We start from the raw sequence: 126,477 nt of genomic DNA, 5'->3' as shown, positions 1-126,477 counted from the left end.
CAGCAACAGACGCGCCACGGTTGGACATGACGTTATCACTAACCCCTTAAACTAACACGCCAGGGATGAGAAGGCGCCTTTCACAAAATAGGTCCCCTATCGAAAACGTCGGCCAGCCTGATCTGAGGCACTTCGCCTGTTTTGAAATCTATAACGTGTATCCATCTGTCGGCTCCCTTCTTGATCTAAGATACCCAACGAGTAGCTAAGACAGTATCTAAGATACATGTATTTGTACTGCCCAGCACTGTCACGTTATGTTACGTGATTTTCATCATGGTGACTAGTTTACGTTATGGTACGCGATTTCAGACTTGCGACTAGTTACGTGATGTAACGTAATTTTTAGTGACGTAACTGACTCTCCCATAATATTTAGTGCATTCCGCCTCACTTCGCTGCTTCTTCACGATTTAATATCTGTTCGCATACCCCGGCTCCTCAGTTAAAAAAAATTCGCCGTGTTTATCGACCCATCGAGCTCTGCTTTTGCAGTTCCCTCGGTGTGGCATGGCACGACGCAGTCGTCGCCTGTGTATTTTTCGCTGAGGCTGTTGAAGGGCTCTTCGCAGGCACGTAGGCAAGGGGGGGGCCCCGGGGGGCGCCGGGCCCCCCCGAAATTCCTCCAGCCTTTTATATTCCCGGGCAACTTTTTTTCTTTTTGCCATGGAAAAAACCTTCTTTCGATAATTAGGCCTGGGCCCCCCCCGAAAAAAAATTCTGGCTACGTGCCTGGCTCTTCGTCCACATGCCTGTGAAATTGCAACCAAACTATGTATCAGGCGAAGTTACCAGGTTCTTGTACAAGGTTCTGCCTGGGCTGAACCAAAGTTCGCCAGATAGCCCACGTCTTCTGTGTGACCAGCGCATCCCCTGCCGCGTCAAAGGAAGTAGCCCAGCTTTTCGCCCACAGTTTGCGAGCATATGTTGTCTACGCGCTCCGTTGTTTCCGCAGTTTGCGTAGTTTGCGATTGAGGCGTTCACCTTCCTATCGCATAGTGAGACGTCTGCTCTACAAATATACGGATGAAACGTGAGTCCGCTACGGGTACATCCAATGTAAGCTTAAATGCTTTGTGTTAGAGACGGAACGATGAGCGCCGACGCGAGTGGTCTACGAAAACTTAGCACCTTGAAGGGTGGTGAGCAGCAGCTGGAACCATGGGCGTCCGGAGTGGGGTGCAAGGGGGGGGCAGCTGCCCCCCTTGGAATTTCGGATATTTTTCTATGCAGTTGCGATAAGCTACACAGCTTGATTAGCACACTCAGGTCCTGGCCTTCAGGTTTGCCATTCAATTTCGCAACTTACACTTTACTGACTAATCTTGCCTGTCATGTCACGGCAGTTAAAGAAACGCTGCCAGTGCTGAAGCCCCCCCCCCCCCCCCCCCCCGTATGCACCCCCCTGCAAAAAGTTCTGCGGACGCCCTTGGCTGGAACCCTGCATTTTGTCTGGTCCATTTCATCATATAGCCCGTAGCGCTACGCAACCATTGAGAGGCTATCGACATATGTTAATTACGTAGCGGTCGCTTTCGCAGTTTTGTCGACATGTGTCCATGTAGATGTGGGTTATTCAACGTGAACGTTAGGTTGGGAAAAGTCGATACTGTTACTGTCTCTCAGCTGCGTGGGTGCGATGGAGAATATGAGCTAAAGCGTGTGGTTCTGGATGCCCATCTTTCCCTAATAGGTTGTCTTTTATGGGGCCGCGCGCGTTCTCCCAGCTCGTGCGAGGTGCATACAAATTGCCCCAATAAACAGGGCGACCCTGTCTACACAGGAGGGAGGTTGCTCCCGCAAGGAGTGTTTAGAAATCTGTCCCTTTTTATCGGGTCCGGCTATCTATGTGCACAATAAGAGTGTTGGCGTCGCTTTGCTTGGGCGCGTACATCAGAATAATCCGCTTTTTAGTGTCACATACAGTATGTAATGTACAACTGCTGCAATATCCACAGCTTTAGCATCGCGATTTTCGGAAAGTCCGCATCGCATATATGATCGTGACGGCCTTGGCGTCTGTTTGATGCAGTGAAATAATTCCCTGTTTACGTGGTGGTGCTCGCATAAACCGGTGTGTAGCGCTGGGTGGGGATCATTAAAGGTGCGGTAGTTGAGATGCCAGATCTCGTGATAACCTGTCTGCCATGGTATTGTCACGTGGTCGTGACGTCGATGAAAACAGCAGTCGACGTGTTCAAGATGAACTTTATTTGGCTGAACTTGTGGCCCGGAAATGAAAACTCAAACTACAGCAATACACGCTATACACTGACAGTGGCGAACAGGGCGTCGGTCGTCGATAAAACTGACCTCGCTTGAATACCTTCGGAACAACGGCGGTCTTGCACTCGAGGTACTCCATAAGGCCCGTCAGTTCCGCGTCGGCTCGTTGCCTTTCGGCGAAGTCGTCGGCACTTATAGTTCCGAGACCGTCCTGCCCGCCGCCATATTTCGTCCAGCGCGGCCGAAGCTTCGGCGGCGCGGTGTTGATTTCACGTGGAGTAACGCATGTTTTACGCATTGCGTGCTCTTTTGCAGCTTCGAATGAAGCATACCATTGTTCTATAACTGATTAGGAAACAAATAGCGGCCGTTTTCATTTGCCTACACGCGTACTAACGCGATAAAGAAATGCGAACTGCGCGGCATGGAGGAAAGAAAAAGAAAGGAGGGAGCATTACGTCACGCAGCCAGCCTTTGCAAGCCTACGCGTTTTGAAGCCAGCAGTGTCGGCCCAACACGTGATCTTTTGCGGATCACGCAAGAATGAAATTAGCCGAGACTTCGGGTTAGAGCACTGCACGGGCCGGATTTTACGGCCCGGACCCGCTTTATGAAGCCCGAGCCCAGCCGGGCCCGTGGTTCCAAGCGCGGGCCCGGTCCGGGCCCGGGCGTACATGACCGAACCCAGCCAGAGCCTGGCCCGGGCCCGGGCGTACTTGACCGTACCCAGCCCGAGACCGGCCCGGGCCCGGGCGTACTTGACCGTACCTAGTCCGAGACCGGCCCGGGCCCATCGTTCCAAGCCCGGGCCCGGCCCGGGCGTTCATTACTAAACTAATTCAGGGCGCGCTTGTTCATGACCAGGCCCGACAAGGCCCGCTAGAGGATTTTAGTCGTTGATGATGATTATTAATGATGCCGTGCGCTTTGTAGCGGGCGATCGGACGCAAAATCCGGTGTGTGCATGCATCGAAATGTTGCTTTGCCCGCGGTTGTAGCTCAGCGGTTAAGCTGTTTCGCTGTTAAGTCCTAGGACGCGGGTGCGATTCCCGCGGCCACGGCGGCCGCAATTTGATGGGGGCGAAATGCAGGAACACCCGTGTATATACTTATCTTTAGGTGCACGTTAGAGAACTCGAGGTCGAAATTGATCCGGTGCCACTACGGCGTGCCTCGTAATCATATCGTCGTTTTGGCACGTAATACCAAGGAATATAAATGAAATGTACCGTGTGCGTCAACCTCGAATAAAAGACCGAAATCTTTATTCCTCCCATGGCGGGTTTATAAGGAAACCCACCACGATGTACTTGTTACTTTGACAATGTCTGGTCCAGCAGACGAAACGTTAGTGAAAATATACAGTGCCAATCTATATCTATACTGGTGAAAAAAAATAGCACTTCAACTGTTTTATTTCTATTTTTATTGCTAAGCTTTACTAAGAGCCAGCTCGGCACGTGTCACTTCACCTTGATAACGTTCGCGTGTGCTCGAAGGCCCGACTTACGCCTTTTAATGAGCGGGTCCGAGTCCAGCCCGGCCCGCAGCCTCAAGCCCAGGCCCAGCCCAGGCCCGCGGCTTCAAGCCCGGGCCCGGCCCGGGCCAGCACTTTCAAGCCCGAGCCCAGCCCGGTCCCGCCGGATAACTCTTCGGACGGCCCGGCCCGGCCCGCGGGCCGGGCCCGGGCTTTCGGGCCGACCCGGGCCCGTGCAGTGCTCTACTTCGGGTATGGCGCCCGGCAGCATTTTATCGAAGCGCGGCGCTCGTTCGGCGCAGACCAGCTATTCTGGACATTGTCAAATTCCGCCATGTTGCTCAAGGAGGAGGTTCAAAAACAGAACTTCACCGTAGTACTAAAACCTACCGCGCGCTCTAACGTTTTGATTACGTGTTGGGCCGACACGGTGGGTTTCAATCGCGTGACGTAATGCTCCATCCTTTCTTTTTCTTTCCTCCATGCCGTGCAGTTCGCATTTCTTTATCGCGTTAGTACGCGTGTAGGCAAATCAAAACTGCCACTATTTCTTTCCTAATCAGTTATAGAACAATGGTATGCTTCATTCGAAGCTGCAAAAGAGCACGCAATGCGCAAAACATGCGTTACTCCACGTGAAATCAACACCGCGCCGCCGAAGCTTCGGCCGCGCTGGACGAAATATGGCGGCGGGCAGGACGGTCGCGGTACCCGTACAAAAATGTATGTAGACCAAGGAGGTTAAAAAAAATGCTAGAGTGGCAATTATTGCGCAATAGTGAAGCCATGCCCACCCAAAGATGGCGGCTGCGCCCGCTATCTTAGTAGGGGCACGATAACCGTCGGCGTTTGGCGAAGGAACGCGAGCGTTTTCCTCACGCGCCAGATGAGTTCAATATGGCAACTTTTACCGCTCTCGCCGAGGCAGGAGAGTGGCCCCTGTCCCTACGCATGCTCCAGCGTGCATTGGGGGCACATCGACCGCCTTCACCGTGCAGCCGAACGGCAGGACCCTCCTGAGCGCCTTCGCAGCCAGCCAAGGTCACGGATGGGCGGACTCTGTCAACTCTACCACCAGATGGTCCCGCACCCGCCAGTTCCGGTTGCCCGTCCGCCGCCCCATCACCGGCCACCCGAGGTCCACCTGTCCTTGGTTGGGGCCACCAAGCGCTGCACACCTGCGGCAGCACTGCAGCAGGCTGCCGCCTCCAAGCTCCAGGAGCAACTGGAAGGGCGGCTACAGGTCTTCACCGACGGATCCGTCATGCCAGACGGGACTGCAGCGGCGGCGTGCGTCATCCCGTCCAAGGCCATCAGCAGGCAGTGCCGGCTGCCCTTCCCAGCGAGCTCCACGGCTGCGGAGTTGGCCGGACTTCACCTGGAGGCGGACCTGCTGGCCGAGGACATCCCAGCCGTGCCGATTGCGGTCCTCTGCGACAGCAATTGAGGCGGCACTGCAGACGCTGGCCAATCATCGCCGCGCCGGGCTCACTGGAAACCTCCTGGAAACCAAGTTACGGGTCCTCACGGCATCCGGGGCATCCGTCTCCTTCCACTGGCTGCCCTCTCACGTCGGCATAGCTGGCGACGAGGAGGCGGACAGACTCAGCACACCAGCCAGGCATCACCTACTCGCAGGCCCGCCTCAAGAAGCTCCTCGTCACAATCCACCCGGACCGGAGGGTGGCCAACGGGCGGGGACCAAAGCTTCTCCCAGAGACGGGCCTACCAGGAGGGAACGAGCCTCCCTGCTGCGACTGCGGACCGGCTGTGTGTGGACCGCGGCCCGCCGATACCTGAAGGGTTGCTGCGCCTCCCCAGCCTGCAGCCGCTGCGGCGACCCCGAGACCCTCGAGCACCTCCTTTGTACTTGCCCTGGATTGGCTAAGGAAAGCTCGACAGTCACCACAGCCTACCGGAGGCAGGGCCTTCCTGCCACTACCCTGGAGCACCTCCTCTTCCCATCCCGTCCCCATCTACCAGCGCTCCGGAGCCTGGCGGATTTCCTCGAGGAGACGGGAATCGCGGCCTACCACTGAGACCGGGGCCCTTGCCCCCCCCCCCTATATTTGCTGCCGGCCTGCTGCTCTTCGTACTGATGACCTCTGTGCCTCCACACCTCTAACCTTCCCTCTCCTATCCACTGTCATCCCATCTCCCTATCCTGCAGGCGTTACGCCGTGCTCCCGACCGGGCTGCAGAAATTAGGCGCCTTTTCATAGCTCTTCAAACCACTACCACCACCACTTTTACGGGTCAGATACTGCTCCAAGTGTGGCTTTGTGTTACTAGCTTTTGTAAATAAGTCTCAAAGTCATGGGACATTTATTGGAGATCAAGTGAGTGAGTGAGTACGAACTTATTCAGGTCCTGAGGTGAAAGAAAGCGGTGCCGAAGGCCCCGCCAATCAATCCGGCGGCTCCACCCAGGTCGGGCCGGTAGGACAGAGTCCTTCGGCGACGGCCCGGGCCCCTCTGGACAGCCTTGAGCTGAGCTATGAGCTCTGTGCTTTGAAGCGCTGAGACTGCTCAGAAAGTCTGATCAGCGCGTCTGGCAGGGCACCGCCAGAGCATGTGCTCGAAATTGTTGTATTCGTGGCCACAGTGCGAGCATACAGCAGGAAATCAGGATGATCCTGCGTCGTCGGTGTTATGTATGTTCGAGTCTGCAACTGTCTGTAGCGATTGCTTGTACTTTGTTGAACTTTGTGTGAGGAGGAGGAAAAGTTCGACGTCCTAACTATGAGAGAGGTGAGTTTCGTGGTATGACACGAGCGGGTCTTTGTTATCGAGGGTTCCTGCAGGCTGCATTGAAGCGGGGGGTGGACCGCAGACGCGGAAAGTGAGCTCTCGCGCAGTTGGTGTGCCCGCTCGTTTGGGTTGAGGAAGGAGATCCGGAAATGTTTCCCATGTGAGCGGGAACATGTAATGTGTGAGGACGGGAAATTATCTTCGCCCCTTTCTTGGTAGAAGACAGGGGCGTAGCCAGAAATTTTTTCGGGGGGGGGGGGGGGGGTTCAACCATGCTTATGCAGTTCGTGCGTGCGTTTGTATGTGTGCGTGTATATATTAGAGGTGTGCACGGGCTCCGGGTAGCCCGAAGCCCGAGCCCGACCCGGCCCGCGGGGCCGGGCTCGGCGGGCCGACGTATTTTCACCTTGGGCCGGGCGGGCTACTTGCAGTTTTATCGGGCCGGGCTCGGGCCCGGCGCAAAGCCCGACTCAAGCCCGAAATATAGAGAATGAGCGGGAATGTTTTGTAGCACGCATGCAGCGCCTTTCCCGCGACCGCCCTTTACCGCTTTTCTTTTCCATTCGCTACTTTCAACAAAAGGGGAGCAGGTAAAGCACTGCCTCTGTTGCACTCCGACAAACAGAGAAGCACCTGAGCTAGTGCGGCGGCGCCACGCGACTGTTCGCGTAGATTTAAGGCCAAATCCCATATGAGTGAAAATGCACGCGACAGCGACGAGCGACCCGACGTTGATAGCCTTCGTGCAAGCGACGCGCTGACGCTTGCATGGGCATACCCCATACACGTGACGGCTTTGGCGAGCGAACTCCATTGTTGCTGGCATGAGGCGTCTACTTGTATAGCAAAAGTGCCGCGCTGTCGCAGGTATGCAATGAAAATAAATATTTGTTGCATGTTGGTACGTAAAAACGTTTACCATGTCTCGCAGATTTTATATGCACGGCATAATTATTACGTTATTTGTTGGTGTACAGCTGATGTGCTTAGTACGTCGCTGATGTACATTCGGTTCTGGTGTTTTTGTGACTTCTGGGTGATGAGCGACGGTTTCAAATGTGAAAAAAACCGAGCGATCGCGCGATTTCGACCACGCGATACATCGCGCGAACGGCCCGCAGCGAAACCTTCAAAAAGCAGGGCCGGCCGGCCGGGCCGGGCCGGGATGGTGTTTTCGTACGTCGGGCCGGGCCAGGCGGGCTCGCAGCCCTTTGCCGTCGGGCTCCGGCGGGCCTTCGACAATGTCAGCGGCCCGGGCCGGGCTCGGGCTCGGAAATACGGCCCGTGCACAGCTCTAGTATATATACGCAAGCAAATTTGAAAAAATTTGGGGGGGGGGGGGTTGAACCCCCCCCCCACCCCCCCCCCCCCCCCCCCTTGGCTACGCCCCTGGTAGAAGAGCTTGTTGACAACCGTAGCTGCCTGCGAGAGAGACGAGGACAGCCGAAAAGTTCTTATGGCTGTTCTGGAGTCGAGTAAATGATAGAGGCTCCCGTGCAGCTTTGAAGGGCCACCGCAATGGCCATTTTTCTGCTTCGTGGGTGGAGTTGGTAACTACCGTGGCTGCGTTGACGAGCGAGCCATGGGCGTCCACCACGGACACGGCGTAAGCGCCTCGATTCCAATATCTTGCAGCGTCAACAAAGAGGACTTGCGTTTCGTTGCGCATGATCTTGGCGAGTATGGCCTTGGCTCTCGCCAATACTCCTCTCGACTGGTTACTTTCGTCGGCAACGACAATCGGTCAAAGCCATTTGATCTCTAAGTAGGCACTACCAGAAAAGCGCATGTTTCCGAGCTCTTTGGTGGGCAAAAGCTGGCTTCACTTTTGCTGGCAAGGCGTTGCGAGAGCTATAGACTGTCTAAAAATGGGCTTAGACTGTCTAAATTTATTTTTGTAAGGGTACTTTTCCCGTTTCAGTGATTTTAACGGGTCCGGCGCGGCGCGGGAGTTCACCGCAAAAGCGCAAAAGGCCCAAAAGGCCCACGCGGGAGCCGGCGCCGCCGGCGCTCACTCCCCCTATTCCAGCCGACTCTAGCCATGTCTGCGGTCCGTGGTGGCGCGCTCCCTTCAAAGCGGCGAGCAGGGGCCGTATGCATGCCGCTACGGTAACTTTGCGAAATGCGGCTGAGTGCCTACGCGGGTGACCTCCGGGGTCCGGCAAAACTTCGCTACGAAGATAAGGTTCACCTTTGCGGCGGCATCGACCCGTTCGACTTCAGCAGCGATGAAAGCTGTGTGTGACGTGAAGTGTTATCCTCGCATCGAGCTCACAAGGACTACCTTGTTGACACAAGCTTTGCAACAAGGGACGAGCTTCAAGCCTATAAATCGATGGACGCCCACAGTTACGTGACGAGCGGATGGGTCCAACAGCCACGAGACCACGGTCCAACAGTTCGAGACCTCGGAGACGGCAGCCGCGACGTCGTCGGAAACGTGAGTGGTGCTCATGCTTCACATTCCCCTTGCTCAGTGCTCGGACGAACTATTTTTGCGCCGCGGTAGTGTCGCTTCATAAATTCTCTTTGTGCAGAAGGGCTTCACCGTTTGCAAGCACCTGTGGGGTGACACAAGTGGCATAGTTCGTGCGTGCTTGAGCCCAAGCCGTTTGCGATCGAAAATGATCTTTGCTGCAGGGTCCAACGACGCGCGTCGGGCATGCAGTTGCGCGCCCCGAGTTCACCTACGGTCTCGATTGATTGAATCCTAGCCGATCGACCAAAAGCGGCTGTGTACTCGCACTCCATCCGGACCTCAACAGGTTACCGTGTCCTAGGAACACGAGGGAACTAGCGATCGTGCTTCGAAACGAGTGCGGTTAAGAAAAATAGTTGTTTCATCTGAAAAACTGTTAAAACTAAGGGTACCACTGTCGCGTTCTACTCTTAAAAGCCAAGCTTAAGGGTCCTCAAATTTTTCTAGTTTTGTTCAATGCTACTTTGTTTTTTGCTGTTATTTGAATGACAACAGCGGCTACCTGCTTACGTTGACTGACAGGGGCGTAGCCAGAAATTTTTTTCGGGGGGGGGGGGGGGGGTTCAACCATACTTTATGTATGTTCGTGCGTGCGTTTGTATGTGTGCGTGCATATATACGCAAGCAAAATTGAAAAATTTCGGGGGGGGGGGGTTTGAACACCCCCAACCCCCCCCTTGGCTACGCCCCTGTTGACGTTGCACCGCTTTTTCGGGTTCGACACTCGCAGGCAGCCATCCAAGTCTTTTCGATTGATGCGTCGGAGCCACTCCGCTCTTGGTCGCTGCGTGACGTCTTTCCTGTGCTTGCATTAGTTTACAGTAACTTTAGGTATGGAAAAAAAACCCGACATCAGACGCGTTCTCATGACCAGGCTTCTTTTTCGAGTGGTTGTAGCAACCAAATACGGCACATTCACCATTGTTGGACCCCAAGAATCTTGCACGGACGCGCTCCCGCGATCACGTTCATGTGACTGCTTCCCGGGCAGGCCGGGCGAGGGGGACCACAAAGACGGATGCGCTGCCTTTTCGACGCTGGCGCCATCTCGCGAGCTATGCCCCTGTGCAACCCTCTTATAGCCAGTATTCGAAGTTTCGAATAATTCGAAAGGACGAATATCTAAAGCGCGGCAAAGGCCACTTGGTTAGAGTGTGGTGGCTAAAACAAACGCTTGTCGTTACAGTAGGCCTTTCGTTGAAACTTTCCCCGATATTCTGGTTTAAAAAAAGAACATTTGAGAAAACTGTCAAGCGTTTCCCAACTTCGCGTCTGAAACAACGGCACAGACTTCTTGCGTAGTTCGGTTGCGCTTGCCGCAAGCACCGTAAAACATCCTGACTTTGGCCCGCGAAACCCTCGGTGATTGGCTTCACATGTGAAAATTTGTTGACGCTGTGCAGTCGCTACTGCCGCACAGCCGAGCATGGAGCTGCACTTTATTTATGTATCGTTGAAATTGCTTTGCGATACCTTCCCATTCCTGCTACTGAGTTGCCCAGTGAGCACATGGTTTCAATCGCACCAAACGCAACATCACGGTGAGAGAGCCTGAAGACAGCTCATGTGGAACAGTTTGTGTTTCTGCATGACTATTTGTAGTCTTTCGGTAATAGTCACTCACCGCGTTATGTGCTCGAGGGCATGATCAGATTTTATTGCTTTGTTTTTTCTTTCAATTTTCAATAAATCTTTTCCTTTTTGTATTCGATTCGATATTCAGTATTTTTGGCCACTATTGGGCACTATTTGATTCGAATTCGATTCGAGATGAAATTCGCGATTTGCACACCCCTACTTATTTCCTGTCTGTACTCATAAGTGACCTCAGCTCACTTGGTAAAAATTTTTTGAACATAAGTAACACAAGGCCAAAAAGGAGGGACAATGTGTGCACTAACTTTCCACAAAATGGTTTATTGCACGAGGCACCAATAGACAATATGGTAGTGCCTTCAAGCTTCACCGAGGTGCCGTGCAGAGAGATATGTCTTCCGTTTTATTTTAGCAAAATATACGGCATACTAATCATCTCGCGAAATACTCCACGTTCAAGAAAGTCAATACTTTATTCGATAAGGACAGTCGTGGAGTGCTAACAAAAGTGGTGCCCACTTTTTTATTAACCTTATTAGCTGATAAAACCTTTATGTTCTGAAAGAAAGCTTCCCTCTCACATGATCTACACTGTAACGCCAGCCATCTATCGTTGCACTTGTTTACAAGATTATAATGCTCTCTTATAAATGCCATCGTATGTAGCGCAACTAGACAGGACAACAGAAAGGAACAGCTGAACACTGTTGTCCTGTTTACTTACGCTACTTACGATGACATTTACCATGTCGAAACACTAACTCACCCAACATTCACTTCTTTTAAAATGCTCTCTTAACCTATCATTCCTGCAGCTACCCATTTACCGACAAACTACTTACCGCACGAAAGAGGTATCTGATAAATGACAGTTTCCCTGCATTCCACAAACTGTGTCCTATGTCATTTCTTGCAAGCAGTCATCTTTGGTGCTTGACTGCTGATTCTGCAAATCAATTTCAGCTTGCATGGAGCTGAAAAAACTGAGCACATGAGCATGTGATGCCAACCTTTTTATTCTGTAGTTGGATAGCGCAACGACTCAGTGGGACGCACAGCACATGGGAAAGGTTCACACACAGCACGTTGTTCAAACGAAAGTGTTAGTCGCAGAGGGCCCGATTAGGAAGTACTGTTCTATTGCTCTAGTTGGCTCTTCCAACAGGGATGTCGCTCAAAAAAGGAATAGCTGTTGTGCCACACTTGCACAAAATTTTGCACTACATAATAAGGTTGATGTCACGTGCTAATGTACAAATAGTTTTTCAGCTCCATGAAAGCTGAAATCGATTTGCAGAATTAGTAGTCAAGCACTGAAGAAAACAACTGCTTGCCAGAAATGACATAGAATGCGGTTTGTGGAATGTGGAGAAGCTTTCGCTTATTAGATACCACTTTCCTGCAGTAAGCAGTATGTCGGGCAAACAAGCCGCTGCATGAATGATAGGATAAGAGAGCATTGTAATCTTGTAAAATGAAACCAATGATGGGTGGCTTGCATTACACTGTTGAGCGTGTTGGTGTGAACCTTTCTTGCAGAACTCAAATGTGTTATCGAACAACAGAGCTTAACTGATGAGACTGATAATACTCTAAGCTGCAAAAATCGGTACCAGTTCTGTTAGTACTCTGTCGCTGTCCTTGTCGGACAAAGAATAGACTTTCTTGAATGTGCAGTAGTCTGTGAGCTTTAAGTGTTATGTATATCTTCTAAAAACGAAACGGAAAAAGACAAATCTCAGTGCATCGCTTCTTGGTGCAGTGTGAGTGCACTGGCATTGTGCAAATATTTGCCTCGTGTGCAGTAAACCATTCTGTTGAAAGTTAGTGCACATGTTGTGTCTCTCCATTTTTGTTCTTGTGCTGCTTATGCACAAAAAATTCTTAGCATGTGCTACCAACCAGTGCGAATTTTTCCCTAAACCATTGTCGCCCTGTGCTACGGCGCCCGTTGTCTTTTAACCACACTAGTCTCTTTTTTTTTATGCTGGTGTAGGTGCATGCTTGACTGAAACAAAATCTTGGTTCATTGTACCTTTTGTGTGCAGGATTTAAATTAGAATTCCAGATATTCCCAAAACCACAATATTATTGACACACACCACTGTGGAGGAACTCTCTGATTTTGCCTATTCAAGATTCTTTAACATATCTAAACTTACTTCATTGAGACAAAATAAGCCATTGAACTGCTCCTATGGCCATTTACAAATGTTCAACGATTTAGCAAAGTATGGCTGCTGTGCTTGTGTGTTTGTCAAGAGAGCCTTCCTATTTTTGTTGCGCTGATACATGTCTGCTTGATGGAGACACCTTGTACTTTACTGTGCCTTTTGAGTGGAGGTTCCTGGACAAAGTCAATTCCATTGCTACAGCCTATGTCAAGCGGCCAACATATTGTTTGGAATTGCTACAATAAAGGTTATGCATGACCAACAACGTTTGTTGGAATTTGGCATTTACTTTTGGAAGCGTGGCATAACACATTCTGTACAAACTGAGTAATGAAAATGAGCCGACATTAAAATGCTTACGTTGTAATTTTGCAGAGATAAAAAATTCTTGAACACGGGGTGTCGCTGGAGCCATTTCGACAAGAGGACTTTTCTTCAAGGCTAGAACTTGAAGACAAGTTGGTTTGTCAAAACGTTGGCTCCAGCAACACGCTAGTCAATTTGTTGTATCATGCCAGTGTTTTGCAGTAATGTTTTAGCTGTTCACTGTCAAGGGGGATAACTAAAGGAATGCCTGGGTAATATGGCATCAGATTAATTTCTGGAGCTTCTCTAGCCTTCTCTAGTCAATTGGCTGAAGAGATTTCGCTGGCCTTGTCGGTGGTGTCGCTGACAGTCCCGGCATGTCCTCACGTAACGAGCGATGTTGCCAGTAAGGCGTGGCCAGTAGTAGCCATCGGCAGGTAGTTAATTATCCTTCCTTCAGGCTTGGCACCGCTATTGTGAACCTGCCTTAATTTTTTGTTGTTGTTGGCAGACACAGCACTTATAGACTGCGGCTACGATGTCAAGATCCGCGAACCCAGTCAGCGATTTCCGTGGGGTGACATTTTCCAAAAAGTGTGGCACCGTTCCAGCCATTTTTCTGTTTTCGCGTTTAGAGCTTTAAGGAGCCCTGCAACACTTTTCGAAGTAACCATCCGATAGTTTCACTAAAGGAGTTTATTGCCTCACGAATCGACCACCGCAAAAAGTTTAAGAACCTGCCAAGCACGATCAGAGTTAGAGATTTGTCGCACACTGTAATTGCTTTCTCTCTGCTCTCGTCCCAGTGAGCACGCTGGAAGCTAAGCAGAGAGGGATGGCACGGGGGAAAGTAGTTACGTCACATCTGCGTCGTGACCTTGAGCCCTTTTTTTTCTCTCTGTTTGAACGTACGGCTTACTTTCAGTGTGAGCACGGGCACGTGGCGGCCTTCTGCAGTGGCCGCAGTAACTATGGAGCTCACGGTGCTCAAATCAACCAATGGCCGTGAATTTGGGTATATGGCAGCATTTGTAAAAAGAAAAGGGAGTGATTTCTAGCTGATCTTGAGAATTCATTGTAAATTCCATGCCACGTGCTGCGCTATGTTTGGCTCGCATGTTCTCAGGAGCCTTGACTACTGATCGGCAGCGTTTTCTGACCATGCCGAAAAAGTGTTGCAGGGCCCCTCTAAGAGATGCATAGGCTAAAAAACAGTAATAACAAGGAAGGAGCATTGGGATAAAACGAAAGAAACCTAAAAGAATGGGAAACGAGAGAAGAGTGGGAACAGTCACGCAGGAGGGAGGGTTTGGGAAACCGGTGCCGTTCTTTTTTTTTTCTGTAGGAGGGTTACCCCTCAGTCAGCCCCCCTGCAAGACGAGCGCAGGGTCGTAGTATGTGAAATTACAGGTGTGTAGGTATTTGAAGACTCTTAAGAAAGAATGAGAGGCATAACGGCACACGTTCATCAGTAATGGGTTAAGTGGGAAGTGGTCAAAGATGCAGGTGGAAAAAAAAAGGGAGGGGGGCAGAACTTCTGGTGGGGTTCAAAGGAGGGAGGCATTGCGACTCAACACAGTACCTTGTGTTTCGATCTTGACATTGCCAGCTCTTCTATTTGCTCTTCGTTTGATTTCTGTCCTCGATTAATTTTCTTTTCCTTTTCTTGTTGCATTGGTATATATCTATTTCTTTTCTTCCTGTTCTTTGTGTCCTGAAAATGCACCATTATTTCAGAAATAAGTGAACACATTAGGCTTGTACTTAGTGAATGCAAACTTGCCATCACAAAGAACGTTTCATGGGCATAATTTTAGCCAGACATTTCGTACGGCACATGCATTTCGTGCAGAATGATCTACTGGCAAAATAATAAGAGCTACAGTTCTCTAAATGTCAGTACAATAGGGCCCATGCCCAGATATTTCCATGAGCCATACCAATTACAGATACTGACCTTGGTTTCTTGAAGACAACTCGTTTGTGCCTTTCATAGCAACTAAATTTTTTAGGTGATGCTCACATTCTGATCAAGCTCTCAACATTGCTACCTTTGCTGCTTTTAGGATGGATTTTCTGATGCCCTGTTAGTGTTATAGAATCACCTAAGTAACTTACGCACCAGTGAGCCCAATTTAGCTACACTGGATTGAACTAACTAAAAGACTTAACTCCTCATTTTGAAGGTGAAGACATTAGAAAGGCTGGTGCTTTACAAAACAAATTTGTGAGAAGAGGGGAAGAACGGATGATTCACGTAAACAATGTAGTGACTGGTTTTGTAGAACATTGTTTTCCAGGGTCCAGAATGAACAAATAAGGCAGCGTTTTTCCTTGCAGGGCTCAGGGTGTCTCGACTTGTTGCAAATTACACAAGACTGGCAGTGTGTTTGAGTTATTTGTGAAAAGTTGCCTAAAATGAGGGACGAGCTAATGGACACCGCCTCTTTTCCCTCACCTTATGTACCTGTTCAGAGATGAAGCAGTATGCTGCTCACCCAGTTTACAGCAATGATCAGTTTGGCCAAACCGTCAACTGAGCAGCTTGGTTGAACTTCATCTTCGTGTGTCGGATCGCCCAACCATTATCAGCTTCAAGATATGTGTTGTTGAAATTGTAACGTTCGCTGGTGTTGAGCTTTATGGTAAAACTGTGGCTTATGGGTAATCAATGATGTGCGCAGTGCAGCCGAGGGAGGCCTGGAGGTGACACTGATGGTGAGGACACTGCCCCTGCACGGCGAGGCTTTCGCGCGCATGCTGGTGACACAGCACCACAGGCACGAGCTCATCATGCACTGGTTGTCCGGCCGCCTCTATGCTGGATGGCTGCTGGCACATGCGTCAGTCGCAGCACATTTACTCAGGTCAGGTGCAGTCCGACGGTCTGTGTGTATACTTGTTAGCTCTCCCAAATATTCTGCAAGATCGACTAATTCTTGCCCATTCTTATCAATTTACAATTACATGGTCGAGTTCTAGGCAAAATAAATTCTGTTCACAAAGAGGTTTTGCTTGTTGGTTTTCGCACCGGTGCAAATTATTTAAGATGGCACTAGTGTTTGCACCTGAGGCAGCTGCCATGTTGTTAGGAGCAGATTCAGTACTGGTGATTGCATTGCTCTTGGAAGACCAGAAATTCTGCCGTATATGCTTGGAGATATTTTGCACTCTCACTCCTTTAGCAACAAATCTCAATGTTTAGTTGACAAAAAAAAGTACGAAAAAAAGCGTAGGGACACCCCTTTACATCACAAGCGTACACAAGAGACGAGAGGGCCAGTGAAGGCCAGAGATACCGCACGCACACCCAAATAGCAGTCTGCTGGCACAAGTGCCACAAAAGGGCAATGGCAACTACGACGTCATCATTGCATGCTGCGCCAGCTCAGAGCTTGGCTGCATGGCGACGTCGGGAAGTTGAGGGGTCCCCTTCAGGTCCCCAAGGCGATGCAGTGTTGCGAGGTGCGGCGCATAGCACTCGGCTGCACATGCGAACTTCAATATTCATATAAATTACCTTTCAAGCTATATTCACTGTTGAGATTTGGTGGACGACATGTGCGTGTTCACGCCAATTGATCCCGCTGTAGCGCGAAATTTTGTGTCAGTGCCCCTTTAAAGCAAAACTGAGATGTAATGATTTCATTCGCCGCAAGCACACGGCAAGCATTTGGCACATGAATATTGTGTAAAACACGGCTGTATGAGAGCAACACCGAGCCATACTTGATGAAACGACGCTTCTCTTGGTAAATTCACAGAAAGTGTGGCTTTTATTTCAGTACAGATTGCATGGGGGATCGTGATAACTTTCTGTTATGTATCGGCGCTACTCACTTCATCAGTGGTCCGAGTGGCTTTCCTGCCACTTTATCATCGTGATTGCCTGGTTATCAGTAGAGGATGGCAGCAAAAGAACAGAGCCGAACAGAAGGGACCGTTATGTTGTGCCAGCCTAGAATTGGGACAGGATTTCTTTGTAGTGGTTACATTTTGGAAAGTTTTCATAAATGAGGTGGCTGTGTTTCAGGAACTGTCAGTTTCCTTGCCGAGGATCGGAGGAACAACGTGGCGGTGACGAGGGCCCCGGTGCCACCTGGCCGTCGTGTGCGACAGCACCATCACATTGACTACATTGGCAATGAAAGGAAGTGCACAGGAGTACACGTCTGGTAAGTGCACGCCTCAGTGTCCCAGGTGCTAGCTTCCAGGTTCTGGCACTGCGGCAGGGAATTCCTGCAGTTGAACGAGAATGTCACCAGTTCAATTAAAGGGGCACTAAAGGCAAATAACAATTTATGTCAGAGTAAAAGCTCAATGTATGACAACTTCTAAAACGGCAATATTATCAACAGCAGTGCCCTACTTACCGAGAAATTAAGCTAAATGTATCACACGATGAGCGCCACGAGTGGGACATTTTCGAAGTGATCCCGATGACGTATGAGAGTCTGCTTACAATAAATCACTAGTAATCAAACTAGCAGCAATAAAAAAAGAACCTTCCGTGCATCAAAAGACGTAATAAAATGCTGCTTGTTCGTTTCCGTTTGATTCATGGAAAAAAGAACCTCTGTGGCGTTGCCATGGGGAACAGCGTGCGTGGTTCAAAGGTTCCGTTTTCGCCGAACTGCGCTTTGCCCGGTGCCCTGCTTCGCTCATGCGGTCGCGTCTCAGTGGTAGTTTCGGGATCGCGTACTGCCGCGGCATACAGGCCAGCGTCGCGAGCCAATGTCTCGTTGTCAAGTTCTCCGTCCACATCCATTGCGGCGATTGCGGCAAGCTTCGATGGCTTCGATGGCCGTTGTTCCTGCTGTGGGTCCCACTACTTTCGCTCTGCTGCTACTAGTGTCGGCGGCCGCACAGTAAAGGCGGGCAACGTTGGGCACGGCAACAGTGACGCATGAAAGTCTGATTTCAGGTGGGTGATTTGAAGTGCGCTAACGCGATGCGGACCACTAAAGCGTGATTTTATTTCAAAATAAGCCCTTCCTTGTCTTAAATATAGCACTACGAGGTTTCTGGACTGCTATTTCAACAATCAACGCCGACTTAATATTTGCCTTTAGTGTCCCTTTAAGTAATCATTTGGACTTGTTGAATCCAAATCTTCTTGCATATAGCTAGAGTTTTCAGTGCCAGATCTTAATCTTGGTAACAGCGTTAGACTGAATGTGTATTTTGTATTTACAATATTAATAATCATGGATTTGGAGGTTAGGCTTCCCAGGCATGAAAGCCATGTCAATGTTGCATTCATCATCAGCCTATTCTGTGTTTACCCTATCTAACCATGATACAATTCCATTTTATGCCTTTAAACTTCCTAATTTCATCACCCCACCTAACTCTGCCACCCTCCACTTCTTTTCCCATCTCTTGGTAACCATTCCGTTGCTCTAACTGACCACTGGTTGTCTGTCCTATGCATTCCATGACCTGCCCAGATCCATTCCTTTCTCTAACTGTCAACTAGAATATTGGCTACCCCTGGTTGTTCTCCGATCGGTTCTCCCGTGTTCTTATCTCATAATGTTATGCCTATCATTTTCCGTTCCATTACTCATTGTGTAGCCCTTAACTTCTCAAGTTTCTTTGTTATCCTCGTTTCTAGTATTAGCAAAATAGGATTGTTAGCGCCGAAAGAAATAGGAATGAAGATTATTGGAGAATATCGTGGCAACAATGGCAACACATTGATACAAATGATAGAACTCCGCTGGCATTATGGCTGAAGATAAATATCCACAAGACGGATATTACGTTCAGTGTAGTCGGACGAGCGAACAGGAGTTCACAATTGGCAACCGTCCCCTAGAATCTGTGCAAGGGTATTACTGCCTAGGTAAATTATCATCAGCAGAGCCTACTCACTGTGGGAGATGGCCACGTCTCTGTTGTCCCGGCCCGCAGTGTCGGTCTGCAGTTCTGCCAAGCCAGCCGCGCCTGCCACACCCAGGAGCACCTGGCAGTAACGCACCAGCCATCAGCACAAGCACCTTGCTCAACACTGGGTTCCTCTTGCAGCCATCCCCATATTCTGTAAACATTGAAGACAAGTTCGCTTCAATACGTTGGCTCCAGCGACAATCCCGGTTCAACGATTTTTTCATTACTCGTGTAAAGGAAATTCACCGAACAAGGATGGACCAGAGTGCACACTGCAGGCACTCTCAAGTCATGACTGGCAGTTTAATGCTGTTTCTAAAATGAAAAGTGTACAGTCGTTTTGCCAATACTGTAATTATTTCGGCATTAATCAAATGTGTAAGTCAGCTAGATTGAGAAAGAAAGTTTACTTAAGAAAAAATGATGTTCACCCGAGTACAGAGAAACTTTATAAGCAGGCTAGTTTCAATGTCTGGTCTTACGTAAAATTTTTACTCTTATATTAAAGAAAGTCAGTACATTCTTGCACAACAATGCCTTTCAGCACTTGTTAACCGATTTTGGGTTAAGCTGTTGTGGTCATGGAGGTGGTATGCTCGTGTACTGATCTCAGAGTGCATATTTCAAATGTTCAGCTGGTCAAAATTGCATCAGAATTTTACATTACAGTATCCGACCAGTTTTTGTGTTGCCTCGACATATTAAATTCAATAAATCAATCCATCTATCAACGTTTTGGTGTAGACCTCGAACTGTGTTCATCCTCACTAAGGTCAACCAGCTTACGCGAGAGAGAGGTGAACAAGCCGGCCAACAAGCCCAAGTCAAAGCCATGGCAGCAGTGATCGTAGAGCAGCCATAATGTTTACAACATAATGCCGAGGTAAGCCTCCTAGCCAAATGTCACTCAAGGTTCTCAAAGGACTGTGGAGCGAGTTTTACGTCAACTTTGCCGTTATTACGCAGAGAGATATGCTCAAGACTATTTCTAAAACTCTGTGCACATTTCCTTCCTGCTTTTTAAAGGGGACCTGCAGCCTTTTTCAGCATGGTCAGAAAACGTTGTCGCTCAGTGGTCGAGGCCCCTGAGAACATCCGAGCCAAACATTATAGTGCAGCATGCAGCCTGTAATTCGCAATTAATTCTCAAAGTCAGCTAGAAATCGTTCCCCCTTCTTAATACAAATGATGCCATATACTCAAATGACCGCACCATATACTCAAATTCATGGCCATTGACTTATTTGAGCATCGCGAGCTGCATAGTTACCGTGGCGGCCATGGAATCACGTGAAAACTAATTCTACTTTTCAGTTCTCTGCCTTGAATAATGTTCGTGAAATTGTTTGTGCTACCTTGTGCGCAGAGTCTATTATTGTCTGTTTTGTTTTTTTTGCAGCCTACTATTGTTGCTTTTGAAGTGCAGGCTGCCATCATTTATAATATATTTTTTTTTACGTTTTTATTATTCACGTTTGATAACATTTGAACTCTCAACAATCATGCTAGTCTTGGGCTCATGCAATCCATTTGTAAAAGAATAAATACAAAATAATAAAGATATGCAATGTCACTGAAAAAACATCAACAAAGAAGCAATACATAGAACAGCGTGCAATCTCAATGCTAAAAATTAGGAATAAGGCTCGCAAAGCAAATTTAGTAAAAATTTTGATTTTTACGTAGACAAACATCTGCCCAAGTTGAATACCACACAAAAAAGAAGATAGCAAGAACCTTTACGCCTTTCTCAAGAGAAAAAACATAGCAAGTAGGGCACGTGTACTTACAGCATGAAAGAATTGAGAAAAAAAAAAAAACGAAGGATGACACAGCACTAACACTTACTTATGACCGGAAGTTTATTCTTATATGCCTTATATAAACAGAAAAATACGAACGTGCCCAAATCAACATAACGAGGCACAGACAGCCTGGAAGCGCTGACCAAGATGAAATCCATCAAACATCGAGACTTCAGGTCGATGCATCCGAGAAATTTATTTTTCTGTGCAGTGATGATGAAGCCTCACTTCTGAAGCCCCTTTCTTTTTGATCAGTTGAGGTGGTGATGGGTTGGTTTTTGCACACTTTGTTTTTCACACCTATGTATGGTTTGTAACAGTGAACTTCCAGTCTATGCTCATGTCGTATTGTCGTTATAATCATTTGTTTCTTTAGTGCATTAAGTGAATATGCGCAGAGAAGGGAACAGTCATCATACACGTGACTGAAAGTTGTTATCTTTGAAGTTAAAAATGCACATTGAAAATTGTAGCTTTCTCTTGACACCAGAGGGATGGAATTCTGCAGATTTGTTTGGAATGGAATTCAATAGAGCAATGGAATTCCGTAGGTCATGTTATGGAATGGAATTTCATGGATCATTATGAAGGTTCTGGGGTATTGTGTTGTGCATTTTCCATAGAGATTATGTACAAGTGGGCTAGTAGTATAAAAAATCTTTTGGGCTTGACTGCACACCATAGAGTCTCTCACAATAATACCTAGAGGGGAATCTGGCGCTAGTGTCTACGCGGGCTCCTTGAGCGGCGCTTCAACCACCATGGGAATGATGGGAAGTACAGGCTTCGGATTTGCTTCGGATGGATTAGGCTCTTGAGATTCGCGACGCTAGTTTGCCGAGTGTAAAACAGAGCGATGTGAAGTTACAGTGAAACCTCGGTGATACGAATCTCACGGGACCACCTAAACTATTCGTATTATCCGAAATTCGAATAACCAGAAAGCATGGAAAATTAGCATGCTACAAAAGAAAGCTGGCGTACATTTTCATTTATTGTTTTTCAGGGCCGCAGCAACGTCAGGAAGAACCCCGAATGATTGTCAGTTAAGTTTTTAGATGTCTGCAATCATACCAGCACTCGTAAATATACGGCCCGTACGTGCGTATTTAATTAATGAACCAGGTGCGTTGTGACCCGCGACAGCAGTAACCCCTTCAAAATTTTAGTATGCTTTTTTGCATGATACCGGTGCACTGCAGCGAAAGTAACGAAAGAAGCGCTTTGACGCGATGGATCAAGGCCACAAAATTACAGAACTACGGTCCTGTGTTATGATTTTGTCATCGCGGAGGTGTTGGGGATGTGTTTTGGGAGACCTACAGCCGTGCCCGCATAAGTGCGACCTCAACGGTCGCGCATGTTGACGTTGTGAGGCCTGACTACTTCGCCAGACCATCCGCGCCTTCTTTCGGTTCCCGTCCACCTTTCATAGGGTGTCTGACGCACGAGGCGGGCATGTGTAAACACAGTACAATGACAGCAGCCCGTGTTGACGCGTTAGAAAAAAAAGGATGGTGCTAATGTCCTCTGTAATCTAAACGCGAAAGCACACAGAGGCACATAAGAGCCTCAAAGATTCGCGCACACAATCTCGGAGGCCGCGACGCGCATGTGAAGGTTTATTCTGACCGTAAGAGAAGTCATTTTTTTACACCGTGATTCTGAAGATTTGGCGGTGCGGTGCGCATGCCCACGCTTGTGTTCCCGCACTTGCATGTGCTTGGCGCGTCTTCCGCGACAACGCCCACAGCACCCCTTCGTACCTGCGCGCTAGCATACGTTCGTATCAAACGTCGCTGGGTGAAAATCGGTTCGCAACAACCGTACTCCATTACATTGCAGGCCAATGGGCACTGGCCGGGACCAACGAAAAGTTCGTATCACCCTGAAATTTGTATGAACTGTGATTGTATCACCGAGGTTTCACTGTATTTCCAATTAAAACTTGTTTCATTCTTTTGTATGTAAAACTTATTGCAAAAAGTTTGCGTGATTGTGAGATGGAACTAAAACCAGGAGAAATTCAACCACCAGGGTATGCATTGCTCTTCAATTGTGTTCCAGATTTGGCATCACAATATAATGAATTATTTTCTTTACAACACTTAAAACAAACGCGCTTGTCTTTCCCTCGAAAGTACACATTATCTATTTATGGAAATAACAGTACCGTATTGAGTGAGAAACACTTAAGGGGGGACGTGGCAATGAAAACTGTCTTTGTTATTTATGGAGATAAAGTGATGAAATTTGGCATGCAGATGTGATATGCTGTGCTTATATCATAACTGAAATCTGTTTTGAGCTATCTTTTGTAGTTTTTGAGTTACAACACTTCATAGACTCTCATTGTCATCCCAAAATTAATTAATGAATTAGACAAGTTCGTCAAGATTTTTGCTTAATGATATTCACAAGGGCCCATTATGTGCCATAAAGCTATTGGTTTATTTTTTAATATTCAAGTAAGCACACACAAATATTCTTGAAATTTCTTGTACATATTGTCTTACTAACAACTTTTGCAAAAAGCCAATTATAAAAAATCTGGTGTGCAGACAAATGTGGACAGCTTTACGGCACTCACCAGTGTCTCAGGATCTAATCGCAGAAAACGGAATGGTTATATCTTTATTTGTTGTGAAGTGGCACAGGGATGACTGACAGCAACTGTTGAAAAAATGAAAGCTGAGAAAATGGAGCTCGAAGAAAATTGAGCTAAAAGCTGAGAAAATGGAACTCAGAAGGAAGCTGATATTATTTTTCATTGGAGAAACGCACTTATGTGGCTATCTTGAGCTCTATCTGTCCTCTTTATGATGATGCCAATATGGTGGCACTGTGTCAAGGAAAAACTGCAGATTTGCATTTTCTAAAGCCCAATTTTCTCATAGTTTTTGATGACAGCACACTAGTAAACTGCTTTGCTAAAACTGTCAAATCAGGGTGTCTACCGACCGGGAAAACCGGGAATTTTCAGGGATTTCGGATAGTCTGGAAATACTCGGGGAAAACTCAGGGAAATTGTGCTCCCATCAGGGAAAATCCACAGTAACATTCTAAGTAAAATCCAAGGCAACGAAAGTCGCGGTAACGCTGGCTCGAGATTTTTGTGAACGCATGTTTTCAAATCGAACCGCCGCTGTGGCTGCGGGGAAAGGGCGTACCTCAATGCTCTCCTCGCCTTCGGAGCGGTGGAGTAGGAGAGCATCCGGCTAATGCGTAGCATGCGGGAACCATGAACCACAGCACATCATATCGCGCCATGTTAGGATGTTCTATGACTACGCGGTGTAGTTCTGTATTCTATGTCGCGCGTGCTGTGCGTTAGTCCCCGATATGGTGTTTTTGTTGTCGCCGCTTGCCAAGTAACAAGCATGGTTAGTTGTAGAGGCGGCAGCACTAGATGTAACGAGCCTGCATTATCTTGCAAGCGATCACGATCATTCAGCAAGCGGATGTCGTCGACACGACGGGTATCTTAAGTGGTTGGTTGGGCGAGTTGGTACGACATATTGGAGGGAAACAGCGCGAAAGACGAAAGACCAGGCAGAGAAGGACCAGTCAGCGCTGTTGTTTGTGTCCTTCTCTGCCTGGTCTTTTGTCTTTCGCGCTGTTGCCCTCCAAAACTTGTAGTATCTTGCAAGCCATCCCAATCGGCGAGAAAAAGACGACGACGCTTGTTGGCGGTTATCGGAGAGCTCGCTTGCTCTGATGCCGAGCTTCAAAGATGCTATCTCCATGAAGAATAGAATAAATTTCCAGGCGAGAGCGAGCGTAACTAACAGGTGCATTTACAGCAAGTGAAATCTTTTTCTTTTTTTTTTTCGCTGAGGGCACTCTGCTGAAATAAGTTTTGGGCAGTCGACTGATATTTTTTGGGGCTGCAGCTCGCATTTACCAGCAGCCGCACCATTGCTTATGTGGATGTTTTGCTGTAAAGCCGAATTACAAGACTCATCGGGGCCAATGTATAGCAGCGACCGAAATTTGCGACACCGGCACGGGTCCCACTTGCTCGATTCGGCGAGCGATGTCAGAAAGCAGAAACGTTGGCCACCATATTCGGATGTGCCGTAATTCAGGCTGTTGCCGTGCTTTCATGCGATCTTATCTCACAGCTATCCGGCTTTTTTTTACGATAGCAACTGTATAGGTACTCCAGGGGAATTTTTCGCCTTCGCCATCATCTTCCATATCAAGTCCAAATCGCGATTACATCACCCCGCGCATGTGAAAGCGCTTGAGCGCTGCCGACGAACGGGTGCTCAAGCAGAGATGAAACGAGCCGACCATCTCCTTTGCGCGACGGGCACATGGAGATAGGAGCCGGAGGGTTGGGGAGGGGGCGGAGTGAGTCCGACAACAAGTGCGTACTTTGTACCACCGGGTGTGGTTGCCTGTGCGGCGGTTTCTTTGGAGGGAGTCAGCAGACGGCTCATACCTTTGCAGGTGCTGTGCTCTTACTGCAAAACTTCCGTTGAAACCATATATCAGTGGCAGATCCAGATGGGGGGAGGGTAGGAGCGACCCCCCCCCCCCCGAAGCCTGCAGCCCCGCCCCTCCCTTCAGTGCCTGTCGTCCACCTCCTTTGTCAGCCTCCCCGATAAGTTTGCCCCCTTTGTCAGGTTGCTTTGCCTACCACTGCCAAAAGGAGTAAGGAGAATCTTGTACCCGCTCTCAAAACTCTCCTCATCGCTCCCCCCTTTTCTGCTTCCCTATGGCCATTTCAAACAAAGGCTTCTTAGGCGCCGCCATAATCTCCTCTGGGCTGTTGTAAATCTGCGTGACCCCCTAAAATGCACAGCGGAGGAGGTGGCGTCAGCCTTTGTACACCCCCCCACTACCCGATTGGATGGTGGAACCCCCCCCCCCCCCAAGGTAATCACCTAGATTCGCCCCTGAGCCATACATACCGTACATAGGTCACCTCTTACTGCAGCAGCTGCATTTCCTGAAAGAGTGAGCTGCTAGTCTATATTTGTATAAAATTCCTATTTCTTGCTATCGGATTCATTATCTCGCCCTCGTGGTAAAACTGTGACTCTTTTTTGCTAACGTGCGACGGTTTTCGAAGTTGCGCATTAGTGCAGAGCAAGCGGTTCGGTTGGGCAACATGATAGCATTGGCGTCGCACTACTCTGGGCAAAGCGCGGGTTTTGATGACAAGCCGTGGCATCAGAATAAGTGCAATTGCACAGTGCATTAAACCTGCATTTGTTTTGTCTTTACATGGGACACTCTGGCAGGGCATATAATTGTGATTGCTGCACCTCAGGCTCAACAAAATTGATTTTTTTTTTCACAGAATAAAAAAATTTTTTTTTTTTCAGGTGTCCGTATGAGCATTCTTGTGGCATTTTCAGTGCAAAATGAATCGTTCGGTAACTATGCCTTGTATGAAAGATCGAATTTCAGCTTAACAAAGTTTCGATATAATGAAGTAAACTGCCGCGTTTACCAACTTCACTATATTCAAATTTAATTGTACTGTGTACTATCCAAATGGGATTAAGTCATTTTTTTATTTTTTAACGTGCATACTAGAGAGTGACATCATCGAGCGACATGGTGTCTACCATCTTGCCATAAAACATGGTTCTGTTTCACTCAGGGAATTTTAGCAAAAGCACTCAGGGAAAACTTGGAAAACTCAGGGAATTTAGAAATATCAACTTGGTAGACACCGTGCAAATACAACCTGTAAAGCTGCAACGCGGCAGCAAACCAAGAAACCTAGTGGTATTCAGCCTCTTTGAACAATAAAAGCGCTGCTTGAGTGCTTTGAAACGCACCCCACTACCCACGCCTCGCGAATAATGAAACTGAAACTGTCGAAAAAAATCCGTAGACAGCTCGCTAGCTAATGCTAACCAATCCGAAGCCTGTACTTCCCATCATTCCCATGGTGGTTGAACGATCGCAGCGCCAGTTTCCTCTCTAGCTTATTGTACGAAACTCTATGACTGCACACATCTTAACGGCAGTGCTGTTTAAGCTCGAGGTTCGGCTTCAAGCTGTGTGCAAGAAACTCTGCCGAGCACTACGCGCTGCCTAGCAACCACCTGGCACACCTGCACGTAGCACATGCAACACAACAATTCGACCAGCATGCATGGTCCTTTTCTTCATCGTCTTCTTCGCTCCCTGAACACGTGTGCCCGGCATGCACTCTTCAGCTGAGCTGTTTTGTCCAGCCTGGAATGCAATAACTTGGATGGGCGAGAGAATGAGAGCAGAGAGAGGGAAAGAAAGCTAGAAAAAGAGACAGAGAGAGAAAAAGGAAAGAGAGAGAAGAAAGACAGAAAAATAAAGAAAAATAAGGAAGGTCGCCCAGCTCTGCTTGTTCCTTCAGGCTTGGCTCCACTAGTACGAGGCTGCCTCAAGCTTTCTCTTTTTTTTTCTGGATGACTTTGCTGGAGAGAAAGGGCTTGTTATAGGAATGTACTATGCATCAGCCAAACTATTTTGTGTTACCTTGAAGTGCGGTGAGCCATTATTGCTGACGACTGAAATGGTGGCGCAAGTGCTCTGTCAGGCTTGAAGATAGCATTGTGTGAAGCACTTGTTTTTGCGGCATTACAAGCGTTGGTTGGCAAAAAAAGTGGAGCTCACTCAGACTCGCATAAAGAAATATATTTTGTGCTTAGTGCCTGCTTGGGCTACGTCTCACCAAAATTTTCCTCAACTGGACACACTCGAAACTCAGACTCGTTAAAACTTTTCTCAGCCGGGACTCACTCAGACTCAGTCTCACCAAAATCTTCCTTAACCAGATTCATTCAGACTCAGTCTAACCAAAATTTTTCTCAACTGGAATCATGCGGACTCATTCTCCCCAATTTTTTTTTTGAACAGGACTCATTTTGACTTGGACTCGCTAAAATTTTCCTGAAGCACACTTATTTGACTCAAACTCACCAAAAATATTACTCACCCGGACCGACTAAGACTCATGGCTGGATTTGAGTCTGAGTGAGTTGACTTGTAGTGCCGTGCCAGTGGCGGCCAGCCAGCTGGAGAAAGACGACGAGCGCCGGTGGCTTGTGGTGTGAGGCAGTAAGAACGCTCTGGGACTTTGGCTGGCTTGACACCTCGGCCAACACTCCTCTTCGGCCTCTCACCTCCTTACTTGGCCGTCCGCCTTTCTCTCCTATAAATGAGCGACGAAGGCACGTCTACATCGGACACCGTCACATCGCAACAGATTCATTGGCGAGTTGGCCAACCTATGATTACAAGTAGCTCATGTTAGGAGGAGTGTGCATAGCCCCATGTCTCAATGCTGTATGTTATGTGACTGTGGAAATTACTCAAGTAAACAGTGTCATGAAGGGTAAATATTAGCTTTCCTGGTATGGGGCAAAGCAACACCGACATACTTTGGTGCACGTTAAAAGACTGGGCGTGCAAACACGGACGCAGGAGAGAAGTCAAGACAACGCAGACGCCGACTAACAACTGAACAGCTAGGTGCATTGCAATGGAAAAGAGAGTAGGCAGAAAAACTTATCTGCGCACGCCCAAGCAAGAAGCGATACCTATCAATCCAGCACGCATGGGGATCTACATCCCCATGCGTGCTGTTCAGGCATTTGATTTCTTCTTTATGCAAGTTTAGTTGATTGGCTCACGCATGCCCTACCCTATTATCGATATGCCATGCCTCAGCCATCAGATGCGTTTCTTCAATCCTGTGCCTGTACAAAACTGCACATCCATCGAATTTCGATATGAACTTACACTCTCCACAATGTAAAGATAGATGAGATGGTGAGGCTCCGGTTAGAAATCTCTCATGTTCCATCAATCTCTGGTCAACACAGCAGCCTGTCCATCCTACGTAGAAGCGGCCACAGCTAAAAGGAACCTTATACACCACACCTGTATGGCAGTCAGTCAATTTGTTGGTGTGTTTTCAAAAACAAATGTCACAAATGTAGCCTCGACACTTGCCGAGGCTAGGAGCCCCCCCCCCCCTGAAGTGCTGCTTCCTCAAATACGTGTTTTCGTCAAAGTAGTTGCTTTCCTCAAATATTTGGCGCCTTCTGCAAGTGCTCCCTGCCTCCCCCCTCCCCCACCACCTAAAAAACATTCCTCGCTAGGGCCTGCCCACAATATACCCTTACCTACTCAAAATGCACAAAGAGGTCGGTCCAGCTCACAACACTCGATTCAAAGCAATAAAAAAAATCAGAATAGACCACAAATCACCTACTGCTTCGCGTGACACCAACTCCCAGAATGAGTGGGATCTGCCAAGATTTTTTTCTGTGTTGTGCTCACTATTTTACGTTGCTTGTGTTCCTTCAACATGGATGAGCAGCTAGCTCAAAACTAAACTGCCATGTGTTGCTGTATCAAGAGCCTTGTAGCAATTGTTAGCGTGGCACCTTGCAGGAAGACGACAGAACCATCTCCGTGGGAAGCTGTGGTTAAGGGCTTTGTCGACTCTGCAGAAAAGCAGCAGTCACGTCAGAGTTCGCTGACTGCCTACGAGAGGCACACAGTCCATGAGGTGGTCTTACTTCTGCATCACTGATGCTGTAACGAGCGAGAGGAATAAGTGGAAGTGATGTGCTCAGTATGTTGTTTGCAAACAAATACGTGAAACCAGAAAAGCGTAGAGGAAGCTAGTTCTCTTTGAAGTTAAAATGGATACATAATAAATCAAAACTTCATTAATGTGGATGCAAAGAAAGTGGATGCCATGGGTGCAGCAAGACTAACGTCTGGTATGGCACCGTTAAACTTTTCTGTTATTGTGATAGAACTTGCATCAACACTTTTTCACCACCGCCATTTCAGCTGACGTCACTGACAGTTTGTGTAAAGTCTCAGTGCTTTAAGATCCTGTTTGTTCAAAGGAAAACCTCTGACGGTGAGCTGCGAAAGATGGTGGCTTGACACGTGCTTTCTTCACGTGTACCTACCGTTAAGGTTCACGTGATCAAGGGAATACTAGGGGGATTGCTGGTGAGGGTACACCTCCTTCTCTAATGCCTGCAAATGGTTGTCAGTGCAGCTGAGCTCATACAAAGCCCCTACCTTGGAGGTAATCTGTGATGAGTGCAAAGGTTAGCCAAAAAGAGGCGGTAGTGACTTTGTGTGTCTGTCTTTCTGCTTGCCTAATGCTGGTTTTACTGTCACAACTGACACAAGCGGAAGCACAAAGCATGTGCCTCCCTTTGCCTGATGTTTATCACACTGGCACTGTGATGTTGAGTACTTGTGGTCATCAAGTGAGATCTGTTTGTGTTTGCCCATGCACGCACCGACACCACGCTTGTCAATTTAATTAATAAATGAAGGCTTACTGCACTTTAAATGCAAGTAGAACTGCATATAAACAGCATAGTTATCTCATTTCTTGCTCACTGTCAGAGCAAGGAGCCTCTTGGGCAATACTGTGTTTTGTTTTTTTTGCACTGCCCCCTTTTTACTCTAATAACTGTGCCTGTAATTTTTCTTTGGTGTCTGTTATCTCCTTTCCTTTGGTGTCTGTTATCTCCACGATCACGGAGGCAGTGCAAATGCTACGATGTCATGTGATGACGTCGCGGTGTATGACGTCATAATGACGTCACACGTTTTGGCGATCTATGATGTCATGATGATGTCATCACGTGATGATTTTTTGCATCACTCGTGTTGACGCTGTCGCCACACACGGTCAATTGTCGTGTTTGATGAGGCATCTAAGGATTTCGCATTAATATTGCATAGCCAGTGTTAACAGCCTGGCAGTTAAGAACCTGTCTGTGCCGTGCGCTAAAGAGCTTCGCTGGTCATTTATCTCAGCTCATAGTGGAATGGTTCCTCAATGTTTTTTAAATGCGAAGCATTTCTTAGCGAACCTCTGGCACTTTGAGCGTTTCTATCTATCTATCTATCTATCTATCTATCTATCTATCTATCTATCTATCTATCTATCTATCTATCTATCTATCTATCTATCTATCTATCTATCTATCTATCTATCTATCTATCTATCTATCTATCTATCTATCTATCTATCTATCTATCTATCTATCTATCTATCTATCTATCTATCTATCTATCTATCTATCTATCTATCTATCTATCTATCTATCTATCTATCTATCTATCTATCTATCTATCTATCTATCTATCTATCTATCTATCTATCTATCTATCTATCTATCTATCTATCTATCTATCTATCTATCTATCTATCTATCTATCTATCTATCTATCTATCTATCTATCTATCTATCTATCTATCTATCTATCTATCTATCTATCTATCTATCTATCTATCTATCTATCTATCTATCTATCTATCTATCTATCTATCTATCTATCTAGCTATCTATCTATCTATCTATCTATCTATCTATCTATCTATCTATCTATCTATCTATCTATTCTATCTATCTATCTATCTATCTATCTATCTATCTATCTATCTATCTATCTATCTATCTATCTATCTATCTATCTATCTATCTATCTATCTATCTATCTATCTATCTATCTATCTATCTATCTATCTATCTATCTATCTATCTATCTATCTATCTATCTAGCTATCTATCTATCTATCTATCTATCTATCTATCTATCTATCTATCTATCTATCTATCTATCTATCTATCTATCTATCTATCTATCTATCTATCTATCTATCTATCTATCTATCTATCTATCTATCTATCTATCTATCTATCTATCTATCTATCTATCTATCTATCTATCTATCTATCTATCTATCTATCTATCTATCTATCTATCTATCTATCTATCTATCTATCTATCTATCTATCTATCTATCTATCTATCTATCTATCTATCTATCTATCTATCTATCTATCTATCTATCTATCTATCTATCTATCTATCTATCTATCTATCTATCTATCTATCTATCTATCTATCTATCTATCTATCTATCTATCTATCTATCTATCTATCTATCTATCTATCTATCTATCTATCTATCTATCTATCTATCTATCTATCTATCTATCTATCTATCTATCTATCTATCTATCTATCTATCTATCTATCTATCTTATCTATCTATCTATCTATCTATCTATCTATCTATCTATCTATCTATCTATCTATCTATCCGCCTACGTCTGGGTGCTCTCATGATCGCCTCCTTTACTTAGTGTAGACCAACATTTGCATGGGAGGGTAAGAGGATTTGACGAATATGATTACCCGGTCATGACATGAATAACGTTAAAATCCTGTAGCGTGCGTCGTCAAACCCTTTCCACTAGACACGTGTGGCACATACCAGTTTACCACGGGCCGCGGTGTACGGGTATGCGCCACAGGTGATTGACAGTTTATATGTACCCAGGAACGGCGAGAACAGACATTGGTAACTACTTAAATGCTAGGCGTTAAGGAAAACCAACATCGGTAGCGTTGACTCAATGAATGGAAAGAATGAAACTTAGGATCCCAGCAGGAATCGAACCCAAGCATTCTGCGTGGCAATCAGGTATTCTACCACTGAGCCACGCCAGGTCTATAAACTGGTTTGGATAAACAGCCTACGCAAGCGTAATATCGGTGCAACGTCAATCGTGGCTGTGCGGCTGGTTATCTAATTTTACAAGAAAGCAATAAACACTACATGATACTCCTACGATGTGTACTCCTACGATACAGGCGTCATGTCAGATTAACGTCTGTAGTTCCAGTGTTCGCGCCGCTTTTATAGCAGTCTAATAGACATTACGTTTGTATTCTTATGATTCAGCAAGCTATATTGAAGCAGTGCTCGACCCCTGGAGGAATACATTAACGAAAGTTACATATGATATCCACATCACCGCACCGTAAAGTGCACTTCGTCCAGCAGAACGACGCAGCGTCCTCTTCATTTCTTACGAGGCTGGGCGATGAACTCATGCTGACCGAGGATGATGCCAGATTGACTGACAGCCGTTTTGTAGACTAGGCTACGTAGGCCACATACACCCAGGTAGTCTACGAATACGATAAACACCATCCACAGGTGTTGGTCTACGTAGCACTATCCAGGCCTACCACCCTCAACAGCCAACGCGAAGGGTGGTTTCAGGTTCCGACATGTCTCCGGCTCTGTCGACAGACAATTTGTCGACGAAATGACCGAGGCATCCACGAATTCCAACAGCTCTACTATACCACATACTTCACCACACATGAACCCCTCGTCACCACGATCACGACCGGATCCTATAACAAGTCATGACCAGCTGCTGGTGCTCACTGATCACGGTGATGATGCCCTTGTTCAAGAACTGCCAAGAACTTCTTGCAGACATGCACACGGGTTCGTGAAACATGCGTGCGTCCTCGGGACACGTATAAGCACTACATATCAGCTTACTACTTCTGGTGTTCGTAATACCGACGTTGCCATTGGCAGCGTTACCCAACCGTAAACAACTGGTTATATAACACATATGCGGCTCTTGAACATGTATATGTGTGCGTATAAAATTTATGCAAATATTTAGCAACATTTTCTAACGTGTCGCTCAGTAAAAGTTACGCCACAGTCAAATACTCGCCGCATGCTTCGCATACCATCGACTCCCACAGTACGTGGGATCTGCCGAATTTTTTTTTCTTTTTATTGCGATAGCAATTATATGGAAACTCTCGACGGTTCTTTTTTTTTCTTGTGCCGTCACTTTCCATATAAAGTCCAAATTGATAACATGCACCCCGCGCATCGTATGTTCAACTCGCGAGTAAAAGCTCGCGAGCGCCGGCGACGAGCTCGGCTGCAGCGGAGATGAAACGAGCCGGCCGTCTCCGTCGCACGGAGGGCGCATGCAATGGGCAGTTTTCGAATAGCGTACGCTAAGTTAAAGGGACTGTCTACCGCTCGGAAAATTTTTTCTGATTGTGGTGAAAATGAGAAGATCGTTCGTCACATCGACGGCAACGAGCATGCTTTTGTCCCATAAAAAAGAATTATATTTTTAATTTGATGTTGAAAATTGTGAAAGGATGACCGCTAGCGTCACCCAACAGCGATGTGGATCAATCTACTGGTAGGACAAGAAATCCTTGCAGGTAAACTCATTTTGCCTAAAAACAAACATGTATAACTTAAAATTGTATTTTACGCACTTGAGGCAGCTTTCGGTTGTGTCAGAGAGTAATTTTTTGCCTTTTTTTCTCCACGCGTCTAAAAAGGCACCGGATGGCGCTGCTTGCGGCGCCGCCTTATATTTCGTCTGCCTCAACTCATGCGCTATGCAATGCGGTCCTCCGCGCTAGACGTACCGTGCCGCTGCATTGCTGTTCGGATGTCTCACATGTGCTGTGCTGTCAAGGCGTGCATTTATAGTCTCCTTTTGATGAATCAACTTGGCTTGGATTGCGGCAGCAGTGCTAAAATAAACGCATAGACTGCGATTACAGTAAAAGAAGCGTTCTGTAATCATATAATAAGGCTTCATTTAACCTCTAGCACAGTGAGAACGACTGTTACATTCACTAATTACTGATCAGCAAAAATAATGTAATCGTACAGAAATCCCATGTGCTGTCGGTTTTAATACAGGCACTACAATCGTCATCGCGTCCACCAACCAGTTTTGTGGGCATGTTTCATGCCAATGAAGGAAGACCGAATGCAGATCGAAAAATTCTGTTTCAAAAATTTCTACTCGCTTTCTAGAGAAACCGCTGCAGGGTTAAACATTTCACGCTGTATGCTTTCGATTGCGGTACAAAACAGAAAAGTGATGAAGGACGATAGACAGTCCCTTTAACGTTAGCAGTGATGCTACCGAGGACTTCTGATTTGGAGCAATTTTTGGAGCAGCAAAATTTCCGTTTTGGAGCAATTTGGAGCAGCAAAATTTTCATCTTGGAGCACTGGAGCAGATAACTTTGCATCTGGGAGCACTTTGGAGCAGCGAATTTTATGTCCTGGAGTGCAATACAGAAGCATATAGCATTAACATTCAAGCACCTGAGTATTATTATGGGGCTCTTATGAAGGCTAGAAATATTTCGATTCATTGCAAATCTCATGGAAAAAATCATCTCAGGAGCACAGGCGTGTGCACAAGGGGGGCAGGGGGGGCGGCCGCCCCCCCCCCTAATCACCTAAGAGGGGGGGGGTGCAAAATCTGCCCCTTACATTGACCCTTGCGATAGCAATTATATGGACACTCTCGGCGAATTTTTGCCGTCGCCGCAATTTCCCGTATAGAGTCCAAATTAATGACATCACCACGCGCATTCTAGCCGCGGGTAAAAGCTCGCGAGCGCTGGCGACGAAAGCGGCTGAAGCGGAGATTAAACTAGCCGGCCGTCTGTCTCCGCCGCACGGTCAGCGCATGAGATAACATCTTCCCGCGTGCAGGCCTGCCGTCGATTGCTCATCAAACAGGGAAGAAACGCCCCGCCCGTCTTTCGTAAGGAGCATGAAGGGACAACAGGGGAGCGGAAGGGGGGGGGGGGACCGCATCGTTCGAAGGGCGCAGTCGCTTGCGCGCGCGCTATCTCGAGGCATCAGGAGACGGCTCGTAAACTTGCTGTGCTCCCAACGCTTACTTCGCGTTTAGAGAACTCAGAGCAAGAAAACACTTCGGTTCCTGGAGGGGCCATATTCGCTTAAACCAGCGTTTTGTTGAGTTACGCGAGATCGGATTCAAAAGAGTTAGCTGCTAGTCTTACTTCGTTTCACAATACAATTTTTTGGTATCGCATTCATTGCTTCGCTCTTAAGCGAAACAGTTTTTTTAACCGTTAGCTATTGACCCCCGATAGCAAGGGGCGGACGTGTAACATGGCGTAGCCGCTTCACTGTGGGCCGTCAGCGACGGGCCCGCTACTGACAGCTGCGCATTTGCGGCTGCTCCGACCAGGAGATATGATTTTACTAATGAGATGACATTTTTAAAAAAGCAAGCAAAAAATTCGAATTGGAACCCTAGCACGTGAGTTCGAAAGGGCAGGGCCTTTTAGGGGGTATTTACCGCAGAGTGATTACAAACTCGGACGTGCTGGCGGAAGGAATTACGAAAAAGCTGTTCTGGATGAAGATCCATGGATAAAGCGTATCTGAGGAAAAGTGTCAACGCGTTTCCACCGTTCGCGTGCTCTTCCATAAACGCGAAGCAAGGAAAATTCGATATTGTCCCATATATCTACTGCGAGCGATCCCAGATTTCATTCCGCGATGTCCGGAAACAAAAGTGACAGACATTTTAGCGGCACTCATGTAGTTATTATTGAACATTACTTTCCTTACGTGCCGTGCGACGCTTGAAACGAGCTATCAGCAGCGTTTCTGGAACAGACGACGTCCGCCGATGAATCGCCGTCGCACTTTCTCGCTACCGATAGGCCTAGACGTCACGAGCCTCTGTGGAGAGCGAGTTTTGCTGTCGAGCCGACTTGCAGGACAGAAGCTGCGTCGGCATCGTGGCTTACTCGGAACGCACGCGCGAGCGCTATTTATTCAGCGGAATAATTCTTGGTCCATGATTGCGACTTTATTGGCAGCCCCAAGATCGAGCTGCACATGTTCTGACGCGCCGGCGGTGCGATTGCCGGTGATAGGCGCCCCAACCCGAGGCTTTGGCGCAGTTTGGCGCAAATTTCGTCGACATTATCAGGATGGCGCAGTAAATACAATTTGGACGCACTCTGGCGCAGTTGGCGCAGGAGTGGAATCACTGCGTTAGCGTTTGCGGCCCGCTATTTCGTCACTTAACAGGAGCCCGCAAGCGGTTAGCGTACGACGCATGCGCAGTTGCGCGAAACGCCAAAGCAAAGCTTTCCGTACGCTATTCGAAAGCTCCCTATTAACATCAACCCGCGTGCGAAGGCTGCCGTCGATTGCTCATCACACAGAGAGGAAATGCCCCGCCCGTCTTTCGTAAGGAGCATGAAGGGACGTCAGGGGAGGGAAGGGATGGGGGTGGGATGCTGCGTCGCTCGAAGGTGCCTGGCGCGCACTCTATTTCGAGGCATCAGGAGACTGTTTGTAAACTTGCTGTGCTCTCAACACTTACTTTGCGTTTAGAGAACTGACAGCACGAAAACCGCTTCAGTTCCTGGAGTGGTCATATTCCTTTAAACCAGCGTTTTGTTGAGTTACGCGAGATCGGATCCAAAAGAGTTAGCTGCTAGCCTTACTTCGTACAACAACACATACAAATTGTTGATATCGCCTTGATTGCTTCGCCTTCAAGCGAAAGTGAGATTTTTTTTTGACCGTCAGCTATTGATCCTGAGAAGCGAGGGGCGGACGGGTCACATGGCGTAGCCGCTTCACGGTGGGCCTTCCGACGCCAGGGCCATCAGCAAGGGCGTCCGCAGAACTTTTTGCAGGGGGGTGCATACGCAAGGGGGGGGGGGGGGCATTCAGCACTGGCAGCCTTAACTGCCGTGACATGACAGGCAAGATTAGTCGTCAGCGAAGGACCCGCTACTGACAGCTGCATGCGCATATTAAAACCGAACTGCGGCTGCTCCGAACAGGAGGCATGCTTTTATTAATGAGATGACATTTTAAAAAAAACAAGCAAAAAATTCAAATTGGGACGCTAGCACTCACGAGCTCGAAAGGACAGGGCCTTTTATGGGAGTACTCACCGCAAGAGCGATTACAAACACGGGTGTGCTGGTGGAAGGAATTACGAAAAAGCTATTCTGGATGAAGATCTATGGATAAAATATATTTGAGGAAAAGTGTCAACGCTGTCCCACCATTCACGTGCTCTTTTATGGAAGCGGAGTACGGAAAATTCGATATTGTTCCACATATCTATTGCTAGTTTTCCTAGATTTCATTCCGCGATGTCCAGAAATAGAAGTGACAGACATGTTAACGGCACGCGCGGGAAGATTCTTTTAACTGCGTCCCGTGCGACGCTTCAAGCGAGCTATCAGCAGCGTTTCTAGAAGAGACGACGTCCGCCGATGAATCGCCATCGCACTTTCTCGCTACCGATTGGCCTAGACGTCGCCAGCCTCTGCAGAGAGCGTTTCGCCGTCGAAGCTACTTGCGCAACAGAAGCTGCATGCCCCGGCCCCGTGCACTGGCATCGTCGCTTACTCGGGACGCACGCATGAGCGCCGCTTATTCAACAAAGTAATTCTTGGTCCGTGGTTGACTTTGGCGGCACAAAGATCAAGCTGCACATGTTATGACGCGCCGGCGGTGCGATTGCCAGTGACAGACGCCCCAAAACTCGAGACTCTGGCGCAGTTTGGCGTAATTTCCGTCGATATATTATCAGGATGGCGCAGTAAATCCAATTTGGCGCAAGAGTGGAATCACTGTCTAAACGGGCGTAACGCTGGCCCATAACAGCTATGTGTAGTGCCGCATGAAGTATACAATATGTGCAGAGAGCATGTGCTTACGTTTATTGTTAAATTTAGTAGTTTTTTTTTTTCATTATTAAGGCAGTTTTTTCATTGGTAAATTCCAAATCACGAGACGCGCTGCAGTCCCTCAAGTCACCGCGTGCGCAAGATCAATTAGTCCTGGAGATCAGGCGCCTAGGCAAAACTCACAGGGTCCCTATGCATTCGCCTAAGACGACTCGAAGGCGAAAGCCACCTTCTTGCTATTCTTCAGTTGACTTATTGATCCTCGCCCGCCCTTCTCCGAAATCTTTCTGCACCTCACCAGCACTGACTCCGTGATCGGCCCAATGGTCACAGAGGCAATGCAAATTAAGTGACGACACCATCGTGTGACGTCATAGTGGCGTTCCATGACGTCACAAGTTTTTGCGATGTGTGACGTCACGATGACGTCATTTCGTGACGAGTTTTTGCATCACTCGACGCCGCCGACGGTCAATTTTAACGTTTCGTGAGGCGTTTAAGGCTTTCGTCTTAATAATGCGCCAGAAGGCGTACATCATTTATAGTTGATATATTTGGACAGCGTTGGTTGTTTCGTTAAGCGATTAGACACACCAACCATACTGCGCAGTTGCGCCTTGTATATCTGACATACGAACTATATCGCTGAATGAACAAGCAAGCGAATGCATAAACTAGCGTGTCACCGCGTAAACGTTTCCTTCGCGAGAGCTCCACTCGCGTATATAAACCTTCACACGAAATAGCATGTAAACCTTCGCCCGAAATGGCACGTATACGTGAGGTTCCTAAACGATGAACGCACCCTGCGACTCGGTCGGGCACGCCCACTTCACCTAGCTACCTTCGCATCGCAAGTCCACCGGCTGATCGGTCAACGTAAGAGAGCCTCGAGAAAGCCATTTGCTCTGAATAAACGAGCACGCAACAAAAACAAACGGAGAGTACAAATCCTAATGTGAGTTTTCGCACTCCAGCTTTGTTTATTCAAAAGAGCTGCGCCGAATTTCTGAAGTGTCGCGAATCACATTTTCAATCGCGAGTCCGTGTGCATGATGCCAGGCGCACAAATCAACTCCGCGAACTCGAACCAGTCGACGCATCACGTCAAGCAGAAAACATAACCACGTTTTGTTGACAAAAAACAATCTAAAGACCCACCAAAAGCAATAATAAAACGTGCATGAGTGATGGCGACGTAGTGCAAAATTAACTGCGGCGTGTCTACGGTGAGTGGACATCGAATTGCGCGAACCTCGACGCATAACTATAGGACAGACTCGCAACTTACCTCGCAAAGGAGAGTCGAAAATGTCTGCTTGAAGTACTCCCTTCCGATTCTGTGACCAAGTCTTCGACACTCGTGGCACTTGCCGGACAGTATCGTGAAAAGCTTTTTGTCTTCGCTAGACTTGTTCTGGCATCACAAGGCGCAGCAGCGCCGTCGGTCTCGTGTGACAAGTATTTCACAGCACAAGCGCACGCAATGACAAGTGCGTATTTATAAAAGACATGCGCTGTACACCAGCGAGTCCACGCTTCACGAGCAAAGAGGGCATTTCAAATCCATTTCAAAATGTTAACAGCGCATAGAACGATTAGGAAGGGACGATACAACACAAGGTCCGTTCGATTCACCTGCACGAGAAGCTCAGCAGAGCGCCCATGGCAGTTGCTTGCGACGTTGCGAGCCACTGTAAACAAACGAACGCTACGCGAGGTCCCACGTGATACCAGTTCGCGGCCAACGCAGCCAACGCTGCGTCTGCCTCGGCCGGAGAGGGCAGAGAGAGGAGGCGCGCCTTCCTTACGAAGTCTCAGGGGTTCGAGGGTTCGAGCCTTTCCTCCTTTCTCTCTCCGCTCTTTATTCTCTTTCTCTGCGAGGAATTCGTCAGATTCGTTTGAGACAAAGCAGCAGCGGTCCACGCAAAGCATGTCCCAAGCTACGATGTCTAGCCACGCTCGGCCGTTGTCCCAAGCTAGGATGAAGAGCCACGCTCGGCAGTGAGTACTAGCACCTTCTACTTCATTGCATGATAGCTGCGCCAAAGTTGTTTTCATATTTCGAGAACGAAACTACTCTCTTGTAGCATGCGCCTATCACGTGCACACACCACGCTACAGTGAGTATGCGTAGGTTAAGGAACACTATAGTTAAGGAAAACGTGTGCGCTTGTGCAGTGCTGGTCGGACTACCTCTCAATTACACCATAGAGCGCATTTAACGCCAGAGGAGCGAATATACGCGCTGTAACCAAAACGCTATTTTTCAAAGACTGCACGTGTGCAAGAAGGGACGAACGGGCAGCCGCCAGAATCGAGTCGTGCAACTGGGGTGTGAATTCTCATTTCCTTAAACTTGCAAATGTTCAAAGGTTAACGTTCGCGGACCGCCTATGCTGTCAAGACGAACGCAGAAAAAAAAGCGCCGTATTTCGGCATGGTTAAATTTGATTTCTCGGGCGCGAAAGCAGTGGCGAACGCGAACCACCGCTCGAGTGTCGCACATGCAGGCCGTCGTTTTCGTTCACGACTCAAATTGTTGCTTTTAGAATAGGAAAGTTCTTTCCATCCGTCTACCCCTTTCAGAATGTAACCACTGCAAAGCTTTTCGTTGGCTCGGCACAAAGCCGCACACCCGCGGTCGCTGCCGTTGGCGGGTTAGCGCACGTTAGGCCTGGCCGACGCATTTGCAACTTGGCATGCCGCCCTGGGAAGGACAACGTGAGGTCGGGCGCAAAAGAGACCGCACTTACGAGCTCGACAAAGGGCAGCGCGCGTAAAACGGTGTGGGTTCGCGCTCGGGGGGAACAGCCGCGACAACTATCCTGCATAAGCCTAACAAGCTTGGAAGTCCGCCATGCTGTCAAAGGCGAAAGCCCGCGTAACCGCCACAAAAGCCTTTACATTTGCGGAACACCGCCTTTCACTGATGGTGGAATTGAAGTCGTACGCGCGATATCTGCACTCTACGACGACGTAACTATTTTCTGGACAAAAAAAAAACAAAAAAAAAACGAAAAGCCGAACAGCGGTATACGGTGCACTTGACGCGGGCGTCGGTGCTGAGCGTCCGCCCGCAGCGCTTGCCCGGGACGCATTCTTTTTTTTCCCCTCCCGCTTCTCGTTAGTTCGCCAGGCGTCCCCTCCTCTTCCGTAACGCCTTCATTGCTCTCTCTTCGGCCGGCGTACCTCCGTTGAGAAACGTGGTCGTTACCTCGCTTATCTGAGCCCCATTTTAACCGCTCTTTCAAACTCGGGCGCTGCGCAACAAGGGGTATGCGAATACATGAAGTCCTATGGGAGAATAGATGGGAGTAAGAAAAGACCGCTTTATAACCGGTCCTGCACTGTAAGCGGTTACGCTGTAAGTAGTCCAAGCCGTACATGCATGAAAAGTTGTGGAATGCTGCTTAGTTCTGCTTTATTTAGCTGTTCTGTCACAAATTTAAATTTTCCACTCCGCAATGAGCCTGTTGTGGGTCCAAAGGCCTTTTTCCTAGCACTAAAATACTTGGTTGCTCCAAAGGCCCTTTTTTTCCTGCTCTGAATTGTACTTGTGGCTGCCTCAAAAGCCTTTTTTCCTGCTCTATAACTGTGCTTTTGGCTCCTCTGAAAACTTGCTCCATAATGGCTTCAGCCAATCGCGTCACTGTGTTTGTGCATAGGTATCAAAGCGACCTTTATTTGTAGTGCTAATATTGTTATTGTGCTAGTTCTCGTGTGCTCACCACACCATTCTGTAGCAATTATCTGCGGAGTGGTTTGTGTAATCTGTCTCCTCCCAGTGATAATGTGCGTAGTTGTTTTCGCTGTAGATGCCAATATGTCTGCAAATTAAGGACCTCCCAGTTAATGAAATAAACAATGGTCATCGCTTCATAGGGAACTAATGTCCCTTTATAATGCAGTGACACTGCCGCCGCTGGGTTTCTTCTCCCCTAGCTGTGACTTAGTCTTCTAGGCGAGTAGTTCGTAACCAAGAGAATTGTCGATGGAATGACTCACTTTCCTGAACACTTTGATATGGCACGGGCTGATTCATGATGGGTAGTGTTTCAAAATGTGTGGCGTCAGTTTTCTAAATACCCGCAAGGAATGACGATGAGAACTAACAGACAATCAAGCCAACGAAAGTATAGGGGATGTTATTTGTAGTAATTGCGATATAAATGTGAGGAAGTTAAAGTGGACAAGACAACTTGCTGCCGGCAGGGACTGAACTTTCAACCTTCGAATAACGCGTTCGATGCTCCTCCAATTGAGCTACGGCGGCAGTTGTTCTTCCACGCGCTTTATTGGAAATATCTGTACTTTAATTCAAAGGTTGTAGGTTCGGTCCCTGCTGGCGGCAAGTTGTCTTTTCGTCCACTTTAATTTATTCACATTTTAACATAATTACTACAAATAACATTCCGTATACTTTCCTTGGCTTGATTGTCTGTTAGTTCTCATTAACCTTGTGTCTAAAAATAAAAAATGTGCCCTTGTGTTCTCCTTCTTTCGTTCATGCTAGGAATATTGACACTGTATACGCTCAAATAGAACCGAAGGTGCAAGTTAGTGAGTTTCAATCAACTTAATTACTGTTTCGAATCAACATGCAATGAAAACATATAATGGAAAAATAAAAACAGCAGCTGTCAATGTAATCGAACACAAGTATGGCACATTTGTAGTCTGTTGATATGTAAAGACCTGTACTAGCGGACAGCTTTCCGTGGCAGTGAAGTGACATTTACAGGGGGGCAGAGCTAACTGCTCTATGTTACTGCACCCAAATAGTTTGTGATAAGCTGGTTTCGGTTTCAGTTTCAGCGTGAGAGATACGCATATGCTACAGTTCATTTTTCCACATATGCTCCGTGGTTGAGTGTGTTGAACCACGATCACTGAGCATGCAGGCATATTGTATTGGCAACTCTTTCCCGACGCTTCATTTGCTTCTAACTAGTGAGCAGCAGTGTGCTCACTTGCACTGGTAAGCTGGCAAACTGAACGAAATGTGGAAACGACGAAGTGTCCCGGTTGCGTCAGTCCCACTTGGGCGTACACGCTGTAGAACACTTGCTTCGTTTGTTTTGGCAGCTTTTGGTTCTATAACTTCTTGAAAATCCTGTGCGGGCGGTTGAATTGGCGAGCCACAGGAGGGAAAAGGCGTCGTTGACGAGGAGGCTATGTTTTCTTAAAATTGAATTTCTGAAGGAAACCTTTGCAACACAAGTGGAGAACGCCGCAACCAAGAAACCCGAAAATTAAAAAAAAAAATGCTGTTTCTCATAGTCTGGCTAATCTTGTGGCATTGTCAACTTGAGGCTAAAAAGTGAGAACTGTACATTTTTGAAATGCTTAGCTGCGCAGTGAGATTGTTGAAACGGTGTGGTTCGGCTATGTAGCCTTGACTGCATTGCCACAGAAAGTTGTCTCTGAGTGTAGAGATGAGTCCAAGGATATACAACTTTAGTCTATTTAATTGACTCATGTATGTGTTCATTATCATAATGCTTGGTAATCATTTTATTGTAGGAGCCATTCATTCCTCTTATTGGTCCTCGCATCCCAAATATATAGGCAAGCTTGTACAATTTTACTAATGTTCCATTTTAAGCATGCTCTTTTTTTTTAAAGGGACCGACAACTGCCCAGAATATGAAATGAGTTGACTCCACTGATGTAAAGATTGTCCGTCGCACTGACTCAAACCAACCCTGTTTTTTTCGTGAGAGATGGATTTATATTTTTATTTCTTAAATGAAAGTCGCGAAAAATGACCTGTGGCGCCTCTGGCGGCAAAAACATGAACGATCTGACGAAGACAGCCACGAGATCGTTGATTACTGTACGCGGTCGACGATTTTTTTGTTAGTACTGAAATATTGTTCGTTTCTTTATATTAAAAGGTACTACTCCATAAAAATGTACACATATGCCTGCGTTAGTAGTATGCATTAAAGTGGCGCTGCCTTCGCGTGACGTAATGATCCCATGCTCGTCAGCGCGTCTTGAGCAACTTTTCAGCGTGCTCATGCAACCGTGCACGCAGTTTCCAGGCCGCTAAGATTTTGGAGTGACATAGTTTTGCTACCTATACTTTCTCTCAGAAATGACGCGCGCTGCTATTCGGTGCGGCCGTCCATATGCACAGTTACGTTTTCGATTACTTGGCTTGGCTCGTGTATAGAGAGAGTAACGACGCCGGGACAAGCCATTCATGACACAGGCGCAGGCAACCTTGGGCGCAGGCGCACAGAACGCTGTACAAATACCGGGAAGGTGTATAAAGCCACACATCTCATTGTAACAGCTTGCTATTTTCAAAAATGGTTGGAAAGCTCAAAATAAAGGTGGTTAAGCATAGTTACAGTAACTCCTGCAAAAGCAGAACGACAGCTTTCACAAGGGCTAGCGGCATCGCTACCAATTATCAGCGTTGCTGGAGCAAGCCTCCATGCGTGCTTGGAGCCTTTCAGATCGAAAAATACTGGTTATAAAATAACTACGTGATTTTCGGATAAACCACTGCAGCTACAAACGCTACGAAGGGTGAGCTTCCTGTCGCGCCGTAAAAAACTGGGTCGAGAAAAATCGGTTGTCGGTCCCTTTAAGAAATCATTTCAAGTAAAGCATTGTGTGCTGGTAAGTTGCACTTTGCTCGAGGCACAAGCATTACATGGGGTGGGGTTTCGATTTGCCTGTGAACGAAGCACTCCATCCATGTGTGAGTTTAACTGCACGTAAAGGAATGGGTGTTGGCGTTTTCTGTGCTAGTGTATGAATATTACCACATTTTCACGCAAATTTACTCGGCCATGTTGAGAATTAAGGTAGGCTCATTTTAAAGCTGTTTGTTTGTACATCTACCCTATTTTTCTTTTACTGTAAAATCTTCGAAGACTGAATAGTCTTCGAAGCAAAATAAAAATGCCACCCTAGAAGGGTATAGTAACCAGGACTTTTGGGCTATTGGTTTTACTTATTTCATGCAAGCTCTCACTTTATCCCTCTCTTCATTTCAGAAGCTCCGGTGACACTCCGCCACCGAAGAAGCGAAGGAGTGAAGAAGCGAGTACGTATTGCTTTTCTTCACCAACATCTCGGTGATTACGAGACTATTTGCCAGTGGTGAACACATACTTCACCGCTTGTTTTTGCATTTCACCTAGTGTTGCTTTCTTTTCTTTACATTGTTATTCTGAAGTTGTTAAACACACTGAAAATGAATCAGGTTGAACCATATTAGTCAACAACCATTCTACGATATGGAAAAGCCATTTTTACTATGAGGCACGATGAAAAAGAGAAGAAAAAAAAAAAGAGAGAGAGAGATGAGTAGTGCGCAGCACCTTGACTGACGTTCACACATCAGCACATTGCAGCGTTGGTATCTTGCAATGTGGCAGCTTGTTCTTAGTTCTAGTTGTCTAATTTGCTGAGCAAAAATTGCCCAGAGACTGGGAAATAATCTGAAGTCTCCGATTTCACGCTGTTCAACTGGCACATGGGTCCTGACACGAAAACTTCAAAAAAAAAAAAAAAGCCTTAACCTTCATTTTCTCTTATAATTAATAAAGAGCTTTAAAAGAGACCATAATGGGCAACTTGGTGATCGTCTCATTCGGAGCTCAGAGATGTGGGCTCGGTTTTGATAAGGCTGAATTACAAGGGCTTTGATTTATGTGGAGCATTAAACAGTGATTCTGCCCTTGCGCCAAAGTCCACCAAATAGGATTTACTGCACCATCCTGATAATATCGATGGAAATTACGCTAGAGTCTATGGTTTGGGGGCACCCGTGACCGACAAATCGTACCACCGGCTCGTTCAGACATGTGCAGCTTGATCTTGGGGCCGCCAGAGTCACAACCATGAACCAAGAATTATTCTGGTGAATAAACAGTGCTCGCGTGCAGGGTCCCATGTACGGTGCAGACGCAGCTTCGGTTGTGCAAGTCTGCTCTGTGGCAAAGCGCTCTCTTCGCAGATGCTCGTGTCGTCTAGGCCAATCGGTAGCGAGAGATCACTTAATAAATAGGCCCCTGCGGCTGATTCGGGTTCACAGCACACCTGGCGGGTGTGGGGAATCTTGTAGCGGCTAGAAAAGTTACGGGACTTCCGAAATCACTTCTGTGCGAGTGCTCGTCCCGGAGGCTATATTTAATTTTTTTTAACCTGTTGCTTGCATAGAGTAGCTTCGTGCAAGCAGTACTGCCAGAGCGGCGTGCACACAATGCCAGTGTGTTTGTGCAGACATTTTAAATAAACAAGGCGCCTGTTGGAAGAGATGAGAACTTCCTTTTTAAACCATATATTCTGTAAGCACGTGCACATTTTTTTTTTCTCAACGTTTGATGAATGCACGCATGAAAAGATAGGCGCATTGCACAATGCGAGGCATGGCAATACAGCTGCCATATGTTGAAAATAAATTTTGCGCAAGGAATAGACAAATAGGCAACATGAAAAACCCCACAAAACGGTAAAACCACAGTAAAACGCACAGCTACAGGTACAGTGAAGACGCAGCGCAGCAGTGGTTGCTACAGTACTTGACTCTGGTTGGCATGACCAGAAAAAGAAAAATTGTTTCCCATGTCTTCTCTCCTGCCTTCGCACAAACCTCGCATCGCCCTTTCGTGAAAAGCAGTCACGTGCAGTTGCCGCAGCTTAAAAAAAAAAGTCTACCTAGACAGGATTGCTTTTTCAGAAAAATACGTCGCAGCCACAGCTAACAAAAATTCTTCGCAATTCACAAGTTCTCTCTAACTGCGCTCGTAACCAAGGCTTCAAGCAATCGGCTGACGTCACAAATAACGATCCTAAACATAACCGCACTTTTCCACACATTTGCACACACATGCATTGAATGCAAACTATGTGTACCAGCACTGTATGCACAAAGAAAACCTAACGACGCAAGCGCCGACTCACTTTCTCGTACCAAGAAACTATTTTTCTGCAAATGTACTGTGCAGCATTCCAAACAGCTGTTTCTTACTAATATGAAGGAATCCACGAACATCATGCACAAAGAACACAAAAAAGCTCTCGGTGCCAAATAGCACAACATGACTACACTTTGCAAAATAATGAAGACTCTCTTGCCAAGCAGCAGCCAAGCAGACGAATTCAGCAAAGACCACAAATTAGTCGAGAACGTTATCAGACGTCTTTGCTGCTGTCCTTACTTCATTGCCTTATATGTTCATGAATGCATAGCGTGGTAATGTTTACATTGCATCGATGCCAGGCTGCACTTTTTTGGGACCCGACCTGCTCGATGCATGCCTGATTCCCGATCTGGTCCGATCGATGATATCGAACCGTGCATTTGCTGGCGAGAAAGATGGATTTAGAGACGCACTGTGAGCCAGTGAAAGCCACGTCCACAGCCACTTAGACAACTAGATGTACAGTGCATTAGAAAAGGTACTACAGTAGATAACTAGTATATGTCTTTCCTTGGAGACTGCGAGTAGTGTATTGCCCTCTAGCGGGCCACATAAAGCTGCGTAGCTTAGGTGCTTTTGAGCCGGAGTGTCCACTCTTGTAATTCATACGTTACTCTATGGTGTGGCAGCGATTGATCAGTGGACGTCGTCTGTTCTAGAAACACTGCTGATAGCTCGTTTCAAGCATTGCACGGCACGTAATTAAAGCAATCTTCAGTAATAACTACACGCGTGCCGCTAAATGGTCTGTCACTTTTGTTTCTGGACATTGCAGAATGAAATCTGAACACGCTAGCCATAGATAAATAGAACGGTATCGAATTTTCTGTGCTTTGTGTCCTGGAAAAGCACATGAACGGTGGGAATGCGTTGCCACTTTTCCTCAAGTATAGAGCTTTTTGTAATTCCTTCCACCAGCGCATCAGGGTTTACAATCGCTCTTGCGGTAAATACCTCCCAAAAGCCCCTGCCCTTTCGAGCTTGTGAGTGCTAGGGTCTTAATTTGAATTTCTTGCTGGTTTTTTTTTAATGCCATCTCATTAATAAATGCATGCCTCCTGGTCGGAGCAGCAGCTATTCAGTTTTAGTATGCGCAGCTCTCAGTGGCGGGACCCGTCGCTAACCGTTCTGGCGTCTGAAGGCCCACTGTGAAGCGGCTACGCCATGTGACGTGTCTGTCCCTCACTTACCAGGGTCAATAGCTGACGGTTAAAAAAAAAAAATCTGTTTCGCTTAGGGGCGAAGCAGTGACTGCGATAACAAATTGTATTCTTGTATGAAGTACGTCTAGCAGTTAGCTCTCTTAGAGCTCTCAAATGACCCTAGAGTCATTTGAGTGTGGTTATTATGTCGTTTTCCTGCGAATGATTACCTCTATCAGAAGCAGATGGATGTTCACACCGTTACTGATTAACTTCAGTTTGAAAACTGCGAGGCGGACCGTGTCAACTTTCTATCTCCCGCAGAGTGGTGGCGGTGAGCCCTACCATGCGGTATTGATGTTGTGGTGCAGTGATGTTGCGAGTTTCACGTGACGTTTCAGGTGGGGTGTTCTGTTGTGACCAGCACACATGCCGCGTTGCTTCGTGACCAGCTGCAACACGGTTATGATTCTAAAAGGTTGTGCTGACAAGGGGCATTTTTTTCTGGGTGCCTGGCGATGGTACATGTCTTTAAGTGTGGCGACGTGCTATTCCACGACTTGACAGGCACCTCACAAGCTTGTTCTGGTGTTGTGTGGGACCTCAGTTTTCCATACAGTGTCATGGTGGCAGAGTTTGTGAAAACATCTTGATGCGAACTGATGTGCACAAAAGGCAGGGACACAAGAAGGAACATTAGATGGACAGACGACGCGCAAACTACAACAGTTTATTGGCGGGAAATAGGACCTTATGTATGCCAAAAAACTCATTTCGTAATACGAAGGAAGCAAAGACAATCTAACAAACACATGAAGTACCGGTAAGATACGCTATTTCTTTGGCTGATTAAGAGATAGATGGCGTGCTGATGTATTTGTCTTTGAGACATGAGATATTGTGAGCTTCCATGATTAGACGTACGGTTTCCCTTTTGCTCTTTGAAATTGCAGTGCAATTTTGATAATCAGGTTTGCAACCACATTTGTCGCAATGAATGGCCAGCCACCCCCCTCTTTTGTTTTTCAAGTTGTACGCATGCTCGCGGAAGCGGTCGTTTATGCAGCGACCTCTTTGACCGATATACACGCGGTTACATGTCAGCGGAATGCGATACACAACCCCTTCAATGCAGTTTACATATCTGGCTTGATGTTTCTTTTTACAAGATTTCTTTTCTTTGCAGTTAGGGTCCGTCATTTTGCACACTGAAACTCGCGAAATGCGCCGCAAAAATTCTGGATCTTTTTTTTTTATGTATTGCTAAATTTCATAGGTCGGCAAGACTATAAATTTTAAGGGCTCGTTTCTAAGTTAGACACAATATTAATGAGAACTAACATTAATAGGTCGGCAAACTCGCTCATGAGTCGACTCACTCACTCAGACTCGGATCGAGCTGCGAGTCTAAGTCTAAGTGAGTCTGGTTGAGGAAAATATTGGTGAGTGTGAGTTCGAGTGAGCCCTAAACACAAATATATTTCATGAATGAGTCGAGTGAGGTCCACCTTTAATCGCCGACCTATGATCCTATCCACTCGGCTATCTGCATTACTATCAGCCTTATATCGGCTTAAGTTTATACTCAGATCTGTTCCCACACACGTCAATGCACTAGCGTTCATGCACCACCTCAATGTTTATTGATCTGAGGTGTAAGTGAGGGGAGGGGGGGGGAGGTAAGGTGCTATGACCTGCCAACTCTTTCACGGGACTTTCTTAATTGAAATATGTTGTGAGTCGCACATTTCATAACAACGTCCTTACTAGATTGAAACCCCTGAAATCTAATATTTGAAGGTACAAGACCCAAAGGCATATTGTAGAGCTCCCATTATATTAGATATTGGCATTCAAGAGCATTTACACCATGATCGGAATACTAGCTCACTTAATGCCAGCAGACTTATGAGTCGACTCACTCAGGCTCAGGTCAAGCCGTGAGTCTGAGTCTGAGTGAGTCCGGCTGAGCAGAATGTTGGTGAGTTTGAGTCCGAGTGAGTTTGGTTGAGAAAATATTTAGTCAGTGTGAGTCCGAAGCCTTCGTAGCAAAATATATTTCTTGAGTGAGTCTGAGTGAGTTGCGAAATTTTTGCCGACCTATGCTGAATTCAATTCCTAGACGAATCTATTTCGGAAAGGAATTGCCTAAAGTTGTTTTGGGTGACCGTAAGGTGTGACCGTAAGGTAACTAACAAAATCATTTGGGTTGTTACATACACATGGTTTATCCGTGAGTAACAGCAAGATAAATTCTAAAAAAAAAAGCCTGTACGACTGTTGAAAAATTATGGATTGAAATAAGTCTGTGTAGTTCAGACATACAAAAATAAGTGCACTAAGTGGCATTAAGTGGAAACAAGATGGGGGGGGAGGGCAAAAAGCCACTTTTGATTCAGTCAGCATAGTCTCGCCGAGCACGCTTTTGACATGTCACTCACTCATCAACATCAGAGTCTTAACTCACAAGTAACTCCTCGTATGACGGGCTGACATTTATTAAATCAGATTTTGATTCGGCAGTCGAGCGGCGATTCTCTGCCGCTGGACTCAATTGCGGCAGAAAACCGGCGCGCATTTTTATAGTGAAAGCAAGCTGCGCGGGTGAGCGCACTGAAGATAACTGTAGTTGTGAGTGTGTCCGGAAAGTGAAAACAAGTCCTAAACCTATAATAATCCTTCATATTATCGGCAGGAAGACTGAAGCTGTTTTTGTAAGTCCCTGAAACAGGAAACTCAACCACAGTGGCATCGTTTCTGTCACTCGGTGCCTGCACGGAAGTGGGCGTAATCGTGCCCTGGGGTCCAGTATATGAGAGAGTAACAAAAGGGTCACCCTTTGAGAGATAATAAACCGGAGAGCCATGAGTTTTGTGGGCGCAACTGGTGGGAACCAGCCGAAGAACGAAACTGAAACTAGCCGGCGCACCGCTGTAGTAAAGCATAAAAAAAGAAAGAACGGAATCGGTGCAAAGAAAATATTCCACGTATTCCCAATGTGGCAGCACATGCCAAACAAGAGAAATGATCGAAAAAGGCACGTGTTTTAAACCTACAGGAATGACGTATATGTATGTCTTTGACCATTTTGTGGCTGTTGTGGATTATGTACAAATAAACTTGTACAAGTGTACAATATTATGTACACTTTAGCCTCAAAGTGTTAAAAAGTTGGGAAGCGAGTGCGAAGTGTGTTTTTGAATTTAGAAGCGAGTGTCGGAAGTTCGTTGTGAACATGATTGTGAAAATCACGGAGAGAAGTCCTCTTTGGTACCCTCTTGTTTGAGGGTTATCGTGTTTCGACCCCAGAGAGATGTCGAGGACGGAAATGTGCCTTGGGAAGCTGAAGGTTGTTCTTAGCAGTTCAATGGACAACAAGCTTCTTTCTGAACACAAGAGAGATATTCTGTGTTCACATTACATTCAGTTCTGCCAAGAAAAACGGCATGAATTACAAAACTATAAGAGAGACCAGGAATGCCTTGACGTGATCTTTGGAATGCCTTGACGGTGCCTTATGAAGCATGACTCATCGTTCTCGATCACATGGGAAGTGCTGAAGTTTATTCTATTGCTTAGCCATGGACAGGCTTCAGTAGAAAGAGGTTTCAGTGTAAACAAGCAGACCGCGATCGGAAATACGGCAGAGCTCTCATATATCTCTCAACGAGTCATCTGTGAGGCTGTGAAAAACCAGGGCTCCTGCTGCACAGCCCGTGCTGACGCCTCTGAGCTCCCAGGATTCCGAAATTGACACGGACACTGAGTCAAGAGGTTCGAGTGAGTGTTTGGCAGTGAGGGGTTTATTAAAGCACAGAATTAGTTTGCGGCAGAAGAGCGCAGAAGTTCTTGAACGTCCCAAGAAGTCGCAGCACGGTGCATTTTTGCCAGAGATGGAATCGAGACCTGTGCACTGCAGAACAATGAAAAACCTTGGAGCTGCAGAGAAGCTGTGCGAAATGCAAAGGAACGAGTCTCGTACATCAAAGGCCTCATCAGTGTGGGCCTCTAGGGTTAGCACAAGATCACTTTCTGGCAGAATTTGGGAAGATCTTCGAACTGAACCGCTTGGCGGGACAGGAGTCCAGTTTGCTAAAGAGAAAACTCCTCCTAAAGTGCCTGCAACTAGGCCAGAGCTTTTGAACAGGACGGGTGCAGAGGAGGAGAATTTTGAAAAGTGACACGAAATGTTTTGTTGCAAAAGAGCCATTGTACGGAATATATTGTACCACATCTGGATTTATAGCCGGGTAGGCTAGTAGTGGATCCATTGCATGAAACGGTATGTAATGACGTGAAAGCAAAGGACGAATTAAAAAGTATCCACATCATAAAGGTCTAAAACGAGCAAATAAGTATAAAGCGAGATTTGTCTAATACAATGAAGGTAAATAACTGCATGCGGTGCATACTGAAAAATCAAAAGCGCGAAGACAATTGTTCTTAAAGGGTTACTGACACCTTTTTTCGAAGGCGAACTTACTCTGCCATACAGATCTCCTGTGTGTAGAGACAGCTCTGAGCAAGTGTGAAGCTCAGCAAATGCTGCTAACAAATTTTATTTTGATATTAAAGTCAACTTTTCCATGGCGCACCTACCAGCATCGACTCTAGCTTGATGTCTGGCTACAGTACTAATTCTGGTGACTTCACGCAGCAGTCTGGCTAGTTGTGATGTCAGGTACCAAAACTTCCAAGATGGCCCCTTGTGCATCACCAAAACATTCAAAATGTCTGCTTGTGCGTCACCAGTGGAGTCGGTGCGAAGCGGCCATGGAACCGTCATTATACAGTAGTAATACACTCGAGTCCCGCTACAACGATATTGACGGGACATGCGACAAATTTGGTTGTGGTGGAACTTCGTTGACGCGAAATTACCATGTATATGCATGGGCCAAACGACAAAGCCGCGAACGAAAGCAGTATTATTGTCCGACAAATCTCCGCGATGGCGTGGGGGCAAAGGTTGAGACGCGCCGAGGGTGGTCAACAAAGTGTCAACTTCACCGGAGAATGCATTTCGCACCGCTGTTGCACACTTTTCATACATTGCGACTGACGCCTAACCCAACGTGCGTGCCCGGCCGATCGCGAAACTCATTTTACGGCACATGCGCCGCCGCAATGAAGTGGTTTGAATGATCACAATTTCGGTGCATATTTATGACAGTCGGCAGGCATGGCAAGCTTACGCTTACCGGAAGTTTTATTTCCAGAAGTCGGTCAGCTTGGATTGCTTACACCTCGCGGCAAGCAAAGGCATTATGCGAGTTTTGCAGTCCGTCAAAAGGGCCATTGCAGGGTCATCGTCAAGTGTTCCGATGACTTTTCTGATGAAATCAAAAGAATCCATTACTTTCAAAGCAGTCGAAGGAGTCATTTTGTCTTGTGGATCGTCATCTTCATCAGACGACGAGACGTTGTTGTCCTGTTTCTGCGTGCTCCCGATCTGTGAATCAATCAGCTCCTCGTAGACTTCCACGTTGGCGTCGATGTTTATGAAGTCGTCGAGCTGGACATCGGCAGGAACAAAACCCTTTTCTTTGAGGCTCATCCACTGTGACTCAATTAAAAGTTAATCTTCGGCTTCGATTGAACCGGTCGCCGCTTCGGTGTTCCCAAACCCCAAGTGCCTGAAGCAGTTTGAAATGATGTCTCGCTTCAATGTGCTCCACGCACAGGCCATCATTTGAAGCGCCATATATAGGTCGACCCTCGTCTCCCGGCCAGTTTCGATGTTGAGCAGAATGTGCTGCATTGATCTGCTTCGGTATGCACGCTTAAGGCTTACAATCACACCTTGGTCTAACGGCTGGATTAGCGATCTGCAATTTGGAGGGAAGTAGTTCACCTCTGTGTTGGTTAGGACAACGTCGTCGATGCGATGGGCCGAGCAGTTGTCTAACAGCAAACACACCTTGCGGCGTTGCCTCTTCATGTCACGGTCAAAGGTGACAACCCAGTCGGTGAAAATTGCGCGTTATCCATGCGTTTTTTTTTTTGGCGACATACTTAACTGGAAGACCTCGGTTTCCTTTAAAACATCGCGGCTTGGCACTTTAGCCAATTACAAGGGGCGGGCGCTTATCGGAGCCTTCCATGTTGGCGCACGGCAGCACAGTAACCCTCATTTTGCTGTGTTTGCCTCCGTGGCTACGTTGTCTTTTTAAATCAAGTGTCTTTGAAGGCAGCATCTCATAAAATAAACCAGTCTCGTCAGCGTTATAAATGTCCGATGGACCGTACTGGTCAAGGATGCTCGCGGCATTATCGGACATCCAGGCCGATGCAGCTTTGCAATCTGCGTCCGCCGACTCGCCAGACAGCACCTTGCCAACAATGCCTAGTTGGGCTTTAAAGCGGCTAAGCCACCCTGTGCTGGCTTTAAAATCGTCGACGCCAAGCAAGCACGCGTAATTCAGGGCCTTCTGCTGCACAATCGCTACGCTCAGGGGGACACTCTTCGCCCGCACGCCCGCAAACCAAGTGTAGACGGCCTTGTCAAGGTCCTCATGTTTGAGCAGCGTCACTTTGTTGTGTTGTGCAGACGTACCCGAAGCGAGTGCCTTCTGGATGGAGGTTTTGTTCTTCAGCACCGTGGACAGTGAGCTTGGTGAAATGCCGAAATCATGGGCGATGTTCGATTTTTTTTCTTTCCGCTTTCTGCCTTGGCGATCACCCGTGCCTTCTCCTTGAGAGAGCGAAATCAATGGCATAGCCATTTCCACCGAACACACACCACAGAGAAAACCAGAGTAGAGCGCGCTGAACTTGGTCACTCAAACCAGAGAAAACTGCAGCGATTGAGGGGATCCCGTGCGATCTCGTGTCGTCTCGCGTGGCCGCGTGATGACCACGTGTGGCTATGGATCGCAGTGGCTCAAATCTGTGCTTTGGATTTGTCTTCTAATATGGCGACCAGGCAGCTTTAGTGCGGTTCCAGTTTCGTTCGCTGAGACTTCGTTGAACCTCAAAAAATGACTGTCACAGCTTTGGAAGGGCCTTTTGATTCGAGTACTCGGTTGTTCACTTTCAGTTCAGTCTGTCTCGTTCGCCAAAAGTTCGTTGAAGCGGAAATAGCGAATCAAACGCGTTCGTTATGAAGAGAATTTTTTTGCATTACTTTCTATGGGCAGCTGACGGGGAATCAGAAAATGTTCGTTGTGGCGGAAATTCCGTTGTAGTGGCGTTCGTTCTAGTGGGGTTCGACTGTACCTCGTTAACTCTGAAGTCGTGAAAACCGGAAAAAATTGAGAAATAAGCGGATTTTCGAGATAAGCAATGTTTTGGAAATCGCTGGGAAAAATCGAGCTCTTTCCAGAAAAAGAACTACTACATACCGGCTATTCAGCAGCAGATTCTAATCTTTCTTCTCGTAAAGGTTTGTGTAATAACCGACGTGGACGCCGCAGCAGCTTTTGCAAGAATGCTTTATTGCACAACGATACGAGTATATGTAGGTACGGTAGGTTGCTTTATCGATTCACTTGGTGGTGCTGGTTCTAACACAAGACATGCGCAGTACACACTGGTTCACTCAGTTCGTGCTGTTATCACGTCCTTTCCCCCCCAGCAGTCAATGCCATAGCGGAGCACAGGTCGTCGTGCACGAGTAGAGCGGCGGCATGCTTGCGCTGTATCGGGTGCAGTCGATGTCGGCCCATTATCTGCTGGCACAGTAGCTTCTCGCACAGGCGATCTGGTCACCGTAGCTGGCGTCGCCGGAAACTGGAAGTGAGGGTCAGCGGTGTCTGGTGGAGCAGATCCATGCTCTGCGGCCATGGTCACGATGACGTCTGTGTATCGCACTGCTCGTAGTTTGCACTTCGTACATGACGTGGCCTAAGGACCTCAGTACGTACGCGGCTAGCCACTTCGGCCCACGAGAGAAGTTCCGCACGTACACAGGATCACCACGCTGGAACGTCGAATTTGGCTGTCTCGTACACATCACGTCTTCGACGTCGGGCTGCATGCTTGACAAGGCAGAACGTCAGCTCCTTCCCAGCATGAGTTCTGCTGGCGTTCTCCCGGTTTCCGTGTGTGGCGTGGAGTGCTGCTTGAATAAAAAACGAGAGACTTCACACGCCACTGTGCCCTGGCTTTGCTTTCGAAGCGCACATTTTAGCTTGCGAACCATGCGCTCGGCCCTTCCGTTGCTTGCGGGATGGTATGGCGCTGTATACACGAAGCGGACACCGTTCCGCCTCAAGAAAGATTGTATTTCTTGGCTTGAAAACGCCATCCCATTATCCGAAACCACCAACTCCGGTAATCCGTACGAAGCAAGCATCCTGTGTAGTTCATTGATCACCACTGACGAGTGAAGCGATGGCACGATTTCGATCTCAGCCCAGTTTGATAGTGCGCCCACGACAACAAGAAAGAAAACACCTTGTACTGGCTCAGCAAAATCTTAATGGATTCTACTCCATGGACGTTCGGGCTTCGTCCAGAAGTGGACAGGCGTCTTGGGTTCGCTTTGCCTGTTTGTTTGGCGTGGTTGGCAATGACGAACAAAATCTTCGATCAGAGCATCGATCTTCGGCCACCACACAAATGATCTTGCTTTGAGAGCTTTCATGGCCGTGATAGTAAAATGCAGAGAACATTTTTTCTGAGTTTGTCTGGCAGTATCACCCTGTTGCCCCACAAGAGGCAGTCGCGGTGCAGTGACAACTCTTTGCGCCTCACCTGATAGGCGGCATACTCTGGGGGCACACCTTGTTCTGGCCAGCCGGCCCTGACCCATTTCTTCACTCTGGACAGACAAGGATCGTGCAGAGTGGCTGGTGTGACGTCTTCTGCACTCACAGGCAGGTACTCGACTGCTTCCAGTATGAGGACGTCGCCTGGCAGCTCGATGTCTGGCCGGTCTCCGGGTATTGGCAGCCTGCCAAGACAGTCAGCATATCCGTGATCTTGCGTCTTTCTATACTCCAATTTGTATTCATAAGCAGATAACATCAAAGACCAGCGCAACATACGCGGTGACAGAACTACCGGGATCTGCTTATCTCGTTGAAAGATGCCTAGAAGTGGCTTGTGATCGGTAAAGATGCTGAATGGTTGACCGCAGAGGTACTGGTGAAAATGACGCACGCCATACACAATGGCGAGCGCTTCGCGGTCAATCTGGGCGTAGTTACGCTCAGTCTTAGTGAGTGTCCTTGACGCGTAAGCAACAGGTTGCTCTAGCGCTTCAGCACCTCTGTGAGCCAACACAGATCCTACGCCCACCGGGGATGCATCGCAAGACAGAATTAACGGTGCATCAGGATTGTAGTGCACTAGAAGTGACTCTGACGTCAGCAGCTTTTTTAGTCCTTCGAAAGCTCGCTGTTGCTCTTCACCCCACTTCCACGTACTGTCACTGTCTAGTAGGCGGTATAACACTTCAGCAACTTCATGTCACGTGTTATCTCGGGGGTGCTGGCAATAATGGATCGGGAGAGAGTGAGACGGGCACGGGATACCGTGGTAGGACGGCAAAAAACAACAAAGTTTATCATGAGCAAAAAGGTAACAGAAAAAAGCGTTAAGGACACTGAATAATCCAAACAAAAGCCTATTTACATTTTCCAAAAATCTCAGTTCATATCTAGAACTGCAACTAGCTAACCAACGCGTTCTAGCTAGGCTTAGACCAGTCGCATCAACTCAGTCTGGCCACTATGGGCCTTGCGATAACAATGTTCTTACAGCTCGTCGCGACGACTCGATGTTCCCGTTGCGTCCATCTCTCGTCGAGACCGTCGTCGACGTCCTCAGTAGGCCTCAGAGTTCATCGTCGGTTGCCTTCGTCCAGCCTGCTGCTTGCTCTCGTCGCGTGCGTCCCCAGTAGTCTTCTCCGTCCTCGGTCCGTCGAGGTTAGGCCTAACTGGGCCTTGGTCCCTTGCTTCAGGACTCCACTGGTGACGGGCACCTCCTTGACTGCACTGTGGTCTGCAGCCGTCCTGCCGAGAAGAGAAGGGCTGCTGGCGATCCCGGAACTGCTGTGTTGAAGGGCGACGTGTCTAGGCAGCCTCGCTTGGATCCTTCCAAGGTCGACGGCCACTCGCCGGGCCTTGCATGCCGCCACCTCCAGAACAGAGTACCAGCCGCCTTCGCCGCGGATGCGACGCTTGCTCCTTCCTCGATCTTCTCCGTCCGGTGCCCCACGGCACAGTCCCACGATCATCCTTCGTCGTTCACCATCACGGCTCGGGTCGCATGCCACGAGCCCCTATCTGGCCAATCCTCTGCGTCGACGTGGCTGGTGCGCGTGCCATCGGGTGACTTTGCTTCTCGCGCACCGTTGCCGCGCTTCCACGTTCGGCACGCGCCTCGTGCCCCTCCTTTACTCATCACACTTCAGAACGGCCTTTTAGGAAACGATTGTAAAATTCACCATATCTAGAAAGGCTTGAAGCTCCTTTTTGTTCTGTGGTGTAGGTGCTTGGTGAATGGCCTCAACCTTGCTTTTCGACGGGTAGGTGCCCCGCCCCTTCCATCTATCCGGTGTCCCAAATACTGCAGGCTCTCTGAAAAACTGGCACTTGGCACCTTGAACACGCAGTTGGGTCTTCGAGAGTCGCTTGAAAACCTCATTCAGGACCTTGTGATGTTCCTCAGCAGTTTCGCTTGCCCCCAGAATGTCGTCGAGGTAGGCCGCCACCTGTGGTAAACCTGCAAGCAATGTATCCATTGTTCTTTGAAATAATCCGGGTGCCACGGACACACCGAACGGCAAACGTCGCACTTTGTACAGGCCCTTTACTGTGTTGATAGTGAGCACATCTGCTGAAGAATCATCCACCGTCAGTTGCTGGTACGCCTGTGTCAAGTCAATTTTTGAAAAAATACGGCCTTTCCCTAGCCTTGCGAAAAGTTCTTTGCCCGTAGGTAAAGGGTAAACGTTGTTTCTTACCGCTTGGTTGACTGTGCTTCGGTAGTCACCGCATATTCTCAGCGAACCGTCCTTTATTGCACAATCATCACAGGAGTGGCCCATTCCGCATACTGGGTTGGCTCTAGAATACCCTGACGTTCTAGTTTATCCAGCTCGGCGATGACAGCGAAAGGAATGCTGCGGCATTTAAGAAACTTTGGCTGAGCTTCATGGCGGTAAAGCTGCGCCGGGAAAGGTTTCGCCGAAAACTTCCAGAAATTTTTCGATAACCGCTTCTGCACTGTGGCGGATGCTGTGAATTCCAGTAACGCTGATGTTCAAAGCCTTGAACCAGTCACACCCCAGTAGTGTGCTACCTTCGTTCCTTACCACCAGAAGTGGCAACTTGCAATCCTGCTCTTTAAACTTCACTGGCAGTGTAGCTTTTCCGATGACGTCTAGTCCTTCCTTGGTCCACGTTACGAGCTGTGCGTCTGCTTCCTCAAGCTTAATGCTTGTTGCCACCTTCAGTTTTCTGAACGACTTTTCGCTCATAATTGATCTAGCTGCTCTGGAATCCACTTCCATCGGTACCGTTTCTCCGCCAATGCTTACGGTAACCATAAACTTGGGACAACTGCTGGTTACTTGGCTAATACTTCGCAAGTCATCATACTCAGTTTGCGCTGAACTTGCGGTACTTTCCAGTTGATGGTTCACCTGCCCACTTTTGTTATTACGACACACCTTGGCTATGTGACCTTTGCTGGAACAGTTAAAGCATACTGCGCTTTTAAACTTGCATCGATAAGCAGCGTGTTTGCCCGAGCACCGGAAACACCGTTGTTCTGACTGCGTGCCTGACGCCTTTTCCTCTTGCCCCTTCTTTAGACGTTGCGTGCCTATCTTGGCCGTGACATCTGGGCTTTCCTGACGCTGACTTCCGATAGCTCTTTAATGTTTTGCAGCAGATTCGGCTGTGACTGCCAGGTCATAGGCTGTCGCAAAGGTCAGGTGCTTCTCGGCCAACAGGCGCTGCTGCACTATGCTGTCGGAAATCCCAAAAACTAACCGGTCCCTGAGCATAATGTCAAGCGGAAGTTGCTTGTCGTTGAATCCACAGTTCTCCGCCAGCTTGCGTAAAGCAGTAACATAGTCAGCGACTGTCTTGCTGTCATGCTGATCTCGTTTGGAGAACACATACCTGGCATACAGCTCGGAGGGCTTCGGATTGATGTGATTCTTCACTGCCTCTACGATGGACTGATAGTCGGCGTTCGGCGGTCTGCTTTACGAGGGTGGCTATCAGAGAGTAGGTCTCTTCCCCACAGGAACTCAGTAACGCTGCCCTCTTGTCGGCGTCTTCTGTGAGCTTGTTAGCTGTGCAGCATAACTTGATACGCTCAACGTAGTCTTCCAATGAAGAATTGCTCTTCAGGTGAAACTCACCGATGCGAACGCCGATGGCCATCCTGCCGAAGCCGCCCCTCCCGCATGGGCACAACCGTTCTTCGTCGCCAGTGTAATAACAGACGTGGACGCCGCAGCAGCTTTTGCAAGAATGCTTTATTGCACAACGATACGAGTATATGTAGGTACGGTAGGTTGCTTTATCGATTCACTTTGTGGTGCTGGTTCTAACACAAGACATGCGCAGTACACACTGGTTCACTCAGTTCATGCTGTTATCACAGTTTGAAAGAAAAAAAAAGTAGCATACAAGAGACGGTAACCGGCTGGGTTTCGCAGCACTGCCATTTTATTGAGCAAAGAACTGCCGAATGCTGGTCTGCTTTGCGGTCGCACTCGGGCCAAGGAAGGCGTCCTCTAGATGCTTGACTCATCGCATGAGTCGATCTTCCCCACCACTGCACTCAACCTTATTTCGCAGCAAGCGCAACAAATTCCTTGTTTCGGCAGATGCAGCACCCCTCGGGGTGGTTCATCGTCGTCGCCATAGTCTCCGCCGTCCCCTCTGTTCGTGGAAATTTCAATAATTTCGGCGTCCGTCATTTCTCCTGTCCCTGGCACATCCTGCTCGCACAGCGCACACTCGTGAAAGGTCACGTCACCGTCGGTGGCACCATTGCCGGTGAGCTTCATCACATCTTGAGAGATTTCTTCAGTCTGTGAAGTCACCTGTCTCCACCTCTGGCAAACTGGCGGCACGTGTATCGCCCCATGATTGTATACCATAGCTCATATGGCAACTAGATATGCTGAAATATATTAAACGCAGTATTCCTTCGCTAAAATGAAATCGTGCCTGAAGCAATTTTAGACAACCATTCGACAACATTTTGCATTGGTGTTCAGTTTGGAATACCCAATGAAAGTCCCAGTCGATTATAGCTCCCATATATTTATAAGCGTTGATGTGTTCGATGGTGACTCCATTAAGGCGGAGATTGCAGTTATCCGGGGTGGGTCTGCAGTTTGAGACGAAAATGATATGCTTTGTTTTATTTGTATTTATGGTGAGTGTATTGCTTCATTTGCAAGGAGTTCTCCTGTTTCAATGGAATGGTGCGTTATCAAAAGGGCAGTGTCATTCGCATAGAGTACAGCCTTTGAGTGCATAACATGTGAAGGATAACACTGATAAACAAGGAAAAAAAATGAGGTCCAAGTACGGAGCCCTGCACTACTCCAGCTGTTATGCATTTAACGTTTTATTTCGTTTGAGCTGTTCGTGTGTACTGTGTACGATTGCTGGGGTAGCTGCTTAAGAACTTAATTGTTATGCCATGAAATCCATACCGCTGAAGCTTGCAGATGAGAATGTCTTGGTCAACAGAATCAATTGCTTTTTTTATGTCAATAAATATACCCAAGTAGATTTCGCCATTATTCAATGCATGGTTAATGACCTTTGGACACTAAGATGACAGCTGTACATGTCAAAATTAGCTGCGGAAACCATGTTGGTGTCTTCATAAAGTGTTTCATTCAGTCATTCTTTTCGCTGTGTGTTCTTCAAAAAGTGTGTTTATGCAAGAGAGTACTGTAATCGGATGATAATTTGATAGGTGATTATGGTCACCATTCTTATATATTGGCACTACCTTACCAAGCTTTAACTGGTCAGTATAAATCCCTCTCCAGCAGGATGGATTAAAAATGCTTGTCAGTAGGTGTCACAGTAATTCGATATTGTGTTTTATTAGGGTAGCTGTTGTTTCATAGTGCCCAACAGCCTTGTTCACAGCCATCTCTTTGACGGTCATTAGTACTTCAGATGAAGTAATTTCTGCGAACGCGAAGGTGTCGTCTTGTATTGGGTGCAGGATAGATCGGTATTATCAGCATACGTGCCAACTCTTCCGAATTTTCCGTAAAATGTACAAATTTCGGACTCGCTTACGATTTTACGAATGTTACCTGAAATTTTACGGAAAATATATCATTTCTGATAAAAAAAATCAAAACGTCTATTAAAACAGCGTGGCCTTCGCGATTAGCTACTACGCATTGCCGTAGCTAGTCGCGGAGGCTGCGGAAACGGCGTTGTGGTACTTTCCGCTGCTAGGGGAGGACAATACGTACTCGTGTTATCATCATCAGGAGCAGCTTCAACATTTAGCAGCTTCTGTCGTCTTCTCGGGGGGCTACGAATCCATACCTCCTTGGCGCATACGGAAAGTGCAAGGCGCAAGCATGTGGCAGTTAGCTTTGTTCGCGGGTTGGCGGTGAGGACTACAGTGTTTGTGTCGCTTTTCGTATGACCGGCTGCCGCGTCCGACGCAGTAAGACTGCGGTGTTTAAGCCGTCGCAGCTTCGCAGTGCAATGTCAGGTTCTAAGCCGCGACAGTACTTCCAAGTGTTCTTGAAATCGTACACGACAGAATTCCCATGCTTCGTGCCGTCGAAGAAAGGGGAGAAGTTTGGTTTTTGCACCACGTGTGCCTGTGACGTGAACATTTCCCATGGTGGAAAGTTCGACATCAAGGTGCACATCGCATCGAAAAAGCACCAGGGGTAGGTGCAAGATGCCGACAATCAGCCAAGCCTGGCAAGTTTTGTGCGTCCTGACAGTGACTTCAGTGTTATTCGGGCAGAGTGTCTGTTCACGGTGTTCTTAGTGGAACATAACATTCCGCTGAGTCTCAGCGATCACGCTGGGCCACTTTTCAGAAAAATGTTTCCCAAGTGTGAAGAAGCGAAACGCTACGCCTGTGGCCGAACAAAGACAACTGCAATTGTTGGAGAAATGGCTGCCAACGCCGAGACGCCTTTGATGGATGCCCTCAAACAGCAGGTATTTTCAATCGCTGCGGATGGTAGCAACAACAAGGACACGCAGCTTTACCCGATTGTGGCGACGTATTTTGTGAAAGAGACTAGTCGAGTGGAAAGCCGCCTTCTTTGCCTCGGGACAATTAAAGGCGAAGTGACTGGGCAGATCTGGCACCTAATTTTGGACGCGTTGAGGTCCCGGAATTTACCTGCTCAGAACTTGTTGGCCATGTCCTCGGACAACGGCATTGTCATGGTCGGGAAGAAAAACAGCGTGTCAACGGTGTTGAAAGAGGCTCAACCAGCTTTGATTGGGGTCGGTTGCCCGTGCCATCTGATAAACGTGGCCGCGCAAAAAGGAGCGTGCATGTCTTCCCGTAAAGGTTGATGAAGCTTTGATTGACATTTTTTTTTTTACCTTGAAAAAAGTTCGAAGCGGAAAGACCGATTCAAAGAGTTTCAGGAAATGCATGACGTCGAGGTGAGGAAGATGTTGAAGCATTCGCCAACACGTTGGCTTTCGTTGGGAAAGTGTTTAAAGAGACTTCTAGATCAGTGGAAGCCACTTCTAAGTTTTTTTTTTGTGTGAAGCGAAGAAGTGTAATAAGCAGAACTTGTTTTTGGACTCCTACCAAATTTCAAAGACTTCTCAGCAAACCTCCAAGAACTCTGCACCTACCCAAAAGTCTTCTGTAGGCCTTGGAAAAAGCACCGACGCCGACGAAGTCCCTCTTAAGAGAAAAAGTGTTCATCTTGCACCTCAAGCCAAAAAGATGAAGCTTCAGACCACAGAATCCGATCAAACCAGCCTCGTCACTCGTGAAGAGCGCCCGTTTTTTTTTTCTTGTCATTGGAGCCAAGTAGGGCGTGCTGCCTCTTCTTGCAAAATGTAGTGCCGGTTTTTGAGAGGACAAACTGCCTTCTTCAAGAACAGGCTCCTCGTATTCATATACTAAGGGGCCTCTTGAACAGCCTTCTTGAGGATCTCCTCATTAGATTTGTGCAGCCTTCTGTTTTCAAAGAATGCAATTCATTGCTGGAAGTTTCCTATGGAGCTGCGGAGAACCAGAAAAGTGATGAAGACCTTGTCATTGGCAGCATAACCCGCTCTGCTGTTGAAACACTGAGCATACCTGCCAAGTCTCCCGGATTACCCGGGAGACTCCCGGATTTTGAACGTTTCTCCCGGTTGTACGGGTCATAGGAAAATCTCCCGGAAATCCAGTTTTGCCCCGCGCGTCCAGTGCTTTGCGCGCCCCGTGCGTCAAGGTGACGCGAGGTGGGACGTTTCGCGTACAGATGCGCTACACGCAATTTAAAAATTGATCCTAAATGTGTTATAGGTTATATCAGCCCTTAATATTTCGTAGATGATGCCTTTGTGTGCACAAAAATCTATCCCACAAGTTATCTCGCCTTCAAAATTTTGTGTCACTACTGCTTTAAGTGGAAAGCCCAGCACTTAAAAGGGTAGCCGTTACCGATGTCTGTCGAGATAGCGTGTTCGCCAGCGCTCGCGACCGTCCCCAGTCTCAACGGCACCCCTTATGGTCCCTTGCCCGACGAAATAACTGGTAAGCAAGCGACGACAGGCCTCGAACGCGAAGCGATGTTATCGCATGTGCCCTTCGCGCGACGGGGACGGCCGGGTCGTTTCATCTCTGCTTCAACTGCGTTCGTCCCTAGCGCTAGCGCGCATTTACTCGCTCGTGAAACAGACGATGCGTAAGCGATGTTATCGGTTTGGACTCTGTACAGATCAGCGGCGACCGCAAAATCCCGCTGACAGTGTCCATATAATTGCTATCGCAGTACCCCCCTCCCCCCCGTTGAGTAGATCTCCCGGATTCCGTTTCTCCAAACTTGGCAGGTATGCACTGAGCTCAAGTGAGAAAGACCAGTTCTTTTCAGCTGTACGTCTGTACCTTACAACATCATGTGATTATATTAGACATAAGTTTCCAACTGGAAGAAATCAACCTCAAAATGGCTGAGGTTGCCCAAGTGCAGTCATTGGAGACTGCTTCATTCAGCAGTGTACGACGTTTCATTACTGCGTTCCCTGCTCTTTTGCCACAGCAAAGTGGCGAATCAAAAGAGAAGGCAGTCGATGAGCTCGAAGTGGAGTTTACTAGTTTACAAGCATACAATGTTCCAGCAGACATTTTGAAGGAGCCCAGGTGCGACGTACAGTGGGCACGTTTGGGAGCTGTTCGAAGTGTTGATGGATCTCTCAGGTTCCACAGAATTTCGGTGGTTATGCTGGACATTCTCTCCATTCCCCACAGTAATGCGGAATGTGAGAGAATATTCAGCACCGTCAACAAAACTCGTGAACAGAATTTCGCTCATCTGTCTGTGAAAAAACTCTCGAGAGCCTGCTGATGGTGAAAGGGCACCAGAGTGGAACTTGCTTTGAGCAAAGTTACACGGAGAACTTTCTCAAGAGGGCAAAGTCCGCAACAGCAAAGTCACTGCAAAAATAAATTGTTGCCCAATTGAGTTGTTGCTGATTACTCTCTGACCGATCTTACTTGTGGTTGCAAAAACATGATTAAGCTTGTCGCTAAAGGCAAAACCCTCGGAACCTGTAACAAAAAAGTGGGTTGGCTACCCCTCCCCCGTTTGAGGGTTTTACTAATTTCTATGTTGCCAGGTTGGCAGGTATGTTATGCGCCACGCTTCTTTAGACATGCCTTTCGCTTGGATGAAATAATTGCTGCAATATTCTTTGTTTTGTTCTCGCATCAGCGAGAGGAATAGATTCCTCGTTATCTTGTGCTGTTCTTTATAGCAAACATTTGCACAATTTTGTTTCATCTTGCACAGCCAATATGCTCTTCAACTTTAATTATACTCAAGATAGCATTAGTCATCCACGAAGGTAGCTGTGCTGATAGGTATGCATTTCTGTATGAGGTATGCTCATTCTGGATTCTTGCAGACTCTTGGACGACTCCTCCCCTCTGGAGGCGAATGCGGGCTGCGCTCGCAATAGCTCCTGCAAAGAGGTCCATGAAGGCTCCAAGAACACGTCCCGAGGTCTCTGAGTGCCCTCTGCTTGTAAGGGCTAGCGAGGAATCCTCTGAACCTCCGAAAGGTGAGAGTAAATTTTTTGTATAATGTTTACACTGGTCAACCATGTTGCTGGAGAGAGTGACTACAGGCAGAAATATTTTGCGTTGTATGACATAAGAAAGGAGTTTATTTATGCAATCATGAACGCTGTTAAACGGACACTGGAACAATTTTAGAAAAAGAAAGGGGTTACGGTGTGATGTTATGTGATTTCGTGCAGTGAGCTAGAAAAACACGCCGAAAATTTGCATAAACAAGTCCGCACAACTGTATTTTGGCAAAAACACGCAGCCAGCACCTGGGACAGCGCCGCACATCTCTCTGCCGCTACAATTGGCCGAAGCTTCGTGACGTCATCGGGGTAGCCTGCAAGGCTGCTGGCTGCACATAGCAGCAGGCGATAGCGTGCAATCGGTGTTTTTTTGTTTGAAATAAGTGCATAGTTGTTAATACGGCGATCTGTGGCTGTCGCAGTGAGCTTGATGGAGTACATCTGTATTTTTAGAGTCAGTCGATCGTGTATACAAGCGATAACAAAACGTGCTGCCATTGCTGATTACATGGCAGAGGAAAGCACGCCTCCAACCCGCAACTTCCACCCGTGCTCAATAAAGGCTGATAATAATTGAATTCGTGGGTAATCGCCACTTCCCTATCAGGAACCAGTGCTGGAGTTTTCGCCGACATGGAGCACCGCCCTGTGGGGTACGGCCGGAAACACTTTGGCATACAAATACGGGTGGCTACTAACGTTAACCATGCCGTCATGCACATGCACAGTGATCAAACGAGGAAAAAAAGGCATCGAGGCTGGCGGTATTGTATTCACAAATGCCACAATCAAGATTTTATTTATTATCTGAAAAAAAAAAAGGTTTTATTTATTATCTGAAAAAATCCAGAGCATCGTCTACTCCCTCGCTTTTCACAGATGCACGGGGACTGGCCCTCTGGAAAACATGACAAGTATTTTATTTAAAGCTGGCTTTGAGAAACTTAAAGGAAGCACATGACAGCTTAGGTTGCGTATGCTGTGCGCCGTACATTACACATACCGTATTTATTTGAATCGACGCCGTTGTTTTTTTTTTTTCGAGAAAACGATGTGCGGAAGTGGGGGGTCGGCTTAAATTCAAGTACAATGATTAAGTTCTTTTTTTCCTGGCCTTGCAAATTTTGGGGGTTGGCTTGGAATCGGGGCCGGCCTACTATATTCGAGTAAATAATACGGTATTATACTGTAGACTAGCGATAATTCAAACTGATAATTCAAAGTTTCGGTTAATTCAAACAAATCTTAAATTTTTGGTTAGCCCACTGTTTTCAATGTATTTTAAAGCTGCTTAATTCAAACTGCCTCACTGCACAAATTTGGTTAATTCAAACTTTTTCCTTGTCCATGTCTGGAAATATCTGCTGCCTTTGTTGCTTCTAGCTGAACAATCTCGTTTTTCTGTTACTAACAGGCGCAAATAAAGCTGATTGCCTGCCTACAAAACGGCCAAACTAGCCGAACCTTGCGCACCAATAATCTCGTGCTGACCGAAGGAAAAAAAAAAACTACGGTCTGGCCTTGATCTATCGCATGCCAAACATTTCTTAAAGGGACACTAAAGGCAAATAACAATTTATGTCAGAGTGAAAGCTCAGTGTATGACGACGTCTAAAACGGCAATATTATCAACAGCAGTGCCCTACTTACCGAGAAATTAAGCTAAATATATCACACGATGAGCGCCATGAGCAGCACATTTTCAAAATGATCCCGATGACGTATGAGAGTCTGCCTAAAATTAATCACTAGTAATCAAACAAGCAGCAATAAAAAAACCTTCCGTGCATCAAGAGACGTAATAAAATGCTGTTTGTTCGTTTCTGTTTGATTCATGGAAAAAAGAATCCTCTGGCGTTGCCATGGGAAACGGCGCGCGTGGTTCAAAAGTTCCGTTTTCGCCGAACTGCGCTTCGCCCGGCGCCCTGCTTCGCTCACGCGGTCGCGTCTCAGTGGTAGTTTTGGTATCTCGTACTGCCGCGTGTGTTTTGCGCGCTCGTGAAAGTCACTCTGACAGTAGTTCGACAAAATGCCGCATGCATGTGATGTTGCCGTATGCCCGAATGGTGCACGCCGCCAGTGCACGCCGCCGCGCAGTAAAGGCGGGCAATGTTGGGTACGGCAACAGTGAAGTGCGAAATACCGTTTTCAGGCGTGTGATTTGAAGTGCGCTAACGCGATGCGGACCACTAAAACGTGATTTTATTTCAAAATAAGCACTTCCTTGGCATAAAAGTAGCACTATGAGGTTTCTGGACCGCTATTTAAGCAATCAACGTCGGCTTAATATATTTGCCTTTAGTGTCCCTTTCAAGTCACTTTCTCTGCGGTATGCCATGCGAGAAAGCATCCTAAGAATTGGAAGGGGCTAGCAACTGTCGTGGGACGCAACACATTTCGTCCCTTAATTACACACTCGTGCATGCTTTGTATAATAACGAGTACCATTATTATCGCTGATGTCGGAAAATTTTACTGGCAATCATGCAGAGCAGTCTATGATGTTGCTGCAGCACTGAGAAACAATAAACTTCGCAGTGTTAGTTGGTGTGTTGCCCTGAGTCATATTTATGACAAATAAAATCCTGAGGTCCCCTCAAGTTTGAATTATCGAGAGTCTACTGTACCTCGCTGTTATGCGCAGAGTTCTGACCGGTTGCAGAACGACGACTGCTAGAAAAATCATGTTGTCTACACATGTTCCATTACTGATCACACACTGCATGTCAAACACGGAACCACCATGAAGTCGATTACCACTAGGTTCCTCAAGGGCATTTTTTTAAGCGTCAGGCTTAGACGATGGCCCACTGCAAGTTTGCAAACGGTCTGCACATGATGGCGGGTAGACGTCGCTGATGCACGATCTCAGTGGCATGTTTGTATTTCCGATAACACCACTAATCTCCACTTTACGCCGGCCTTTCATGTGCAGGTTGTCTTGCACATTTATTTCACACTTCACCGTCAGCTTCAAAAACTTTTTTTAAGACTGTGATACGGGCATTTAGTGGGCACATACAGTTAAACCTGGATATAACGAAATTGACAAATTCCCCCAAAAATTCGTCATAAACAGGTTTTCGTTATATCCAGTTTCAGCACGAAAATTCGGAAAAGACACGCACAAATTAAACACAAGGGGAATTGAAGGCAGAGCTCACCCAAGACATTTATTTAGCAGCAAAAACTGCGTTACTTTGCTCTATTGCTTGTTTGTGAGAGATGACATCATCCGTAGGACATCAATACAACGCTGCTCCGTCATAGTCTAGCCATGGCCTCCTAGACTGGCTCTGGCAACGCAACGGCGCGTTGCTGGAGCCAGTCTCGGAGGCCACAGTCCTGCGAACCCGTGGTATGGCGCAAGATAACAAAGCACGTGACGACAGTGACGAGTAGGCCTCCGAAGGTCCGTCGACATCACCGTGGTCGTGGACAGTTTCCACCACAGCCTAATCTGACATCTCCTCGGTAGTGACGACACAGTTGTCAGCATTCAAAAAATCGCAAAAGCTGCACGTCGTTAGGTGCTGCTCCATGCGCGCACAGTGAACCACGCACGCGCTGCGTCAAAAACGAAGAGCGAGCTCCATATGCGGTGTGAACTCTTAATGCATAACGACACGGAGCAAGGGTTTTCTTTAGCTGGCGTCACCTGGTGTCACGTTAACGAAGTGCAGTTCAGAGAGTACTGCAACAACCGAAGGGTGGTGCTAACGCAGAAGCCAATTTTCTTTCTTTAAAAAAAAGAAATCCGGTGCGTTTAACGTGGTGGCACCCGCGAGCGGCTGGATGAGGTTTCAAGGAAGGGGATAGAAAGGGGCATGCCTGCGCACGCACATGTGGCGACAAGAAAGCTGGCTTGAGGAGCGCAGGCCTTGCCTGCCTGCCTCGCGCGCACCCACACGCACAAGTGAGTACCCGCTCTTGCTTCGCAGTCACTGTGGCTTCGAGCGCGCCATGCGTGATGCCGCCGCTTCGCACTCGTCGCCGAGACAACCGCAGAAGAAACATGCGGCTCCTGTTCGTTCCAAAATGACAAAATTCGGGGCAAAATCCCTAGGTTGTCAGCGGCGAAAATTTATTATATGAAGGGTGTCTCGCGCTGCCACTTCGTTACATAGCGGTCGCATGTGCTTCTATGGAGTAACGGCACGGAATAGAAGAACTTTGTAATATCGAGGAATTCGTTGTATGGAGGTTCGTTATAGGCAGATTTAACTGTACTTGCCATTGAAGACACTGTAAAAGAAAGCATGTAGCGAAACAGCGTCGGTAACATAGTGCGAGAGTTGTAACTACCGATTACGTGAATGCTATGTGCTCGCTCAAAACTGCTGTCATTGGGCCAAATGTTTCTTCAGTGTTGCCCGAGGCACTAATTTTATTTCAAAGTGGGCACATATCAAGCGCACTGCATACGGCGCCGAGGTTCGCTAGTGCAATTCGAACACGGTTACCTTTATGCTTACGTCATGGGATGCTTGACACTTCGCAGAAAGGTTTCTTCCACATCACAGACATACTTTGCATTGTAGAGCTAGCTTCAGTCCTTTCGACAATGCACTGTCGCGAAGGTACCCGTCCACGCATACCACATCACTGAAATCGTAGTGGAGAAAAATCTGTGGCATCGATGCTCGCCCACTGTGCCACAGTGACGCGAAGTGTCCCATTCTTCGCTAGTCTTGCGTGCTTACAAAATGACGTATATCGAGCAAAAGCTTTGGTAGTGTCAAATGGCGTTCACCATGCATTTCAGTGCGCCGCGAGGTGTACAAGGGCACGTTGAAACGTGCTGTCGTACACCTTGCGGCGGCTCTGTATTACTAAATGTTTCTCAGCCAGCTTGCCAGGGTGGCGCGTCGTATAAATTTTAGGCGCGCCACCTGGCCAGCACAGGTTCCCTGTAATCGTACATGCCACACATGCACTGACCACGGTGAAGCCCGAGCCCTATTGATCTATTGCTCTATCAGCATTAACGGAGGTATTTTGTAAGCATTCGTAAAACGGACAGAGGCGGTCCGTTCGTTTGAGTTGCACGCGATTGGTCAATGTGAGCCTGACGAGCGCTGCGACGTTGATTGTCACGTGAGCCGTCGCGTCACGTGTCTGCTTTCGGACGGAGGCAAAGAAGGGACCGTCCGAAAAGAAACGGATGGATTAAACTGGCTGCCGGACGGCTTGGATTGGATTGAAACGCAGGCTTCCACTTGGCTCATTGGCTGTTTTCAGGCTCACATTGACCAATTGCGTGCGACTTAAACGGATGGACCGCCTGTCCGTTTAAGGAACGCGTACAAAATACCGCCACAGGTGGTGCTACATCGACACATTGAATGGCAATGTTTTTAACAGCAAAGCTGTTTAGGCTAGCCGTAAGTTGTATGCCGTATTAAGATTCATAAATGGGTATGTGCCACAGAAATTGGGCACGTCCCACTGCTCACCCCTGGTCCACTAAAAATGAAGAAGGTAATAGTTAGACCAACAACAAATGGCTGTGAAGAAACGGCGGCGAAGTGGAAACCTTCGATTACGTACGACAGAATACTGAGGAATGGGAAAGGCAATGGCGGCTGCGAGAAGATTCCAAAGCGATGAAAGGCCTGTGCCAACGACGACATGCCTGTAGATCTATGAGAGGTGTGAACGCTTGGTTTCAGTGCGAGTTTGTCTCTTGTGCTTAGACATCCGTGTGGTGTCTGTGACGGTCTGTGGTTTACCTCTAACCTCTCTGCCCTGAGAATCAACGTAGACACAACCTAGTATCACCTAGCTTAAGCCCAGCAACGACCTAGGAGCAGCATAGAAACAGCCTGCATCACCTAGCTAAGGCCTAGAAACAACCTAGAAGCAACCAGATTTGTGTTCAGAATAGTCCAGTTTCGCTGTTTCAAGCCTTGTGTGGCTTAGTGCAAGGCCAATTATTTTTTATTCGATGACATTAGATGTGATGGAACATCTCTGTACCAATTATAGGCTGTCTGTATCATAATATGAAAGACCGCAATACCGAGTAGCAGCGGCAAGTGTCAGTCGTGATCGAAAAATACGATTGGAGTTTGCCTAGACTGAAATTGCCCGTGCAATGTCGGTGTGGCGTTGCCGTTGCCCGGCTATAGTCGATATTTTCGATCATGATCGATGCTACACGGGTGCAACCACCCGGTTTCAAGACGTCTGATGCTATTCGACATGACAGCAGTAGTTGCCTTCGTACTAGACTCCGTACGGCATGACCAGAAAAAGAAAAATCTCTCCCACCTTCACACAAGCTTTTTCCAAGACAATTCACATGGCCCTTTCAAGAAAAGCAGTCACGTGCAGTTTCTCGTGCAGTTGCTGCTGTACGTCCACGCCATGCTGCACTTTTTTGGGCTGTCAAATTGCTGACGAGAAGATGGATTTAGCAGCGCACTGCGAGCCAGTGAAAGCCACGTCCACAGCCACTTAGACAGGTAGATGTACAGTGCATTAGAAAAGATACTACAGTAGATAACTGGTATGCGTGTTTCCTTGGAGACTGGGAGTAGTGTATTGCCCTCTAGCGGGCATGGATTCGCAGCGCCTGCGTCGCTTACAAAGCTGCATTTGCGACAGTCTTCAACTGCTGGCCGTTCCTTTTTTATCACGGTAACCGTACATATCAATCTGATTTGAAAGTAAATGCACAACATCAAGAAATTCAGTGGCGGTAGCCAACAGATGGAAATACACAGGAAATATAGCTTATGCGAACAGCGATAATGAGTTTACAGGTGAACACGAATTTCAAAAATATTTTAGCTAGTGCACAAATAAGGCCACCGTGGCAAATTGGTTGAGGCCGCCGCGACAAACTGGGTTAATAATAACATCTGGTGTTTTACGTCCCAAAACCACGATATGATTATGAGAGACGCCGTAGTGGAGGGCTCCGGAAATTTCGACCATCTGGTGTTCTTTAACGTGCACTGACATCGCACAGGCCTCTACCATTTCGCCTCTATCGAAATGCGACCGCCGCGGCCGGAATCGAACCCGCGACAACGGAACACCGTGCCCGCAACCTTCGGGTCGGCAGCCGAACACCTTAGCCACTGGTGCACCATGGCGGACCCGAACTGGGTTAGTCAAAAAGAAAAATGTATTCCCTGAAAAAGAAAGCGGGGGTGAGGGAGGTGGACGTCTCTCTATAGGATGCTTGTAAGAAGAAAGCAACACATTTGACAATGGTAGGTTAGAAATTCCTTTCATGGGTTGTCGTTGTGCATGCACCATATCGCATGGATTCAAGCAGCCGCCCACGGTGTTAGTTGTTCAGCCGCCTTTGCAACGTTTACACGTGCTGGCTGGCGCGTGGTAGTGAAGGTTAACGTCCGTTTACCGACCAATCCATCATGAATCACCATGTGCCATTCTGATTCTGCCTCTCGTTATTCGTCACAGACATGCTGTTTGTTGCAGTAGCAGTAGTTGAACTTTCTGCCCTGCTCTGGGTGCACAAACGTGAAATGGTCGTGCCCGTTTCCTTTTCAGTGTCCTAACCATTTGCTTTCCAGTTTCTTCTTTTGGGAATGACAGGAATTGAGAGTGACACCATATTCCGTGACGTCAATGTCTGCCCCCTTTAAAACTAACACGCCAAACCAGACGAGACCCCATTCGTGCACGTACGTTCGCCAGTCGAAACGCCTGCCGCCTAAATGCTAGCCTATTTGAAATAGCTTATCCTTGTTCATCGTGTCCTTATTTACACAACTTATATTGTCCAGATGGGCAAGAAGTGCTCTTTGCCGCGGTGCATCTCGGGCTACAAATCGTGCACGGAGAAAATTTGCTCTTTCGCTGCTCCGAAGGATAGTGACCGCTTGAAAATGTGGCCACTGCTATTCCACGGAAAAATCGCGAGTTGCAAACAACAAATTTTGTTTGTGAAAAACATTTTGATGCGCGATTTGTCACCAAATCATGGGAAGCGCTATTTAAAAGGAAACGTTCTTGTGAGGAATCATTCTTTCGTATCATTTAGCCGCACCATACAATACTCGAGCTAAAGCAGCTTTTTCAGGCAAAAATATGTAAAATTCGTAGATCGTGCCAATGCTGTGACAAAATTCTTCGCGCACCATAACGTATATATCTTGCAGTCTATTTATTTTGAATATGTCAAAGAGCGGCTTCATAGTCATCGGCCACAAGCTGTCGCCCACTTCATTGCGTTCTCTTTCAATCCTGTATTTTCCGACGTCGGGAGAGGCGCGTGACCTGCAAGTGCACGCCCCGAAAGACCTAAGTAGAGTTGTTTTATTCCATTGCATCAGAGCATCAGTCTTCTCGCAAATGTTTACGGAATTTGCAAATAAGCGGTTCGTAGTAAAAGATTCTGAAGGCTCATTTGATCTCATATGCGAAATGCCCCTTAACATGACGCCTGCTCTTTATATGATGCTGACCGCAAATACATTAACTAATCTTTCGTGAGCAAATGAAGGGTGAATTCAACATGCGTCATGCAACTGCAGATTTACATTTGTAGACAAATGCAGGCACGATCGCCTAAGCCACAGTGTTGCCGAGGCCGAAGGTGGTGTTTGAGCTTCACGCCGCATGCCGAATCGTCATGCATAAAACACTACTAAGTCTTTATATCTAACTTATGTATATGATATTACAATACCACACAATCCTCACAGGGCCTTGCGATATTGCTAAATACCCTAAAACACCGAATGTTAGAAGCGTCAGGTTTGTACTGGGTATAGCCAGGTGGCCACCATCCCGCGCGCGCCTCCTGTCGGCAAGAAAGGGAAAGAGGTCCCAGATTTCTCCTCATTCCAATGCGCCGTCGCTCCACCTAAACTATTCTAACACCGTGGTCTGTAGTAATTACATGTGTGCTGCTAAAACGGCTGTTACTTCTGTTACTTCTGTTTCTGGACATTGTGGAGTGAAATGTGGGAGCGCTAGCCATAGATGGATGGAACAGTATCGAATTTTCTGTGCTTTGTGTCCTGGAAAAGCACATGAACGGTGGGAACATGTTGACACTTTTCCTTAAGTATTGGGCGCGAGGCCCACGACTGGAAACGCTGGCGCGATCGTCAGCGTGACGTGCTTGGCAGGATCACTTGGCCTCAGCGGCCGCGTCGGCTGTTGGTGGAGCGCTGCCGTGTGCTTTGAAAATGAGTTTCAAGTTCCACCTGTGCTGCGGTCTGTTCAAATGCGGAGGCTTTCTTGCATTTTCAACACAATTGAACTCATTGGGATAGGAGTGGCTGCCTCCGAAGGCGACAGACATGGTGCTCTATTGCTCGATTCCGCAGTGCCGGACTTACGCAACGGAGCCCAGTGTCAGCCTGCACCAGTAACCACGGGACAAGAAACTGCGTGAAGCATGGGTCGTGAAGCTAAGAACTAGCAAGAAGCCGTCGGCTACCAGTCGTGTGTGCAACAAGCAATTCCGTGACGAAGAGGCCTGTTACTTCTGTTTCTGGAATGAAATCTGGGAACGGTAGCCATAGATGTATAGAACAGTATTGAATTTTCTGTGCGTTGTGTCCTGGAAGAGCACTTCAACGGTGGGAACATGTGGACACTTTTCTCCAAGTAATACTTTATCCATGGATCTTCATCCAGAAGAGCTTTTGCAATTCTTTCCACCAGCACATGCGGGTTTGTAATCGTTCTTGCGGTAAATACCTCCTAAAAGGCCCTGCCCTTTTGAGCTCGTGAGTGCTAGAGTCCCAATTAGAATTTCTTGCTTGCTTTTTTAAAAATGTCATCTCATTAATAAAAGCATGCTTCCTCTTCGGAGCTGTTGCAGTTCGGTTTTAAAATGCGCAGTTTTGATCAGCCAACCACAGCCCGCGCCTTTCGTAATTGCTCAGCCAACCACAGCTCGCACCTTTCGTACATTGCTGCTGCCCTTGCAGGTAGCCGGGTAGCCCGGATAGCCATCGCGACTGATCGCGAGCGCTTTGTTGCGAAATCCAGTTCCGCGAGTTTTCGCATACCACCGCATTCCTCTTTTGCGTGCGTGCGTGCTGTGTAGAGGCGCTGCGGACCGCTTGTTTTTTTACTTCTTGTGTAGCAATGGCCAGCGTCAAGAAGCGCAAGAACCTTGACTTTGCGACCAAGTTGAAAGCCATACAGCGTGTTGAGGCGGGCGAAAAAAGTTCAACGGTGGCGGACGACATCGGGATACCACGGAGCACTATGAGCACCTTGGAGAAGAACAAGGCGGATATCGAGGCAATGACGGCGGAGCAGCGAACGTCGGTAGCCTGTCGTGTGCGCATTCCTGCCCACGGAAAAGTAGAAAAGGCACTCTATGCCTTTTTCCCTCTTCCCGGCTGCCGTACCACACGAAGTGTCTGCGGATATATCCGTGTTCGACTGTATCGCAACGTTGCCGTTGATAAGGCAGGTGGCATACTTAACATCCGGATAACGAAGGAGCTGAGGGCGTCTGTTTCATCCACAAGGCATCGTTACCATGCACATTTCAAAGCACAGAAGAGGAAGCAACAAGAGGCGAATGATTCAAGGAAGGCACCTTTTAGAGGATGAAATTGATAATTTTAGGAGAAAGAAAGTGTAGCTGGAAGCAACAGTTGCTGATCCAGCAACTTCAGCGGATGAATTGGCTTTGAAAGCACGAGAGACAGGTGATGTCATATACATTGTGATGCCAAACAGCATCAGGAAAACAGCGAAAAGCAAGGCAGAAGAACGGCTAACATCATCCAAGGAATAATGGCAAAACATCTGGAGCTTTTGTGAACGCTTTCCACCTGTCTCAGTGTAGTCCTAAATTCGTCTTAGTCCATTCATAATGCGAGTCGTCTTCTCGGTGTTCAGTGAATATGTTGTTTTTTATGACGGGTACCAGGTCACTTACTGAGATGTGTCCTTGAAAAAAAACTTTTGGGCCTTGAAATTCCTAAAAGACCCTCGAATTTCTGCCTTCAAAATCAATACAAACCCTGAGTACGTCAATAATGTGTGAAAATATTGGAGTACTTTTTGTTAAAACCTTGAATGAATACCTGCAAAGGAAAGAACTTGATGTTCACGTCACATTGTGGAACAACTGTGGGGTGTCAAGCAGATATCGGACTTGAATATTCTTGGGTCACAGCACAGCGGACGACCTCTTGCAGAAGTTGATGGAAACACCCACATTTTTTTTCCCTGAGCAAGATCGTGCAGCTCTGATAAGCAACCCGATTGCCCACTGGAGTCTTTTCAACAAGTTGCAGCAGCACATGAAAAATCGCTTTCAAGTTCAGTGCTTGGATATTGGTTCACATGGTTTGCACACAGTGCATAATGCTTAGAAAGCAGGAATGCATGCGACGAGCTGGCCAGTCGATACCTACCTGTCCAGCTTATTCTCACCTTTCCATGATGCACCGGTCCATCATGAAGATTTTGTTGGAGAGATGGGTAGTAAGCGGTTTCCACTTCCTTTCACACCCCGCCATTGGGTCAAGAACATGCCAGGGTTGCCACCTGTCAGTTTTTTTTAAATCCCTTCAAGTGTAGTGATCATTAGAATAGAGCATATTACTGCATGTGCAAGTATATATGAATATCCTATATTTCCGTGGCATATGCACAGTATACATTTTAAGGTTCGTTTGTGTCTGTGAAGACACTGACCTGGTGTACTCAGACGCAAAAAAGGGCTCTTTTGGACGAAGTATGTGTGGATCCTTTTCAGTGCAGCACATTCAGAGCTATGACCAAGACCTGACTTTTGTACAAGTTCATTTTGATCACGTGTATTTGTATGCCAACAATTAGGCCGGTTGGTTAGCTCAGTGTTGTGCTTTTGGGAACATGTACGTTAAGTTTTTCTTGCTCAAGGAAAGCAATTAATGTTACATTAAATGGCACTGCATGCCAAAGATTTAACACTGTGTCTGTTGTTGGACATTAATTTCATCTCTTAAGAACCGCTCCCTCCCTCCTCTTCGAAGGGCCTGTTTTAATTTCAGGCAAAGATGGCAACCCTAGTACTGGAGATAGCCCTGGCTCTGTGGGAGCATTTGAAGCACTACACCGAAGCAGTGGGTGACCACAGGCTACCCGTGCCGAAATGTAGAGCGTATGAAAACGTTGGTGCTTTTCTAAAGGACCCAGCTTGGACTTGTGAAACTGAACTATTCCCTAAACATTGCAATGGTTGTGCAGCCTTTCTTGACTGTTTTTCAGAGAGATTCTCCCAAGATATTTTTGTTTTTTTCGATATAGAGCTTGAAAGTGTCTTGAGGAGCCTCCTTGCAAGGTTCGTGAGGCGCTCGGTATTGACAGAAGCCACGAGCATCAAGACACTCCTGCGGATTGATGTTGACGATGCTGCCAATTACACGTCCCTTGAGAAGGTGCACGGGCGACCAAGAAGATCTCAAACCCTTGTGGGCCAATTTTTTTTTTCGCGAAATGCGCCGCAATAATTGTGTATCTTTTTATTGCTAAATTCCATAGGTTGGCAAACTCACTCATGAGTTGACTCACTCAGACTCAGATTGAGCTGTGAGTCTGAGTGAGTCCAGGTGAGTAATATTTTAATGAGTGTTAGCCCGAGTGAGTCTGGTTGAGGAAAATATTGGTGAGTGTGAGTTCGAATGAGCCCTATGGATGAATGGATGGAAGGACTTTATTATAGAGTGAGCCCTAAACGTAAAATATATTTCAGGAGTGAATCTGAGTGAGCGCCACCTTTAATTGCAGACCTGTGATCCTATACACTCGGCTATCTGCATTACTATCAGCCTTATATCGGCTTAAGTTTATACTCAGATCTGTTCCCACACACCTCAATGCACTATAGCGTTCATGCACCACCTCAATGTTTATTGATCTGAGGTGTGAGTGAGGGGGGGGAGGTGAGGTGCTATGACCTCCCAACGCTTTCACGGGACTTTCTTAATTGAAATATGTCGTGTGAGTCGCATATTTCATAATAACGTCCTTACTAGATTGAAACCCCTGAAATCTAGTATTTGAAGGTACAAGACCCAAAGGCATATCGTGGAGCTCCCATTATTTTAGATATTGGCATTCAAGAGCATTTACACCATGATCGGAATACTAGCTCACTTAATGCCAGCAGACTCACAAGTTGACTCACTCAGGCTCACTCAGGCTCAGGTCAAACCGTGAGTCTGAGTGAGTCCGGCTGAGCAAAATGTTGGCGAGTTTGAGTCCGATTGAGTTCGGTTGAGAAAAAGTTGAGTATGAAGCTTTCACAGCAAAATATATTTCTTGAGTGAGTCTGAGTGAGTTGAAATTTTTGCCGACCTATGCTGAATTCAATTCCTAAAGGAATCTATTTCAAAAGTAAAGTGCCTCAAGTTGTTTTGGGTGACCGTAAGGTAACAAAAAAAATCATTTGGGTTGTTACATACACATGGTTTATTCATGAGTAACAGCAAGATAAATTCTAAAAAAAAAAAACGGCCTGTACGACTTGAAAAATTATGCATTGAGATAAGTCTGTGTAATTCAGACATACAAAAATAAGTGCGCTACGTGGCATTAAAGCCCATATTCACAAACCAACCTTATCCTTATCTATCGCCCTCCTTTCAGTTTTGGCACCTTAACTCGTTTCATAAACTAACCTTATGCCTCAATTCAACCTTTCCTTAACCTCATTGCCGTGATAAGGTGGCATTCGATAAGGTAGCCCGGCAGGTACCTTAAGGCACCACTTATGCGGCACGCTATGGCTGATTACGCAAGAAGCTTTACAGTGTCATTAAGGGGGGACACGGCTCTTTAGAGACCGAAAATCTGCCAAAAAATCGGATTTTCAAAGTCTTCATTTTCGTGTTCCTTCTACCATCCCGCACGGGTCTGCAAATTTTGACCGAAAAGTACCGCGTATTTATGCCGTAATAGCGATTTAAAATTTTCTGGTGCAGCTGTGGCCCTTTAAACTTTAAAGTGCTCTCCATTTCAACTGCCTCTAACTCGCGAACGGCTTGCCCGATCGCAGCCATTTTGGTATCATTCAAAAGCCCTCGTTTCTGGCTTTTTGTTTTGTGTTCTCAGTAAGCAACCCTGTGCAAGCTGCCTATGTCATAAAAAAAAGAAGAAACGCTCAACTGGCGGCGCCATTTTGTTTTTTTGCTGCAACGACGCGTTCGACATGCCTGCCGGAGCGAAGAAGTTTCGTTCGGTGCATCGTTTCGGCAAAAAGCGTGTGAAAAACAACAAACGTGCTAACGGCACGACATCGCGGGCCCGTGAAAGGGATGAGCAAGCGACCCTCGACCTTGCGGACGCTCCGGCGTGTGATAACGGCGGCGGCGGTGCGGGTATCGGCAATCCGCCGGTTCTGCGGGAGGAGGGCTGCGCCGATTCCGGTTGCTTGAGAATAGACTCTGGAGATGTCACAAGCAGTGACATTGCTCAAGAAAGGGCCCGTGAGATATCGACGCTTGATCAGCTCGATTCAACGCCCGCGACAACACGGAAGACCACCGTTTTTGCCGATCAAAACACTGCGACGTCAGCCTCAGCCACGCAATCGGCAGCGTCATACTTGATCGTCGATCTCGACCTAGTGAATGAGCTCCTCGATTCCACGCAGTGCAAAACGTGCGGCGGAGACATCATACTCGCCACGGGTGACCATAACTACGGCCTAGCCATGAAGCTGGCTTTGTTGTGCAAGTGCAACAAGGTTAGGGAGGGGTGGAGCTCGCGGAGGGTTGCGGGCGAAAAAAAATGCAACCCCTTCGAAATAAACATGTTGGTCACGCGCGCTATGCTTTCCAGCGGCAATGGTCAAACGGCCATGAATGACATTTTTTCGTCAATGGGACGTTCGTGGCGAGGAATGCACAACAAGACCTTTCAGTGGCATCTCAAGAAAACGCTGGAGCCTGCTGCCACCCGAGCTGCTGAAGCAGTTATGACACAGTGCGCGAATGAAGCGAGAAAATTATACGAAGATTTATGCTTTGGCCACAAAGGAAGCATTGCTGTGTGCTATGATGGCACTTGGCTAACGAGAGGTCATTCTTCCCATATTGGTATACGTGCAGTAGTGGAACTTTTCACTGGGTATGTGCTTGATTACCATGTACTTTCTAATTTTTGTTTGGGCTGCGAAAATGGCCCTAAGCCGGACAGCGAGGGCTACGAGCGGAAGTCAAGCCACCAGTGCCTCAAGAATACAACCTGCAAGTCGGGACAAATGGAAGTGGAGGCAGGAAAAATATTGTTCGAAAGGTCACTGCAGCGTCACAACCTTCGCTACATAACCATGCTCTCTGACGGTGACAGCCGTACATACAATGTTATCAAAGAGAGCAAGGTGTATGGCTACGTTGAGGTCACCAAAGAAGACTGCATTAACCATGTGCAGAAGCGTATGGGTGCTGCTCTGCGTAACCTGTTGCAAAAGCACAGGGGTGAAGGCAACAGAAGCCTTGGTGGCAAGGGACGGCTGAGGTGACTTTGTTGAAAAGTTGGCCATCTACAATGGGCATGCATTGAAGTCTCACACTGGTGGGAGGCCATGAGCCGTGCAGTGATGGCAAGTTATCACCATATACCGTATAAATGCGTGTAAGGGCCGCACCCCGTTTTTTTGAAGTGCATATTCTAAAAAAAAAAAAAAAAATCCGCGTAAGGGCCGCACCCACACTTTCCTCAACCAATACGTATTCAAAATGCGCATGCGCGTAAGCTTCTAGGCTGTAGTCGATAGATGGCGCTAGGAAACGCAACCATCATCATCGTCACCTGAGTATATATATTATATATATATAGATACATTTTTTTGGATTTTATTCGTGTTAAGATGTTCGTGAAGTGGGCTAAAATTTTTAACTTTTTTATTAGTATTCATAGACCCGCCAACTAAAGGTTAAAGGAGGATTTTATCTTTAGCTTCTCATCTCTATACAAACGCGCTATCGGCGCTATCCTATCGGCATTAGCATCACCAGCTTTGGCATGGTGTTCGCGTTGTTCAGTTTGTGCAGTTCAGCCAGCCATTTGCTGTAGTTTTCTGCACTGTTCGATGACCTTCGTGCTAGCTTGTTTTCTACACGGCGTTCACGTTTTGGCAAGATGGGCAAGTACCTGAATACTGCTGGCTACAAGTTGAAGGTGATCGAGTATGCTTTCGAGCATGGGAAACGTGCCGCCGGCAGAAAATTCGACGTTGACGAGAAGTGTGTTCAACGTTGGTGTGCTCAAAAAGAAGCCTTGCGAAACACCAACAGCACTAAGCGCACTTTCCAATGGAGGGCAGTGAAAGTTTCCCGATTTGGAAGAAGACTTGCACCGCTATGTGACCGAAGTGCGGAATGATGGTCTTGCACTCACAACGGACATGCTGCGTCTGAAGGGACTAGCCTTGGTGACTGTACTTGGGTGGATCCTATCTGCGTGGAGCTCGGTGTCGACGGACATTGTGTCCCGAAGTTTTAAAGTTGCCGGCATATCTAACAGCTTGGATGGCACGAAAGATGACTGCTTGTGGGGTGACGGCGCTTCGCAGCACACCATCTCATCTCGGACTCCAAGTCTGAGGACTCGCTGAGTAACGACGATTGAGCACGTATGTCGCAAGAAATGTCGTATACTGCAATAAACGCGCTTCGTTCGCTAACTGGTGCGTTTTTACTTAAAAAAAAAAATGTCGCGTGTATGGGCCGCACCCTGAAAATTGGCCCTTATTTCTTGAAAAAAAAGTGCGGCCCTTACACGCGTTTATACGGTAACCTCGACGGACAGCTGCCCAAACCATTCGCTGTGCTCTGCTGGTGAGCAGTCATGGTGCCGTCACAATGCAGCCAAAGCCAAAGGAGAACCACAGCCTAGGCATAACTATAATTTGCGAAGTGATGTGGCTGCAGCCCTTCTGCCAATCTACCAACGGCTGTCAGAAAAGAGCCTGTTGCAGAGGTGTACGAGAGGGAAAACTCGGAACTCAAATGAGAGTTTTCACTCGGTCATCTGGAGCTTGGTGCCCAAAGAGCAGCATTGGTCCCTAGTTGCTATGCAGGCAGCTGTTGCGGAGGCTGTGCTGCGTTTTAACGCAGGCAACAGGCATGCAGCTGCAGCCGTGCTCAAAGAGCTGCATGTAAGCATCACGCCCACTGGTTCGAGCAGGGCAGAAGAGAAGGATTTGCGGCGAAGCAAGGCCTCTGCCAAGAAACGGGTAGCATCACTTGGCATTGCCAAAGCAGTCAAGAAAAAACATCAAGACAGGATGCATCCTGACTACTCTCCAGGTGCATTTTGAGTGGCTTTTTCTTTGGGGGGGGGGGGGGGGGGGGGGTATGATAATTGCTATAACTATCGAGCAAGTTGTAGCGTAAGATGTATTTTTGCTGTAACTAACTCCTGAACCTTCAATTATCATTTTGGTGTGTCCTTCTTTGAAATAAACCCCATGAATCTTTTGTGAAACGTTTTTCCTTGCTTTTTCAAAATGGCATTTTTCACCGATTTGCAATCTGGGAGGGGCCATATCTCTGGTTCTACTAGTCGAATTGCAATAAATCTTGTTTTGCCAGAAAGGTCGGCAATTGTAGATAGCAATAAGCCTAAAATATGAACAAATAGTATTGCATAAAATTTTAAAAACTAATAATTTGTCTTAGGTACCGATCTTGGTTTTCACATACAAAAGTTTGACATGCTGTAACTTAGGCTAAAGTTTGTCTAAAACACCCATTCTTGTATCGTTGCACTCTCTGATAATACCAGATCATTTTGATGTCCTTTTCTTCTTTGTAACACCCAGCATTTCTTAGCAAGCGCTTCTCCCAACTAGTCTCCACTGAAGCTAGTTGGAAACATGAATTTCTTAATTGTCTGAAAACTATGTATTACACATGGAAACCAACTGCATATTTGAAATAAGCATGTTAAAATACATAAGTGGTGCAAGTTTGATCAGAATCTTGAGCATAAACAAAAAAGCAGTTTTTAAGTGGGGTGTCCCCCCTTAAAGAAAAGGTGACGTACGCGATCGGAGTCCATATGTGCAATTAACGCTGCGAGTGTTCGGCAACCATCAAAATTCTATGGAAGAGTTCAGCGACGATGTGTTGCTGAGCAGATTCCGCTTCTCGAAGTGAGCACTTCATGTCCCTGAGCTTGCCGCTGGAAATGGCCCCCACTGCGTCGGTTTTCCTGTATCTCTGCTCCCTCAGCTGCTGGTGGCGCTCTGTTTATACGGCGCAGGTACTTTTCAAATCGTGAATGGTGACAAAATCGTGAAGCCGACGTGTTTCACTGCAGGATGGGATATTTTTTACCCAAATTTGCATTCGCGTAGCCACTGCTCGGTGCGCAGCCGCACGTCGCTTTTGCTGCTTTGAGCTGCTCCCACTTTATCGTGGTGTCCTTCACTAACACCGCGCGCTATCACAATTTTTTGCTATCACAATGCAATGCTTTCAAGTCGATGAGGAGCGCTGGATCTTCAGTGAAATTCAATTTTCACCTTTCTGTCACTTTCACTAACAAGCGTATGTATGATCCACGCAAACAGCCACACACTCACACACGCAGGCAGACTGACAAAAACCGCTCGCAACTCCGCGCCCCTGTCGGTGCCCTCGTAGAAACCAGCGCTTCAGGAAGTGGCGCATCTGTCTCCACATGTGCTGGCGCTTCTACGCGAGCTGCCAGTTGCTATGACAACGGTAAAACGTTAACAAAGAAAAGGAGCAAACGGCACGGCCAGACGAGGCGCGTTCTTACCGAAACTTGCACGGGTATGCGTTCCTGCATTTTTGTTATTGAGCATAGTTTTTTTTCTTGCTAATAAACTAACAATGAGCCAGTAAAGGTTCATAGCCTCGCTCCCATGCTCGTTCCTTATGAGGACAAGGCCGCCTTCCATAAGGCTGCCTTAAAACCGCATCGGGAGAGTTTTTGAAACGCACGGTGACCTTTTCTTATCCTTACTTTTCACTTCCTTACGAAAGGCTGCCTTATAGCGTTAAGATTGTGAATACGGGCCTAAGTTGAAACAAGGGGGAGAGAAAAGCCACTTTTGATCCAGTCAGCATAGTCTCGCAGAGTACGCTTTTGAGATGTCGTTCAGTCATCAACATCTGAGTCTTAAAGGGGTACTGACACAAAATTTCGCGGCCGTGATAGCCTGCTGGATCGATTCCCGTGTACGTGTGTGTACCATCTGCAAAATATCGACAGCGAATAAAGCTTGGAAGGTATTTTATATGAATTAAGTTCGCAAGCGCGATCCAGCATTATAGGCCGCACCTGGTGCATTGACACCCTCGGAGGTGACCCGAGGTGACCTCCCTACTTCCCCTACGTAAACGTTTCAGCCGGTACAAGTTATGATGACGTCGCAGCCGCCATTTCTGTTTTGACGCGCTTCCCGACGAATCGCTCCTCGCCAGCGGGTCAAACCTGAAGTGATTCGCAACGTCAAATTCCTTCCATCCCCGCCGCAAGAAAATCGTCGCCATCAGACAACAATGAGCCCGACGACGACAGACCGCGCGGAAATGCGTCACTGTTCTGTGTGCTCACGTGACCGAGCGTTTTACTTGCTAGGTGGTGATAGTCGAACCCGGCGGCTTGTTGGCGCTAGGTGGTGATAGTCGCACCCGGCGGCCGAAACTGAGGCTGTGTCAGTAATGAAGAGCTTGTAATTAATTATCTGTCGGGCGCTGCAGCAAACGATGTGCCGTGTTATGACTAACAGGCCCCCAGCAACACATTGCAGCAAAAAAACACTGGGCGAAAATTTTTGTGTCAGGACTCCTTAAGAAGTAACTCCTCGTATGACAGGCTGACATTTATTGAATCGGATTTTGATGCGGCAGTCTAGCGGCGATTCGGAGGAATCACCGCTGGACTCAGTTGCGGCAGGGAAACTGGCGCGCATTTCTATAGCGAAAAGGCACGTGTTTTAAACATACAGGCATGACGTATATGTATGTCTTTGACCATCTTGTGGCTGTTGTGGATTATGTACAACTAAACTTGTACAAGTGTACAATATTATGTACACTTTAGCCTCAAAGTGTTAAAAAGTTGGAAAGCGAGTGCCAAGTGTGTTTTTGAATTTAGAAGTGAGTGTCGGAAGTTCATTGTGAACATGATCGTGAAAATCGTGGAGAGAAGTCCTCTTAGGTACCCTCTTGTTTGAGGGTTATCGTGTTTCGACCCCAGAGAGATGTCGAGGACAGAAATGTGCCTTGGGAAGCTGAAGGTTGTTCTTAGCAGTTCAATGGACAACAAGCTTCTTTCTGAGCACAAGAGAGATATTCTGTGTGTACAGTACATTCAGTTCTGCGAAGAAAAACGGTATGAATTAGAAAACTATGAAAGAGGCCTTGACGATATCTTAGGAATGCCTTGACGTTGCCTTATGAAGCATGACTCATCGTTCTCGGATCACATGGGGAGTCCTGAAGTTTATTGTCTTGCTTAGCCATGGACAGGCTTCAGTAGAAAGAGGTTTCAGTGTAAACAAGTAGACTGCGATTGGAAATACGGCAGAGCTCTCGTATATCTCTCAACGAGTCATCTGTGAGGCTGTGAAAACCCGCGGTGGGCTGCTTAACGTTCTACTGTTGAAAGAACTGAAGCCATCAGTGAGCCAAGCTAGGCATAGAAATGCGTTATACATGGACGAAGAGAAGGAAGCTGTGGCACAGCAGGTAACCTTGTAAAGAGTACAACTCTAGCTAGAGCGTGCAAGGGATGACGAGAAAGCTCCAAAAATTTCTGAAGTGCTTGCTGGAGTCGGTGGATCGCTTTTCGGTAGACACCGAAGCAGAAAAAAATGGCATGACTTGTCAAGGAAAACAGTTTCTGTCGAACAGCTAAAGAAGAAGAGGAGGAGATAGCTGCTCTGGAAAATGAAATTAGTGTGGAAGTAGAGCTCCTTTCTGAAGTCATGTGCGGAAATAAAATTATGCCAACACTGCTTAAATTTTTCCTTTCTGCAACCTTGAAATCTTTGAAATGTCCTTGAATTTTGAGTCAAATATTGTGTACGAACTCTGTGCTTAAGAACAATCAATTCAAACAGTACATTAGTGCCTGGGATGATGGTGGCTTTTATTGCGGCCGTAACCTCCGTGGCCACCGCACTGCTTGAGCAGCAAGTTGCTGACATCTAAGACCACACCCGCTTCATTGTTATAACAAGTATAGATATAATTTTTTGAATGGTCTCGCGCTCAGTTCATCGTGCTCGCGAATGAAATATGAACATATTGGTCTCGCAGGATCGCACAACTTTTCGCATATATAAGACACACCGTCGTAAAAGACGCACCAGCGCAAAAATATCGGAAGCAGAGGGGCGTCTTATACAACGGGAATTACAGTAGATATATTTGGATGAAAATATATGTAATATAAATCTTACTTCACGTTTCCTGTTTTGTTTCAGGTGGCCTACAAAGTGCAGCCAGGGCTTCTCCTGCACAGCCTGCGCCGCCACCTCTGAGCTCCCAGGATCCCGAAATTGACACGGACACAGAGTCAAGAGGTAAGAGTGAGTGTTTGGCAGTGAGGGGTTTATTAAAGCGCAGAATTAGTTTGCGGCAGAAGAGCACAGAAGTTCTTGAACGTCCCGAGAAGTCGCAGCACGGTGCATTTTTGCCAGAGATGAAATCGAGATCTGTGCACAGCAAAACAATGAAAAACCTTGGAGCTGCGGAGAAGCTGCACGAAATGTATAGGAACGACTCTCTTACATCAAAGGCCTCATCAGTGTGGGCCTCTATGGTTAAGCCCAAAAGCACTTTCTGGCAGAATTCGGGGAGATCATCGAACTGAACCGTTTGGTGTGACAGAAGTCCGCTTTGCTAAAGTTTGTTAAAGAGAAAACTCCTCCCGAAGTGCCTGCAACTAGGCCAGAGCTTTTGAACGGACGAAAGTCACATGAAATGTTTTTTGGCAAAGCAGCCATTGTACGAAATATATTGTACCGCATCTGGATCCATAGCCGGGTAGGCTAGTAGTGGATCCATTGCATCAAACGGTATGTAATGACGTGAAAGCAAAGGGTGAAATAAAAAGCATCCACATCATAAAGGTCTAAAATAAGGAAATACTTATAAAGCGATATTTGTCTAATAGAATGAAGGTAAATAATTGCATGCGGTGCATACTGAACAATCAGAAGTGCAAAGACAATAATTCTTAAAGGGGCACTGACGCCTTTTTTTGAAGGCGAGCTTACTCTGCCATACAAATCTCCTGTATGCAGAGAGGGCTGTGAGCTTATGTGAAGCTCAGGAAATGCTGCTAAGATATGTTATTTGGATAAGAAAGTCAATTTTTCTACGGAGCACCTACCGGCATCGACTCTAGCTTGACGTCAGGCTGCAGTACAAATTCTGGTGACTTTACGCAGCAGTCAGGCTGGTTGTGATGATGTCAGGTACCAATACTTCCAAGATGGCCCCTTGTGCGTCACCAAAACATTCATGCGAAGAGCGCATGGAAACGTCACTATATAGTGTGTGAGCATGTGACGAGAAGCTAATACAGTGTTGCGACGCCAGGTTACAGTAGGAACGGAAACTAGCTTTTAAAAACATTATGAGCCTGAGTGAGGGGCATGATATCAAGATCCCTGAAGAGCGGAGCAGGTGAGGACGACGCGATTCTTGTCGTGCTCTTCAGTAAAATACTTATAACTTGGCAGTGCGATGGGTAGGTATCGCCCCATGATTGTATACCATAGTTCATATGGCAACTAAATATGCTGAAATATATTAAACGCAGTATTCCTTGGCTAAAAACAGATCGTGCCTTAAGCAGTTTTAGACAACCATTCGACAACGTTTTGCATTGGTGGTCAGTGTGGAGCGAGTCGAGTATAGCTCCCAAATATTTATAAGCGTTGATGTGTTCGATGGTGACTCCATTAAGGCGGAGATTGCAGTTATCCGGGGTGGGTCTGCGGTATGAGACAAAAATGATATAGTTTGTTTTATTTCTATTTATGGTGAGTGTATTGCTGGCAAACCGTCTCATTGTATTGATCAGGGCTTCATTTGCAAGGAGTTCTCCTGTTTCAATGGAACGGTGCGTTATGAAAAGGGCAGTGTCATTCGCATAGAGTACAGCCTTTGATTGCGCAACATGTGAAGGATAACACTGATAAACAAAGAAAAAAGAGGTCCAAGTACGGAGCCCTGCACTACTCCGGCTGTTATGCATTTAACGTCTGATTTCGTTTGAGCTGTTCGTGTGTACTGTGTACGATTGCTCGGGTAGCTGCTTAAGGGGGGACGTGGCGATCAAGTCGCGAAAAATGGCAAGAAAATCGATTTTCTGAAAATCACGTTTTCAGTTTCTGTAGCCCTTTTTCTAATTCCAAAATATCTTCGCTGAAAACCACATAGAAGTGATACTAAAAATTGTTGCGCCCGCTGAGGTGGCGAAAATTATCATGGAAATCGCAAAAAAGAATGTGTTTTTCAAAAAATTATAGCTCCGCAATGACGTGACCAAGCATCGCCATCTAGGGCTCGTCTGAAAGAGCATTTCTCAGTCTTCAAGTTTTCCACCTCAGCTGGCTCGTCCATTTAAAAACAAGCGCACAAAAAGCAAACGTTTAAAGGCCGTTTCGAGGCCCCCGATTGGCCGCGGCCGCCATGATGCTGCAGCGCGCCTCGCCATTGGTCCGATGGTCGCTCCCGGTGTGCGTCATCTGCGGCTTCCACGTTGCAGGGTCGCAGCTGTCGAAAATCACGCTAATTACATAAGCGTTCGCGCTCGTTTTGTGTTCGCTGGTCGTCGATAATTACGCGTTAGCAGCTGCCCCCAGAAGGTCGATCGTCGGACCGTGCATCGGACTGGGATAGCCCGACGCGCTCGTCGCGAACATTGCAGAAGCACGTCTCGGACCTGTATTGTGTTTACTCGTGGGACCCGCAGTTAGAAGTTCTGCCCGTCGGCATCTCTGACCTCGTGACGAAGACCACCGCGGGACGACTTTTTGTGCTCGGGATTGAACATGACTAACTTTGAAACATCGGGCACCGCGGCAGCGCACACCGCAACCGTGCTTACTGCTCGGAGTCGTGGCTAGGCCTAACTACGTTCACGGCGTCGAAGAATTCGAACTTTGCGGGAAAGAACATCGTACTAGCAGACATGCGAAAGCGAACAGTCCGCAGTGCAGTTCGTTGCAAGCAACTAATGATATCGCCCGCTGGCAGCACTGAATCGCTGATTGGCATTGGACGCATCGGCAGTGTCGCGGACCCCACGGCCACGGCCGCTCGATCTCCCCAAGTCCGTCGCACAGCGATCGCTCGAAGCACAGAGACAATTTTGCGCGACGGCGCCCCAAAATGCGACGCCAAGCATATTGCACGCCGATGTTTCATCGCTGCAGCTTGGCATATTGAGCATCGCACCAAATGCCGCCACCAAGCATATCGGGCACCGACTTCCCAAACCCCGCGGCCGAGCACTTTGCGGTGAAATAAGCACTCAGTGGTGATGTAATTTAGGCGCGCTTCAAGCTGTGCATGGTATCGCAGCAAGCTTTTGTAAGTGTACTGAAATAATGAAAGCCTCGCCGACTACCATTGCCACGACTGGGTGAATGATGAAGCGTATCAAGGCGGGGGTGGCAAATGAACTTGTGTAAAGGAGTGGACGAATTTTTATCTGCCAAATTCGCTTCATTAAGTACTACTCAGAAATTCCTGTGCCACCAATGTCTTGGCCATAACTGTCACAGCACACCTAAATTTGCATACCACAACTTGTAACGTGCAAGTCTGGGCATTAAACCTGATAGGCTCACCCTTCAAAGAGCTGACAAAAATAACCAATAAAGAAAAAGGAAAGCACATACTGCGGAAAAATGAAAGATCAAGGACATAAGAAAACCCCTGCAAGCAAAGACACTAAATATTACAGCCCCAGGTCATTTTGATTTACATGTAGTGGCTGTGCAATTTTAGGGCCAGTTTTCTCAGAAGTGTGTTTTTACCCGGCTGTCTCGCTTGCAGAAAGCGTAGCACGACTATGGCTTGATGGATTTTCATGAGGTCTGTTGCATTGTATTCCCTAGTCAATTCTCTACGCTGTGACATTCCCATGTTTTTGAATTACTCTCTCGTTCTTTACTCTTTAGCTAATTTGACATGACAACGAATGCATTATGTGAACATGGATGTAATGTTCTGTGTAAAAAAAAATCCGGGTAATAAAAATATTTGGAGAATGTCACAGCATGAACCATTCCTATGGCTAAAATATAAGGGCGACTTTGAGCTTTTACCATGTTTTGTTGTCACGCCAGGCCTTCTGCAAGTTTGGTACAACAATGATGCAAGTAAAAATTTATAATGTCAAAACTGCTGGAGATATCTTAATGAAACTTTGTAAATAGTTATTCAGTGCACTTCGCAATAACCATGCCAAATTTCATTGTTCTACTACAAAAATAAAGAATTTCAGCTCCGATCCCCACCTCCCCCTTAAGAACTTGTTACGCCATGAAATCCATACCGCTGAAGTTTGCAGATGAGAATGTCTTGGTCAACGGAATCTATTGCTTTTTTCATGTCAATAAATATACCCAAGCACATTTCGCAATTGTTCAATGCATGGTTAATGTCTTTTGGACACTAAAATGACAGCTGTAGATGTCAAAGTTTGCTGCGAAAACCATGTTGGTGTCTTGATAAAATGCATCATTCAGTCATTCTTTTCGTTATGAGTTTTCCAAAGTGTGTTTATGCAAGAGAGTACTGTAATCGGATGATAGTGATTATGGTCACCAGTCTTATATATTGGTACTACCTTACCAAGTTTTAACTGGTTTGGGTAAGTTTCTGTGGTGAAGATTAAAAATGCTTGTCAGTAGGTGTCAGTGTAATTCGATATTGTGTTTTATTAGGGTAGCTGTTGATTCATAGTGCCCAACTACCTTGTTCACAGCCATCTCTTTGACGGTCATTAGTACTTCGGATGAAGTAATTTCTCCGAATGCGAAGGTGTCGTCTTGTATTGGTGGCAAGATAGATCGGTATTATCACTTGTGAACAGACTTTGGGCTGTAGTAACAAAAAAATCATTCAACTTATTCAGAAGGTCAGCTTCACTGTATTTAAGGCTATACAGATCTGGAACAATTACACGTTTTTGGGATGGCTTAATAACGAAGTTAATTGTGCACCACACTTCTCCAGACATGCCTTTAGCTTGGATAATTAATTGCTGCAATATTCTTTCCCTTTTTCTCGCATCAGCAAGAGGAATAGATTCCTCGTTATCTTGTACTGTTCTTTATAGCAAACATTTGCATAATTTTGTTTCATCTTGCACAGCCAATATGTTCTTCAACTTTAATTATACTCAAGATAGCATGTTTCATCCATGGAGATATCTTTGCTGATAGGTATGCATTTCTGTATGAGGTATGCTCATTCTGGATTCTTGCAGATTCTTGGACTCCTTCCCTCTGGTGGCAAAAGCGGGCTGAGCTCGCAAAAGCTTCTGCGAAGAGGTGCACGAAGGCTCCGAGAACTCGTCCCGAGGTCGCCAAGCGGCCTCTGCTTGTAAGGGCTAGCGAGGAACCCTCTGGAACTGCCAAAGGTGAGAGTAAGTTTTTTGTAGAATGTTTACACTGGTCAACCATGGTGCTGGTGAGAGTGACTACAGGCAGAAATATTTTGCACTGTACGACATTGGAAAGGAGTTTATGCAGTCATGAATGCTGTTAAAGGGACACTGAAGCAATTTTAGAAAAAGAAATGGGCTTACGGTGTGATGTTATGTAATTTCGTGTGGTGAGCTCGAAAAACACGCCAAAAATTTGCATAAACAAGCCCGCACAACAGTACAGTAGAACCCCGCTGATACGTTTTTGAAGGGACCGTAGGAAATAAACGTAAGAGACGGGAAACGTAAGAGTCGAAAAACAGGAAAAACGGCAAAATATTTAGTTTTATTTCAATTTTAGAATTTTAGAATTTCAATTTTAGAAATTTACAGAATTTTATTTCAATTCTTACGAACAGCACGAAAATTGGCGCGTTCAGCCGCAATCTAGTCGATGGATAGAAACGCGGAGTTTAGGATGGCCTCATCCACAGAAATGTAATCAACGTATGTGATTTTTTTAACACCAACAGCTGTAGGCATGAAAGAACTAAGCACACGGAATCACGACCGGCGCGGCGAGTCCGACCGCGAACCGCACGCACGACCATGCGAGCTCCAACCAGCTCGAACTCCTCCCGTTCTCCGACAAATAACAATGATGATGAGTCTACGCCAACGCGATGGCAGAAGTGAATGCCAATCTCGAAGGCCTTGCTTTCGCAAGCAATTACATCATAGACGCCATGTTTGTGCAATACAAATCTCAGAGGCTATGCTTTTGTCAATAGTAAATGCCAATCTCGAAGGCCTTGCTTTCGCGGGCAGTTACGTCATAGACGCCATCTTTGCAATTTGAATCTCGAAGGCCATGCTTTTGTTTGCATCAGTTGAAAGATTCTGTTGCTTGCGCCTCTCATGCGGCTAATATTACGGTCAAACGAGGCCAAGCTGCGTGAAAATGCACCATGGCGGCTCTCTTTGGTAGTCACTCGGTCGGCTCCGAGCGCACTTCGCGACGTATCATACGGGAACGGTCCGACAGTTACGACGTAACAGCGGGGTTCCCAATACATTGTATCCTATGGGAGCTATGCCGGGACCGGCGGAAAACGACGTAACAGCCGGGAAAACGCAGCAGTGAGGAAAGTAACAGCGGTGTTCTACTGTATTTTGGCAAACACACACGGCCAGCACCTGGGACGGCGCCGCACATCTCTCTGCCGCTACGATTGTTCGAAGCTTCGTGACGTCATCGGGGGTGCCTGCAAGGCTGCTGGCTGCACATAGGAGCCGGCGATAGCGTGCAGTCGGTGTTTTTTCGTTTGAAATTAGCGCATAGTTGTTCATACATCAATCTGTGGCTGTCGCAGTGAGCTTGATGCTGTACATCTGTGTTTTTCGAGTCAGTCGATTGTGTATACAAGCGATGACAACATGTGCTGCCATTGCTGATTACACGTCTAGAGGAAAGCACGCCCCCAACCCGCAACTTCCACCCGTGCTCAGTAGAGGCTAATAATAATTGAATTCGTGGGTAATGGCCCCTTCCCTATCGGCAACCAGCGCTGGAGTTTTCACCGACATGGGGCACCGCCCTGTCGGGTACGGCCGGAAACACTTTGGCATACAAATACGGGTGGCTACATACGTGAACCATGCTTCCGTGCGCAATGATCAAACGAGGAAAAAGAGGCTTCGAGACCGGCGGTATTGTATTCACAAATGCCACAATCAAGAAGGTTTTATTTATTATCTGAAAAAAAAAAAAAAATCCAGAGCGTCGTTGACTCCCTCGCTTTTCACCGATGCACGTGGACTGGCCCTCTGGAATACATCACAAGTATTTTATTTAAAGCTGGCCTTGAGAAACTTAAGCAAATGACAGCTTGGATTGCGTATGCAGTGCGCTGTACATTACACATATCGTATTTGAATCTAGGAGGAGGAGGAATAAACTTTATTAAGGGAAACCAGCAGGTTTAAGTGGCCGGGCCTAGGCCTCCCATGAGGGGACGTCAAGGGCTTGCCTCAACGCCGCCTCACGGGCGTGCTGGGTCGCCCAGGTTTGTTCGTCAAGAGCGGAGCTCCGCAGAGCCTCGCGGAGCCTCGACGAAAGGGTCGTGGTGTTAGTGTGTGTGTACTGTGCCGGGCACTCCCACAGCATATGCGAAAGCGTCGCCGGGTGAGTGCCACAGCACCGGCAGTTGGGGGTAGTGTACACGTCCGGGAATATGAGGTGGAGGCGGGCAGGGGAGGGATACGTGTTTGTTTGTAGTAGACAAAGTGGTGGCCTGTGCCCGTCTGAGCTTGGGGTGAGGTGGGGGAAAGACTCGGCGTCTGAGGTAAAAGGTCTTAACGAGGTCATTGAAGGTAGTCAGGTTGTCCCTGGTGTCCATCTCGTCTCCAGTAGCTCCGGCGCGGTTGACAAGGCCTCGCGCAATGGAGTGGGTGAATCTACACCGTTGTTTTTTTTTTTTTTTTTCAAAAAAACAATGTACGAAAGTGGGGGGTCGGCTTAGATTTGAGTAGAATGATTAAGTTTCTTTTTCTGGCCTTGCAAATTTCGATGGTCGGCTTAGAATCGGGGCCGGCCTAGATTCGAGTAAATAGTACTGTATTATAGTACCTCGCTGTTATGCGCACAGTTCTAGATCGGTTGCAGAACGACGACTGCTAGAAAAATCATGTCTACCCATGTTCCATTACTGATCACACACTGCATGTAAATCGCAGAACCACCATGAAGTCGATTACCACTAGGTTCCTCAAAGGCATTTTTTTAAAGTCTCAGGCTTAGACGATGGCCCATCGCAAGTTTGCAAACGGTCTGCAGATGATGGCGGGTAGACGTCGCTGAGGCACGATCGAAGTGGCATGTTTGTATTTCCGATAACACCACTAATCTCCACTTTACGCCGGCCTTTCATGTGCAGGTTGTCTTGCACATTTATTTCACACTTCGCCGTCAGCTTCAAAAACTTTTTTTTAAGACTGTGATACAGGCATTTAGTGGGCACATACAATTAAACCTGGATATAATGAAATTGACAAATTCCCCCAAAAATTCATCATAAACAGGTTTTCGTTATATCCAGTTTCAGCACGAAAATTCGGAAAAGACATGCACAAATGAAACACAAGGGGAATTGAAGGCAGAGCTCACCCAAAACATTTCTTTATCTGCAAAAACTGCGTGACATTATTCGTTGGACATCAAGACAACGCTGCTCCGTGATCGTTTAGCCATGGCCTCCTAGACTGGTTCAGGCAATGCAACGGCGCGTTGCCGGAGCCAGTCTCGGAGGCCACAGTCCCGCGAACCCGTGGTGTGGCGCAAGATAACAAAGCACGTGACGACGATGACGAGTAGGCCTCCAAAGGTCCGTCGTCACCATGGTCGCGGACAGTTTCCACCACCGCCTAATCTGACATCTCCTCGGTAGTGACGACACAGTTGTCAGCATTCAAAAAATCGCAAAAGCTGCGCGTCGTTAGGTGCTGCTCCATGCGTGGACAGTGAAACCACGCATGCACTGCGTCGAAAACGAAGAGCGAGCTCCATATGTGGCGTGAGCTCTTAATGCATAACGACACGGAGCAAGGGTTTTCTTTAGCTGGCGTCACCTGGTGTCATGTTAACGAAGTGCAGTTCAGAGAGTACTGCAACAACCGAAGAGTGGTGCTAACGCAGAAGACAATTTTCTTTCTTCAAAAAAAAAAAAAAAGCCGGTGCGTGTAACGTGGTGGCACCCGCGAGCGGCTGGATGAGGTTTCAAGGAAGGGGATGGAAAGGGGCACGCCTGCGCACGCACATGTGGCGACAAGAAAGCCGGCTTGAGGAGCGCAGGCCTCGCCTGCCTGCCTCGTGCACACCTGCACGCACAAGCGAGTACCCGCTCTTGCTTCGCAGTCACCGGGGCTTTGGGCACGCCATGCGTGATGCCGCCGTTTCGCACCTCGTCGCCGAGGCAACCGCAAAAGAAACATGCGGCTCCTGTTCGGGCCAAAATGACAAAATTCGGGGCAAAATTCCTAGGTTGTCGGCGGCAAAAATTTGTTATATCAAGGGTGTCAGCGCTGCCACTTCGTTACATAGCGGTCGCATGTGCTTCTATGGAGTAACCGCACGGAATAGAAGAACTTTGTAATATCGAGGAATTCGTTGTATGGAGGTTCGTTATAGGCAGATTTAACTGTACTTGCCATTGAAGACACTGTAAAAGAAGCATGTAGCGAAACAGCGTCGGTAACATAGTGCGAGAGTTGTAACTACCGATTACGTGAATGCTATGTGCTCGCTCAAAACTGCTGTCATTGGGCCAAATGTTTCTTCAGTGTTGCCTGAGGCACTAATTTTATTTCAAAGTGGGCACATATCAAGCGCACTGCATACGGCGCCGAGGTTCGCTAGTGCAATTCGAACACGGTTACCTTTATGCTTACGTCATGGGATGCTTGACACTTCGCAGAAAGGTTTCTTCCACATCACAGACATACATACCTGCCAAGTCTCCCGGATTACCCGGGAGACTCCCGGATTTTGAACGTTTCTCCCGGTTGTACGGGTCATAGGAAAATCTCCCGGAAATGCCAGTTTTGCCCCGCGCGTCCAGTGCATTGCACGCCCCGTGCGTCACGGTGACGCAAGGTGGGACGTTTAGCGTACAGATGCGCTACATGCAATTTAAAAATTGATCCTAAATGTGTTATAGGTTATATCAGCCGTTAATATTTCGTAGATGATGCGTTTGTGTACACAAAAATCTATCCCACAAGTTATCTCGCCTTCAAAATTTTGTGTCACTACTGCTTTAAGTGAGAGCCCAGCACTTAAAAGGGTAGCCGTTACCGATGTCTGTCGAGATAGCGCGTTCGCCAGCGCTCGCGACCGTCCCAGTCTCAACGGCGCCCGTTATGGTCCCTTGCCCGACGAAATAACTGGTGAGCAAGCGGCGACAGGCCTCGCACGCGGAGCGATGTTATCGCATGTGCCCTTCGCGCGACGGTGACTGCCGGGTCGTTTCATCTCTGCTTCAACCGCGTTCGTCCCTAGCGCTAGTGTGCTTTTACTCGCACGTAAAACAGACGATGCGTAAGCGATGTTATCGGTTTGGACTCTGTACAGATCAGCAGCGACCGCAAAATCCCGCTGACAGTGTCCATATAATTGCTATCGCAGTACCCCCCCGTTGAGTAGATCTCCCGGATTCCGTTTCTCCAAACTTGGCAGGTATGCACTGAGCTCAAGTGAGAAAGACCAGTTCTTTTCAGCTGTACGTCTGTACCTTACAACATCATGTGATTATATTAGACATAAGTTTCCAACTGGAAGAAATCAACCTCAAAATGGCCGAGGTTGCCCAAGTGCAGTCATTGGAGACTGCTTCATTCAGCAGTGTACGACGTTTCATTACTGCGTTCCCTGCTCTTTTGCCACAGCAAAGTGGCGAATCAAAAGAGAAGGCAGTCGATGAGCTCGAAGTGGAGTTTACTAGTTTACAAGCATACAATGTTCCAGCAGACATTTTGAAGGAGCCCAGGTGCGACGTACAGTGGGCACGTTTGGGAGCTGTTCGAAGTGTTGATGGATCCCTCAGGTTCCACAGAATTTCAGTGGTTATGCTGGGCATTCTCTCCATTCCCCACAGTAATGCGGAATGTGAGAGAATATTCAGCACCGTCAAGAAAACTTGGAACAGAATTTCGCTCATCTGTTTGTGAAAAAACTCTCGAGAGCCTGCTCATGGTGATAGGGCACCAGAGTGGAGCTTGCTTTGAGCAAAGTTACACGGAGAACTTTCTCAAGAAGGCAAAGTCCGCAACAGCAAAGTCACTGCAAAAATAAATTGTTGCCCTATTGAGTTGTTGCTGATTACTCTCTGACCGATCCTACTTGTGGTTGCAAAAACATGATTAAGCTTGTCGCTAAAGGCAAAACCCTCGGAACCTGTAACAAAAAAGTGGGTTGGCTACCCCTCCTCCGTTTGAGGGTTTTACTAATTTCGATGTTGCCAGGTTGGCAGGTATGTTATGCGCCACGCTTCTTTAGACATGCCTTTCGCTTGGATGAAATAATTGCTGCAATATTCTTTGTTTTGTTCTCTCATCAGCGAGAGGAATAGATTCCTCGTTATCTTGTGCTGTTCTTTATGGCAAACATTTGCACAATTTTGTTTCATCTTGCACAGCCAATATGCTCTTCAACTTTAATTATACTCAAGATAGCATTAGTCATCCACGAAGGTAGCTGTGCTGATAGGTATGCATTTCTGTATGAGGTATGCTCATTCTGGATTCTTGCAGACTCTTGGACGACTCCTCCCCTCTGGAGGCGAATGCGGGCTGCGCTCGCAATAGCTCCTGCAGAGAGGTCCATGAAGGCTCCAAGAACACGTCCCGAGGTCTCTGAGTGCCCTCTGCTTGTAAGGGCTAGCGAGGAATCCTCTGAACCTCCGAAAGGTGAGAGTAAATTTTTTGTATAATGTTTACACTGGTCAACCATGTTGCTGGTGAGAGTGACTACAGGCAGAAATATTTTGCGTTGTATGACATAAGAAAGGAGTTTATTTATGCAATCATGAACGCTGTTAAACGGACACTGGAACAGTTTTAGAAAAAGAAAGGGGTTACGGTGTGATGTTATGTGATTTCGTGCAGTGAGCTAGAAAAACACGCCGAAAATTTGCATAAACAAGTCCGCACAACTGTATTTTGGCAAAAACACGCAGCCAGCACCTGGGACAGCGCCGCACATCTCTCTGCCGCTACAATTGGCCGAAGCTTCGTGACGTCATCAGGGGTGCCTGCAAGGCTGCTGGCTGCACATAGCAGCAGGCGATAGCGTGCAATCGGTGTTTTTTTGTTTGAAATAAGTGCATAGTTGTTAATACGGCGATCTGTGGCTGTCGCAGTGAGCTTGATGCAGTACATCTGTATTTTTAGAGTCAGTCGATCGTGTATACAAGCGATAACAAAACGTGCTGCCATTGCTGATTACATGGCAGAGGAAAGCACGCCTCCAACCCGCAACTTCCACCCGTGCTCAATAAAGGCTGATAATAATTGAATTCGTGGGTAATCGCCACTTCCCTATCAGGAACCAGTGCTGGAGTTTTCGCCGACATGGAGCACCGCCCTGTGGGGTATGGCCGGAAACACTTTGGCATACAAATACGGGTGGCTACTAACGGTAACCATGCCATCATGCACATGCACAGTGATCAAACGAGGAAAAAAAGGCATCGAGGCTGGCGGTATTGTATTCACAAATGCCACAATCAAGATTTTATTTATTATCTGAAAAAAAAAAAGGTTTTATTTATTATCTGAAAAAATCCAGAGCATCGTCTACTCCCTCGCTTTTCACAGATGCACGGGGACTGGCCCTCTGGAAAACATGACAAGTATTTTATTTAAAGCTGGCTTTGAGAAACTTAAAGGAAGCACATGACAGCTTAGGTTGCGTATGCTGTGCGCCGTACATTACACATACCGTATTTATTTGAATCGACGCCGTTGTTTTTTTTTTTTCGAGAAAACGATGTGCGGAAGTGGGGGGTCGGCTTAAATTCAAGTACAATGATTAAGTTCTTTTTTTCCTGGCCTTGCAAATTTTGGGGGTTGGCTTGGAATCGGGGCCGGCCTACTATATTCGAGTAAATAATACGGTATTATACTGTAGACTAGCGATAATTCAAACTGATAATTCAAAGTTTCGGTTAATTCAAACAAATCTTAAATTTTTGGTTAGCCCACTGTTTTCAATGTATTTTAAAGCTGCTTAATTCAAACTGCCTCACTGCACAAATTTGGTTAATTCAAACTTTTTCCTTGTCCATGTCTGGAAATATCTGCTGCCTTTGTTGCTTCTAGCTGAACAATCTCGTTTTTCTGTTACTAACAGGCGCAAATAAAGCTGATTGCCTGCCTACAAAACGGCCAAACTAGCCGAACCTTGCGCACCAATAATCTCGTGCTGACCGAAGGAAAAAAAAAAACTACGGTCTGGCCTTGATCTATCGCATGCCAAACATTTCTTAAAGGGACACTAAAGGCAAATAACAATTTATGTCAGAGTGAAAGCTCAGTGTATGACGACGTCTAAAACGGCAATATTATCAACAGCAGTGCCCTACTTACCGAGAAATTAAGCTAAATATATCGCACGATGAGCGCCATGAGCAGCACATTTTCAAAATGATCCCGATGACGTATGAGCGTCTGCCTAAAATTAATCACTAGTAATCAAACAAGCAGCAATAAAAAAAACCTTCCGTGCATCAAGAGACGTAATAAAATGGTGTTTGTTCGTTTCTGTTTGATTCATGGAAAAAAGAACCTCTGGCGTTGCCATGGGAAACGGCGCGCGTGGTTCAAAAGTTCCGTTTTCGCCGAACTGCGCTTCGCCCGGCGCCCTGCTTCGCTCACGCGGTCGCGTCTCAGTGGTAGTTTTGGTATCTCGTACTGCCGCGTGTGTTTTGCGCGCTCGTGAAAGTCACTCTGACAGTAGTTCGACAAAATGCCGCATGCATGTGATGTTGCCGTATGCCCGAATGGTGCACGCCGCTAGTGCACGCCGCCGTGCAGTAAAGGCGGGCAATGTTGGGTACGGCAACAGTGAAGTGCGAAATACCGTTTTCAGGCGTGTGATTTGAAGTGCGCTAACGCGATGCGGACCACTAAAACGTGATTTTATTTCAAAATAAGCACTTCCTTGGCATAAAAGTAGCACTATGAGGTTTCTGGACCGCTATTTAAGCAATCAACATCGACTTAATATATTTGCCTTTAGTGTCCCTTTAAAGTCACTTTCTCTGCGATATGCCATGCGAGAAAGCGTCCTAAGAATTGGAAGGGGCTAGCAACTGTCGTGGGACGCAACACATTTCGTCCCTTAATTACACACTCGTGCATGCTTTGTATAATAAGTACCATTATTATCGCTGATGTCGGAAAATTTTACTGGCAATCATGCAGAGCAGTCTATGATGTTGCTGCAGCACTGAGAAACAATAAACATCGCAGTGTTAGTTGGTGTGTTGCCCTGAGTCATATTTATGACAACTTCTGATAATTCAAACTTCTGATAATTCAAATAAAATCCTGAGGTCCCCTCAAGTTTGAATTATCGAGAGTCTACTGTACCTCGCTGTTATGCGCAGAGTTCTAGACCGGTTGCAGAACGACGACTGCTAGAAAAATCATGTTGTCTACACATGTTCCATTACTGATCACACACTGCATGTCAAACACGGAACCACCATGAAGTCTATTACCACTAGGTTCCTCAAGGGCATTTTTTTAAGCGTCAGGCTTAGACGATGGCCCACTGCAAGTTTGCAAACGGTCTGCACATGATGGCGGGTAGACGTCGCTGATGCACGATCTCAGTGGCATGTTTGTACAGTCGAACCCACTTATAACGATCCCACATATAACGATCTATCGGTTATAACGACCATATTTGGGTGCACTTACGATTTTCCTATGCTAACCATTGAAGCTGCGTCCAGATATAGCGAACATTTTTCAAAGCCTCCTACTCTTACAACGAACACTTCAGACACGGTCGCGGTAAAAATATGGCACATACGAAGCGAAAAAAAGTTAAAATATGCCTTCTAAAGCGTGACAGGGGCGCGAGCTCGCGCGTGCCCCGCTCCAGTTTACTTGCGGCTAAGATATCCCTGATCGGCGAGCACCGCACGCAGATTTCGGACGCTACGAGCGAGGTCGCTCACTTTCCAGCCTTTTTTCTTCAGTGGCAGAATGGCAGTGAGGAAGAAAAAAAGGGAGGCAGCATGAAGCCTTGCGGTCACCTTTTGCACGGTAACCTTTCCTGATGCCGTTCTCTGCAGCTGCGACTGCCTGCTATGAACCAAACCATGCCTTGGAACGCAAGAAGGCATAAATGCAAGAAGTGATAACCGCGATAGCTTTCCATCGCAAAAAGGTTCATTGCGTCCCTAAACTCGTCGACGCCACAATGTGCCGCGAAAAGTCTTCAGTCTTTCCGGTAATGGCAGAGACCGGTCGATCGGTGATAACGATTTCCGCGCGATTGCGGCGATGCCTTTGCGGATAAACATCAGAAAAGAGCGAAGGCGAAGTGGCGGCCGTCGATGAACGTGCCAGTATGCCTTATAGCCGACAACCTTATCACAGTCATCTGTAGATATCTGCTCGGCTGCGCGTGTGGCGTACTACGCCGTACACTGCAGATTGACGGCGGTACGAGCGCGCCATGCTTAGCCATGCTGCCGTTCGCAAGTTCGCTGCCGCCGCGTCGTGCGAGACCGCATTAAAGTTGCCGTCGCTTTGTAGAAACGAAATTAGCACGCTGTTGTTGAGCGACGCGGGCACCGAGAAACGTCGATGCACTGACAGCGAGCGTATACTGCGTGTTTGACTAGGTGACAACTCAAGTGCGCCGCGCATCGTCGTGCAGGGCCGCGAGAGCATCGCGGAGACGTAGAGTGCGCGTTGCTTGGAAAATACTTGTTTTCGCCGCGTTGAGCGAAGAGGCTAGTCGCCGCACCCGTGCGCGGTCAGGAGTGAAGCAAGCACGAAGAACGTACAAACGCGCGCATACGGCATACAGCAAGCGGCCCGGCAGTGACTCCGCGACCCGAGTGGCGACGCGCTGCACGCAACTAGCCAGGGATGATCGGCTCCATGTCGCGGTACCGCGCTTCGGTGAAACGGTGTCGGCTCATTGCAAAGGCGGTTAATTCACTCGTGAGCACGCAGCGGGCGTCGCTTCTTGACGCGAAAAGGCTTAGCTTGTCACCGAAGGGGTTGTTAGCACTTTAACAAAAGTGCACAAAGGAAAAAAAACGGCTTGGCCGCTAAGCGCACGTTTTTAAGGGCGAGTCCATATACAACGAACTACTGATATAACGACCACTTTTCGCGACACTTTCGAGTTCGTTATAAACGGGTTCGACTGTATTTCCGATAACACCACTAATCTCCACTTTACGCCGGCCTTTCATGTGCAGGTTGTCTCGCACATTTCACAGTTCACCGTCAGCTTCAAAAACTTTTTTTAAGACTGATATGGACATTTAGTGGGCACATACAGTTAAACCTGGATATAATGAAATTGACAAATTCCCCCAAAATTCGTCATAAACAGGTTTTCGTTATATCCAGTTTCAGCGCGAAAATTCGGAAAAGACACGCACAAATGAAACACAAGGGGAATTGAAGGCAGAGCTCACCCAAAACATTTATTTAGCGGCAAAAACTGCGTTATTTTGCTCTATTGATTGTTTGTGTGAGATGACATCATTCGTAGGACATCAGTACAACGCTGCTCCGTCATCGTCTAGCCATGGCCTCAGAGACTGGCTCTGGCAACGCAACTGGCGCGTTGCCGGAGCGAGTCTCAGAGGCCACAGTCGCGCGAACCCGTGGTGTGGCGCAAGATAACAAAGCACGTGGCGACAGTGACGAGTAGGCCTCCGAAGGTCTGTCGTCGTCACCGTGGTCGCGGACAGTTTCCACCACCGCCTAATCTGACATTTCCTCGGTAGTGACGACACAGTTGTCAGCATTAAAAAAAATTGCAGAAGCTGCACGTCGTTAGGCGCTGCTCCATGCGTGCACAGTGAAACCACGCACGCACTGCGTCAAAAATGAAGAGCGAACTCCATATGCGGCATGAGCTCTTAAAGCATAATGACACGGAGCAAGGGTTTTCTTTAGCTGGCGTTACCTTGTGTCACTTTAACGAAGTGCAGATCAGAGACTACTGCAACAACCGAAGAGTGGTGCTAACGCAAAAGCCAATTTTCTTTCTTTAAAAAAAAGAAATCCGGTGCGTTTAACGTGGTGGCACCCGCGAGCGGCTGGATGAGGTTTCAAGGAAGGGGATGGAAAGGGGCACGCCTGCGCACGCACATGTGGCGACAAGAAAGCCGGCTTGAGGAGCGCAGGCCTTGCCTGCCTGCCTCGCGCACACCTGCACGCACAAGTGAGTACCCGCTCTTGCTTCGCAGTCACTGTGGCTTCGAGCGCGCCATGCGTGATGCCGCCGCTTCGCACTCTCGTCGCCGAGACAACCGCAGAAGAAACATGCGGCTCCTGTTCGTGCCAAAATGACAAAATTCGGGGCAGAATCCCTAGGTTGTCGGCAGTGGAAATTTGTTATACCAAGGGTGTCTCACGCTGCCACTTCGTTACATAGCGGTCCCAAATACATGTGCTTCTATGGAGTAACGGCAGGGAATAGAAAAACTTTGTATTATCGAGGAATTCGTTGTATGGAGTTTCGTTATCGGCGGATTTAACTGTACTAGCGATTGAAGACTCTGTAAAAGAAAGCACGTAGCGAAACAGCGTCGGTAACATAGTGCGAGAGTTGTAACTACCGATTATGTGAATGCTAGCTCTCTCAAAACTGCTGTCATTGGGCCAAATGTTTCTTCAGTGTTGCCCGAGGCACTAATTTTATTTCAAAGTGGGCACATAACGAGCGCACTGCATACGGCGCCGAGGTTTGCTAGTGCAATTCGAACACGGTTACCTTTATGCTTACGTCATAGGATGCTTGACACTTTGTCGAAAGCTTTCTTCCACATCGCAGACATACTTTTCATTGCAGAGCTAGCTTCAGTCCTTTTCTACAACGCATTGTCGCGAAGGTACCCGTCCGCGCATACCACATCACTGAAACCGTAGCGGAGAAAAATCGGTGGCATCGCTGCTCGCCCACTGTGCCACAGTGACGTGAAGTGTCCCAATCTTCGCTGGTCTTGCGTGCTTACAAAACGACGCATATCGAGCAAAAGCTTTGGTAGTGTCGAATGACGTTCACCATGCATTTCAGCGCGCCGCGAGGTGTACAAGGGCACGTTGAAACGTGTCGTACACCTTGCGGCGGCTCTGTATTACTAAATGTTTCTCAGCCAGCTCGCCAGGGTGGTGCAGCGTGTAAATTTTGGGTGCGCCAGCTGGCCAGCGCAGGTTCCCTGTAATCATACATGCCACACATGCAGTGACCACGGTGGAGCCCGAGCCCTATTGATCTATTGGCATCAGGTGGCGCTACATCGACACATTGAATGTAAATGTTTTTAACAGCAAAGCTGTTTAGGCTAGCCGTAAGTTGTATGCCGTATTAAGATTCATAAATGGGTATGTGCCAGAGAATTTGGGCGAGTCCCACTGCTCACCCCTGGTCCACTAAAAGTGAAGAAGGTAATGGTTAGACCAACAACAAATGGCTGTGAAGCGACGGCGGCGAAGTGGATACCTTCGAGTACGTACGACAGAATACGGAGGAATTGGAAAGGCAATGGCTGCTGCGAGAAGACTCCAAAGCGATGGAAGGCCTATGCCAACGACGACATGCCTGTACATCTATGAGAGGTGTGAATGCTTGGTTTCAGCGCGAGTTTGTCTCTTGTGTTTAGACATCTGTGTGGTGTCTGTGACGGTCTGTGGTTTACCTCTAACCTCTCTGCCCTGAGAATCAACGTAGACACAACCTAGTATCACCTAGCTTAAGCCCAGCAACGACCTAGGAGCAGCATAGAAACAGCATGCATCACCGAGCTAAGGCCTAGAAACAACCTAGAAGCAACCAGATTGTGTTCAGAATAGTCCAGTTTCGCTGTTTCAAGCCTTGTGTGGCTTAGTGCAAGGCCAATTATTTTTTATTCGATGACATTAGATGTGATGGAACATCTCTGTACCAATTATAGGCTGTCTGTATCATCATGTGAAAGACCGCAATACCGAGTAGCAGCGGCAACTGTCAGTTGTGATTGAAAAATACGATCGGACTTCGCCTCGACTGAAATTGCCCGTGCGATGTCGGTGTGGCGATGTCGGTGGAGCGCTGCTGTGTGCTTTGAAAATGAGTTTCAACTTCCACCTGTGCTGCGGTCTGTTCAAATGCGGAGGCTTTCTTGCATTTTCAACACAATTTAACTCATTGGGATAGGAGTGGCTGCCTCCGAAGGCGACGAACATGGTGCTCTACTGCTCGGTGCCGCAGTGCCGGACTTACGCAATGGAGCCCAGTGTCAGCCTGCACCGGTAACCGCTGGACAAGAAACTGCGCGAAGCATGGGTCGTGAAGCTAAGAACCGGCAAGTAGCCATCGGCTACCAGTCATGTGTGCAAAATGCAATTCCCTGATGAAGAGGCCTGTTACTTCTGTTTCTGGAATGAAATCTGGGAACGGTAGCCATAGATGTATAGGAACAGTATTGAATTTTCTGTGCGTTGTGTCCTGGAAGAGCACTTCAACGGTGGGAACATGTTAACACTTTTCTTCAAGTATCACTTTATCCATGGATCTTCATCCAGAAAAGCTTTTCGCAATTCGTTCCACCAGCACATGCAGGTTTGTAATCATTCTTGCGGTGAGTACTCCCATAAAAGGCCCTGCCCTTTTGAGCTCGTGAGTGCTAGAGTCCCAATTAGAATTTCTTGCTTGCTTTTTTAAAAATGTCATCTCATTAATAAAAGCATGCCTCCTGTTCGGAGCAGCCGCAGTTCGGTTTTAATATGCGCAGTTTTGATCAGCCAACCACAGCCGCGCCTTTCGTAATTGCTCAGCCAACCACAGCTCGCACCTTTCGTACATTCCTGCTGCCCTTGCAGGTAGCCGGGTAGCCCGGATAGCCATCGCGACTGATCGCGAGCGCTTTGTTGGCGGAGTCCACTTCCGCGAGTTTTCGCATACCACTGCACTCCTCTTTTGCGTGCGTGCTGTGCAGAGGCGCTGCGGACTGCTTGAATTTTTGACTTCTCGTGTAGCAATGGCCAGCGTCAAGAAGCGCAAGAACCTTGACTTTGCGACGAAGTTGAAAGGCATACAGCGTGTTGAGGCGGGCGAAAAAAGTTCAACGGTGGCGGACGACATCGGGATACCACGGAGCACTATGAGCACCTTGGAGAAGAACAAGGCGGATATCGAGGCAAAGGCGGCGGAGCAGCGAACGTCGGTAGCCTGTCGTGTGCGCATTCCTGCCCACGGAAAAGTAGAAAAGGCACTCTATGCCTGGTTCCCTCTTCCAGGCTGCCGTACCACACGAAGTGTCTGTGGACGCTTTTGTGGAAGCGGACTGCAATTTTCAGGCTGTTGGAGCCTCGCTGACGAGAACATTGTAGCTGCGGTCGTAGGGACCCAGGATGCCCAGGCCGACAGCTCAAGTGACGATGAAGATCGTCCGGACAAGGCGGCGGCTAAACGCGTGTACTCCGCCGCTGAAGTGGCGGCAGCGTTTGGCTTGATTCGCTGTTGTTGCGGCGACATGGAGGGAACCGGGCTGTCACACCTGGACAGCCTCAATAAGATCGAGGCCAGCATCTTGAACTTCAGTTCGAAGACGAAGAAGCAGGCCAAGATAAGCGTTTTTTTTTTCATGCGAATAAAACGTTCTGTTGCATCGTGTGTGCGGAATTAGTTGTCAATTCTTGAATGCGCCGATTGTAGGTGATCGTCCGCCACTGGTAAGGTCTCGGGGCCTGTATTTTTTTGATATCAAATTTTTCATATATCAAACTAATTTGCGATCCCTTTCGAGTTCGATATATCCAGTGTTCGACTGTATCGAAACGTTGCCGTTGATAATTCAGGTGGCATACTTAACATCCTGATAACGAAGGAGCTGAGGGCCTCTTGTTTCATCCACAAGGCATCGTTACCATGCACATTTGGAAGCACAAAAGAGGAAGCAACAAGAAGCGAATGATTCAAGGAAGGCACCTTTTAGAGGACGAAATTGATAATTTCAGGAGAAAGAAAGGGAAACTGGAAGCAACAGTTGCTGATCCAGCAACTTCAGCGGATGAATTGGCTTTGAAAGCACGAGAGACAGGTGATGTCATATACATTGTGATGCCAAACAGCATCAGGAAAACAGCGAAAAGCAAGACAGAAGGCTAAACATCATCCAAGGAGTAACGGCAAAACATCTGGAGCTTTTGTGAAAGCTTACCACCTGTCACAGTGTACTCCTAAACTCATCTTAGTCTATTCATAATGCGAGTCGTCTTCTCGGTGTTCAGTGAATGTGTTGTTTTTTATGACGGGTACCAGGTCACTTACCGAGATGTGTCCTTGAAAAAAAACTTTTCGGCCTGAAATTCCTTAAAAACCCTCGAATTTCTGCCTTCAAAATCAATACAAACCATGAGGACGGCAATGATGTGTGAAAATTTTGGAGTACTTTTTGTTAAAACCTTGAGTGAATACCTGCAAAGGAAACAACTTGATGTTCACGTCACATTGTGGAACAACTGTGGGGTGTCAAGCAGATGTCGGACATGTACATTCTTGAGTCACAGCACAGCGGACGACCTCTTGCAGAACTTGACGGAAACACCCACTTTTCTTTTCTCTGAGCAAGATCGTGCAGCTCTGATGGGTGGCCTGATTGCCCACTGGAGTCTTTTCAACAAGTTGCAGCAGCACATGAAAAATCACTTTCAAGTTCAGTGCTTGGATATTGGTTCATGTGGCTTGCGCACAGTGCATAATGCTTACAAAGCCGGAATGCATGCGATGAGCTGGCCAGTCGATACCTACCTGTCCAGCTTATTCTCACTCTTCCATGATGCACCGGCCCATCATGAAGATTTTGTTGAAGACATGGGCAGTAAGCGGTTTCCACTTCCTTTCATACCCCGCCAATGGGTCAAGAACGTGCCAGGGCTGCCACCTGTCAGTTTTTTTTAAATCCCTTCAAGTGTAGTGATCATTGGAATGGAGCATATTACTGCATGTGCAAGTATATATGAATGTCCTATATTTCTGTGGCATATGCACAGTATACATTTTAAGGTTTGTTTGTGTCTGTAAAGACACTGACCTGGTGTATTCAGACGCAAAGAACGGCTCTTTATGGACGAAGATGTGCGGATCCTTTTCAGGTGCAGCACATTCAGTGCTATGACTAAGACCTGACTTTTGTACAAGTGTCATTTTGATCACATGTATTTGTATGCCAGCAATTAGGCTGGTTGGTTAGCTCAGTGTTGCGCTTCTTGGAACATGTTAAGTTTATTTCGCCCAAAGAAAACAATTAATGTTACATTTAATAGCGCTGCATGCCAAAGATTTAATGTGGTGTCTGTTATTGGACATCAATTTCATCTCTTAAAGGGATACTGAACAAAAATTTGAAAAAGCTACGAAAACACTTACATTCGACTCGGACGACACGACTGTTCCTGTACGCAGCGTTTATTTCACGTAATTTCGAGCAGTTGGCCGTATTTTTAGTGGATTGTGAGAGCGCGGCGGCTGCATGCCACTGCGCTTGTCGGCGGACGTGACGTCGAATGCTTCGGCAAGAGGGGGACAACCGGCACGCTCTCTCCTGCCCTGCCACTTCCCTTTCTCCACCTCTCCTCTCAAGAACCGAGGGTGGCTGGTGTGGCGCTGAGCCTTGTCCTCTTTTCCCCACATAGGAAACAAAATAGCGCTTATTCCTCAAAAACCGCTACAACTACCGAGCGTGTCGCGAGAGCGCAAAGATGCAAGGTGCGAGTGACAGTGGTTCCATGAGCGGTCATTGCGACTCAGAGTTCGACAGGCCTCCAAAACGGATGCGCCAAATACAACCATATGCGTGTGACCGTTCTGCTGTGTCAAGCGACAGCAAGGACGACGAGCCAGACGAGCCGCCGTAGCCCAACGTGGGTCGGCAGCCGGGACCAGCAATTTACACAGTAACTCATAGTCACTATCCTCGAAGTGTTCGGAGCACAAAAAGTCACGCTTTGAAGGCACCCACGTTGGCTGCGATGGGCGCGCAGCGCGAATCCATATCCTTCGAAGCTTCGGCTCTGTTGGAAAGGTATGACAGGGCACAGCCTAGTGCAGAACAGCGTTGAGGCATTCTGCGTTGTGTCAGGTGCTTCACCGTTCACATTACGTAGCAGCACACAACACAGACGGCAAATTCGTAGACGTGGGCGCAAGCTCCGCTTGAGAAAACAAATATACGGCCGAGAGCGCGGCAATGGCGTCGTTGGCTGCCGGTTGAGAACACGCACGGAGAACACCTTCCCGACCGTGAAAACACGTTTTGAGAGAGACGTGCGGCAGCGGGTGGCGGCTTGCGATGTCGATTGGTAAGCGATTTTGCTGCGAGCACGGTTGGCGAGTCACTATCCGCGGAGTTTTGCGTCACTTCCTCTCTAGTTCCTCTCTATACTCGGCGACAACTTTCCTTGACAGCACTGTGGAAGCTACAGAACCGAAGTGCATGCCTGCTACCGCGCCAAGAAATATTACTTACGTTTACTGATAATTTTCTCGTTTTTCTTGCTGAAATAAATGTTGCTTTATTTATTATGAGACTGAAACAGTTGCGGGAAGTCGTAGGTAGAATACAGTTATTGTTCACCTCGCAAGAATGCCTTCCTTTTCTTTCCATTTCTTAGACAGCACCACCTTTTCAGCATGCCCGTTTTCCAAAGTAAACATGGCGTCCGTGACGTAGTGGGTCAGTGTGAGGCCTCAAACGCACCGTTTAGTTCTCCAAGAAAAATGTACTCGTAATATGACACTAAAATGTACTCTGAACAATCGAAATGTCTCTCCCGTTCACATTCCCTTCACATTTTTCGTGAATATGTTTTCTAAACGCGTTAATGATGCGAGCGAGCAAAACCGAAATCAGCCGCAAACTGCCGTACTACTTGCGGAGCAACACGAATGTGCGGAAGCCCCGCCTCCGTAGCCTTCGCTCCAATGTCAAGATAAGTTGTCGTCGAGTGCAGTAGTATTGGCGCGGCCGCTAGACGCGCCAATTCGCGAAAAATGCATTAAATTCATTATTTTCTGCTAGTCTCTGGCTGAAATGAAGGTTGTTTCAACAAATTTCAGCACCCAGTCTTTCAATTGAGTCATTTATCTCGGCGGCGAAAATTCTGTTCAGTATCCCTTTAAGGATCGCTCCCTCCCTCCTCTTCGAAGGGCCGGTTTTATTTTCGGAGAAAGGTGGCAACGCTAGTACTGGAGAGAGCCCTGGCTATGTGGGAGCATTTGAAGCACTACGCCGAAGCAGTGGGTCGCCACAGGCTACCAGTGCCGAAATGTAGAGCGTATGAGAATGTCGGTGGTTTTCTAAAGGACCCAGCTTACACTTGCGAAACTGAACTATTCCCTAAACATTGCAATGGTTGTGCAGCCTTTCTTGACTGTGTTTCAGAGAGATTCTCCCAAGATATTTTTGTTTTTTTCGGTATAGAGCTTGAAAGTGTCTTGAGGAGCCTCCCTTGCAATGTTCGTCAGGCGCTTGGTATTGACAGAAGCCACGAGCATCAGGAAACTCCTGCGGATTGATGTTGACGATGCTGCCATTACACGTTCCTTGAGAAGAAGGTGGACGGGCGACCGACAGAATCTTAAACCTTTGTGGGCCAATTTTTTTCGCAAAATGCGCCGCAATAATTCTGTATCTTTTTTATTGCTAAATTCCATAGGTTGGCAAACTCATGAGTCGACTCACTCACTCAGACTCGGATTGAGCTGCGAGTCTGAGTCTGAGTGAGTCCGGGTGAGTAATATTTTGGTGAGTGTTAGCCCGAGTGAGTCTGGTTGAGGAAAATATTGGTGAGTGCGAGTTCGAGTGAGCCCTATGGATGGATTGATGGAAGAACTTTATTATAGAGTGAGCCCTAAATGTAAAATGTATTTCAGGAGTGAGTCTGAGTGAGCGCCACCTTTAATTGCCGACCTGTGATCCTATCCACTTAGCCATCTGCATTACTATCAGCCTTACATCGGCTTAAGTTGATACTCAGATCTGTTCGCGCACCTCAATGCACTAGCATTCATGAACCACATCAATGTTTATTGATCTGAGGTGTGAGTGAGGGGGGGGGGAGGTGAGGTGCTATGACCTCCTCTTTCATGAGACTTTCTCAATTGAAATATGTCGTGTGAGTCACATATTTCATAATAACGTCCTTACTAGACTGAAACCCTTGAAATCTAGTATTTGAAAGTACAAGACCCAAAAGCATATCGTGGAGCTCCCATTGTTTTAGATATTGGCATTCAAGAGCATTTGCACCATGATTGGAATACTAGCTCACTTAATGCCAGCTGACTCATGAGTCGACTCACTCAGGCTCAGGTGAAATCATGAGTCTGAGTGAGTCCGGCTGAGCAAAATGTTGGTGAGTTTGAGTCCGAGTGAGTTCGGTTGAGAAAAAGTTGAGTCTGAAGCTTTCTCAGCAAAATATATTTCTTGAGTGAGTCTCAGTGAGTTGTGAGATTTTTGCTGACCTATGCTGAATTCAATTCCTAGAGGAATCTATTTGAAAAGGAAATTGCCTCAAGTTGTTTTGGGTGACTGTAAGGTAAAAAAAAAAATCATTTGGGTTGTTACATACACGTGGTTTATTCGTGAGTAACAGCAAGATAAATTCTAAAAAAAACAAAAAAAACAGCCTGTGCGAGTTGAAAAATTATGCGTTGAAATAAGTCTGTGTAGTTCAGACATACAAAAATTAGTGCGCTAAGTGGCAATAAGGCCCATATTCACAAACCAACCTTATCCTTATCTATCGCCCTCCTTTCCGTTTCGGCACTTTAACGGGTTTCATAAACAAACCTTATGCCTCAATTCAACCTTTCTTTAACCTTATCGCTGTGATAAGGTGGCGTTCGATAAGGTAGCCCAGCAGGTACCTTAAGGCACCACTTATGCAGCACGCTATGGCTGATTACACAAGAAGCTTTACAGTGTCACTAAGAAAAGGTGACGTACGCGATCGGAGTCCATATGTGCAATTAACGCTGCGAGTGTTCGGCAACCATCAAAATTCTATGGAAGAGTTCAGCGACGATGTGTTGCTGAGCAGATTCCGCTTCTCGAAGTGAGCACTTCATGTCCCTGAGCTTGCCGCTGGAAATGGCCCCCACTGCGTCGGTTTTCCTGTATCACCGCTCCCTCAGCAGCTGGTGGCGCTCTGTTTCTACGGCGCAGGTACTTTTCAAATCGTGAATGGCGACTTCCACACTGCCCCGCATTATTAAGGGGGGAAGAGGGTTTTTAAAAATCAAGATTCCCTTTACCAAATTTAATGAAACTGCACAGTCTTGTTTAGTTTTCTTTGCTGATTCCAAATATGCAATTATTCTTCAAATATGTCCATTAGTTCCGAAGTTAATTAAAATTAATTAGCATTGTTTCCGGGAACTATGGAGCAACAACTACTCATCGAAATCTTGCTTTAGGCACATAGCCAGATACTAGGAAACATAAGCTTCACAGGGGTAGGAATACTTTTTGATGTGCAAACTATTAAGAATTAAGGGCGCTACCTCTTTCTCAAGTACGATGAACCAACAAGCCCACATCGCCACCCTAGTTGAACAGGAAGCTTTGATATGCTGTATAATTCTTAATAGTTTGCACATCAAAAAAGTATTCCTACCCCTGTGAAGCTTATGTTTACTAGTATCCGGCTATGTGCCTCAAGCAAGATTTCGATGAGTAGTTGTTGCTCCATTGTTCCCGGAAACAATGCTAATTAATTTTAATTAACTTTGGAACTAATCGACATATTTGAAGAATTGCATATTTGGAATCGGCAAGGAAAACTAAAGACTGTGCAGTTTCATTAAATTTGGTAAAGGGAATCTTGATGATTTTTAAAAACCCTCTTCCCCCCTTAAACGTGTGAAAAAATCAGTCGGGGTACGGCGCGGAAGCCGACGTGTTCCACTGCAGGATTGGATATTTTTTACCCATTTTTGCACTCGCGTAGCCACTGCTCGGCACGTCTCTTTTGCTGCTTTGAGCTGCTCCCACTTTATCGTGGTGTCCTTCACTAACACCGCGCGCTATCACAATTTTTCGCTATCACAATGCAATGCTTTCAAGTCGATGAGGAGCGCTGGATCTTCAGTGAAATTCAATTGTCACCTTTCTGTCACACTCAATAACAAGCTTATGTATGATCCACGCAAACAGCCACACACTCACACACGCAGGCAGACTGATAAAAACCGCTCGCAACTCCGCGCCCCTGTCGGTGCCCTCGTAGAAACCAGCGCTTCAGGAAGTGGCGCATCTGTCTCCACATGTGCCGGCGCTTCTACGCGAGCTGCCGGTTGCTATGACAACGGTAAAATGTTAACAAAGAAAAGGAGCAAACGGCACGGCCAGACGAGGCGCGTTCTTACCGAAACTTGCACGGGTATGCGTTCCTGCATTTTTCTTATTGAGCATACAGCTTTTTTTCTCTCTAATAAACTAACAATGAGCCAGTAAAGAAAGGTTCATAGCCTCGCTCCCATGCTTAATCCTTATGACGACAAGGCTGCCTTCCATAAGGCTGCCTTAAAACCGAATCAGGAGAGTTTTTGAAACGCACGGTGAACTTTTCTTATCCTTACACTTCTCACTTCCTTACAAAAGGCTGCCTTATAGCATTAAGAGATGGTTGGTTTGTGAATACGGGCCTAAGTTGAAACAAGGGGGGGAGAAAAGCCACTTTTGATCCAGTCAGCATAGTCTCTCCGAGCACGCTATTGAGATGTCGCTCACTCATCATCATGTGAGTTAACTCGCAAGTAACTCCTCGTATGACGGGCTGACATTTACTCAATCCGGTTTTGATTCGGCAGTCGAGCGGCAATTCGGAGGAATCGCCGCTGGACTCGCTTGTGGCAGGGAAACTGGTGCGCATATCTATAGCGAAAAGGCACGTGTTTTAAACATACAAGCATGACGTACATGTATGTCTTCGACCATCTTGTGGCTGTTGTGGATTATGTACAAATAAACTTGTACAAGTCTACAAGATTATGTACACACTTTAGCCTCAAAGGGTTAAAGAGTTGGAAAGAGAGTGCCGAGTGTGTTTTTGAATTTAGAAGCGAGTATCTGAAGTTCATTGAGAACATGATCGTGAAAATCATGGAGAGAAGTCCTCATAGGTACCCTCTTGTTTGAGGGTTATCGTGTTTCGACCCCAGAGAGATGTCGAGGACAGAAATGTGCCTTGGGAAGCTGAAGGTTGTTCTTAGCAGTTCAATGGACAACAAGCTTCTTTCTGAGCACAAGAGAGATATTCTGTGTTCACAGTACATTCAGTTCTGCCAAGAAAAACGGTATGAATTAGAAAACTATGAAAGAGGCCTTGACGTGATCTTAGGAATGCCTTGACATTGCCTTATGAAGCATGACTCGTCGTTATCGATCACATGGGAAGTGCTGAAGTTTATTCTCTTGCTTAGCCATGGACAGGTGTCAGTAGAAAGTGGTTTCAGTGTAAACAAGCAGACCGCGATTGGAAATACGGCAGAGCTCTCGTATATCTCTCAACGAGTCATCTGTGAGGCTGTGAAAACCCGCGGTGGGCTGCTTAACGTTCTACTGTTGAAAGGACTGAAGCCATCAGTGAGCGAAGCTAGGCATAGAAATGCGTTATACATGGACGAAGAGAAGGAAGCTGTGGCACAGCAGGCAACCTTGTAAAGAGAACAACTCTAGCTAGAGCATGCAAGGGACGACGAGAAAGCTCCAAAAATATCTGAAGGGCTTGCTGGAGTCGGTGGATCGCTTTTCCGAAGACATCGAAGCCGAAAAAAATGGCATGACCTGTCAACAGGTGTGGAAGTGCTGCGCCATTTGCGCCACGCTGCGCCAATGCGCTTCTGCTGCGCCATCCTGCTCCAAAACGCATTATTGCGCCAAAACTGCTCCCAAGCGGTCTTTGGTGCACGGCCTCCGCGATGGGCTCCGGTGCGCTGCCGGAACCGATCACCGAGGCTACGTTTGGTGCCTTCATGTGCCGCTGTCATCCGTTTCATGGCGCGCCCAAGCGAGCTTATATCATTATATCATCATCACATCACTTGGCGCGCTCTCGCGACCTTGTCAAAGGCGCAAAAAACCTAGCGAACAAGAAAGCGAGTTGTGCAGCCTTATTTCGATGGTGACGCCGACGGCAGCGGAGTTTCTTGGCGCGCTGCGCGCACGAGGCGGTTGTTGTCATCGTGGCCTGGGATTGCGAACATGAACAAAAGTAAGTGCTTTGACGCTTCATAAGGTCGAAAAGGTTCTATTTACTGCGAATATTTAATTTGATGTGAAGCCATGAAGATAGTGCGAGCAGCTGCCGCGAACGTAAACGCGCGACCATTATTAGAAACTTTGCATTAAGGAAACCACTGTATAGCTGAATGTGTAATATGGATTTTGTTTCATAAGTCTGCATGAAAACGAAAATTTGTTTTATCCGTTTGCGGTCAATGAAGCCACTACCAACTGCGAAATCACTCACAGGCCTTCGGTTTGTGTAAGTTGGTTGGACCATTTCTGAAACTCATTTTTTTTAGCGAGAGCATGCCTCTCTATGTGCAGAATTTGTTGCATTGCACACAAGCCCTTAGACGTTATAAATGCAGCATGTAAACGCGCTCGTGCAGCGACGAGCTTATAGTCTCGCTAGTGCGATCGGTCACGTTGTTCGATTTTGGCTCGTCAGAACGTGCGCTCGGCTCGTGGTCGAGTACGCTGTAGCTCGTACCATCCGCAGCACATGACATGCCGCTCGCCGCCATCGCTGTGTGTGGCTTGGTACATGAGGTCGCGAGTGAAGAAATATACAAAAAAGAACAAGATAGACACTTGGAACGTTTATTACTGAAAAGACGAATGTGAGGTAGTACGAAAACAGAACCACGGGATACAAATTGTGCACTTGCGTCATCTAGTATCATTGCACCTCAAGTGGCATATTTGCGTGCATATAACCGACACCAATAATTGACAAATCTTGAAACTTGAAGGGAAAAGTGGAAGCGCGTGGCGCAATTTTTGGTGCGATTTACGCGCGTTTGGAGGGACGCGCGCGTTTTTTGACGAACGCCTTCGCGAAATCGCGCTGTTGCGTCCCGAATGGCTTGATATCTATTTATTTATTTATTTGAAATACTGTCAACCCTCTCCTGAGGGTCATTACAGGGAGGTACAACACTTGGTACAAATAAGTAGGTACATAATTATACAACTTACAATAAAATTTTTAAACTGAGATACATTTATACAACATTAGAAGTACTCTCTTACAACCAACAAAAAACAAAGAAATTTCAAATCACATAACAATAAAGAACAACCGGGATCATTTTTATGACAAATCACAAAAATGTAGATCAAGTGAGTGCATAAATTTGTGAACATCATTCGTATGTACTACGTCACCCGGTAATACATTCCACGCCTCAATCGTTTCAGGGAAGAATGAATGCTGGTACATTTTCGTTCGTGCAAAGTATGGCTGCAGCACTCGCCCATGATTTGCCCTCTCGCTTCGTTTCCCAGGTAGCTGTATGTAGTCATTTCTGTTAATTTTAAAATCACCCTCCAATATTTGAAAAAGAAACTTTAATCTATGTTTAAGTCTGCGTTTTTCAAGTATCTCTAGATTACAAAATTTTAGCATTTCTGTGACTGAATCAGTCTTCCTATATTTTGAGGATATAAAGCGAGCCGCAAGCCGTTGTCTTCTTTCTAGTTTATTTACCAAGACTTTCTGGTGGGGACTCCAGACAATACTAGCATATTCAAGTATTGGTCATATAAATGTTTTAAAAGCAAGAAGTTTCACGTCCATACTTGCGCCCTGCAGTTTTTTTCTGAGAAAGTATAACTTCTGTGAAGCGCGAGAAAGTATAACTTCTGTGATGCGCGACTGACGCGTGGTCGGAGGGTCGTGCGCGTCATTTTGATGAACGCTATCTCAAAAATCGCGCCGCCGCGTCTTCCTACTCGAAGTAGAAAAGAAAACTCCTCGCGCGGCGCATCGCCTGCTCGTCCGAGAAGTGGCGTTTAGGGTGCAGACGCGTGTTTGTTTGGTTTCTTCCAATGCCTCCAGACGGCGCTGACCTCCGCACATTTCGAAGGAACTTTTTGAAGCCGGCGTAGGCTTTTGACGAAAATGCAACCCGGCAAACGCGGCGTAAAAACGCCGCTGCTGAAAAACGTTCATTACCATGAACGTTCTTCATTTGTCAGTCTAGTCAAGTGTAGCTATTGAAAACGTCGCTTATCTCGTTTTCCTGAGTCATTGCTCTATCACAGCTGTGACGTTTTAATGATAACACGTAGGTGCGTGGGTGTATATATATATCATTTGTTTAAGTGCTGTTGGTTCATCAATATTGAATGTTTTCTAAAATCGTTGGAATTTCTTGTGTTAACCAGAAATAAAAATTAAACAACAATGATGTTTGACCCTACAATTCTGCTCCAAAACTAACTTGCATTGCTCCAAAACACACATTTTGGTGCTCCAAAGCTGCTCCAAAACAGCATTATTCCTGCTCCCTGAGCTGCTCCAAAACGCTCAAGCCCGCTTCCACCCCTGTGTCAAGGAAAACAGTTTCTGTTGAACAGCTCAAGAAAAAGAGGCGGCGATAGCTGCTCTGGAAAAAGAAATTAGTGCGGAAGTAGAGCTCCTTTCTGAAGTCATGTGCTGAAATGAAATTACGCCAACACTCCTTAAATTTTTCCTTTCTGCAACCTTGAAATCTTTGAAATGTCCTTGAATTTTGAGTCAAATATTGTGTACGAACTCTGTGCTTCCTTTAGAACAATCAATTTGAACAGTACATTAGTGCCTGTGATGATGGTGGCTTTTTATTGCGGCCGTAACCTCCGTGGCCACCGCACTGCTTGAGCAGCAAGTTGCTGACATCTAAGACCACACCCGCTTCATTGTTATAACAAGCATAGATATCATTTTTTGAATGGTCAGTTCATCGTACTCGCGAATGAAATGTGAACATATTGGTCTCGCAGGATCGCACAACTTTTCGCATATATAAGACACACCGTCGTAAAAGACGCACCAGCGCAAAAATATCTGAAGCAAAGGGGCGTCTTATACAACGGGAAATGCGGTAGATATATCTCGATGAAAATAGATGTAATATAAATTTTACTTCACGTTTCCTGTTTTGTTTCAGGTGGCCTACAAAGTGCAGCCAGGGCTTCTCCTGCACAGCCTGCGCCGCCACCTCTGAGCTCCCAGGATTCCGAAAATGACACGGACACAGAGTCGAGAGGTACGAGTGAGTGTTTTGGCAGTGAGGGGTTGAAAGCACAGAATTAGTTTGTGGCAGAAGAGCGCAGAAATTCTTGAACGTCCCGAGAAGTCGCAGCACAGTGCATTTTTGCCAGAGATTGAATTGAGACCTGTGCACTGCAAAACAATGAAAAACCTCGGAGCTGCAGAGATGTCGCGCGAAATGCAAAGGAACGAGTCTCGTATGTCAAAGGCCTCGCCAGTGTGTGCCTCTAGGGTTAAGCCTAAGAGCGCTTTCTGGTAGAATTCTGGGAGATCTTCCAACTGGAACCGCTTGGCGTGACAGAAGTCCGGTTTGCTAAAGTTCGCTAAAGAGAAAACTCCTCCCGAAGTGCCTGCAACTAGGCCAGAGCTTTTGAACGGACGCGTGCAGAGGAGGAGGGTTTTGAAAAGTGACATGAAATGTTTTGTGGCAAAACAGCCATTGTACGAAATATATTGTAGCACATCTGGATCCATAGCCGGGTAGGCTAGTAGTGGATCCATTGCATGAAACCGTATGTAATGACGGGAAAGCAAAGGACGAAATAAAAAACATCCACATCATAAAGGCCAAAAACGAGCAAATACGTATAAAGCGATATTTGTCTAATACAGTTGCGAGTGTGTGCTGTGTCGTCGGTTCCTCCCTTCTTATGTCCTTGTTCCCGCAGTGCGCCTTTTTGCTTTAAGATATGACGAAACAAAAATCATCCACTTCATGAAAGTCTAAAATGAGCAAATACGTATAAAGTGATATTTGTCTAATACAATGAAGGTAAATAATTGCATGCGGTGCTTACTGAAAAATCTGAAGTGCAAAGACAATAATTCTTAAAGGGGTACTGACACCTTTTTTCGAAGGAGAGTTTACTCTGCCGTACATATCTCCTGTATGCAGAGACGGCTGTGAGCAAGTGTGAAGCTCAGAAAATGCTGCTAAGATATGTTATTTTGATATTAATCAATTTTTCCGTGCCGCACCTACCGGCATCGACTCTAGCTTGACGTCAGGCTGCAGTACTAATTCTGGTGACTTCACGCAGCAGTCTGGCTAGTTGTGATGACGTCAGGTACCAAAACTTCCAAGATGGCCCCTTGTGCGTCACCAAAACGTTCAAAACGTCTGCTTGTGTGTCACCAATGGAGTCGGTGCGAAGCGCCCATGGAAACGTCACTATATATTGTGTGAGCACGTGACGAGAAGCTCATACCGTGTTGAGACGCCAGGTTACAGTAGGAACCGAAACTAGCTTTTAAAAACATTACGAGCCTGAGTGAAGCGCATGATATCAAGATCCCTAAAGAGCGGAGCCGATGGGGCGGTTGCAGGTGAGAAGGTCATAATTCTTGTCGCCCCCTTCTGTAATATACTTATAACTTGGCAGTGCGACGGGTAGGTACTGCAGCCCCATGATTGTATACAATAGGTCATATGTGAACGAAATATGTTGAAATATATTAAATGCAGTCATCCTTCGCTAAAATGAAATCGTGCCTTAAGCAATGTTAGACAACAATTCGACAACGTTTTGCATAGATGGTCAGTGTGGAACGAGTCGAGTATAGCTCCGAAATATTTATAAGCGTTGATGCATTGAATGGTTACTCCATTAAGGCGGAGATTGCAGTTATCCGGGGTGGGTGCGCTGGTTTGAGACGAAAATGATATACTTTGTTTTATTTGTATTTACGGTGAGTGTATTGCTGGCAAACCATCTCATTGTATTGTTCAGGGCTTCATTTGCAAGGAGTTCTCCTGTTTCAATGGAACGGTGCATTGCAGTGTCATTTGCATAGAGTGCAGCTTTTGAATGCCCAACATGTGAAGGATAACACTGATAAACAAGGAAAAATAAGAGGTCCAAGTACGGAGCCCTGCACTGCTCCAGCTGTTACGCATTTAACGTCTCATTTCATTTGAGCTGTTCGTGTGTACTTGTACGATTGCTCGGGTAGCTGCTTGAGAACTTAATTGTTATGCCATGAAATCCATACCGCTGAAGCTTGCAGATGAGAATGTCTTGGTCACGGAATCAATTGCTTTTTTGATGTCAATAAATATACCCAAGCAGATTTCGCCATTGTTCAATGCATGGTTAATCACTTTTGGACACTAAGATGACAGCTGTAGATGCCAAAGTTTGCTGCGAAAACCATGTTGGTGTCTTGATAGTGTTTCATTCAGTCATTCTTTTCGCTGTGAGTTTTTCAAAGAGTGTGTTTATGCAAGAGAGTACTGTAATGGGATGATAATTTGATAGGTGATTATGGTCACCAGTCCTATATATTGGCACTACCTTACCAAGCTTTAACTGGTCTGGGTAAATCCCTGTGCAGAAGAATGGATTAAAAATGCTTGTCGGTAGGTGTCCAAGTAATTCGATATTGTTAGGGGTGTGCGAATATCATATTTTTCAAATACGAATCGAATACGAATATCCACCTTCGAATATCGAATCGAATATCGAATATCAAAGGCAAAATGCCCCCACAGTAACGATATTTTATTTAACATGTAGCTATTTGAAGAAAAAAAAACATTAACAGCCTGACTGGCAACATAACGTACATCTCCAGAAAACAATGTCCAGGCTAGCACAATGCACATCACAACACAAGCAAATATCACGGCACAATGAAAGTAATGACTACATGTTATCAGTGAAGAAATATGAGTTGCTCCACATGATCAGGCAGCAGGCGCTCCCTTGTAACAGAGACAACCCCCCCCCCCCCACCCCCCTGCCACTGAAAAGCACGCTCACTTGGAACGGAAATGGCTGGTATAGGGGCAAAGCTTTGCCAGAGTGGGGTATCTGAAGGTGCCTACAGTCCGCCACCAGTCACGTGGGTTACTCTCTCTTCAGAAGTGGTCCCGCATAGTGAACGAGTGGTAGCGCGGCACGTTAAGGCCGCATAATATTGAAAATGTACGGTTACATGATCGCCAACAGCGCTGCACGTCGGAGATGCACCAGCAATAAATCATGCGTATTGGGGCGCTCGTCGCAGGCAGATATCGTGCCTCCGTGTACTTTCGATGTTTATCGCTCCTCTCGGCAACGTTTTTAGCTATACGAACGCAGCAGAAATGTGGGAGACGAGTTATTTTATGCATGATAATCGAATCGCATATTCGAATTTTTCGAATATTCGAAGTTATCGAATATTCGAAACTTTCTGAATACACGATTTTCGAATCGAATACGAATATTCCGAATGTAATATTCGACGAATATACGAAACTTTCGAATATTCGCACATCCCTAGATATTGTGTTTTATTAGGGTAGCTGTTGTTTCATAGTGCCCAACAGCCTTGTTCACAGCCATGTCTTCGACGGTCATTAGTACTTCAGATGAAGTAATTTCTCCGAACGCGAAGGTGTCGTCTTGTATTGGTGGCAGGATAGATCAGTGTTATCAGTTGTCAAGAGACTTTGGGCTGTAGTAACAAAAAAATCATTCAACTTATTCAGAAGGTCAGCTTCACTGTATTTAAGGCTATACAGATCTGGAACAATTATGCGTTTTTGGGATGGCTTAATAACGAAGTTAATTGTGCACCACACTTCTCCAGACATGCCTTTAGCTTGGATGAATTAATTGCTGCAATATTCTTTCTTTTTTTCTCGCATCAGCAAGAGGAATAGGTTCCTCGTTATCTTGTACTGTTCTTTATAGCAAACATTTGCATAATTTTGTTTCATCTTGCACAGCCAGTATGCTCTTCAACTTTAATTATACTCAAGATAGCATTAGTCATCTATGGAGATATCTTTGCTGATGGGTCTGCATTTCTGTATGAGGTATGCTCATTCTGGATTCTTGCAGATTCATGGACTCCTTCTCTCTGGTGGCAAAAGCGGGCTGAGCTCGCAAAAGCTTCTGCGAAGAGGTGCACAAAGGCTCCGAGAACTCGTCCCGAGGTCGCCAAGCGGCCTCTGCTTGTAAGGGCTAGCGAGGAACCCTCTGGAACTCCCAAAGGTGAGAGTAAATTTTTTGTAGAATGTTTACACTGGTCAACCATGGTGCTGGTGAGAGTGACTACAGGGAGAAATATTTTGCACTGTACGACATTGGAAAGGAGTTTATGCAGTCATGAATGCTGTAAAAGGGACACTGAAGCAATTTTAGAAAAAGAAATGGGCTTACGGTGTGATGTTATGTAATTTCGTGTGGTGAGCTCGAAAAACACGCCGAAAATTTGCATAAACAAGCCCGCACAACAGTATTTTGGCAAACACACACAGCCAGCACCTGGGACGGCGCCGCACATCTCTCTGCCGCTACGATTGTTCGAAGCTTCGCGACGTCATCGGGGGTGCCTGCAAGGCTGCTGGCTGCACATAGGAGCAGGCGATAGCGTGCAGTCGGTGTTTTTTCGTTTGAAATTAGCGCATAGTTGTTACTACGGCGATCTGTCGCTGTCGCAGTGAGTATGATGTAGTACATCTGTATTTTTAGAGTCAGTCGATCGTGTATACAAGCGATGACAAAACGTGCTGCCATTGCTGATTACACGACAGAGGAAAGCGCGCCCCCAACCCGCAACTTCCACCCGTGCTCAGTAGAGGCTAATAATAATTGAATTCGTGGGTAATGGCCTCTTCCCTATCGGCAACCAGTGCTGGAGTTTTCGCCGACTCGGAGCACCGCCCTGTCGGGTACGGCCGGAAACACTTTGGCATACAAATACGGGTGGCTACAAACGTGAACCATGCTTCCGTGCGCAATGATCAAACGAGGAAAAAGAGGCTTCGAGACCGGCGGTATTGTATTCACAAATGCCACAATCAAGAAGGTTTTATTTATTATCTGAAAAAAAAAAATCCAGAGCGTCGTTGACTCCCTCGCTTTTCATCGATGCACGTGGACTGGCCCTCTGGAATACATCACAAGTATTTTATTTAAAGCTGGCCTTGAGAAACTTAAGGGGGGACGCGGCTTTGGCATCGCGAAATTTGGCCAAAAAATCGATTTTTTGAAAATCTCATTTTCACATTCTGTGACCCCTTTTCTATCTAATTTCGAAGTTTCGTCCCTGAAAACGGCGTAGAAATGACGTAAAAATTTTTTATCGAAGCTAGGGTGGCGATGAATTTCACGGAAATTGCGAAAAAACGGCGTTTTTCGAGCCGCGATACCTCCGCAACCGCGTAACCTAGCGCCGCCATCTTTGTCTCTATGGATAGCGCGATTCTTCCGTTTCAAATTTGCCGCCTCGGCCGGCTGAACCAGGCAAGAGCAAGCGCACAGCAAGCCAAAGTTTAAAGGTACCACGACAGTTTCCGATTGGCGACGCGCGTCACGTGACTGTACGGCGGCTCCGCATTGGTCGCCCGTGCGGTCGCTTGTAGCAATCGGCGCAAAGGTCGTCTGCTCTATGCGCTGGCGGTGCTGACGGGCCGCTTACTGCGAGCGTTTTCAACTTGTCGCGGCGTGGTTTCGAGATCGCATCGCCCTGTGATAAGACTGGCGCTCGTGAGAGAAAAACGTTGTTGTCCAGTTTGGCGCATCGCAGTTTTGAGATCGGTTCCCACATGCGATCATGGACCGGCGATCGTTCAAGAAGAAACGCAAGACTGCGCAGCGATTTGGTGCTCGTAAGCCGAAGCCGCCGATCGTGAAAAAGAAATTCAATCCGGCGACTTCTGCGAGCAGCGACGACGGCGTGCGGCACGACGAGGACTCGCAGCCGAGCACAAGCACGCACGGAGCATCGTCCGCGAGCATCGACGAAACTGTTGATATGCCGTTGGAGCAGTGCTTTGTGCCGTCGGAGGAAACATCCGTTCGTCGTTCCGCGCAGGCTGCAGACATCGCGGATGCTCAGCCAAGCACTTCGCGCGAGGATGTATCCATCGCAGATGCTCAGCCAAGCACTTCGCGCGAGGATGTATCCATCGCGGATGCTCAGCCAAGCACTTCGCGCGAGGATGTATCCATCGCGGATGCTCAGCCAAGCACTTCGCGCGAGGATGTATCCATCGCGGATGCTCAGCCAAGCACTTCGCGCGAGGATGTATCCATCGCGGATGCTCAGCCAAGCACTTCGCGCGAGGATGTATCCATCGCGGATGCTCAGCCAAGCACTTCGCGCGAGGATGTATCCATCGCGGATGCTCAGCCAAGCACTTCGCGCGAGGATGTATCCATCCGCGGATGCTCAGCCAAGCACTTCGCGCGAGGATCTAGACATCGCGGATGCTCAGCCAAGCACTTCGCGCGAGGATCTAGACATCGCGGATGCTCAGCCAAGCACTTCGCGCGAGGATCTAGACATCGCGGATGCTCAGCCAAGCACTTCGCGCGAGGATCTAGACATCGCGGATGCTCAGCCAAGCACTTCGCGCGAGGATCTAGACATCGCGGATGCTCAGCCAAGTACTTCGCGCGAGGATCTAGACATCGCGGATGCTCAGCCAAGATTCGACCTCGCG

General features: G+C 47.0%; 1 protein-coding gene across 1 annotated transcript; it reads left to right on the top strand.

Annotated features, from left to right (window-relative positions):
• The first annotated feature begins 45,070 nt into the window (after positions 1-45,070).
• Positions 45,071-98,216, top strand: LOC119397218 (uncharacterized). The gene is made up of 5 exons (XM_037664653.1): positions 45,071-45,111; positions 66,189-66,344; positions 87,787-87,885; positions 92,814-92,966; positions 98,206-98,216. The coding sequence occupies exons 2-5, from the start codon at positions 66,221-66,223 to the stop codon at positions 98,214-98,216; spliced, it is 387 nt and encodes a 128-aa protein (XP_037520581.1). The 5' UTR covers positions 45,071-45,111; positions 66,189-66,220.
• The last annotated feature ends 28,261 nt before the right edge of the window (positions 98,217-126,477 follow it).

The sequence above is a fragment of the Rhipicephalus sanguineus genome, chromosome 6, assembly GCF_013339695.2.
Source record: "Rhipicephalus sanguineus isolate Rsan-2018 chromosome 6, BIME_Rsan_1.4, whole genome shotgun sequence".
Classification (NCBI taxonomy): domain Eukaryota; kingdom Metazoa; phylum Arthropoda; class Arachnida; order Ixodida; family Ixodidae; genus Rhipicephalus; species Rhipicephalus sanguineus.
This window is presented reverse-complemented; position numbering and strand designations above follow the sequence as displayed.

Bases quoted from the DNA above. Each gene is read 5' to 3' on its own strand.
- LOC119397218 (XM_037664653.1), top strand. From the start codon at position 66,221: ATGCGGGCTGCGCTCGCAATAGCTCCTGCAAAGAGGTCCATGAAGGCT. The intron at 66,345-87,786 runs GTGAGAGTAAAT...GTTTTGTTTCAG, and splicing joins ATCCTCTGAACCTCCGAAAG to GTGGCCTACAAAGTGCAGCC. The intron at 87,886-92,813 runs GTAAGAGTGAGT...GGATTCTTGCAG, and splicing joins CACGGACACAGAGTCAAGAG to ATTCTTGGACTCCTTCCCTC.